This window comes from Xiphophorus maculatus, chromosome 23, assembly GCF_002775205.1.
Source record: "Xiphophorus maculatus strain JP 163 A chromosome 23, X_maculatus-5.0-male, whole genome shotgun sequence".
NCBI lineage: Eukaryota > Metazoa > Chordata > Actinopteri > Cyprinodontiformes > Poeciliidae > Xiphophorus > Xiphophorus maculatus.
The window spans coordinates 19,200,877-19,322,772 of NC_036465.1; the positions used below are offsets into that span (position 1 = coordinate 19,200,877).

At 39.4% G+C, this 121,896-nt stretch overlaps 4 protein-coding genes and 1 long non-coding RNA gene across 7 annotated transcripts; 2 read left to right on the forward strand and 3 right to left on the reverse strand.

Annotated features, from left to right (window-relative positions):
* Nucleotides 1–22,946: 22,946 nt before the first annotated feature.
* Nucleotides 22,947–30,965, forward strand: fgf16 (fibroblast growth factor 16). The gene is given in 4 exon segments (XM_005795490.3): nucleotides 22,947–23,601; nucleotides 26,301–26,404; nucleotides 29,679–29,870; nucleotides 29,873–30,965. Coding segments are annotated over 4 exon segments (651 nt in total). The 5' UTR covers nucleotides 22,947–23,297; the 3' UTR covers nucleotides 29,924–30,965.
* A 6,633-nt stretch (nucleotides 30,966–37,598) lies between these two features.
* On the reverse strand, nucleotides 37,599–72,802 carry atrx (ATRX, chromatin remodeler). Its single transcript, XM_005795331.2, has 34 exons — nucleotides 72,621–72,802; nucleotides 71,175–71,236; nucleotides 71,044–71,093; nucleotides 70,825–70,934; nucleotides 70,649–70,729; nucleotides 70,449–70,558; nucleotides 70,293–70,360; nucleotides 66,140–68,403; nucleotides 65,777–65,843; nucleotides 64,779–64,924; nucleotides 64,525–64,686; nucleotides 64,333–64,447; nucleotides 64,116–64,221; nucleotides 63,683–63,859; nucleotides 61,967–62,108; nucleotides 61,773–61,882; nucleotides 61,244–61,390; nucleotides 60,970–61,147; nucleotides 59,764–59,901; nucleotides 59,385–59,560; nucleotides 59,176–59,293; nucleotides 58,273–58,403; nucleotides 58,010–58,104; nucleotides 57,342–57,481; nucleotides 56,419–56,572; nucleotides 56,216–56,316; nucleotides 55,513–55,621; nucleotides 55,255–55,432; nucleotides 53,509–53,700; nucleotides 45,277–45,426; nucleotides 41,359–41,475; nucleotides 40,773–40,868; nucleotides 40,561–40,689; nucleotides 37,599–39,181 (listed from the first exon to the last, which is right to left on the reverse strand). Exons 2-34 carry the CDS (start codon nucleotides 71,229–71,231, stop codon nucleotides 38,960–38,962), a joined length of 6,336 nt encoding a protein of 2,111 aa, XP_005795388.1. The 5' UTR covers nucleotides 71,232–71,236; nucleotides 72,621–72,802; the 3' UTR covers nucleotides 37,599–38,959.
* Nucleotides 72,803–77,303: 4,501 nt separating this feature from the next.
* LOC111607019 lies at nucleotides 77,304–80,379 on the forward strand. Its single transcript, XR_002752289.1, has 4 exons — nucleotides 77,304–77,749; nucleotides 77,828–77,872; nucleotides 78,128–78,244; nucleotides 78,444–80,379. It is a non-coding gene; the product is annotated as an uncharacterized LOC111607019 (long non-coding RNA).
* kif3a (kinesin family member 3A) lies at nucleotides 78,829–97,474 on the reverse strand. Of its 2 annotated transcripts, XM_023328764.1 has the most exons (19): nucleotides 97,307–97,474; nucleotides 95,725–95,998; nucleotides 95,360–95,504; nucleotides 93,828–93,912; nucleotides 93,560–93,665; nucleotides 91,310–91,449; nucleotides 90,971–91,168; nucleotides 90,503–90,677; nucleotides 90,319–90,417; nucleotides 89,614–89,700; nucleotides 86,912–86,920; nucleotides 85,694–85,850; nucleotides 85,429–85,609; nucleotides 83,714–83,824; nucleotides 82,563–82,688; nucleotides 81,938–81,991; nucleotides 81,793–81,861; nucleotides 81,560–81,690; nucleotides 78,829–80,441 (listed from the first exon to the last, which is right to left on the reverse strand). In XM_023328764.1, exons 1-19 carry the CDS (start codon nucleotides 97,310–97,312, stop codon nucleotides 80,393–80,395), a joined length of 2,202 nt encoding a protein of 733 aa, XP_023184532.1. In that variant the 5' UTR covers nucleotides 97,313–97,474; the 3' UTR covers nucleotides 78,829–80,392. The 2 variants fall into 2 exon arrangements, with proteins under 2 accessions (XP_023184532.1, XP_005795389.1); XM_005795332.2 differs by lacking the exons at nucleotides 86,912–86,920; nucleotides 89,614–89,700.
* A 2,399-nt stretch (nucleotides 97,475–99,873) lies between these two features.
* On the reverse strand, nucleotides 99,874–121,229 carry LOC102216892 (putative E3 ubiquitin-protein ligase SH3RF2). 2 transcript variants are annotated; one of them, XM_014470476.2, is made up of 11 exons: nucleotides 121,168–121,229; nucleotides 120,246–120,651; nucleotides 115,563–115,853; nucleotides 113,664–113,759; nucleotides 112,421–112,771; nucleotides 102,287–102,408; nucleotides 101,956–102,126; nucleotides 101,042–101,313; nucleotides 100,644–100,951; nucleotides 100,258–100,562; nucleotides 99,874–100,166 (listed from the first exon to the last, which is right to left on the reverse strand). In XM_014470476.2, exons 1-11 carry the CDS (start codon nucleotides 121,227–121,229, stop codon nucleotides 99,986–99,988), a joined length of 2,565 nt encoding a protein of 854 aa, XP_014325962.1. In that variant the 3' UTR covers nucleotides 99,874–99,985. The 2 variants fall into 2 exon arrangements, with proteins under 2 accessions (XP_014325962.1, XP_023184745.1); XM_023328977.1 differs by lacking the exon at nucleotides 121,168–121,229 and adding an exon at nucleotides 120,938–121,145.
* Between the last annotated feature and the right edge of the window lie 667 nt (nucleotides 121,230–121,896).

Sequence of the window (121,896 nt, forward strand, 5' to 3'; positions counted from 1 at the left end):
CTCCATCAGCTAGCAGCTAGTCTAGATTTATGCTAAATGATGACACCAAGGGAGTCTATTTCTAAAACTCAAAACTTATGAACTATCTCTATAGAAGTTGGGGAAAAAAAGAAATGTTTTACTCAACTGAATTCTGAAAAGTGTGGCACACATTTGTATTTTATGTTTTAACAATAGCATTTAATAAATCAGCTATCTTAATAGGGTGAGTTGAGTTTGTATTTATGTAAACATGCCCCCTGAGTCAATACTTGTTAGAGCCACTATTAGCTCCAATTACAGCTAATTGCAGTTAGCTGTAATTGCTAAGCACTATTAGCAATTACAGATAAGAGTAATTGCTAATAGCTGTTAAAACCTAAAACTGCAGGTGTTTTGGAGTTTATGTCTATCAGCTTTGAACATCAAGAGACTATGTTTCTTTCAAATTCTTACCAAAAAGTTTAATCTCAGTCATATTGCTTGATACTCTCTGTTACTGTATTTCCAATCTTGCTACATATCTCTCTGTTATATTTAAGTTTTGGCTTTGAGTTAAGCTCTAATATATTAATATGTTATGATCTCAAACACTTTCTTGTGGGTCTGCGTGTACATTTGGGAGAACCTGACATATCTATATTTGTTAAAGCCCTTTTCCTTAAACTTTACAGTTATGCTCAACTCTATTTTAATGAGTCCCAGTACATCACTTTGACTTCTATGGTAGTAATTTTAAAAAATTGAGAAAAAAAAAGAAAATTTAGCATATTTTTGCAAGGCAGTTTATACATTCAAGTCTTGAAAGATAGTATTATTTAGCTCATGAACATGCAAAAAAAAATCTAATGTGTTTATAATCTGTCAATGTAAACTAATCTTTGCATCCAAACTTTGAACTGCTGAACATTTATAAACAAAACACCCTTGTAAACCAGATGTAACAGTTTATATTTCTTCCTAATTATCAAAGCAGGCTCCAGACTGCAGTGTCTGGGAACAAGACTGTGACTTATTTCAAAGTAATGCATGCACACTGTCTTGTATCAAACGACCTCCTGATCTTCTTGGGTAAACAAAGAAATTTTCCTTTTTCTTTACTTGAGAAAAAACAAACATGGGCATTCTTTCCAATCAAGCCTAGTGTATGTGCAGACACGTATTTGTTTTGCTTTTCCTCGCCGTCCCAATCAGTTTCTGGTGAAATTACAGCATTATTCCATGGAAACTGCCAAGCATGAGCAGGTGTTACAGGCTCTCCAGCTGACCACCAGACAGAGCCGGCTGGGGTGCAGCTGACTGTTTGAGCTGATGTGAAGCGATGGGGCCTCTGAAGCTGCCGAAGAATAGAGGGGGTCTACTTTCCAGAGCTATCAGGTTAAGCAAAACCTTCTTGGCCAAATAGGTTAAAAACTTGACATCATGTGAACCTAAAATAGATAAGTTCATTTTCTTGAAGTAAGAAGTGATATGCGTCACTTTTGAATAGTTTCTTAATCATGCTATAGTTAGTGGTGGTTATCATCCTTTCTTTGTGTCATATGTATCTCTATAATAGATTTGAATCATACCAAAAGCCATCTTTCATTTTCCGTACTTTTCTCTTATTTTTTGCTTTGGCTTGTCCTCAGCCTGAGCAATGAGAAGATGTATTTTGATTTGACATCCCTTTGCAGCAGGTGTTTTCATTCCATAAATCCAATGAAAGACATGTTCACAGGCAAACAAAATGTCATCGGCCCGACTCCGACCCACTACCAGGACTTCAATGGAAAACAGAAACCAGCAGGAAGCTTGCTCACATCTGTTTCTTGTGATGGCGATGGACAAAAGTCATGAAATCACTCGGCATGGCAAGGTGAAGAAGGGAAAAAAAGAGGGAGGGAAAGAATCAAGCGTCAATGTGGTTCCAATAAGAGGACTATAGATAAACCTTCATCCATCCCAGTCTTGGCCTTGGAGAACAAAATGTTAAATTCACACCACAAGTGGAGTCTTTTCTGATGAAAATAGATACCTCCATCAGACCTGGACACCATCATCTGCTGGCTGATTTTAGCCAGAATCCAGCCATGTTGTCAACAAGTAAACACTGAGGAGGGCGCACGCGAAGACCCCGACCCGTAATAACTGAACTGCTGCCACGGCAGCCTGAACAGGGAACAGAGACAGGACCACATCTGCTTGTCTCATGACTGGACTGACCCATGTTGAGGACAGGCTCCGTCTCAACCATCCTCACACTTCTTCTACACCTCCATTCAGAGATATTCACAAAAACACAGCATCCCCATCCAAGAGGCTGTATTTGATTTTTAATTGGGCCACAACGTTTAATAGAGCTGTCGTCAAATCAATCAAAACATTTTATGGATATTGATAATATGTTGATATTACATTTAAAAAATGTCTAATTCCAATCACTGCACAGAGACAGCATTGCTTAAGATTGTTTATGACCTGAGGATCTAAACAAACCCTTGTCAGCCGCAATATTTTACTTAGTAGACTGAAAGTGATAAACATCTTCAGAAATGTTCTTAAATGGTCCAAATCATATCTGACAGACAGTAAATTCATTGTAAGCAATGGGAGCTCTACAGCTAAACATTTAAAAGGTACATGTGGAGTTCCACCAGGCTCAGTTTTTGCTCTTACACTTTTTAACTTAACATTCTGCTGCTTGGAAAAAACACCAGGAGACACAGATATTTTCAAAGATATGACCTCTGATGTATTTTCTGATGACCCACGGTCAATTGATGCCATTTCTAAATAAGTTTTAGACATTATGTCATAAATGTCAAGACAAAATATGCATTTTAATAACTGATAATGAACTCAAGACAAAGAAAGTTCAGATTATATTAAAGCTTTCAGCATTATATTTGACTCTAGTTTATGTTTTGTCACATTTAAAAACATTTTATCACCTGAAAAACCTTACTAAAGTTTGTCTGTGTCACTTTTGCTCCAGTGCAAAGGCTGTAGTACTTTCATTTAGAACTAAAAGAAACACTTTAATGCTCTTTACTAAATATAAAAACAACCTCTTAGTTTGATCAATTACTAGAAAATTTCAGCTGTACAAATGTTGAATGCTGTCAGCAAATCTGCACAAGTTGAAGTTTGTCTCAAACTTTCAATTAATTTTAGTCACTAATCATCTCAGTCTCAAATATTTATCAGATCTACTTGCCTTGCATCATATCAATCACCCAGATTCTTCAGGTCTTTCAAAAAAAATACTGTGTTAAGACCAAATGTTAATAAAACCCCAGAGTAAATCTGACATTTCCAATCAGTCAAATTTTGCACGAATATGCAATTTATTTCTAATGTAACTTTGTCTTAGGATGAGACAAAATGTTTTTGTACCTTAAGTTAGTTTGGTTTCATAACTACTTAAAACAAATTGGTCCTATTTTGTTTATTTATTGTGATTAATAAAGTTTTACACTTGTAGTAACTTATTCCTTTTCCTGTTTCCTCCCTATCAGTGATTCAATTGCAAATTCATGTACATTTTAGTTGTTTAACATGAAAACAACAATGCATGAAGACCGAATTGAAAATTGAGAAAGAAGGCAGCTCTTTATAGTCCAATGAAGAAGACATGTGAGTGAAGCCCAAGGAGCCAGGTGCATCCGCAAAAAACATCAACGTCTGAGAGCAGCAAGAGGAGAGACAGACACAAGACAGACTTTGTAAGAACAATGATAAAGCCACATGTCTTAGAGTAGCTCCATATGCCAGGGCCAGAATGTAAAGCTTCAACAGTGCAGTGATCTCTGGACAAAACCTAAACAAGCCTGTGATTTTTTAACATCGCCACTTTCCATTTTCTCTGGAAAATGGCTCGCGTCTGGAGCTCTGGAATGTGTTTACGGACAGCTGTCCACCTGTCAAAACTATCACCAGATATATGAACTTCTGTTGCAGCTCACTTCAAAGGTCATGCTCATTTCTTCCGAAGAAGCTGCCCCCGTGTGTTCTGCCTCCATCATCCTGATAATAAAACTGACAGAAGGAAATTAACTTATTACTACAAGAGGAAACTGACAAATCTGTTGCCACAGATCCTTTTTTCAGCCAAACCCACAGAAAGTAAGATTCAGCAATACCTTTTTGTCGTCAGTGTCAATGTGCTAAAGATGATTATTGACTCTGCTCTTTAGTTCCTTACAAAAGGAACTACTTTTTAAAGTTTTTCACATTTTGTTACTTTTTAAGCTATGATTTCAATATTTTTATTGAGCATTTCATGTGACTGGTCCTGTGAGGGACTGGTACCCTGATGCCCTTCTCTGATATGAGGCCATTCACATACTGGAAATCTTACTGAGAAAAACAAGTTCTCCTCGTTCTTTAATATCCTATATTTGGAAGAAATTGGAGGTGCAATTAAGTCCGTAGGTGAACCTATTCCTTGACCTTTTCTTTCACAACTATGTGAGACATCTTCTCTGCTTGACATGATTTTGACAGCTATGTCTGACCTGACGCTGCCCTGGGTGGTGAGCCATATTGCCCATATCAATATATCCCTGACCAATACTGTCACGGATCTGGAAACAGCAGAGTGATCAGTTTAGCTTGCTTAAACTGAGTCCTAAGTCAACAGCTTGAATATGTAGCAACATGGTCTATTTCATATGTAATTAAGTGAAGTAGAAAATAGTTCAAAACCTGTCCCTGGAGAGCGGCTTCTAAATGAAGCTGAAACATGACAGAAAGCCAAGAACTTGAAAAGCGTTAAAAAACTTTGATTGCACTGTACCTGTGCACCTGGATTTATTTGGGAGGCTTTTCATCTTAATATATCTTAACGAGAAAGGGGAATGATGCAAAACCAGTCCTTTAACATAACAACCGTTTCAGAGCTCCACTTCTCTCTGATCCACAAAGGTCTATTTCTGTCCATCTCATTAACTACAAAGCTGCCTTCGAGTCATCTATTAAATGCAGCTGTTGCCTTTACAAGAGCTTAGAGACCATGATAATTAATAACTTAATTTGTGCCTCACACGCAATACCTGATACAGGCAAGGCTAGATTCAAAATACACCTAATGCCATGATTAATTTCTCAAATTCTCATCTGTGCTGTTGCTATTTTGATCCACAAAAGCCAGCCAACTCTGATAATAGCTCAAGCTGCCTTGGTCCATTCAGTGTTTTTTTATTGCTAAGTCTTTAGAGGCATCAACCCCTTCAATAACATCATGTACATTTTAGGAGGGATCATATTAGAAATCAGAATACAAAGTTGAGATATAATAAACCGCCAGGTTTACGGGGGGAAATCTGATTTCTGTTCGCTGATATGACCAACAGATCAAAGAGTTAGATGTGTGGAAAAAAACCATCTGATAAGAAAGTCTGGTAAAATGTCTTCTCTTTTTAGTCTTAGAATGCAAAATAAAGCACACAGTATATCAATATGAGATTTCCAAGTAGGCATCCTCATTTAAAACAGACCATATTCTTGTAAAAAATGCTTGTCTTCAATCATCCTAATTTTAATTGGCAAAATCAATAAAATAACTCTGTAATATACCAAGTATACTACAGCTGTTGCCCCATTCCCCTGCTCAATTTCGCATAGTTAAGCTAGTGACAATAATTTGGCTAAACATTACAATAATATATGTTGTGCATCTTGACGATGTGTTTTTATTACTTTTGAAACAAAACCGGTCTAACCTGAGAAATGAGGAATAGGCACATGAAGGAAGAGAGCACATGTGGTCTGACTGAGGATCAGATGGAAGAATAGTTTTCAGTTCAGAAGTTGTAGGTTAAATTCCAGCTTACTGCCATCATGTCTAGGTGCACTTGGGCCAGTTTCCGTTCTGCCTGTTGGTATCAGTGGTACTTACCATGTACTGTGATCACATTTAGTCAAACCAGTCATAAGACGAACTGCTGTTTTCTAACAGTAACTAAATTACTGAGCACACATATCAATGCTGGTCATAATGTCTTTTTCAGCGTTTTAGACAAAAACTGGTCTCTATCTTTCCCCAATGAAGACCAACATTCTGCTTCAGAGTAATTTCAGTTTCTGTCAAGCAGGTTTTGAGCAGACTGTAATAGTTGCCAAGTGAGAAGCACTGGTTGAAGCATCTTGTCTATAAAACTGATTGTCATCAGCGTAGTGGTGGAGCTTGTCACTTCACTCTTTCCTCAGTTCATAAATTTCCAGTTTTGGTCTCTATATTCCAAGACTTTCAGAAGGATGAACCTCAGATGGCTGCGTTGAGGAATAATAACCTCCAGATAGGTTGTGGCCTGTCTACCCCTACACCACACATCCCCTGAGAAGTTTTACTTAATAAAAAGGTATCCCTCCCTTACAGATTTTCTTTGGTTTTGCTGTTTTGTCAGACTTAAACCTTTCTGATTGTGTAACTTTTTTTATTAGCCGGAGATAAGGTAAACTATTTTCTGCCAAAGCTGCACAAACAGAAAATAATGTGAACAGAACCCATCTAACAACTTGAAGTAGACCAAAGCTATTTCAACATCAGCATTGGGCCTTGATGTGAAAAATTTAAGTACAAATGAGAGAAAGGCATTGATAACATGGAGCAGTAGAGAACCTACCAAAGATTGCATCAACTCAATTCAACTGAGAGGCTGAGTCCTACTCCACTACAATTGAGAAGATTGGGATAAATTTCTCCCACAGTGACATATAAGACTCAATGCTGGTCATCACAAATATTTGGTGGGAGTTGTTGCAGCTAAGGGTGAAATAAAAACAGTAGTCAGAGATAGGAGAGAGTTACTTTTTCACATAAGGTTAAGTTGACTTGAATAGCTTTTTTATTTAATATGTTAAAAATCATATCTTCAAAACTGCATCTGTTGGACTTTTAGCATGACAGTCATGGGTGACGTATTTTACAGATATATTTCAGTTTGGGGCACTCTTCAGTGCTAGATACATTTTGTACTTAATTACCTCTGTTAAAATGTTTACACTTTCTAGTTTAAATCTGTGTAATTTCCTGTTTAACTAAATTAGATGTGAGAAGCAGAGATGCTGCTCAAATTGAAATGGAAAATCAGAATAAACCAGAGTCTTTGTTCCATCACTGCGTTTGATAACTTCTTTTTATCTCTGCCTACATTTTTCCCCACTTCTAATCCCCTGCACATCCACTCAAACAAGGAAATGAAAACTTCTATTTGATTCCATAAATCCGTTTGGCACATAAACAAAGCCTCCTCTCAGTGTGTGATCCCAAGGAGAGGCAGTACCTCATCAAATTACCGCTGCTATTCATATCTGCCACCGCTCTAATGGAAGGACTTAGGTAAAAAAGCAATCCCATCTTTCCTCAACAGTCTTCAGCCTTTCTTAATTGTTCCCTGTTTGATGAGTGGATTAAATAGCCTCAAACATTTATCTCACAATGTGAGCAAGATTTAGCTCTCCTAGTCTAAACTAAACATGGCACAAATGGCAAAATTGTCTAAACAACTTAATGCTCCACCTTTGTGTCTTTGTCTTCATTTCTATGTTACTATCCACATATTATTGGAGTTATTGTATGAGACGTGTTTGCATCAGCAGTCAGAGGGAAAAACATGATGTCATCGCAGGGTTCAGCTGTGGATCACAACCTTGTAATCTTATTGCAGATACTTTGACAAACTCGTAGTTTTCATATAATTAAGGTGGTTTAACGCAAACGTTTAATGAACAAGAATTCAGTTTGCAGTGGAGAAGGATATGTTTACCTACCAAGTCCATCTAAACTGACGAGCCAGATAAGGAGCTCTGGAGGAGCTGCAGAGATCTGGAGCTCAGCTGGGAGACTCTGTCAACAGGAAAAGTATCAAACATGAGGATTAGTATAGAGGAGTGACAAAGAAGAAAGTCATTTCTAATATAACTGCAGTTACATTGTATACTATATATAAACACAATTGGAGAAAACAAACAAAAAAAGCCACATCCCCTTGGTGAAACATGGTGGTGGCAGCATCATGTTACGTTGCCTTTTTTCAGCAGGGACAAAAAAGCTGATCAGGCTTAATATGAATATGGATGACACTAAATACAGGGCAGTTCTGGAAGAAAACCTTTTATAGGCTGAAAAAGGTTGGAGAGGAGATTCAGCTTTCAGACTCTTAATAGACCGAACGACAACAGAATATATCAGATGCTCATTCATGTTTTTTAATGGCCTAGTAAAGAGCCAAAACTAAATCAAATCAAACATCTTAAGGATTGTTGTTGCTAGATACATCTCCTAATGAGAATGTCCTGCAGACATTAAAAAATGATGTTCACAAATGCTCCGCATTCAAACCAACAGTTGAGCTATTTTGCAAAGAAAAATTGGAAAATCTTCCGTTTCTATATGTGCAAAGTTGGCAACATACAGAACACTTCAAGCACGACTTGGTTTCACAAAGTTTTGATTTAGGGTTATAAAGAGAAATAAAGCACTTTTTCGATTTTTGAAGGGGACAAAATCTTAAAATATCAATGGGTGTAAATACTTTTGCAAGACACTGAAATCACTCAACATTTTTTTATAAAAAAAATCACAATTTCTCTGGACAAACAACCAACATAAATCATTTGAGCTGATTTTCTGTTTCTACCAACACTCGTTAATCTGAATGATAATGTTCAGTACAAATAAATAATAAATACATTTGTATCACATCAATAAAATCTCCCATAGCTTCACAGTATGTCAGATCACAAGGCCTTACAGACTGACCCAACCACCTTAAAGAGGTTTTAACAAAGTGTTTAAACGTATTTGGACTTTTATTTCATGTACAATTTTTCATACTGAGCACAAAATGGCATTTGTATTTGTTTGGCTACTAACACCTAGATTGATTAAGCCTTTGTGTGGGAGCTGAACAACAGGTGTCTTTGTGCATACAAGGCTGCAGCGGGCAGAAAGCGGCCGGCGCTTTGGGTTTCATTCTTTGAAAGTGATACGGGTGAGCCGCTTTTCTCAGGCCTGGGCCCAGATCTGCTGTTGACGGACAGACCACCCAACTCTCAGTTCTTTTAGGCACAGAGTGGGGCCGCTCGCAGCAAAGGTCTCCCTGTCGTTGTCCTTTGGGAGGGAAATGGATGTCAGGGTCTCCCTTCAAAATCAAAATACCCCGGCCTCGCACAAATGGATAACACTGGAATACATTCAGAGCTTTACAAGCCTCCAACATTTGTCTCTCAAAACGTGACAGCAGCACCAACAGGGTAAAAGTTAATCCCTGCTCTTTGTTGCAGTACAGAGAATCTTGTAGGGAAAATAGGACAGTGCGATTGAGTCACCTCCCCAAAGATAAACGACATTTTTATGGTGATGGGTCCCCCTTCGCCTCCACACCAAAGTCCAGGGTGTCTCTGTTTCATTTTATTGTGGGAAATTTTATAGCAGGTTTCTGCCCCTAACTCTGATCACAATAAAAAATCCCCCCGGAGTGTAGCTGTGCCAGAGAAGAGAATGCCAGAGACTTTGTACATAGGTGGAGGACCAGCACTTAGACTCAACCGACAGCACGTTTTCGCCAAGAGTGGACTCTGCTCGAGACTAAAGATCACACCCATCCTCTCCCTAACTAGAAAGATCTACATGTGACCATTTAGAGGGAGAACCAAGCCAGCAAACATGATCTCTCTGCATTTGCCCATTTACTTCTTTTTATTGCTTCTTTTGATCACATTTGAATGTTTAGGATCAAACGCTTCTAATATTAGACAAACAGGCTGATTTTAAAATGGTGATTTCATTTATTAAAGTGGAGACATTATATAAACCAACACGCCCTCATGTGAAAAACTTATTGCACAATAAGTTTTTCCTTTGATAAATCATGAATACACTGTGCTTAATCAGAATGTCTGGAAAGCCAAGTTCAATTTGACCAGCTTCACTCAGGTCTGATGTCTCCCTGAACCAAATAAAACCAGTTTGGCAGCTTGAAGTAGGTTAAAAGACCTCAAATATAACACACTCATCTAAAGAGGATTATAGAACCTTTTGTAAAGCTTTAAGACTGCAGCAAACTACTGTAAAAAGCCAATTTCTATCAATGGAGAAAACACAGAACCATTTAAGTAATTTGTTGGAATTAACTAAAAAGGACAATCACCATCAACAAGTAGACCTTAAAACAACTTAAAAGACAACTACAAAAAAAGTTGTCTTTTGGAGAGGCATAGTCAAAGCCTGAACTTGCTGGAAAAACTTCTACTGTACCTGAATGCAATCGTGTTTGCTTTATATATTTTTATTTAACTCGGAAAAATCCATTGAAATAAAAAATATATATATAATTTACAAGAACGTCCTGGTCAAGATGACAGCACCTCAAAGCAGAACTGTGGTGAAAATTTTACATTAATATCTATCAAAGGCCACCAACTATAAGCAAAACCAAAGAAACTCCAATGACATGCAAAACCAAATCAAACTTTGTTTAAAATATAACCAGCTATTAGGTTAAAATAGAAACGTTTCCACAATTGGCCATCTTGGTTTGGATAGACTATTTTTCCCTTAATGAATTGAATAATAATTTGAAAACTGTTGTAGTATGCTCGTTTCAGATTTTTAAAAAATGTTCTAACGATCTACAGTGTGGCAAAGCCAAAACAGAAGAAACCCGTTAAGGACCAAATACCTTTTCATAGCACTGTATTGGTATTTGTGCATGGGTTGGATATGTGGATTTTTCTAGAAGTGCCAAGAGCTGCTCGAACGGGTCCAATCGAGCGGCTCCACCTCTTGTCTTGGCACATTAAGCTTTCCGTCTTCTTCCAGGAAACTCCACCATCTATCTGTATCGGAGATCTTTTTCTTTCTTTTCAGATGACATTTTGATAAATCCACAGTCACACCAGCACCCAGTTAGCACAATGATACAAGTGAAGTTTGTCTGGTAGAAAGGGGTGGGGAGCAAACCCTGTAAGTCCAAATCCTAAACACATGTTCCCCCTCGATGCATGAGATATGAGATACTGATAATTACTTTCATGGCTGTTCTGAGGTGAGCTCTTATAAAACAACCCTCCCTGGGTTGAACCTGAGCCTCGTTTGTCTCTGATTGAACAGTTCAGCCAAGAAACAGCACAACTTGACCTCCACAAATTAAAACCTATCTTTGCAAAGGAGGAGAAAATGACAGTTGGCCTCCGTTTTAATGAAGTTTATGTCAGCCTAAGCATTTAATCCACGTGCCTATGAAAGCCCGAGATGTTGTCTTTGAATCGGGGTAATCCGGCTTCCTCCCACTGATGTAAATCTATAAATCCATTGCCACATACAGCATAACAACAGGGCTAAGAAAAAATCAAGGCTGTGATTAATTTTTCCTCCAAACATTTTTGTCAAAAATGCTTACTTCATACTACATTTTATTCATTACTCAAACACATCTGGCCAACAGGTGCTGCATCTGTTAAACATTGACTGATTTTGTTCCAGCAAGGAGGACCAAATGGAGAGCAGCGGAGGGTAAGGCACTCTATCTTCTATCTGTGATGACATCGAGGCTCGGAGGGCTGCGTCGGCGTTGCTTGGTTTCTATAGACACAGCTCCAGCGCGTAGCTGTCAGTGCCCTTCCAACGCACTGATTACCCCATTTCCAAGGGCCTAATCTCTGTAAACAATCTCTGTTTTCATTATCTTCTAAACTGATTACCCAGATGAATGTAACTTTCCAGCACTGGGGCTCAGACAGAAAAAAATAAAAATAAAGGCCCCCCGACATATTGATGCCAGCTGTAGCTGTGCGACCTTACAGGAGGAATGAAGCTGATAGAGGAAAGTGTACTGGGGAGGAACATGTGCGACTAAGACATGCTTGAAAAGTATGACAGAAACTGGATCAGAAAAGATGTCATGTGGGGAAACCTTTCAACCCGTTTGTGGTTTTGCACATTTTGCAGCTGCAGATTTAACTCATTTTATTACGTCATCCTCACAGTGGCTTGCAAAACTCTTTACAGTTTTTACAACAAGAAAAACTGAAAGTCCTTTTTTGGAGTGTGGGGGAGGGGTTGTTATGACTAAAAAGGCAGGGCATAATTGTGAAGTGATAGAAAATTATTCATAGTATTCTGTATTTTCTTGTTTACAAATAAAAAACTATAAAATGTAGCATGCATTTGCATGAATCTCTGTTTTGCCCTGATACCCCTAAATAAAATTGAGCATGTCCAATCGCCTTCCCCAGATTAGTAAATATAGTAATTTAAAATGTAGTATAAACATAAATCCAACTGTTCGGTGAAGGCCTGAGAGCTTTTAGAGAACAAACGGCATCATGATGACCAAAGGACACCGCAAACAGGTCTGGGAGAATGCTATGCAGAAGATTAAAAGCAGGGCTAGGGTAAAAAATAATTTATCAAGCTTTGACTTGAGCAATCTTCAATCCATTATCTGAAGATAGAAAGAGCATGGCACAACTGCATGTCCGTGCCATTCCTATGACAAACTGGACCAGGAGCGCATTAATCAGAAGCCCATAGTAGCTGTGGACGATCTGCAGAGGTTGGGAGAATCTATCAAAACAACATTGTCTTGCACAAGGATGGAAAGCAAGAAGAAAGTCATTGTTGGCAGAAGTCCTGCTTGGAGGCTACCTCAAGCCATCTGGACCCAAAAACATGTCTGTTTAGTTGAGACCAAAACTGAACCTTTTGACCTTTATATAAATTCAAGCAACAGTTCACTGTTGCTGTGTTCATACTGACGTTGAAACACTTTTTTCAGTAACGAGTAATCTAACGCGCTGCCATTTCAAATCCAGTAGTCAGACTACAGTTACTTATCGAAATCACTTTGCGTTACTGTGCGTTATTATTTTCTTTTGGAATTTAATTGTAATTCCTCTACGCGTCTTGTCGAGTGATCACCGTTTCTATGCGACAGCATCAGCAGCGACAGAAATGTAAACAATGGAGGGAAGAGGGAGTGTATTTTGTTGCTAGAAAAACAGGAACTATTTTGAGTTTCTTTCGCCAAGTCCAATTATTATAAGCAGCTTTGGGCTTGTTTTTTTCTAAAGTTGCTTGCAGATTTAATGAGTCGCGGGTTGCGGTTTTTGGCCTTGCAAATAAGCAGACATAAACCCCTGACAGGCTCTAGTCAGGCTCTCCGTCCCTGGCCATCATTTCCCGGATGATTCGTCCCGCTGTGTCTTTGTTATTGTCAAGTTAATATATTTGCTGTGAATGACGTTGAGCTTCGCGTTGCGCTCCAGAAAAACTGTAAACATCGAGACTTATATGAACAGCGCAATAAACGTGAAAACAGCCACCAATGAACGAGTCCATAAAGTTGTGCAACTGAATGCCATTATAATCATTAATATCAAGATAAGTGTCACAAATCTGTGCAGCGGGACATCTGAGTTGTGGAGCCGCAGGAGGAGCTCTGTGCGCTGCGACACCAAACTCAGGGCCGTAATGCACAACCTGGAGGCTGGGGCAGGGGGGCGGGGCTCTAAAATCCTATTTATAGTTTTCCAGACAATACTGAAACACACGAAAACACGCACAAATTACTAAAGTTTTTTTTTTTTTTGTACTGTTGTAACCATCAAACAATCTCCCCTTCAGTTCAACCTTATAAGTGGAGACACATTGTTGATGTTACTATTATAAACTAACTTACAATTAAGTTTTGGCAAAGATCAATGTAATTTTCACAGCGTTGTTGTTAGCAGCTGTTGAAAGTAACTAAAAAAGTAACTTTTAATGTAACTTAGTTACTTTCCACATCAAGTAATCAGTAATCTAACTAAGTTACTTTTTCAAGGAGTAATCAGTAATCTGATTACAGTTACTTTGTCAAAGTAACTATGCCATCACTGGTTTTCATGCAAGAGGATTTAATCTGCTAGAAAGTAACTTGATGCAGTCAAGTCTCCTAAGATGGAAAACATTTGATCACTTTTAATAACAAAAAGAACTTCTCTGCATTGATTGAACTAGGATCAAATTGAACTGTACACACGTTTGTGTGACTGGACTGAATTCACTTTAATTTTTGTAAGATTGAATTGAAAACTGATGCCAGCTGTAAAATTTGAGGAAATCGAATATTGCGATTTCCTCCAATACCATCCACTGTGAAATATTATGCTGGCAGCATCATGCTATCTGAATGTTATTCCCTGCTTATGGTTGGTTTATCACTCACAATCCTGATAACATAAATTGAAGTTTGTAGTTGTAACTTGACAAAAGATGAAAAAGTCCAGGAGGTGTTAATACTTTTGCAAGGCCCTCTAAACCCTGGACATGCACACGATAAAATTGATTGATTTATGTCTTATCTCCCTCCCTCCTCTTTCTCTGTCTGAGTCATTCGTGCCATTTGAAATTAAACGTTCCTTTCCACCCGCTCTCCTCTCCCTTCCTCCCTCGTTTTTGGCCAAAGTTAGGGAACGTTTGCCAGCACAAGTCTCCATCTGTTAACAAACGTTTCCAATATGTCGAGAAGGACATTTTGGCCCTCGGATTCCTCCATCAGGATGTGATGAACGCCGTGCACCTGTCTCTGCCTCCAGCCTCGGTTCTGGCAGCGAAGGCAGAAACTGTCTCAACCCAACAACTATTTTCCCCGACAACATCAAAGTTGAAGATGCTAAATTGACTTGGAGGAGGACTATGAGTTTCTTCTGCTTTGTTTCCACTTTAACCCTAAAAATGCAAATCTTCTACTATGAATCCACTGACGCTTTTGGTTCCCTTCTGTATTTTCATTTATGACAAATTGGTTTAAGCCACTGAATGTTTCTGAACTGCATAATGTCAAGGGATTTCATTTGTTTAGGTGCAGGCCTATACAAACCTACACTTTTAATCTCTTCAGACAATAAATTATCTCCATGAACATATTAAATGAGTCTCCACTTAAGTCAACAACCAACCTGGGAAAAGCAGGGAGAAAAAACCCGAAGAAGAAAAAAAAAAACGACGTCAGATGCTGTGGCGGCCTTGATTACAGAGACGGGAAAAAGAAGTCGACCAATCACGCCAGGAGAGTCAGAGCTGGACCTGGCTCTGCTTTTACATCGTGACTCTGAGGAATGTGGGGCGGGAAGAAAAATGACAACCTGCGTCACCCCGTTTTGAACTCCCCATTTTAATTAACTAATGTATCTCCATTTGTCATGGCGTGACATCGCATGATTCTGAGGCAATCTGAGATGTTGGCTGAAGCTCTATAAGGGGAAAACACATCAGCACCCTCTACTGACGAGCCGGCCAGCTTCAGGGCCCCAGTGGACTTTGATTTCATTTCCTTTCATTTGCATGAAGGTTGCTTGTCTAATTATCTTCTTATGATGATGCAGCCACTGAGCTGCGTCTTAATAAGGAACAGATCCATAGCAGAGTGAGAAGACCGTGTTCTTCTGGATCGTAAAACTCAATATGGCTGTTTTTCCAGGGCTTATAAAACTTTCATAAATCAGTTAATAAATAGCATCTATGCCTAGTATTCTTACCGTTTTCTGCCAGCATAACTCTGCTGTTCAATATGTGCTAGAGAACATATGAGACGAGGTCATAAATTGTTTACTGTGACTTTCTAGAAGCAGCTCTTTATTTTATTTGACGCTTGTGAGATTGTCCTACAAATTAAGCTTTTAAAGTTCACTCCGCAACCTGACAACGCTTCTGTCAACAGATTATCTACTGGCACAGATCACAGGAAGCCTGATAAATCACAGACAAATGAGGCTGAGTGTCAGCATGCTTGAGCTGTGCTCTGGTTCACAGAGTATGGCATGGTGACCACTATTTAAGGCAGGTAAAATTTTGCATTTTCCCCATTTTGGCACAGAAACTTCAGTCTATTTTCTTGGGATTTTATTTGAAGGCAGCACATTTTTGTAAGGTTGCAGGACAACTCGGGAGTCTCATGGTATCTCAGGAGGAGCTGCAGAGATCCACGGCTCAGGTGGGGGAATCTGTAGACAGAACAACTATTCGTTGTTCACTCAACAAATATGGCCATTATGGAAGAGCGACAAGAAGAAAGAGATTGATGAAAGAAAGCCGGTTTGATGCTAGGACCTGGTAAACATGTAGAAGAAGAAACACTGTTTCTGAGATTTGGGGCAATTAGGGAAGGATCTGAGAATTGCAATCAATTTGACAAGTTAGTAAATGATTGAGTTAGCTTTTCTAAATTCTTGTACATTAATTTTACTAGAAGAAAGAAAAATTAATGCATTGAGGCCTGGCATCTATCTCCAGTGATCATTGGGCGACAGGAGGCATTCACCTTGGACAGGTCGCTGGTCCATCACAGGGCAACAGATAATAAATAACCATGCACACACACTCACACAATCTGATGGCAATGAGGAGTAACTATTAAATCTAACAGTCATAGCTTTGGAGTATGGGAGGAACAAGGAGTACCCAGGGAGAACCCATGCATGCACAGGAAGAACATGCAAACTCCAGGAACGCAGAACCTTCTTGCTGCAAGGCAATAGTGCTGCATAAGCAGCTAGTGAAGTATTTAAATGTCATTAGTCAGTCTTTACTGCTGAGAACCCTTTACCTCTGCCGTAAACCCTTTAATACCCCTGTTCGTAAGCAAGCAAATATAAACCCTCATTCCTGGAATCGGTCTAATTATAAATCCCTCTCTCCAACATCTGTTTGAACTACATCTGACAATAAATCAAATTAGCGAGGCTAAAATATTTTGGATATATTTGTCTCTTCTGCAGAAAGAAACCAGCTAAATATAAAAAGTGTGGGGTAAAAGTTTGCGTCAGCCCCGAGATATTCTCAGATACGGGAAGCCTGGCCTTTTTCTTCTGTGAGTAACCGAACCTGCACCAGTATGTCACTGTCTCGCCGGCTAAACAAATTACTGCCTTTGATTGATCAAAGTTTATATAAGAGCAGGTATTTGATTTCAAAAGGCGAGGTTTGGGGCAGGGGTAGGCGGTGGGGGGGTTAAAGGCACAGGCAGGGCGAGCAGAGAAGGGTGGAGGGAAGAGTAAAAAGGCTGAGCAGCTGGATTGCCATGTAAATAGCTGTGCAGATAGGTAGAGTTGGGCTCCATGCCAAAGCCTCTACAAAGGACTCCTAACATCTGTTTGAGGGTAGATTCCTGCTCTGTGTTGTAGTAAGAAAAATAGTCTTGCTCTGCGGGCCTGTTCCCTCATCAGACGGGATCATGATCACGCATATACACTCTGAAACTTCAGACTGCAGCCCTGCAGAGCTGAGAAAGTTGAGCTGTCGTTGCACCAGTGGGCAGACAGGTGGAACGTCACTCCGACCGCTCATCTGTGACCTCTCGCTCAAAAATCACGAACCGGTGAGAGTCATACGGCAGGATCACACCCCGTACAGCTTTACAGATGTGCATTCGCCACTCGAAATGTGGCTTCCATAAAAGGAAAAGCGTCTTTAGAAAAGAGGAAAAAAAAGAAACACCAGAGGGGAAAGTTCAAGCTAAAAAATATGAATTGTAATGCTTCAGTTCAAGTCAGCTGTCTGATGAGAAGAGCAAAACTGCAAAACTGGAGTACGGATAATTAGCTGCTAAACCAAAATCTTCGAGACAGAGTTCAAATGTTCCTGCTACGGTTTTCCCTTTGAGTTAAAAAAAAGAGAACATCTCTGTTGGTGTCATGACAAGGAGTCCCCTCCACCCCCTACTCCAAAGACACATGCAAGCAATTTGTACAACAAATGTTGGTTTTAGACGCTGTTTTTTGCATACAAGTGGCTTCGCTAAACCTGGAGGGCTCCATTTGTTGGTGCTTGAAAGCAAAGCAAACAAATTAATTAACACTATCTTTACATGGGTCGGCCAAGTTAAGCAAGCGCTGAAATGTAACACCATTACCTAAATTCGCATGCATCTGTCTGTGTCTCCCCTCTCCCAGCCCCCGCCCCAACGCACACGGCGCCCTTGAACAAGGCCGGAGGACCACCTGCGTGAAAGTAGAGACCCTCTCTGTTATGTCTCTGCTTGGGAATGAAATAACACGGAATCCAGCTCTGCAAATAACTCACAGCGAAGATCATTTTCCACATGCTGCTTGACAAAAGGTAAAATAAGAACAGATGATATCCTCCCTTTCCCACTGGTCTGCAGCTAACTGTCTTAATGTAAAGTGGTGCAGCTCTGCAGGCCGGCGGACATGGAGGGTGGAGCGGAGGGGCTCTGACCCCTTTAGTAGCCTTGTTAACCTAGTGGTAGCCGCTAACACTGAGTCAGCCCTTTTTTCTGCTCTCTGCCTTCTTAAGACTGAGGTTAAGAGGGGTTTGAGGACCTGATCCCAGAACTGATGATTAGAAGAGACGGATTAGGAAAAGCAGGGGTTTGTCTTCTAAACTGGGCATTCATTAAAGATTAATGGCAAACACTGACTCTTCTGTTGCTATTAAGGCAGATGTTGGAATCTGGAAATATTTCACCTGTTTGGAGCAAATCAGAAGGAAAATTGAGCGTCTAAACCATAAAGACTTTTGTAAACTCCAGCAGCTGCAGTCATTCTGGATGTTTTGTTCTGTATCTTGACATGAAAAGTTGAACTTTAACCTCTCAATTTACCCTTCATAGTTACCTTATGTCATGCATTTTGATAAAGTTTAAGAGAGCATTCACTATACTTAAATTTTTCCACATTTTGACAAGTTGCAACAAACTTCATTGCATTTTACTGGGATTTTATGAAACGGATCAACACAAAGTAGTGAATATGTCATCAAGAAATTGAGAGAAAATGATATAAGATTTCTACACGTGTACCAAAGAAATATCTGAACGCTGTCTGCATTTGTACTCAGCCCCATTTACACCAAGGGTTGACACACTACCACTGACTGTCCTCATAAATCACTGGGAATAGAGCACTGTGTATAATTAAGACTCAGTATTAACAAATGTCCTGTGAAAACTCTAGAGGTTTTTTTAGGGAATACTAGCGAATAAAAAAAATAGAGTCAAATATTTAATATTTATGGGGGGAAAAGTAAAAGAAATTAAAAAAGACTGTACTGCCATGTACAGTAGTGGAAGAAACATGATAAATGACCTGTATGTGTATAGCACTTTATATAGTCTACTCAAAAGTGCTGAAAAAGAGTGGGGGGTTGTTTACAGGTACAAATATTGTCCTATATGTTGTGGGAATAGTTTTTTATTGCAAAACTAAAAGGACACATGGTTTTTAAAATCTACTAGAGGTACACATTTGAAAAAATGGCATGCATTTTTATTCAACCCCTGTGAATAAATACTTTTGTTGAACCACCTTTAATTGCAAATTCATTCACAAGTCTTTCAGGGTGCGTCTCTTCCTGCTATGTCCTTCTAGAAACTGCATTTTTTTCTTTTGCTCACTCTTGACCAAAACATTTATGAGATTAGTTGGAAAGTGAACATCTTTCACATGTTGCCACATACTTTCAGTTTGGATTTAGCTTTGCACTTTGACTGGACCAGTCATGCTTTTTGGACAAAACATTTTCCACTGTAGTTCTGGCTGCACGTTTACTGTAGTTGTCCTGTTGGGAAGCGAACCTTCATCCAGTTTAAAGTATTTTGTTTCCAAATCAACCCTGACCAGCTTCCTCGTCTCTGCTGAAGAAAAGCATCTCCGCAGCATCTTGCTGCCAATGTCATGTTTCAAATGAAGGTGTGGTTTAGATTAACATGCAAAGTTAGTTAAATAAATTGTAGGTCAGAAAGTTACATTTTGACTATATCTGACAAGAGCACCTTGTTCCACGTTTGGTGCATCTCGTTAGTGACAAACTGAAAAACCAAAGATCTTGTGGTTTTGTCTCTATTCAGCCCAGAGAGTAAATTAAACACAGACGGACTCTCTTTACTCATTATGTGGCTTCTAAAGGAAGCATAAAAGGGTTAAATATAAATGCAAACAGACATTTCTCCAACTTTTGTTCTTAAAATATTTGAATGCTTGAATCCATTTTTTTTACCTTCCACGCTTCTAGACACTGAGTTGGAACATCCTAATAAATTACATCAAAGTTTGACAAAAGAAAAACCAAAAATGAGGAAGGGGTGTGCTAACTTTTAAAGGCACTGCCACAGCTGCTTAGGTTTTGTTCCCAACCTGCTGAGAAGTTTCTTTACCTCAGTAACCAACTCCTACCCAAGGCTTCATAATTGAGTCAACTGAATCCTGGCTCGGTTTCTCCAGGCAGACCTTGGCTCCCCTCTCTGAGGAGGACACATGTGAAGTTTGACTAATCCAAACAAACAGGTGAGGCTCCTATTAGTCCCCAGTTCCCAATGCAAGTGTAACTTCATTTTCAGTGTGAACTCACTCTCAGCGACTCATGAGAGAGCAACTTCAAAGCCGCGGCCATGCGCTTGAGGTTATTCTCTTCTTCTCAGTATCCTCTGCAGGTTCTCAGCATATGGGAACATTTTAACCCTTGGTTGCTTTTTTTTTTTTTTAAATTTGCAGTTATATATCTGCCATATCATCTATGAAATATGACTGACCAGTCACAGACGTAGTTATAATAGCCACAATGATAAAGAAATTAAAATTCAGCATGCCACTGTGAGGTGGGTTTTAAGTTTTGCATGAACTTGATGGACAGTGAGCAAAAATCAGAAGGAAGATGGGTTTCCTTCCCCCCATTTTTGTTTCACTTTGCTCCTTCTTTGCCCCTCTCATCTGCTTTCTCTAATCCTCCCAACCTACAGCTGAGACGAATCCTCCTTTCATCCTCCTCAGCAGCGAGGGCCCTGGTGTCTTTTCGCACAAAGCCTGACCATCGGTGACTCCTCGTCAACCCCTTGCCCAATTCATCAAGCGTGAGGCCCACGGGGCATCCATCACCCCCACCACCTTTCATATACTGCACCAGCTGAAAGCCACCGTCACTCCTCTGACTTCAATGCAGCCGTGACACACCCCTAAGATTTATAGTGGCATAATTAGTAGTAGTGAAAAAAGGCCTGCGTGCTTTGGAGGGTCCATCACCGTCTATTCCACTCTGAGCCACTAACATCTGCTTGAGAATAGACTGCAGCACCTCCACAAAAGTTGATAAATTAGCCCTAAACAAGAAGTCAGGAAATTCATCTAAATCCTGACGGTGACATCAAAACAATCACACACACACTTAAAGCTCGCGATTTGTCAGCCTTCTCAGGCGGCGAGGCTCCGTCATAAATCCACGTTTCTCTGCAGGGAAGCCGCAGCAGCCCGCGATGAGCAGCCCCGAGGTGGGAACTCCCCCTCAGGACGGGGGTTTCAGAAAGCAGCTCGAAGGAGGTCTGAAATAACACGCCAATAGTTAAATGGTGCTGTTGATGTAATCACGCCCTCCTCCCATCAGGACCCGCTGTCACTGATATCCAAGGAGCGGCGAACTAATTAAAACACTCCTGGAGTTTGTTTTCGTTTGGATCATCACACAGAAATAAAGGCCTCGACAAAACAGCTGTGTTTTTCTTCTTCTTTTTTTTTTTTTTTTTTTTTGAAACTTCACAAACACAAGTTGGAACTTGTTGTCCCATTGTGTACAGAAGAAGTGCAAAAATCCCCAATCAGTCATAAATTATAATTATTATATTAATCCTGTTATGAGTTTCTTAGTGCTCCCTTTCATGTGCATGAAGGCACAGATCAAACATTCTTATCCAATAACACAAACTCTCATTTTCTAAAAAAAAAAACAAAACAAACTTGTGTTCTCAATTTTCACGTGTTTGACCCTTTTTCAAAGCTCATTTCAAATCTGTGCTCTAAATTCCATCTTAAAAGCATTCAAGAACATTTTGCCATGTTACAAACACACATTTGAATGTATTTCGTGAGCCAGCTTTTCTCCAATATCCCAAATAAGTGCAATAAAATTAAATAATAGTCCACCTGTTTATAGTTTAATCTCGGGATGATTACAGCTGTTTTGTTAAAGCATTGGAGTTTTGAGCATTAGTGAACCTTGGCATCATGGAGCCCCCCCCCCCCCAAAAAAAAACACAAACACAGCAGACAGGTCAGGGAGGAAGAAATCTAAGAGAAGCCATGTTAGTAGTTTGTCACAAACTAGGGGCCAAACATGAGGATCAATTAGACCAAAGCTGAACTTTCTGGCAGAAAACTGACACTACATCTCACTCTGACAACACAATGTTCACTGTGAAACATGGTGGTGGCAGTATTAGGCTGCGGATATGCACTTATTTTTTGTCCAGCAGGGACAGAAAATGTGATGAAAGTTAAAGATAGATGGGGGTCAGTCTATGCCAATCATAGAAAAACATCTTTTATTATTATTATTTGAAAAGTAATTAGAGAAATCTCTGTACAGTCGGACTAAATTCCGCACATCATCAGAATCTGGATTTTCCTCGCCTCCCCACACCTCCTCGCAGAAGTCAGTGGTTTAAGCTGCTGGCTTGCTGGAGCTTTACTGCAAACTGCGTGCAGAGAGGGTAAGAAAGCACCTGCTTCCAGCGAAGAGGTGGGGAAAAATGCTCCCGTGAAAAGCTCCAACTTGCAGTGCTTGGTCCCTCAAACGTGTGTGCGGGAGGTTGGATTACTGTGAGCGTGTGCACAGGTTACTTTGATAATCCTTTCATGTAAATGTTTCTTTTGCGGTTTTCCTTCCCCCCCTCCATTAAGCCAGGATTCTGACCCAAAAGCCGACATAAAGAAGGCTTGGCTTCAGTGGTTGAAGGGGCTGATGGGGTTAGCGGCTAAATAGACGCAGTCAGTTGATATGTGTGCGTTTTCATCATGATAGTTTCCACTTCTGCATCTGCGCTGCAGTTTAATGGACCGCCGCGTGTTGCCAGGTTTTTCTGCCACTGGATGAGGGCTGCGGTTTTAACAGACAGCGGAAAACCGCAAAGAGAGAAGAGGATACATTCTGGAGACATTTCTGCACATGGATTGAAGTGATCGGATCATTAAAAAAAAAAAAAAGAACTTTCTATAAGAAGAGCGTTCAACTCATTTGTGTCATGAGTTGCAAAAAGTTGGTCTAAAAGTGAAGATTAAGTAAAGCAAACTGATGCGCGTAAGAAGGGATGCCAGCCAGGCGTGGCTTGAATCTGAGTGTCCAATGTGAGAATGCGTGGGGAGTATGTATATATTAGAGTCTTTCCATTTGATAAACACAGATATCAAACTCATGATTAAAGCAAAGGACTATCAATAAACTGAGAGGACTTTCCTGACTTTGGAGGAGCACGGCGCGCCGGGGACGCTCTTTTTTTCCTGCGTACATGGACCGGACTTGTGTGTAAACTTTTCTCCCTCCGCAAGTCGCTGCACATACGTCTCAAATGCCTTCGCTTAATGTGACAGCTGTGCAAACGATGGCAGAGGTCGGGAGTTTTCTGGGGACGCTCGACTTGGATTTACAGAGCTTCCCTGCGCTGGCAAGCGCGCCCTTGTCGGAGTCTCCGGCGGGGCTGAGCGAGCGGCTGGGGCAGATCGAAGGCAGGCTGCAGCAGGGGTCGCCCACAGACTTCGGCCACCTTAAGGGGATCCTGAGGCGGCGTCAACTCTACTGCAGGACAGGCTTTCAGCTGGAGATATTCCCCAACGGCACCGTGCATGGGACACGACAGGACCACAGCAGATTTGGTGAGTTTCTTTGGCATTTAGGGTATCTGTAGAAGTTTAATTTCATTTAATGTTTTAAATGTTTCCTCCCCCGTTCGGAAGCTCGTTTCTGTTTTGGCGTGTTTATAGTTTTATTTATACGTTTATTGATTTCCTTAACTTTAGGCACTTTTACTAGTGCATTTTTACACACTTGAATGTGGTTCTAAACGTGTCTGAGTTTAAGCAGACACGGATTTATTAGTTTCATCTTGTAAAACAATCCCATGTTCTGGATATTAGTTTGTTTTTCCACCGGCGGCGCATCCTCCTCGGTGAACTCGCTCGTGCTGACCAGCCGCGCTGGGTTTTTTTTTTTTTTTTTTTTTCTAGAAATCTCTGCGCTCGCGGGCACCCGGGAGCAGGTGTCCCCCTCGACGCTTTAAATAAAGCGTGCGCGTGCGCGTCTCCGTGACAACCAGCTTCAACACGTGCGCGTGCCAGTCCCCACTCTCTGATAAGCCCGTTCCGTTAATAGGCAGACTATCTATCTCACATGTTTTGAGCCTCAGCTGTTGTTTTCTCGCGGGGCCAAAGCCCGGGTGTCACCTGTGAAATAAAAGTCTGTCTCGGGTGCTGGGGGTCACAGGGCAGAGACGCGCACATGTCCAGGCGCCGCATGTGTCACAGGTGCGGGCCGGGCGGCTCGCTCGCTGCGGGACAGAATAACTCCGAATTAAAGCGTGACCACCGCGGAATCCAAGCTACGGTTTAATGTTCATGCTTGAGCCAAAAAATAAGTCGGTGTTTTACAGGGGATGGGTGGTCCGCGTGTTTGTCTCTGTCTGGCTTCACTTAAAGTTAAAGAGAGAGAGAGGGGAAAAAAAAGGAAGAAAGAAGGGAGGAACGAATGAAAGAAAATGCAAGGTCGTCTTCGCTGCGCCAAGCAAGAGGAGACTTTGATTAGAGGATATGAAACACACTCTCTTAAAAAAAAAAATTAGAGGGATGCTCTCTGTCATCTGATGAGGTCGGGGAGATGGAGGCCAGGTGGCTGGAAGAGCTGGCCTCTGCCAGTCACAGCAGCCAGCTGGATCCTCTCTGAGTAACCTCTGCATCACAACACCCAGTGGCTTTTAATTTTACCACTTGTCTCGCTGCCTTTGAAGTTGCCTTCACTGTAACCATCTACCAGCTTCATTAAAGTGTCTTCCCAGGCTGTGCTAGAAGTCCCTGGGGAACATTGGACTTTACAGAAAACCTCACGTCATTATGATAGACTAGAAAGAAGTTAGTCATAGCAGTTAAGGGAAAGACCCTGCAATCAATGAAAAACAAGTTACATATTTATAGTATTACTAGTTTAAATGTGACAGTCTTACTTATTCACCATAGTGTTTTTCCAGCTTATTTTTCACTTATTTACTCAATCATGACATTTAAACCTGGTGATTATCACATTATAAGCTGTTCTGCTTCTGATGAGTCTGAATTTTGAAAATAGGTTCATCATTTCCTCTGAACACTATTATTCAGTTCACACTGATGACAGGAACTGTTATTGGGGGTCAAAATTTAGTCAGTAACATGATTGTAACAATTTGAACATCTGTTTTGCTGAGGTAGATTTTTAGCAGTATTTGTGAGTGGAAAGTTTATCTTCTGAAGACACCTAACAAATTCAAACCAGTATTTAAAGTCTATTTCCCAAACAAAGTTAGTCAAATTTGATCACATTTTAATATTGTCTAATAAATTAGTTAGTTTCTAAATATTTCGTTCTAAATACATTTATGCTTTACAAATGGGCAATATTCGTCAAGTTATGCTTTACTACCTAAAATAGAACAAACAATTAATGAAACAGTAGCTCCATAGTAAGAAAGTTCAGTCTCTTCCTTGATTTTCAAAGAGGCCGTTTGGTTTGTCTTCCAAGTTAACAGAAAACAAAAAATAAGAACTGATTTGGTATTAAAGCATGTAACATGAAATCTATTCCAATAAAGCTGAATGTAAAACATTCTTGTTTTAGTTGACAATAACTCTTCTTTGGCAAAGTCTGCCTTTAGTTTGAAAAGCCAACTTGGTAAGTTTGACTTTACCATTAACACTGACACTAAACCAGTCTAAACACAATGCCACTGAAATAGCACTCATGTTTTTTTAAATGTACTTCAAAACACTGCATTTAAGCATATCCTCTGACAATGACAGCCAAGATGTGCCGTTCATTATCAATACATCTGGCTCAGAGTTAAGAGTTAGTAAGTTTGCTGTTCATTGGCAACAGCTGCCTGAAGTTTTGACGGCATTAGTGCCGTCACTAACCCTTCGAAAGCTGTATATAATCTTAAATTCTTTCAACACAGAAGCTCAACCAAAACTGTTATTGTAGTTCATAACTTTTACTAAGTTGATGTTGATATACTGCATTAACTCACACTACACCCCATAAACATGTCGATATTATAGTTGTCTGGTGGAATGGTGGCTGACTGAACCAACAAATTCTACTAAATTCTACTAAAATTGTTGCAATAGGATTAGCTTCCAAAAATATAGCTAACTTTGTAACAGTTTAGCCATTTTCTACCAAGCTAATGTCCTCAATTAAACTTAAATAACCAGTGTTATAGTGTACCAGACACAAACAACTTGTAGTAACAGGAGGAGATTCCTAAAATTATTACATTGGTTCTGTTGGCTTCTGTTGACATCTCAGTGTGTGTTTTTGACCTCAGGTATCCTGGAGTTCATCAGCCTGGCAGTGGGGCTGGTCAGCATCAGAGGGGTGGATGCTGGACTCTACCTGGGCATGAATGAGAAAGGAGAGCTCTATGGATCGGTGAGTTTCTACTGATAAAAAACAGAATCTCACTCTACTGTATACCAGTGGTTCCCAAAGTGTGGGGCACACCCCCTAGCGGGGGCGCAGTGTCATTGCAGGGGCTGGGGGGGAGGGGTGGGGGTATGGATGAATAATAATAAAAACAAAAACAGCTACACAAAAGTGTTTCACTGTAAAGATGGTTTGTAGTGTGTTTTGTTGCAATCTGAAGTGTGAAATAAACTTCAGTGGAGTTTGAAAACAAAATATGTGTATAGGTTTGTGTCTGGTTGAACGATGTGTGTGCCCAGTTGATTTTTTTTTTTTTTCTTTTTTGGGGGAGATTTTATTGTAATCCATAGGGGGGGCCAGAAAATCTTTGGGAACCACTGGGGGGGCCCAGAAGAAAATCTTTGGGAACCACTGCTCTATACAAACCAAAACCTCCAGCTGGGTTGCTGAACATTTTTCTACGACATAATTTCATACTATTCCGTACAAATTTCCATTTATTGGTACTTGTAAAGCAGTTTTAAGGCACAAATATTATGTTTTAAATTATGTAAACTGGATGGATGATACAATGGGAGATAGAAAAAAGCCTGAAAATTGTTTCCATTTTCTATTTTGTTTTTCCATTCTTTTCCAAGATACTTTCAAGGCTGTCTAGGAGCCGTGTGGTGTTAAATACACCATGTTCTTGTCATGCTTTGAAAATGTCCTTTTCTTCATTTCTTGGGTCTATTTTTCTAAACAGAACCATAGCTTATTTGTATCTTAATCAAAGCTCTCAGGTGGCTAATGGTAAAACCACAGCGAGACAAAACAAGCGTGTGTTCCTTTCTCTTCATGCTTGTTCTTTGTCTGCAAGGGTTCAAGGAGGATACAGACCGTGTCTTCCTATAGTTTTTAAATATGCCACAAAGAGGAGAGAGAATGGGCCAGAATCACTTTGGATGTAAATGTGGTCAAGCTTCCTCCTCTGGTCGGTGTACATCCTCAGTTCTCACACACCTCGAGACAGGGAGATAGGGGAGGGAAGAGATAAAAGCAGTGGAAGGGGAAGTATGCTAGGGCAATCCTGTATCAGGTGTCCCGGGGCATTACCTGGGGGCCTCTCGTGGGCCGGTCCCGGCTCTCATCGTTTTTGAAAAGAGGCTACCTTTAAGTAGGCCATTATGCTGGAAGTGCAGATATTGTTACTGCACGTTATCGGAGTCTGGCATCCTGGGGGGTTGGCCCTGAGAGGAGGGTGTGGGTGGAGGTCGGAGGTGGTGGTTTGGAGGGGAAATTGCACACCTGACTGAGTCACCTGACTGACAGAAGGGGAGATGTCGACATGTCTGTCTGGATGTGAGAGTCCAGGAGGTGGGGAGGGGAAGCTGAACAGGTAAAGGGGTGCTTCCATCCCACAAGCAGCAGACCTTGACGAGCTTTTGATCCGATGAGGTGTGTGTGCATGAGGATGTGTGTCAGCATGGAGCTGGCCCAGTCATGTGCCCTTTAGGCTGTTTACAGACAACAGCCTTCCTGCACAAAGCAGCCAAGCACAGCCTGAAAGCCAATCATCAAGGTTGCTTCAGCAGTTTTGTAGAAGTGAAGAGTCGTAAAAGCAGCACAAGCAAACCTGAGGGGAAAGAGAGGGCCGCAAAGACAGGCAGCTCTGATGTCCGTCATGTTTCTCATGCTTTAAATTCAGCCTGCTCCCTCTCGCCTGCTGAAATCTGCAGCCATTGCTCATATTGCTCTGTCAGTGAAGACTAAAGCTTTTAGTGTGTTGGAATGCCGACTGTTCTCGTTGCATCACAGGGAGGGAAATGATTCTCCATGCACAGCAAGAGGTCAGCAGGTCTGAGGAGTGAGAGTGGAGCGTAAAGTGAAAAGCTGCATGTAATGATTTCCCCTCTTTTTTCATAATGAGCTCCAGCCCAAATGAGCTTGTACTGCTTTGTTTTAGCTTTTCAATGAGTTCATGTCAAGAGTGGAAACTGTGGGGATCTCACACACCTTGAATCTTCTCATCTTAATTTATTACTACAAACTTCACTGCATGTCAGTGATTTAGAAGAAAAACTCTGCATGGATTTTTACTATTTTTATGAACAAAAATCTGTAAATGCAGCACATGTTTAGAGCAACTCTTTTTTTCCTCCAATAGCCTTTTGCAAACGACTAACAATTTAATACTCAGTATGAAACTATCTGGTCTGTGAAGGCCTCAGAAAAAACAGGGAACAAACAGCATCATGAAGACCAAGGAGCACAGCAGAGATGTTCAAGGCAGGATTAAATTATAAATCAATATTCTGAGGTTTGACTATTTCACAGTACCCTGCTCCATCAATTGTCTGGAAATCTCAAGATAATGGTACAAATCTTGAGATAATTGTATGGTCAAGATGTGGCCATACAAAGGAAAGGAATAATCAGTAAACGGATAAGTGGCCCATGGTAACTTAAAAGTTACTCAAGTTGAAGTGTCTGTAAACCAAACAGCCTTTAGCTTTTATAAAAGAAAGGCATAAGAAGTCTGGTTGGCAGTTATCTACAACCATAAATGAGGCTTAGGTTGAAGATTTTGGTAGAATTCATTGTGCGACTTAAAACCACGTTAGTTTTTAGTGCCATGGGGACACCATCCCCTCGGTAACAGTTGGTGTTGGAAGCATCATGCTGTGGGGAAGCGTTTCTTCAGCTAAGACAGAGTTAATATATAGATGAATGCAGTTAAATACACAGACATTTGAGGTGAAAATCTTTTAGAGGTTGCAAAATACTTGAGACCAAGGCAAAGGTTCACTATCTAGCAGAACAATGTCTAAACATTTAGTAAGGGCTAATATTAAATGGTTTAAATCAGGGGGCTTCAAATCCAGAACTCTCTGATTTTTAATCCCTGGTTCAACTCACCTGAAGCAAATGACTGAATTACCTCCTCAGTCTTTATTTAAGCTCTCCATATCTTGCTAAAATCCTTCTAATAACTTGATTATTTGACTCGGGTGTGATGAAGCAAAGACGGGTCTATAAGTTGCAGGACATTGGCTCTCGAGACATGGATTGAAGACCCCGGTTTTATACCAAAGCATATTTATGTGTTAGAATGGCCCAGTTAAAGTAAAGGAAATGCACAACTTTTTTCTCAGTTATGCTCCACTGTGTGTTGTTGCTCTGACACATAAAATCCCAATGAAATACATTAAACCTAGTGACTGCAAGGTGAAGAAGTGAAAACTGTGAACATCATTTCTGTCTGTTCTCCTGGGCTAACATCGTGTTTCCTGTTCTGCAGAGTAAGCTTACAGCAGAGTGCGTGTTCAGGGAGCATTTTGAGGAGAACTGGTACAACACCTACGCTTCAACGCTGTACAAGCACACGGACACGGGACGCTTCTACTACGTGGCGTTAAACAAGGACGGATCGCCCAGGGAGGGTGGCAGGACTAAGAAACACCAGAAACTCACCCACTTCTTGCCACGGTCGGTGTAGATGGGGAAATGCCTCAGGCGTACAGAGATCTGCTCCAGGACAGGTGACCAACGCTCACACTGGGAGAACTGGTTACATCTGGAGCCCCAGAGATAAACAAAGTCGAAGAGGCGGAAGACTAGAGAGTGGGGGTGTTGTGGATATTCTGGATCTTGTGGAGAACTGTTTACCCCTGAGCTCTCACGGAGGTCACATGTGACCAGGACATAAACATTCAGCTCGATCCTGGATGTCTTTCGTCTGCCTCGGCTTTGGACTTCAGCGAAGAGGAGACTGCTTCCTCTGTGGAGGACTGAGCAGCTGGGGGTGAATCAGGAAAACCAAACCAAGATGCCAGGGTTTTTTTTTTTTTTTCCTTGCATAGACACTTGAGTGACATGCAACAGCACATGGAGTGGGGGCTTCTTGTGTGTAAAAGCACAAACCTGAAAAACTAAATCTGGTGGCTAGAAAAGCTCCAGGAAGTTCCCTTTTTAGGAGTGCTACAGACATTTCTGGTATGACATGCAAGAAGGGTTTGGCTTGCTAAGTTTGGTATAATCAGGTACTTCACAATCTGTACGCAGATTAAAAACTACCACAAGGCGAACGTCTCAGATGGAAAAAGAGGGCAACATCTTTGCAATGACTGTAGGACTGATGAAGCACTTACCTAAACATCCAAAGTCCCAGCTGTGGGTTTGGTTTGAACCTAAACATCACATTCATCACATTTAAATGAAAGCGTAAATTCAGTAGGCTCGGGACGTAAGCACTTCACCGACTGCGGTTTAAAGGAATAACAGATACGTTTGGTTAAATAGTGGCGACTTGTAATGTTCAGAGTGCGGCGAACATTATTAAAGGAAAAAAAAACATGCAAGCGTCTTGAGGTGTACATATGGGTGTTCCTATTTATGAGATGTACAATATATTTATTTTCTACATATAAAGTATAAATGTAAATCTATATATTTATTTATTGCAAAGAGTTTATTTTGTAATGAACGTGAAGATATTTGGACTGCAGATTCTACTGAAATGAGGCAAAAAAAAAAGGAGTGAAGAACTGCAACAGACATGACAATAAAATTGTCCTGCTATCGAGAACTTACTGTGAGAGACCATTTTTGCTTGGATTAAAGTGTGATGTACTAATTAAAACCAGATATATTATGTATGAAGAAGTGTTTTTCATTGTATTTTCAAACAGTGCTAATTACCTTAGGGTTTTCATCCATTATGTTTTTTTTTAAAAGTCAGTTTCTCTATTTTTGGTCACTTTTCCCAACATAAATGCAAAAATTCAATTTACACCAAATACTTCTAATCTGCTCTGGTTTCAAATATGTAAGTGGAAATCCACAGACTACAGCTCTGTGGTTTCTTTAACACTTAAATGTTTTAGATCATGAAACAAGCCATGATAACCAAACGGAATGCGAGTAAATCTGAAAAGCCGTTCTCAAATCATTTCATTTTTCGCTGACCCTCTAAGATCTGTAAAGTTAAGAAATCACTTAAAAAGAACCCAACAAAATTAGTAAGGTTTAATGATATCAAAAAGTAACGCATCATGTCATCCTACTGGCCTATAAAAATTAAACATCCATCAGCCTGGAAAGCCATTTCCAAAGCCTCAATAAAGCCACAGTAAGACCCATTCTCCACAAATGGAGAAAACATGGGACAGCGGTGAACCCTCTTAGGTGCGGCCAGCATATCAAAATTCACGATTCAACAAGAAGAAGAAAAGAAAGAAAAGAGTGGGCTAAAATGGCCTCCATGGGAAAGTTTCCAGGTAAAAAATACTGCTGACTGCAAAGAACACAAAGGTCCAACCAACATTTGGTAAAAAGCACATTGATGGTCTCTAAGAATTGAGGAAATGCTTTTTCTGTTGACTGAGGAAACAAAATATGGTCTGACTGGATGTTGCAGTCTCGTTACATCTGGACATCATAAAGACTCAGGCATGGTGGTGGTGGTGTGATGGTCTGGGGCTGCTTTGCTGTTTCAAGATCTGGATGATGTGCAGTCATTAACAGAACCATGAATTATGCTTTTCAATATAAAACGATGCAGGAGAATGTCTGGCCACCTTAGGACCTTAAAAGTCAGGCACGCTTTGGTTATGCTGCAGGACAATGATCCAAAGTAAATCTGTGGCACAAAATAAAAGAAAACATAAGTTTTAGAAAGGCCTACTCCAAGTCTGAACTTAAAACCAATTAATATGTTGCAGAACAAGCTTGAACAGGCCATTCATGCTGGGAAAACCTGCAATATGGCTGACTTGACAGTTTGTCAAAAGAATGGGCCTCTACATCACTCCATTGAGACAAATATTTACGTATTACCGGTAATCACAAATAATCAATAGCAGTGGTTGCCAGCAGGGGTAGTACAACTTCAGCTTAGAGGGAAATTACTTTGTCACTTATGGCTTAGGAAAAATTTTCACTTTAATAAATAAAATCATATTTTGAAAACTGCATTTTGCACTAACTTTTAAAAAAAAAATTTTTACACAGCAAAAAAGTCAAATGGGAAGAAATCCCAAAACATTTGTAAAGGGGCAAATTTATTTTCACAGCCCTATTTGTAAGAAACGTAAAAGAGGAATTTATACTTATCCCTCATTTTCATCTCTCTCTAACATCGGTCAGTGACCATCTACAGGTCAAATGTATGGTTTCCAAGATGGCTAAGCCTCTTAAATTCAAGATTTAATTTGGTACATGAAGAACGCTGACATTAGGATAATTATGTCCAAAGTAGACGTAAACGTCTCGGACAACCAGTTTTGTTGCACCAATTCTTTCAGGGACTTATTTATCTGGGAGGGAAAACCCAAATTATTTTCTGATGTGATTGAAATTTTCATTCTTATCTGGAGCATAAAAATACTGAAATGAAATGTTGCACATTTCCAAGCCTTTCAAGACTGCATATGAACCCTGTTATCTGGTGTTATGGACAACATCTGGTTGTTGTGTTCCTGTTTAAAAACATCAAACTAAGTGTTGCTAAAAGCCAAAAAACATGCACTAGTTTCCCAGGGGCGAAAACCACTGCAATGCTAGTTTGCCCTCATAAACCCCTTAAAAAGTCAGATTCTTATTGTGAAGCGATACACACAGGCTCCTTCTGTCTCCACAGGGTTTGGCCCAGATACATCCACCGTACAAAATCAGATTCCTTTTGCAACTGGATCCCAGCTTCTAATTGGCTTTACACATCAGGGTGGATTAGGCGAAGTGATTGGCTGTTCACTGCAGGGGCCTCTGCTGCAGAGATTTTCTTTTTTTATTATTCTGAATGGACAGAAGCAGCTGCCCACTGCGCCGACAGCCAGCGGGGATGTGCCACAGACCTGAGCTGGTGGTGGTGATCTGGGGCTTGCGATAGGATGGGATCAACATTTCAACATCTGCAATAGTTGTAATGTTTCTCTTTACTGGCAGATATGAGTACACTGTGAGAGCAAGCTGTCCCAGGGGGAGTTGGGGGGGTTGGAATGGAAAAGTCAAAGACATGCAGGGGGAAAACCCTGGCAGAGTCAGAAATGAAAACAATACCGGGCGAGGGGAAAAATAGATGAAAGATGGACAGGAGAGAGTGGGACAGAAAGGTTTGAGTATGAAATGCAAAATAAGTGGACAGTGTGTCAGGATGTAGGGTGTGTCTAATAAAACAGGCTTACATGATGCAGTATTTCAAAATACATGTCTCATCAATTTCCGCCTCAAGCCTTGTTTAATCTCTTTAAAACTCTTTGCTCTAATTGGAAGAGTACAAGAAACAGCTAGTGATTCGATCTCTGAGGCAGGGCCAGTCCAAGGCATAAGCGAACTAAACAGCTGCCCATAATGTGTCAGACAGGTGTTTCTCACTCCTGGCTTCCCTTTCATGCAGGCTTTAGATGCATCTCTGTTTCAGCACACCTGATTCCACTGACTGACTGACCTCCTCTGTATGCTGTCTAGTGTTGCTGGAGCAGGGTAATCACTCATTATTTACATCAGGTGTGCAACAACAAGGAGACAACTTGTTGCCACACACCTTGTTGCTAACTAATTCAAAAATTAGTTATATAACCAATTTACTTTCATGTTATGCTTGATGTGCATTTCCTACATGTTTGGTGAAGCACTTTGGGATTTTATCTGTGAAAAGTGCTTTACAAATAAAACTTTACTTCCCAAAATATGCAGGAAAGGGGACCTTGAGAACCAGGGTTGACCAACATAATTGTGCGCCAAGTAGTGCATAATATAGGATATATAGTCCAAATTTGTGTTGGGGGACAGGGGGATTCGCACCAACTCTATTTAATCCACTTTAATCAAACTCATTTGTTTGCCTACAAAGACTGGGAAGGTGTGAATGTGCAATAGAACTCCTAAGATAACCAAAACCATATGAACGCCAAGCGGACCAGACACTGCAGAAAGGGGGCATTCTGGATAAAAAACAACCAAAACAAACACGCTAATGGGAGAAACCGCACGTGGACAAGAGAGAAATATTAGAACCGCAAAATCCACTCCATTTTTGTTTACACGAAGAAGGAAGCTGTGCTCATGTCTTCGGAGGTTTTCATGTCGTTCGCTTTGATTGTTCTTGGTGCAGTGCCCCCCGCAGGCGAGGACGGGAACAGGTATTTCAAAGGGTTTGGATCGTTTGGCAGTGGGTTAGGGTTAGGGTTATCAAACTGCACTTTTTACATTTTCACCAGCTGAAAATGTAAAAAACGTCACAATTTTGGTCCCCAATTAAACCGAGTCTACCGGATATCAGGTGTGAAAACACCCCAGTTCATCTCAGTATGACTACAGCTGGTTTGTGACGTCCTCAGAGAATATCAGTGAACATCATGAAGACCAAGGGAAACAGACGACAGGTCAGGGAAAAAGTTGTGGAAGAGCTTAAAGCAGAATTAGGTTATAAAACAACATTTCAAGAACATCTGACAGAGCACTTTTCAAGCTATCATACAACAAAGTATAGGATAATTATAAACCTACCATGATTAGACACTCCACCTCAACCAGGGGTCTCCAACTCCAGTCCTCAAGGATTACCAACTTTGACGTGCCAACACCCTGAATCAAAGCTTCTTCTTCTTGAGATTTATTAGGCGGTTGCTAAAACGTTAGGTTACCATTACCGCCACCAACCAGAATTGCTCACAGGACAAAAGCTATGTCCTGTTATATAACTTGCACTCTTTCAAAACATAAAATATAGCCTGAATCAAACGGCTGAATTCACTCACCAGTAGTCATTCAGTTTTACTTTGGCCTGGTAATTAGTTTTTCATTTGATTCAAGTGTGTTGGAGGACAGAAGGTCTTCAGAGACGGGGAACCGAGGTCAAAATAGGCTGGGCAAGGAAAATATCAATCAGAAGTCGTAACTCTGAAGGAGCTAAAGATCCATAGAAAAAACTTTGGCAAAAAACTGTTAGTGGCTTCAGAAGATGAGATTAAAGTGGATTTAAGAAAAGGAAAAAAGGTAGCTATTTGGGGTTTTTATTTGTGTGCTCTATAAAGCTTGTTACAAGAGGATGCCAGGAATGGCTTCCGATCCAGCAGCATGGTATAATGGTACTGGTTTTTATGCTTTCTGGCACGGTAACATAACCTTTAAAATCACCAACACATTTGTCAAATATGGAATGAATAATACCGCACTAAATTTCAATTCGGTAATGCGGACCAGACTCTGACACCGGTCATACAGGGACCTGACAGCCCGTATCAAAGGGCCCGGTACCCCATACTCCCGGAGAACCCCCCACAGGGCTCCCCGAGGGACACGGTCGAACGCCTTCTCCAAGTCCACAAAACACATGTAGACTGGTTGGGCAAACTCCCATGCACCCTCCAGGACCCTGCCGAGGGTGTAGAGCTGGTCCAGCGTTCCACAACCAGGACGAAAACCACACTGCTCTTCCTGAATCCGAGGTTCGACTATCCGACGGACCCTCCTCTCCAGGACCCCTGAATAGACCTTGCCAGGGAGGCTTAAGAGTGTGACCCCTCTATAATTGGAGCACACCCTCCGGTCCCCCTTTTTGAACAGGGGGACCACCACCCCAGTCTGCCAATCCAGGGTAACTGCCCCCGATGTCCATGCGATATTGCAGAGTCGCGTCATCCAACACAACCCTACAACATCCAGAGCCTTAAGAAACTCCGGGCGGATCTCATCCACTCCCGGGGCCTTGCCACCGAGGAGCTTTTTAACCACCTCGGCGACCTCGCCCCCAGAGATTGGAGAGCCCAACCCAGAGTCCCCAGGCTCAGCTTCCTCGTTTCCAGTGAGAGTTGGACTCCGCCAGGGCTGCCCTTTGTTACCGATTCTGTTCATTACTTTCATGGACAGAATTTCTAGGCGCAGCCAAGGTGTTGAGGGGATCCGTATTGGTGGCCTTAGGATCTCATCTCTGCTTTTTGCGGACGATGTGGTCCTTTTGGCCTCATCGGGTCGTGATCTACAGCTCTCGCTGGAGCAGTTCGCAGCCGAGTGTGAAGCGGCCAGGATGAGGATCAGTGCCTCCAAATCCGAGGCCATGGTCTTGAGCCGGAAAAGGGTAGAGTGCCTTCTCCGGGTCAGGGGGGGGTGTCCTGCCCCAAGTGGAGGAGTTCAAGTATCTCGGGATCTTGTTCACGAATGAGGGAAGAAGGGAGTGGGAGATCGACAGATGGATTGGCGCAGCGTCTGCCGTCAAGCGGGCACTCTACCGGTCCGTCATGGTGAAGAGAGAGCTAAGCCAAAAAGCGAGGCTCTCGAATTACCGGTCGATCTACGTTCCCACCCTCATCTATGGTCATGAGTTTTGGGTCATGACCAAAAGAACGAGATCGCGGATACAAGCGGCCGAAATGGGTTTTCTCTGTAGGGTGTCTGGGCTCTCCCTTAGAGATAGGGTGAGAAGCTCAGTCATCCGGGAGGGACTCAGAGTAGAGCCGCTGCTCCTTCACATCGAGAGGAGCCAGCTGAGGTGGCTCGGGCATCTGGTCAGGATGTCTCCTGGACGTCTCCTTGGTGAGGCGTTCCGGGCACGTCCCACAGGGAGGAGGCCCCGGGGAAGACCCAGGACACGCTGGAGGGACTATGTCTCTCGGCTGGCCTGGGAACGCCTTGGGATTCCCCCGGAAGAGCTGGAAGAAGATGGATGGATGGATAAATTTCAATTCCTTAACGCAACCTTTGTGAATTTTCAATATCTTGTTCTGTTCATAAAACTAAACAATCTTAGTGCTTTGTTTGAAATCAGACTCAGTTTCAAAACCACATTTGGCTCCAAAACCAAAACTCCAATCTAAGGTCAAAATGACAAAAAATTGCATCTTTACTGTTTAAACAAATGTTTGATTAAATGTGGCATTTCAAAGACAAAGATGTAAATTTAAGTTGTGAAAGACTGTTTAATTTTTAAAATATTTTAGATAACAGAATCATAAGTCTAGATTTTTTTTTTCTTTCCCACATTCCATACTGATGCAGACTTTGAAAATAATGAAAGCAAAAAGTTGACATTTCAAGATTGGGAATGAACCCTTGAAGTTTCCTTATTGATTTTTTTTTCATACCTCCACCTGAAACATTTTTTTCCCCATTTGAAATGAATGATTAAATGGAAGAGCAGAAATGATCGAGGAGTAACTCAAACTACAACTCCTCCTGGGGAACTGCAGACAGCTGTCTATAAGCAGGACTCCCACACTCGCTGTTCATTGTTTTGGTCACTTTATTAAATGTTATATTAAATACTTATGAAGATTATAGCAGTTCGTTAATGGCAAAACACATCGATGTATCTGCTAACGCAAGAACATTCTTCGATAATGGGCGAAGTAACTTATTCTACATTTAAAAAACACAGCTTGTGCAAACATAGAAGTCGACTCTTGGTGAGAACAGTCCACCTTCCTTTTTACTAAATGGCGACACCGGTTTAAGCTCTTAGAAGAAAGAATGTGCCAAAGTAGAATACAAGTCGTCCGGGGACCCTGCCTGGTGAAACTTCAGCGTCCAGGAGAGCATTACTCACAAAGCACCGGACGAAATCAGCCGCGTATAATAAGAATTCCAGTCAATCGCTCCTCCTGTCCAGTCCATTCTGAAAGGGATATTTCGAAATGTCAAAGACAGATTCGGAGCAAAGTTTGGGCCCTGTGACACCCAGCTGAAGAGGCCTGAGCTTCGCAACGCCCTGCAAACCCACCCAACTGGGGGAAATCAACACAAGTGAAGCAAATGAAAAAAAAAAAAAAAACAAGTAAATGAATGAGCAGGAACACGCAGTGCTATGCTAGGCAACACGTAACAATAAGAATGATGTTACAAAAAGATCGAAGCCAGCAGGCAGTTCTGGACGACACAAGCATTCCATTAACATTTTCAGCCACAACTAATGTAAACACTTAAAAGCAGAATAGAAAATATTCACAACAAATCTCAAGTTTTTACAGAGATTCTTTTTTTAGGAAATTATATAAGGCCATTTTTTCTTCTTTTTGTTGATGTTTTTAGCTTCTTCTACCTCCTGAAATAAGCAGGACTTTTGCAGCATCAACAGCTGTTCTAGTTTGTTAGATATCTGACGAGGAATCACTAATAATCAGAGCTTATCTTGTCCTGTAGTTCTGTAACCAATGGTTGTGGTCCCACTCGGATGTTGGTAGGCATTTAAAACCGTATAAAAAACTGAGTTTAAATAACAAGGAAACCCTTTTTGAAGGGGAAAACAATACAATGCTAAAAAGCATTGGGGGTAAAACAGGTTTGTTTTGTTAAATACATGAAAAGTGATTCTACAGATCTTGAATAACATAAAGGTGGTATATACATTTTTTTTTCCTGTCAACCTTCTGGACAAACCTTTAACACAGTCATGTATACATTATATTTACTGTCTCTCAGTGAATCACAGCACAACACTATTCAATCAGAGGCCCCAGCAGACAGCAGTCTCTGCTTGGTTACATTTGAGCTCTGAGTGGTCTCACAGCAAGTTTGTCACAGACAGCAGGGGGGGCTGCTGGGAACCAGATTGTCCACTAGTGGGATGAAAGAGGGCCCGAGCTGACCCTACATGCCCTGTGAGGGGCCCGGGTTCTTGCCGCCGCCTTGATTGCCGCCCATGCCATGGAGGCGCTGGTAAAGCCCGAGCAAATTCATTTGGCTCATCCCGCCTGCCATCATGCCGTTCTGCAGGGCCAGCTGGTTCAGGTAGGTGGCCTGGTTGGCCATGGCCAGCTGCTGCTCCTGTACCTTCCTGTTGGTGATCAGCTTCTGAACATACACCATCAGCTGGGGAGACACAGACGGAGACATCAGTGTTTACAACAACAATATATGAAGATGATCGTAAGTCAGACACACAAACATAAAATGTATAACAGAGAGTAAAAGTATTACAATTTGTTTGGTGGGTTTTTGTGTGAGACACCTATACAAAGTGGTGCATGATTGTAAAGTAGAAATAAAATACATCAATATTTTAGCCTATGTTATATATATATATACACTGCTCAAAAAAAATAAAGGGAACACTCAAATAACACATCCTAGATCTGAATGAAAGAAATATTCTCATTGAATACTTTGTTCTGTACAAAGTTCCATTTGCACAACAGCAGGTGAAATTGATTGTCAATCAGTGTTGCTTCCTAAGTGGACAGTTTGATTTCACAGAAGTTTGATTTACTTGGAGTTATATTGTGTTGTTTAAGTGTTCCCTTTATTTTTTTGAGCAGTGTATATATATATAGTCAGCACCATGAATAAATATTTTGCTGTCATTGCATCTCCAAGTCTTTTGAAGTAAGCATCTCAGCTTTACACAGCTAGAGAGGGAGCGTCCAGGCTGTTTGTTTAGGGTTGTTATAATCCAGAACAAGGTGATCCATGGACAAGGAGAAGTCAGTTTCTACACACCACAAACCTGGAAAACACTTCCAGAAAACTGCAAAGATCCTGAAACACTGAGTACCTATCTGTATAGAGTCGAATTACATCAGTGTGATAATATGTTCAATATTATTTAATTTTAAGAAGTACAAATTCATTGCAGAGAAAGCTATAATATTTTAACAGTTTAATAGTTTTATCTGTACATTCTGCCACAACCAACATTTGTGATCTTGATGTGGCCTGAACTGAAAGAGTATGACACACTAGATTTAAGGGAGTCTGAATGAAGGATGCAAAATATAACAGCAAAACATTTGTTGTAGATTTTTTTTTAAATCTTTGCTTAAAAAAAAATACAATTATGAAATAATTCAAATAGGTCTATCACATAAAATTCAAATAAAATGCGCTTAAGTTTGTATTTTTAATATGACAAACTACATGGTTACCACTGTGACCTTGTAATGGTTGCAGTATTGTTAAATGGTTACTACTGTAACCATGTCATTCTGAAGTGTTCTTAGCCTGTCATCTATTTTGAATGGCATTGTAATGTTGGGGAATATAATGATTACTAAACTATGTTTTAAAGAACATGTGAAAGAGCCCAACCTACAGCTTTGTTTAGATCTACACAATTGTGTACAATAATTTGTGAGAGTTAAAAAGTGTTATTATTCCAAGGTAAAATGGATTCAGATCAATCTACAAATGTAAACATGCAAAAGTATGAGATTCAAAACTACAACACAGTATTTTCTCAGCCGTTCTCTCACCGTTTGCTGCCTGTTCAGGACCTCTCTGTAAATGCCTTCCCTGCGCTTGAGCTCCATCTCCACGGTGGCTTGGTGCCTCAGCGTGAGCGCCTGGACCTGGCTCTCTGTGAGCGTTGGGTTGTCCTTCCACTGCAGGGAGAAGGTTTATTAAAGATTAGGAGGCATGATCTGCACTGATTTAAAGCCCGGCTTGGGCAGCTTTTAAAACTCACTATTCTGGCAATGACGTCTTCCATCGACTCCCGAGCTAAGGCTTTCAAAGCGTTTGTTGCTTCAATGACTTTCTGCCGTCCCTGGTTTATGAGGTCCTGGATGAAATGTAGAAGAGAAATGAAACATTCAATTAGAAACAGGTGAGATTTTCACTGCAGCAAAGAGTGGACGTCTCAGGGGGTGAAGACAATCATGGAGTCCATAGATTTTTTTTTTTATACAGTAAATAAAAATAGTAGAAAGGCTCCACGCAGTGACAAACTAAAAGTAAATGTCTCCCATGGAGATCTGTATTTTCATTGTGCAACACTTCCAGCAATTCCAAATAAAAAGAGCTTCTATAAACATGAAAATTGGTTGAAGTTTGAAGTATTTTTGACCCGCATTAAACACCAAGCTGCCTCTTACAGTGTACATCTCTCCTCCCTCAGTGACTGTGTATTAATAGCCGCCCCAGACATTATGAACTGGTCAGCCGCTGCTAGACTGGTGTCACAATTAGGAGTGAGAGGGGGTGGCGGAGGGGAGGGATGAGGAATGTGGGGTGCCGTGCTGTGGGGGAGGCATATGGGGCTCATTACTTACCTCCAGCTGCTGGTTGGACATGGTGGCCAAAGCTGCCATATTGAGGGAGAAGTAGTTCGATGTGCCCATGTCTGGCTGAGCGTAGTTCGAAGGGTAGTTGGTCCTCATCGACAGGCCCTGAGAAAAACAAGGCAGAGAAACAGGCGGGGGAGGGGAGTGGAGGAGGTAATTATCAATTAGACTGAGCTTTAGAGGCACCAAGAGAACAACTGTTTATCGAGCCCTGTGGTTGACGAGAGACTAGGTTTCTCACAAAATATTAAAAATCTGATCAGATTTGAGATGCCTGATTAGGGCTTTCTGGTCTCCATGGCGTCTGTTGGAGACCAGGCTTAGTGGTCAGCCTTATTAGCTGACCACTAATAAGGCTTTGTATTAGCACTGATGATATCAATACCCGAGTCTAGGATGAAACTCCCCTCCTCATACTTGTTTTAGATCTTTGACTTTTTTTTTTACATCTGCACCCTGTGTGATGCCTTTTCCAACTTCTCATTAAAGTTACAAGACGTTTCTGAATGGCTTTGATTTGCATAGTTGACAGACAAATGACATTGTGGGAGATCTAAATATTAATCTAAATGTGTTGAGAACTATGAATGTGGTTTCATCTGCCAATTCAAACCCTTCACCTGTATTCAGGCTTGAATACAGATGAAGTGGCTGTAAAAGTGGCTGAAAACCAACCTTACAGCAGTATTGAAGGTATTTAATAACCGTTTTGTTATACATTTGAATTTCCATCAGTGTAATTTAGCTGTTAACTTTATGGACCACTTCAGAGCTAACAAGCAGTCATTTTAAACATCGTTTTCTTTTTACAATCTACAATAAAAACCTGGGCACGTTTAGAAGACAATGGAAATAGTGAATGATTTTTGGGAAAAAGTTACGTTTCTGTTGCGCAGTCTACAGATGGCGTGCTGCTTTGTGATCATGGGGTCAAGTGTGAGGGATTTAGAAATGGGGTTTGGCTCACAGCTGGACAAAAGTTAGGATGAAAAAAAGTTAGCGCCGGTCTCCAAATGTCTCCAGTAGCACTAAAGCAAACGTCAACAGATTTGTTGCTTTATTGAATAAGTGGCTATTAATCGTCCAACAAAGACATAGTGTTTTCATGGCCAATTTTTGTGTGCACAAATACTAAAATTATAAGTTTTCCCCAACAATCCAAGTGTTTTCCACCCTTCGAAATCACATTCACAGTGAAAGAGACCGTATAGGCTGCCGCAGCCTCTGGTCTCCATGTCATGTGACCTCTTCTGCCTGTGCTTAGACAGGCAGAATGCCAAGAGAAAACATTAAGGTTTGTTTACACACAATTAACTAAAACTTGTGGAATATGTTATCAATAAGTCATATCAAAACAGAGCAATAAAAACAGCAGGTTTACTCTAGAAGATCAGCAAACTGCTTTGTATAAAAAGACATCAGCACAGCTTTGCTGAAGACTGAAGCTGTATCTGTCGAGGTACGTCTCAAAAAAGCTATTTACAACAGCCTATAAAAGCAGTGGGATAAAATCACTACTTCAACCATGTAATTCTGATTAGATGCAGAATGCTATTTATTTTATTGCTAGCAGATCAGAAAGTGAAACAAATCATGGTTAAGATAACCTTAATGACTAGGATACAGAATCTCAGGTGAGATTCAAAGGACACAGCTCTGCTCCTTGCCTTAAACTAAATATAACAAAAAAGATCAGAGTTCATGTTTTTCTCACATCTTTCAAAGCTTTTCTAAAATCCATCTGGAGACAAAATATGCTACAGCATAAAATTCTGAACATTCATTTGGTGAGAGCAACAAGTTTCCCAGTATCAAGCAGCTCCTGCTGTATTAAATGTGTGTATGTGTGTGTGTGTGTGTGTAATGACCTGAAGTAAACAGTCTTGTCTCAGTAAAGGCCAGCAGAATGCCGATGTTTGTATGTAATTGAGTCTCAGCTGCAGATGGTTTCCCCATGCCCTGTAATCTGGCCATCCGGTATGTAGAAGGATGCGTGTGTGTGTTTGAGTGTCTGCGTGTGTGTGTGAAGGGGGGTGGATAACGGGGGCCTTTGGACCTGGTCAGAGACAGGTGTGCAAATCTAAACAGTACAAACCCTCCAAACAACCACAATACACACTCTTCACTTTTAACACGCAGCCATACTGGAGGTTCAGGATGGAGATCACGCCAATGAAGTGAAAAATAATCCAGACTGAATTTTCAAATTGGGCTCAGGTTATTTTAAAATCATCTTTGGTGTGTGCATTAGAGGAACAAAGAACTTATAGCTTCAATTTTATTTCAAGAGCTAGATCACATTCTTGGTTTCTCCCCCTTTTGTTCATATTGTAAATCCGATCTTATACATGTGGCTTTTACTCACCAGCACCAGTCAAACGTTACACTGAGAAGACATTATAACAGAGGTTGGGTTTCTTTACAGTTGTCGCTCTCGTAAATTCAAAACCAAAAACTGAATGAACCTCTGATGAACAGCCTGCAGTGGATGAGGAGCAAACACTTCAGGGCTTCTACACTTCCTAGTTCAAAATGTCACTCTTCCAGTTACAAATTCCTACGTTTTCGCTAAGTTTTTACAACATTCTGGAAATGCAATAAGAAAATATTTACCTAGCAGGGCTTTATTAGCTATATGTTTCACAGGTCATAAAAACAACATGATGCTTAATTTGGCATTTGATTCAGCAAAGTGGTAAAGGGCTGTTACATGGTTCCTTTTTTAAGCATCTGGACCAACTCAGATCAGCTACGTTTTAATATTTATAGAACCACGACTTGGCAAACCTGGACTGAATTACCCTATACTAAAAGCAGATTCATTAAGCACAAGTTGGGATCAGAGATGGCTTTATTCCAGGATTTCTTCAAGAAACTACTCAATAATTTAAATAAATTAAATATTACAAGTTAATCTTCTTTCACCTAATGCCTTTATCCCTATGCTAAGCTTCAACACCATCCTACAATGTTACAGTGAACGACAGCAAAATAGTCAAATAAGAGTCCTGTTTTCAAATCAGCACTCATCAAGTATATTCTTTCCTATGACAGAGGAACTACTTGTGAATAGCTGTACAATTTGATTTTAGCTGCCTAAACATACAATAAGCAGGTTTCCACAGCATAAACGTGATTAGTTTTTGCAGGAACCAATATATGGATCTTTACTGTGAGAGAGATGGTAGAGGTGTGAACAGTAATGATTTGACCCCAGAATCCATGTTCTTCCAGCAGATGGGAACTCTCCAGTTTACTGACAAGCATAAAAACTCTGAGGGAAAAGCTGCTTTACACACAGGACAGGAGAGAGAGAACAGCGTGTTGGAAAAATAATCATTAGGGTGAATTAGAATCTAGGATTACGAGGAGAGGGAAGAGTTGTCCTTGTACAACATTATCCCCTTTCTGCACTTCTCCAAATATACCCCGCTAATTGCCCCACAGGAGAGGAGAAGAGAACAATGGAGACAGAGAGCGAGGAGTTTCTAACCTTCTATGAACCGACATCCTCACTTTGACAAGTTTTGGCACTGCTTAGCCAACTTTAGAGATTTAAAAAGCTGAACCCAAACCAGCAGCAGCAGCAGTTCCTGTCGTCTGCTTGATCTAGGTGATGATAGATCTAGCAATCCAACATTCACAAACAAAAACAGGTTCTCCATGGCTCCACTTCACGCTTTGACATCAGGGTTTTCAACAATGGAGGAGATGACGACTGTGGCTTTAAAATTACGCATTTGTTTGCAGAGTTCTGTCCTTCCTAGACAATTTATCAAGTAAAAAATAAAAATCTACAGAGTTTTGTAGCATGGAAAGAGTTACTGTATATTATTTCTCCAGACCAGGAAAACACCAAACAAATTTAATTCTTGACCATGCTATGTGTGAGCTGATGTTTCTCACCTTCTTCTCTGCTTCGTACTCGGCCCAAGCCGCCTTGCGGTCCTCCTCGCTGAGGGCTTCCTCCTCCTTGTGGTCCAGCAGGGAGTCATGTTCGTGATAACACACGAGCTGGTCCTTGTTGTTCTGCAGCATCTCAGCGAGGATCGGATCCTAGAGAGGACACAGAAGCAGAATCAGACATCGGCGTGTCCAATGTCAGATAATCCAAATGAGTTCATTATAAAGCAAAACAATCTGTTCAGTCAATTCCAGACACAAATTGGATTGTAGTTTTCTGGTTTCCATGCCTGCCTTGTTATTGAAAACAACAGCAGAGTGAAATTAAGACAACATGGTTTAAATTACGCTCTCTGCTGCATTCCCGTCGCTCAAGGTAGCTTTGCTTTAATCTGAAACTCCGTCAATGTCAGGTTGGCTTATTTACCAGAGCATTCAAACAGGGCTTCAGCACTCGTTCACCACCCTTCCTTGAATAGAATGCGTGTGAACTTAGTTTAAAAAACAAAAGCCATAAATGCTATTGGCATTAGGTAAAACTGAAACATCAAGCCATGAAATTAAGCAGTGATTGCAAACCTGTGGTGAATAAATTTTAAATAAACACCAGACTAGACGGAGTGAAACCGGACCCTCCGAAGCGCAGAGGGGGACGGGAGAGCTGGGCGATCGGCAGGACGACTTCACAAGAGCTATCTTTTGGGGCTCCGTGAAGAGCTTCTCACCCACACGCGCTGCGGCTACTCGTGGACTTAGATCTTGAACCCACCGGTGCTTCTTAGCGACGTGTGTTTATGTTTCCTGGCCATCGCTCTCAATCAGGACAAAACCGGGCCACCCTTAAACAACCAAACATTTGGAAGCGGCATGCAGCGAGCGACTCCACTGCAGCTTTACCCTCTAATTAGGACATAAAAGCACAGAGGGGTTTGATGGCCCGATTAGGATAAAAGGCCAGGCTTGTTTTCTCAAAGAAAGGGGAAGAAAAGGTCAAATAAAATGCAGCCAGTGCCACCAGCAGTGGGAGTGATGGAACACTGAGCAGGTAGTGGGGCCCCATTTAACCCCCTGAGAATAAGGCCAACACACTACATAATTAAGAAAATATTCACACCCTATGAACTATAGCATATTTTATCACTTTGCAACCAGCTTCAATTGATTTTAGTGAGAGTCTAGATAATTAAACCATAGATGTTCAACCTATGGTTCAACCTAAAAATGACAAAGAACCAACTAATGTTTTTAAATCCAGATGTAATAAATTTAGGTTTTAGCAGTAAGCAATAATTGTATTTAATTTTTGCAAAGAATGACATCAAAAGTACCAATAATATGCTTTAAGATCAGTTTTTTTCTTGGTTGATTGGGATCTATATATTTTCTATCCAACATAAAAAAAATTCCATCCTTTTCTTGCAAAATTCAATTTTTCGTCTTTAATTTAAATCCTAATATACATAAAATGGCGGTTCTTTAAAAATGACACCAAATTTCCTGGAGTGACTAATCCATCTAAAAATTGTAAGCTGTCATGTGACTGTAGTGGCTCTAAACTAGTTATATTTAACTGGCCTGAAAGCAAAGATGGCTTTTTAGGTTTTAAAAGGTTGCAGACCTCTATGACAGACCAACAAGTCTGTGTCAAACAGTGGAGTGGAATAAACGTATGTTATTAAGAAGAAAATTAAAAAGAAAAACTGGAAAGTGTGGCAATACTTCATAGAACCAGCTATGACTGCGACTCCAGCTGCAAATCTTTTGGGACTCCAACTCTGCAAATCTAGAGACTGAACATTTTGCCCATTCTTTGAAAATTAAGTAAATAAAACTCAAACTCAGTCAAATTGGATGGAAAATGTCCAAACAATTTACAAATTCCGCCACAGATTTGGGTCCGCTTTGGTCTCATCTGACCAGACCATCTGTTTCCACATGCATGCATGTCCATCTCCAACAAGGCTTGTAGCAAACCCCAAACAGAACATATTCTGGCTTTCTTCAACAATGGCTGTCATCATCACTCTTCCATAAAGTCCAGATTGATGTACAGAACTATTGGGTGATCTCTACAGTTCAACCAAAGTTAACCACCTTGATTAATGACCTGTCAAGTTCAGGTGGCTGCTATTACTTTCTAGGTTCGCAGTTTGGGCCGTACTCTTAACTTTCAGATTATGCCTGAACATTTCTCTATGAGATGTGCAAAGCTTGGGATGTTTTATAACCTCACCTTGCTTTAAACCTCTCCATATATTTTACCCCAACCTGTCTGCTTTGCTCCTCAGGATGCCGTTTGTTCACTAATCTTTCTGAATAAACCTCCACCTTTATAGCACAACTGCATGTTTCCATAGGTAGTAACATTACACACATTTCCATTAATAAATATACAATGTCTGAAGGTAATTTGTTTCAGTAGATTTAGTTTAGGAGTATGGAAGTGAATGAGATGAAAACATAAACCTTTCAACTGGTATTTGGTGTCCAGATTTCTTTAAGTGCAGTATTTTGACCAAGGGGACATTGAAATCTACACTGAAACCAGACAGGAAACGCAACTACTTTTTAAATCGCCAAAACAAAAAACGTTTTCCTCCAAAGTCGTGAAAGAGAAGAGTTTCTGACTGTTAATGGGTCAGTGGAGCTGCAGGTCAAATGACGGTACAGACGCTCCTGCTGGTAAACAGTGCATTCTGGGATACTCAAGTAATCCCCACCGGCAATGGCTCTGGGGTGGTCCGGTCCATCTTCTCTCCTGGAGCGCTCGGTGTGTGTGTGTCCTGAGGCAGAACTAATGATGTAGGTAACCTGACCTGCACCATTGTCATCTTCATGAACATGCAAAGGGAAGCCTATCTATTTGCTGTGTGTGTGTCGGGGGGGGGGGGTGCGCACAGACAGTGGGTGGGCAGATGCATAGAGAGGAGGCACTGAGACCTCACACTCAAGTCAACTTTCACCTGCTTTTCCATGACGTCACTTCAAAAGCCACATTTGGCATCAGAAGATATCCTGGTTCATATAAAGTGATGCAGCCCATGGATTCAGTTTATTTATTTAGTACGTTCTGTCGAATTTATACCAATTTTAGAGTTTAATGCAATAAACAAACCAGGTTGTCAGGCAGCAGACCATGCAGCTTCACTTGTTTGAGCTAATTTTTGTCCATATGACTTGCTAAACACTACAGGAGTTATTTGGAAACTCCCCACACTCCCCAAAACCAGGATTTTTGAACATTAAAATGATTTCCCAATAGAAGGCATTTCTCTTGGGGGAATCCTGCAAGCCCCCCTATAAAATATATAAACTGTTGATCTAAACACAACAGCTCTCACATCACAAAGACAAAATCTTGCAAATAAACATAAGTGGGCCTCATGTAGACTTTATAGCCTGGCACAGGCATCTGACGAGTACTTTAGCAGAACGTACGTTCCTCTTTACTGAAAAATACATGATACAGATAAAAAAAAAACTGGCATTTTTTCTCTCCATTATTAAGCATTTTGTCTAAAACATGTTGACTCCATTAATACAAAAATAACTATTTAATGTGTAATAAATGAAGACATCAGGCATTATGTAGGTAACCTGACATGCATCATGTCAGGTACACCACACATTACAACAATTATAAAGTTCAGCTTAAAATGGAGACGTTTTACAGAGGAGCTTTTAAATGAACAATCCAACATGAAGAGGGCAGTAATGGAGGCAAACTTGACGTAAAACTAACTGTGGATAGCAACGACTTCAGCCGTTTCCTTTGAGTTGCTTTGAAGTTTGTATTCAACAGCCTGTCTGCACTTTTTTTTATTTCTTAAACATTTTTCACTCTTGACTAAAGTCACTCTTGAAAGTAAGCTTAATAATAATAATCGTGTTTAGACCATAATAAAAGTCTTTAAATTTGTTTTATATATCAAGGAGTGAAGACTAGACAGGTTTAATAAAAATGTCCATCATCTGTAGCAACCAGTCAAATGCCGTTCAACAGCAGCAAACCAGTAATATGTGCAGTCTCTATATGGCTGCTGCTAATATTTTCTCCCTGAAAATCTTCTGATGCTTTAGGTCTGTTTGGAACTTCAGGACAACCCTCAACTCAAAGCCGCAATGTTTTCACACCCTCCAGGCCCAAGGTACAAGTCCACCGGTTTATCCACCTGTCAGTTAACAAAGACACAAAATCATGCATTTCGCAATCCCTTAAAAACGACAAAACACATACCACTTTTTCATGAAACAAGTCTCGGCTAGCAGCATTATGGGGGTCTACTTCTCTAAAAGCTCATCACAACAGCCAGTCAGATGGAGTAACTGGTAGGTCAGAAGGGACTCAGAAAGGATTTAACAAGGCTGGGTGGTAATTTTTTACAAAAGCATGTTTTTTAGACACCATTAGAGGTTAACTAAATGTTATTTTATGATAATTGATGTTTATAACTTAATGCAAAGTTGTTAAATACTGAAAGCTTCATAAGCATATTTCCAGTGTTTTTCTTACTTGTGGGGAAAAAAAGTTTTGCCACAAAGGATAAAGACAAAGATGGACACGAACATTCATTTAGCACAAATCAATTTTAATCTATACAAATTAAAGACACAGGGAGAAAGGTGCTCATATTTAGTTTTGTGCACCGATTACCTGACTAAATCAATCGTGATTAAAAGTGAGCCTAAGAAAATGTGATCTTTTGCTATTCTGGAATTACCCCATCTTTGTTTTAAAATACTACAACTAAATATAACTTTACCTTTGCTCCTCGGACAAACAATCAATGACCACTTGCAGCAAGAAGGCTAGATAATATTACAAATGATTTCCTCAACTTCAGCTTGCCCACAGCATTTTATATCAAAAGTGCACACCTGTACAATCAGAAAAGATTGCCCAAATGCAAAAAAATACCAAAAAATTCTCTGAGAAAACCATGAGGAAGAACTGCAGATTTGATTTAAGCCCAAACTCAGAACAAGAACCAGCATCAAATCTGTGGAGCCACACCAGTGTCTCCACAGATCTTCCCAAGAGACCAGAAAACTGAAAATGAGCCAACCCCCCCCTAGGTTTTTCTCACCCACAACAGCTCTGGTTTTGGCTCTTGCCATCATTAGTTCGTTCTTTCCACCGGCAACCGGGCAAGATTAGGCATGTCTTTTCAGAGGTGACAAAATGCAGTTAAGAAGAAGAAACGGTCGAGTAGATTTAAAAGTAATTTCTAATACTGTCATCATAAAAAAAAAAACTCCCATGAACCACTGATAAATGGTATATAATGAGATTTTTCCAACCAATGATGGCTTCCTACATACAATGAGCCAAGTACGGCGTGGTTTATTGCTCCAGTCTGCACCGCTGCTCGACTTCAGCTTGCCCACAGCATTTAAGTGTTCCTGTCACAGCCTAATGACCATTGCAGCCATTACCTGCTGAGAGCAGGACATGGGCATGATCCGAGCGTCCTGACGGCATGCGACGCAGCAACATCTGCAGAGGCTGGGAGATCTGGATTAAAATTCTCAGAAGGCCGCCTCCTGCACCTTCTCACTGTGCATGTGGCGGCACGTCAGATGAGAAAAGACAAGTACGACGAACATGAAGAGGTGGAATATAATCTCAGAGAGGGTGGGCAGAGATTGTCAAACTCATGTCTGGGCTACGAGTACCTTCTTTGTCATTAAGGGGAAGTGCGTTTGCTTCCTCCAATTAGATTTTTTGGAGGAGCACACAGACATGTTTAAGAGGGGGTTTAAAATAATGACCCTTCATCATGCAGGGAAGGCCAGAGGCAGATAGTGTTCAAAGTGAGTGCTGTAAAGTGCAAAGTCATAACAACAGATGCTCTTGAAGATGGCAGGGAAACGATGCCGTGGGGTACTGGCAGAGCGAGAGAGGCAACATGAGTAAAGAGTAAAGAGGAGGCGGCGTGGAGAAGTGGGATAACAGGTGCTAAAATAAGCACAGCAGAAAACGAACAGCGACAGAGAGGAAATATTAGCCTTTAGTGAGGTTTTCTGTTGGATTTAAGATGGAATAAAACCAAAAAATGTGGCAAAAAAAAGAGAAAAATAAAAATCTGGTTGTGAGAAAAGTTTGCGGTCTGTGTGGTGGGATTGTTAATGAAATCTGTATTTTCTGTGGAAAGGGCAAAACTGTTGTGGCTCAAACCGTTTCTCCTTCTGAACTTTGTTGGCTCAAAGTGAAGAAGAGTGTTTGACTCATCTTCACATCATCCCAAATAGCAAATTCCTTCCATTGTACTGTAGTCCTGCTGCCACACTACACTGACAACAGGTCAGTCTGTTAATAGACTCTCTAGCCTGTGTCTTCAATATAACTGCACATAAAGATCAACTGGCTCATTAAGGACTACAAGCTTCCAGTATGCAGTAGTTTAATGAACTCTTAGCAAGTGTGTGAACACACCTGCATCCTACAATAATAGACATCATGTTTAAATGCAGTCAAATTGGTGACATTTTTATGGATTACATTACAATTAAACCTTTGTATCCAGGATCTTTCTGTTTCAGTAGTGATGGCAGAGAGTAAAGAATCAAGAGCTTCACTTTTTGGCTTAATTCATTGTTTACCATAACAGACCAGAGAACCAAACCCATTACTGCAGATGAAGCTACAACCCGACTATGCCTTTTATGTAACATTTGCCCTTTTTTTTGTAAAAAGCATTTCAGTATGTTCTACAGGATTTGTTTGTACTGTGCAAACAGTTCATGTTAACTTGAATGACCAATATGAAAATCTTCTTTTGCACTTTGACAGCTCCTCAGTACATGAATTTATTTGTATGAAAGAGTGCCATTTCAAGAAGTTGCTTGAAAATGAATGAAAAATTAAAATTTGAATTATGTTAAAATCATTTTACTTAAGGTTATCTGCAGAAATACAATTTTTTTTGTAAAGCCATGTTACGTCAAAAACAAAAAAAATCAACTTTCTGAAAAGGTAAAATCTGTAATTTTACACCCCAACAATTACATGAAAACACTTTAGCATCCTGGATAGACAACAATGTACTCCTACTTCTCTTCTTGAAGAAAAGGCTGACTCTGTAGAAAGTAATTTACTTTTTCATTAGCAAGTTTAATGAACAACAAAGAGGCAAATATTTCAGGAAATTTCACAAATTGGTTCCTCTGTACTCCATGTTTCACCAGCTGTTGAAAACTGAATTGAACAGTTCAGGAAACCGTTACAGATAAATGTATAACTGAGAAGCAACATGTAAACTGTTATGAGTGTGTTGACACCGTGATGGAGTAGCTTTGATGTGGAACCTTAAAACAACTTTTAGTCCAAATATGAAACTGGCCTATTTAAAGGAATGAAATAAATGACCCTGGCTTCTATGACAGGTTCAAATATGGTCATCTGGACCTTTGAGAAGACAGTAGAACACAGGTTGGGTAACTCAGCAGATCTAGTAAAAGGCCCCAGCAAAAATCTTTTGATCATCTAAATGAAAAACAAATTTACTGTAAAGACTGACCGTTTTACAATCCATTTAAAATGCCACCAAGCCGGATATAGTGTTTCTTTTATCCGATCTGTTTACAGATTTCAGAGGTAAAACCACTTCAAAAACAGACCTGAATAAACCACAGACTGAGAAAGGTAGTGGGTGGAAATAGATGGAACCCACTCAAGGATCAACGGAAGGTAAAGACCTCAAGGAATGAATAAAAAGATTTTAAAAAAAGATTTTAAAAAAATAGAGAGGACTGCAAGTTTATAGCAGGGAAGCAGCCGTGTTGCAATGAGACGACTATTTAGTAAATAACAGTAAACACACAGATCTATGCAGCTGTGCTGGCCTGGATGACCCATGTTAGATTTGTGTGTTTCTATTAAAGACCTAAGTAGTGTCACAGCACCTGCGCTACAATGAGAGGAGGCGAGTGCAGGGGTGTGAAAGGAAACAAAAAAAGGAGCAAAAATCTCTAGAAAGGTTGATTACTATACAAGTTGGCAGAGTTTAAGTAGTAGTTTAGTTTATAACTTAAATGCTCAACTTCAAAAGAGAAACCATGCCATTAGCTGCGGGTCTGAAAAAACTTCCGTCTCGTGGTAAAAAAAATAAAATAAAATAAACTCGTTTTGTTCTTGGACAAGCTGGAAAGAAATCTTATACCTTATAAAAGCTGATCTAATTAAAAATTTGATGTTTGCCTAAAATGTGAAGTGTAAAGTTAGAGCATGCTAACCTTTGGAAGCATCGGAGTTGCTCTCTTGCTCTTCTTCTCTGAAGGACCATCCAGCATGTCCGGTTCAAAGGTGTAGAGCTCAGCCAGCTCGTTCATCGTAAAGTGTCTCTCAATCTGCTGCTGATCCACAACTCGGTACGACAGAGACTGCTTAGTCACTTGCCGCTCATAAATCTTCTCCTCCATTGTGCCCTGAAAGAGGGGAATAAAAGCAGGGAGAACAAATATATCAGACACAATATTGGTGACAGTTGTGAAAATATCTATTTTGGCAAAACTGATGAAAAATTTACTGGACAACTAAAGAAAACAATGGTAATGTCAGAAATTGATATTTTTTTCTACCTATTAATTTCAATTAATTACTTTATATATCATCATTAGGCAGTCAGACTTTCTTGTACTTTTTTAGAGTGGACCATATGAGAACATCATGTGATTAGAAAATACAAATGTATTTTCCTACAGCTGATTGTCTGCTGTGTGCAAACTTTGCTGGAGGTAAATGACATTTTGTGCTAAGAATGCACAATAAGCATATCATAAACAACTTCCTGGACTGTCATGAGTGTTAGCTAATTAAGCAAAATGCATTCAGGATCTCAATGACTAATATATTTGGTGGTATACATTTTTTAAGAAGAGTTTGAGATGGCAATGTCAGGAACTACAAATAATTTGTTCTGATCAGAAAACAGTCTAAATGAAACCTTTTTATGAAGATTAGAGGTAATACTTTATTTTTGCATTTGTCACAATCCGCTGTTATCGCAGCATTTACCAATTTTATTGCATTTTGCATGTTTTCCTTGTATTGTGCAGTCCTTTGTAATGCATTAAAAAAATGTAACTAAAGAAATGGAAACAGTCTTTGAGAAAAACTGCTGGAAACAAAGTTTCCTCTTTCTTGGTCTACGCCATCCGTAGACACCCCCCGATTTGTCCTTTGGGTTAAGGAGTCTTTTTATGGCTGAATGACTCGTTAACCAGAAACAAGTGGCTAAAACGTTTAAAAGACCTTTCAATCAAGAGCCCTTATGGCCAAATTTTATTTCACCCTTGCAATTTCTTCCCCTTAACACTGCACTGCTAACAAGGACATAGAACAATGTTTCTCAATTCCAGTCCTTGGGCCCCCCTGCTCAGGGTATTTTAGATGCGTCTCTGTTTCAGAACACCTGATTCAAATGATGACCTCCTCTGCATGCCATCAAGTGGTGCAGAAGCTTGTTAATCACCCACTTACTCAAGTCAGGTGTGTGGCAGAAGGGAAACACCTAAAACATGCAGGGCAGTGGTCCAAGAGGATCAGAAATGAGAAACATTGACAGAAAAAAAAGACATCAATAGGCGGTCAGATTTTCTTATTATTATTGGCAACTTGAAAGAGTGTCAGAAACAGGGGTGGGCATTTATCCTAAAGTTTGTCATTTATCTTGATAATTTTTTCGTGAGAGTTTTGAATCATCCATTCTATTGTTTTTAAAACCCCCTAAAACTGTCCTTATCTTCACTGTTTATCAATGAAGGCATCAATAAATACCATGAATGTTTCTCCAAAGCAGTATTTATGTTTGTGGGTTTATATATACTGTGACACACAGTCAGTCATAAATCTAGATAATAAAGATCCAATAAAAAGTTCTTATTGTCACTTTTAATGATATAACAATAATGCCCGATATCGTGGTAAAACGAAGTCCATATCACACACCTAGTCGGAGCAGTCAGGGAAAAAAAGCTCACCTGCGCAAGGAACCTGTAGACGTAGACAGGTTTGACCTGGCCAAAGCGATAGACCCTGAAGATACTCTGGATGTCGTACGAGGGATTCCAGGAGGCATCAAAAATGATGACCCTGTTGGCGGCCACCAGGTTGATGCCAAGAGAACCGGCTCGGGTGGATATAAGAAACAAACGCCCCCTGAGTGAGGCAGAGAGAATATTACAGTAACATGATATTTTGTGTTTTAGTGTTTATTAAAGATCAACAAAGCACCGCACCTTACGTTACTGGTGTCATTAAAGTCCTCTGCCCACTTCTTCCTGGTGGGGGCGTTGGTGGAGCCATCGAGGCGGTAATAGTCGATGTTCCTGAACCATTTTCCTTCACCTTAACAACCAAACATATTATTAGAAATTAAGCTTTTCTTTTGCAAGCATGCACAATTTAATACTGACATCAACTTTGGCTTTTCCTTGTCCAAATAAATAAAAATCTTATGGATTATAAGAGTGCAGAGAGATGGCTACGTTGGTTAAATGCAATGTTTTGTCTTGAAGATGGCCTACTCCGCCCACCAGCCTTAATAACCAACGTTTCAGCATGTTTTTAATTACGGCACTCTGATCTTTTCATTACAAAATTACAAACCCTTGAGCAAACATTTTTTCGTGGAATAAAAAAAAGGCGAGCTCTAATCATTTTCAAAATGAAAGCAAAAACAGCTGCTGAAGTTTAATTAGAAACATGACCTTAAAACAACAGCAGCAATGTGCATGTGTGTGTATCTGAGTGGGTTTAAGGGCAAACCACAACCAGCAAAATACATGCTGGAGAGCTTCAGCATCCTCTGACGTTTGCTTTATTTTTCTAAGTCTAATGCACTATTTTAAACCAAAGTCAGTAGCAGTTTACTATCAGGTAGCCATAGAGAAACATACAGTCAGTTATTAAAACTCAACAGGAATACGAGTGGAAGGTAACCTTTGTATGGAGAAAGTTTTTCATCCTCCTCTGTTCTGCAAGAAAGTTCTAGAAAATCTTCTATCAGGTCCAGAGAGATGAGCGACTGACTGAACACCAACCTGACGACAAAAGAGGCCTCAATGTTAATTTAAAACATCCACAAACACTGGGATTCAATAAAGCTATACTTTTTATGTTCCACATAGCATGAACATTCTTACACTTTATCTTCTACTTCCTCAGCCATGCGCAGGATCTCAAAGAGCAGCATCATCTTTCCTGAGTGCTCCAGGATTTCAGAGTCAGCTTCTGTCACAAACTCCTTGTACCAGTCGGCAGAGCAGGGACTCCCTGGCGTAGAGTTTGCTGCCCGGGCTGCTTGGGGTAGAAACACAGATTAAGGCTCGGTTACATCGCTATACATCAGACGTCTTAAAAGAATTCGGACATAAAGTACTTCTTACTGAAGTTTATGTCTTTGCTAGACGTGCAGGACATTTCCTGCAGATAAAATAATCCTGTATTCAACAACTGACAGCAAAAGTATCTGGCGAGGAAGAGCATTCCTAAAAAAACAACTCCGGCTTGTATTTGTGAAATATTTTCTGTCTTTTTTGAAGTGTGAGCGTAACATTTTGCAGCAATTAATCCCTCAATTCAACTACGCATTTGCTTGGAAACAAAATGTTTGCTTCCTTTTTGGTGAGTGCCACCTGTGCCGCACGTGGAAAGTGTTATAAATGGGAATGTGGATGACTGGCCAAAACGACAAAAACCAGGTGTAGCTTAAGTATTTTAGATGGTAAACAAGACATTATCAAAAGCAGTCCAGAATCCTTCAAACAAAAACATAAAAAACACTCTGAATTGGCCCTTTTAGTTTAGTGCCGAATCACAAACTGCAAATCAGACATTAACATCTGTGTTATTAGACAGCTGCAGTGTATAACAGTTTTTTCTTTATGAAGCTCTCGTCTCATCTGCCCGAATAGTCAGCTCAGGAACACAAATGATTAAAAAATGATGGTGGGCATCTTTGTTATTAGTTTCAGACAAGGCCATGCACTTTGTACCTCAATAATCGCATTATTTCATTACACTCTGGGTCTAATCTCACAGCAAGGATGAACAAAAACAAACTTACGTTCTTCAACAGGCTCGGGTTGGCTTCGACCTTCTCCATTCCTGCCACGAGAGCTGCTGTTCCACTCCTTGATGACCTCCACCTCGTCACTGTCCGAGTCGTCGGAGCCCTTCTTCCTCCCTTTTCCCTGCTTCTTTTTCCTGTTGGAAATGGAGAGCAGTGGAAGACACAAACATCAGGTTGAGTTACTGATCTAAGATATGAGAAAGTTAAGACAGATGAGAGAGGTCAAAACGGTTTACAATCAAGAGAAAAAAAAAGAACACCTTTTCTTTTTCTGTGGTTCTAAAAGCACTCAAATCTAAATCAAGTGCTTGAAAAGACACAATGGGTACCTCTATGTAAAACTATAATAGGCAAAAAATAACTTTGTAGAAAACTCAATCAACTTTTCTCGAGTCAAATGTGAGCTACCGTGTCATAAATCTTTTTGGGAAGCAGAAAAATGATCCCAAACAGCAGGAAATCTAGAACAGAATGGCTTGGGGGAAAAAAAAGAATCAAATCAAGTCTAGATATCAACCTTACTGAAATTTTATTCTGGGACCTGAAAAGTGCTGTGCAGAAACAAAAGGCCATAACCGTCAATAAACAAAGAGGGACTAATAAAGTCATACAGAAAACAGCTGGCATACAGCCATGATGGGGGAGGGGTATTCCAACTTTACTTTTTCGCCTTCTCATCCTCTGAGGTCAGACTCATGGAGGATTCCTCAGTTTCTGAAGCGATGAATTCATCCATACTGTCTTCATCGAAGTAACCCTGCACCAAAACAAAACTTGAGTCAAACTTTTATATGTACTGGTGTAAAAGAATACATGGGCAATTTGATCCGTCAGTAAAACATTTTCAACAACTTCCCCACTGTCCATGTGTAATTTGTACCCAGTTTTTAATATAAAATTTAATGTTTTTCTTTCCCAGCCATACCCTGTTTTCTTTACTGATGTAGTCCAGCTGAAGGCACCAGGGATGGGTCCAGATCCTGCTGAGCATCTGGAAATCCTGGAAGAGTTTGGTTCCCGCTCGGCCCCGGCCCCCTTCCAGAGCATTCCCCACACCTGCACGCAAGGGGGGAAAAGGAAAAAAAGAAAAAGAAAAGCACAAGCAGGAAGATGAATGTGTGTTCACCTCACATGCAGCATGATCTCAATCTGCTCACAAGCAAACAAACCAAAATGATTCTTTTATTTCCAGCCTAAAACTATAAACTAATTTCTTGTTCTGATTTTTCCCATTTCTTCTACGTCACAAGATGGCCTGCAGTGCCTCCAGGAAGCAAAAGGTTACCGTTTACAGCTGAAATTGGCCTGAAGACCCCACTGTGAAGGGTCCACAGCCACAACATCAGCACTGTGGACATCTCAGCCTAACGAGCCAGGGCGCATACCACCAATCCCCCCCGCACATACCAAGCTCTCCTGTTCTTTGTTTTTGGTGTAAAACCTCTGGCCCCTACTTCAGCTAGATTTCTCTCCTTTTTATGCTTCCACATCTCCCCCCTTCCTCTGTTCCCCCTCTCTCTCCCAGAGCTCTTCATTAGGGAGAAACGTGGGAAAGTGGGCTTAAAACCTGCCTGCGGCAAAGTGCCAGCTGCCACTTCAACTCTAATACATATATACACACACATACATGTGCTGGGCCACAATCTGACAGGGAAGTCCACTAAACTACTTAATGCATGACAAAACAGAGAGCGTCCAGAAGGGCTTTGTATTCGTCTGAAATCCCTCTCTGTGGAACTGACATCAGGTAAAGAGAACTTTTATTGGAAACACGACGCCCTGCAGGACCCTGCTGCAAAAGATTAAAAAGATTCCCAAACAGTCTCACCTGTGAAGTGCTCCAGGTAATGTCTGTAGAGTTTGCACTGGAGTGGGGTTATTCTGATCGACAGCACATACTCGTATTTGGGAGGCAGGAACTTGGTGAGCGCCGAGTAATCTTTTCTCTGAGCGGGAGAAGGAACAAAATGTTATTCTAAGAGGTGAAAAGGAGAAAGGTCAAGCAGAGGCCGAGTCCGTTGGTTGAGAGTCTCTTACCTGAACGCAGCCGGCCAGCATCTCGTAGAGGATGTGCGCCCTCTTCTTCATAATCCGGACGTCATGCAGCGTCGAGTCGGCACACTGGCCATTCTGAATGGGGTTAATGAAGCGGTTTCTGAACTCCTTGACCGACCCGAGCAAGTTTTCCTTGATAAAGTTCACCATGCAGTGGTCTGAAGAAGACACATTACATCTTAAATTAATTAAAATGCATTAGTATTGAGCAAGCATGAGGGGATAGTGGTGAAGAAATTTATAGAAACATCCGGTTCAGTCACCTGCAGCAACAGAGTTGAACTTTTAATCCTCATGCAAAATGCTGAGAAAAATGTTTTTAAATCTCAATTTTGGTTTCAAAGAAACAAAAATGTCTCACATTCAATGAGGTTGTTTTGCAGAGGTGTTCCAGTCAGGACAATCCTCCTCCTCGTCCGGATGGAGTTCATTGCTTTGGAGACGGCAGAAGCCTCGTTCTTCAGAATGTGGCCTTCATCACATATCACCAAGTCTGGACCTAAAATTATGACAATTATACATCAGCTTCACACATGTTTAAAGAGACCTCTTTTTAAGCTACAGTAAAACAGAAAATCCTCAAATCCTGAATGCTGACCCAGATCAAACTTATTTCTAAGCCACAAAACAAACTATGTCATTGGGCACAAAATCACTGTAAAATATGGAATCATGGGCGTGCCATAGAGGATAGCGCAACCCATGCTTGGAGGCCTTGAGTCCTTGACGCGGCCGTCGCGGGTTCGACTCCCGGACCCGGCGACATTTGCCGCATGTCTTCCCCCCTCTCCTGTCAGCCTACTTCCAAAAAAATAAGGGACACTAGAGCCCACAAAAAGACCCCCTGGCCAGGTACAAAAAAAAATGGAATCATGCAGAATTAAGAAATTTGTTAAAAAAGACTTCTACACTTCGCAAAGAAAATTCCTACATAACCTCTGCATACATCTAATTATCAATGGGTCATGTCAAAACAGAGAAGAAGCAAATCAATGTTAGTAGTGATGTTAGCAGATGATTTAGTAGTGATTAATATGTTCATTTTAATTATCTAAAGAGGTTTTTTTTTAACTTTATACTCATAAATAAAGGAAAAATACTAACAAGTTTATTTTACAAAAACATTCAATTATTCTCAGTAAATATCTAAAAATGTATACATTAACAAAATTTAGATTTTTCTCCTAAAACAATGCGTTAAGTACATTCTAAAAAAGTGACATTACACCATCTTGTTGCACATTAAATTCAGCTTCTTTTGCATAAATAAATTAGTTTATTTAGCCATGAAAAGTAATTAAGTTGAATCAAATTTAGGTAAAAATTCCTTTAAAAATTCCAAGTGCTTTACTGTCAAAAATTTTTAACAGATTACGGTCCAGAGTATGGCCCATCAATTCTGATGGCACTTTTCATGTAATTTTAAATCAAAGGAATTTGCTTTGACCTTATTCTTAAATCCAATCTGGACCTTAGAGAACCTCAGATTTAGATTACCTCACACCTCCATCCCAACCACCAACCTTCCAGCCATAATAAAGTCACAAGGGATCTTGGGAAATTGTACCTGGATCCACAAGCGTTTTCTGAAATGTCTCTTTTAGCTTCTTGCTCTTGATGTTTCGTCCCTGCGTCAGATTTCTGTACATCTCATAACCTATGATCATAACGCCACCCGACTCCTGCCACTGCTGGAGAGCATAGGCTCGCTCCTGAGGCCTCTTAACTGTGGCTAGCTCTGTTACCTGTGGGTGAAAAATACATAATCATCAACTATAGACATGTTTTTTTGCAAGGCTGACAACAGGAGCAAATAATAAATAAACGGGAGCATTTCTTACCTCGAGGCTCTCCTCATCCTTCAGTCCCACCTGCCATTTCTCAAACTCATTGAGCCAGTTAAGAACAGTGTTGAGGGGACAAACCACTAGAGCTGTGCTAAAGTCGAGCTTTTCACAAAGCAGCAGGGTGTGGAGGAACGTCACCACCTACAGGCCAAGACGGGAACAGTTAAAAACGGCCACATCGCACAGCTTTGGAGATAAAAAAAAAGCACCTAGCAGAGCTATTCTGTCTTGCGTATTTGCAATATGTAGCAGTGTTGTAAGAAAAATGCAACTCTGGGAATTACTTGGAGAAGTTTCTGTGCAGCAACTGAATCCAGTGTGACATTAACAACAAAGTCTCTAGCAATCTCATGCAGTGAAGATCGCATTTAATGTTGGAGGAACAAATTAAGACAAATGTAATTTTCTTTATGTAAACAAACATCTTAAACGATACAAATTTGAATGTGCTGTAGATGTAGCTTTTAACATCAGTGCAGTTTCGGTAAAATGTAAAATCCAGACAAATAAATCCATTTCTTACTTGTAGAGTTTTTCCTAGACCCATGCAATGAGCCAGGATGCAGCCAGAGCCTGCAGACTTCTGAATCTTTTTCACAGACTCGCAGCAGCAGTCCCATATAAACTGAACACCTGAAACCAAGCACAAAACACTGAGTGGGAATCATTTCAGACTGGCCTGAAACTCAAATTTTTATCCCAACGCCATTTACTCACCATCCACCTGATGAGGCTTGAGCTTTGTGACGAGGCTCTTGTGCACCTGAACCAGCGGCTCCTTGGTCTCTTCATCTTCATCCAGGACCAGCTTGGTGGTGATGGGGCAGGCCACCTGGGAGGCTTCTTCTACTACAACAACCTATAGGCAGATTACAGGAAGATAACAATCTAATAATTAGAAAAAAAGGTTTTCTAAGCCATTTTAAAAGGCAAATTAAACCATTCTGAGAAATTGACAGGACATGACTGGATTTTTTCCAAGACAGGTTCCGTGATGTTATCACTAATGGCTCCCCTACCTGCAAAAGAAAAAAAACTACAGGACTCAATCAGCTGATCGGGCAGATTGATACAGCTAGGAACATTAGCTTAGCTCGAGCGTCGAGCTAAAACTGATGACAATTGGCTAACAGCACCAAATATAACTTCCTCTTGTGAAAGTGAGAATGGTGCTTTTAAAACATTTTTCTATTAAAAGGTAAAGTGCAGAGGCCAGTAGTTCATGGGTGACAACATTAACCATGTTCCAAGTTAAAAAAAAAAAACTCCAAAGTTTATGTACCAGTTGTTGTACCCACAGATTAGGTTAATTGCTATTAAAAATAGTCCATAGTGTCCTGTCCTACTGAATTTTACCCAGAGACAGTCTCACAAACATATGTTTTTTCATATTGGATTTTTTGGTCATATTGGTGAGAAATTATCGTATTCACCGCCGGTGGATGTTCTTGTAAATTTTCCCCACTTGTAAACTGTTCCTTAAAGCATGTTGTGCAAATTGATGAAAATGATTAAAATAAAAAAAGATGAACATGAAAAAAATCTAATTCTTACTCCGGTAGCATTTTAAAGCTGTTTTGACAGTACAGTCGTATTTCAGGAGTAGCATTTAGTGAGGTTTTATTTATAAATGTTTAACCACTCAGTTCTCCCACTGCCGCCACCTTGTGGTAGCAGTATTGCACTATATTTACAACGATCTTCTCCCAATAATTGATGCCCACAAGAAACAGATAATTGACCTGTTAAAGTTTGAGCTTTCCTCATTAAGATTACAGCACAAATTTTATTCTGTGAAACATTCCTTTTTGTAAAAATCCTAATAAATCAGAGTTTCATTTCCCACTGGGCCCAGTTTAAAAACCTTGATCTAAAACAGGGGTGCCCAAAGTCGGTCCTCGAGGGCCAGCATCCTGCAGGTTTTAGTTCTCTCCCTGGTGGCACCAACAACCTTTTCAGCTGACTGAACCTCTCTGTTAATGTTCTTCTTAGACCTTCTAACAAGCCGTCATTTGATCCAGGTGCGTTAAACCAGGGAGAGAACTAAACCATGCAGGATGCCTGGAGGACTGACTTTGGGCACCCCTGATCTAAAAGGATCAAGAGGCCAAAAAAAAAATAAAACAGCATTTTTATTTATTTTTGCATGAGCATAAAGTTACACACAAACAAACATAAAAATGTAAAAAGCCCTTTTTTTTTACTTTTCAAAAAATAAATAATTTTAAAACTTAAAAATTTTTCCATATTAATTTCTATGCTTCCCCCAGAGTTTTGAGTTTAGTTGTAATATTCAAAGACAGTACACCTTATATTACCATTACAGGTTTAAGTGGGTTTTTGACCATGTTATCTTGCCATTGTAAATGCCACAGCACACACCTTATGTGTAAGGTTTGTTTTTCCCAAAACAGCAGGAATGTCCATGCTTACCTCTCTGAGTTTCTCCCTGAGCGCCTCCCTCTCAGCGATACGTTTCCTCCTCTCCTCTTCCTCTTTCAGAGCGTCTCTCGTCTCTGTCCTCAAGTTGTCGTCCTTGAGGATTTTCCGGATCTTTTTCCGGCCTTTGCGCCCCTCTCCATCTTGATCCTCACTGTCTTCCTCTCCACTCTGTGAAAAAGGACATTAAGTTCAGCTCTTTGATCTTTAGCCCTCTGGTGCAAAGAGCTAGTCCTTATTATCAGTGAGCGAGCAACCCCCAAGATCCATTTATGGGTCCAATAACTCTCAAAACACACTGCAGGGCAAGTTTAATAACGTTTAGAAGCTCTGCATGACTTGACTAGTAAACTTTAGTTGAGTTTGCCTCCACCACAAGGTAATCCTTCCAGAAATAAGAAATTTTATGAGACTGCATCTAGAACACCTTCTCATTATTGCTGGAGGAGTCGTCCTGAACTTTGATTCTACGTCGCTTCTTTTTCTGCTGCTTGTAGCTCCTCTGATTCTCATCTTCTTTCTTCTTTGCTGATCTACAGAAATAAAAACAGGAAGCATGTTCTTTTCTTTTATGTCCACCAAGAGAAAACTGGTCTAATCAACAGAAAGTAAATGATTGCTTGGACTAGATCCCGCTTTCTCACCTGGTCTTTCGACGCTTGCTATCCACCTCCGAGTCACTGACCTCCTCACTCATCGCCGACGCAGAACCAGATGCTGACTTCTCAAAGTCCGAGTCTTCAGAGTCGTCGCTGCCAACTGATATAAAACACCACAACAAAGTCACTTACTGGTTTCTCAGTTGGGGAGTCCTGTTAATAAAAGCCAGAATGTACCTTTACGTGAAGACTTTTTCTTGCTGCCCTTGCTCTTCTTCTCCTTGCTCGAGTCTCCAGATTCACCCTCGCTCAAGGAGAGCTTATGACGGAGCAATTTGTGCCGACCACCGCGCTTCTTCACATCAACATCAGACTCAGAGTCTTCTGTAAATTCATCATCTTTCAGGACAGAAACAGAGATTATTAAAGGATAGGAGGCAATTGGTCTTCTTTAATATTTCTGCACTTGTATATTTCAGTTTGGACTCTACCTCGCTCCTCTTCGTCGTCCTCTTTTCCTTTTCTAACTTTCTTGGAGGATTTCTTTTTCGTGTCTTCCTCTTCGTTGTCAGAGGAGCTTTCTGCTCCTGAAGAGTAACTGGACTTTATTTGTGCAAGAAGCATTTTCTTTGCAATCCTTTGAGAAAAGGGAAAAATAGAAACAAAAGCTCCATGAAGATGTCATGCATTTTAACAATCAAAAACAAGCACAAAGTGTTGTTTTTAGATCCACAAACTATCAAAGTCCAAAGTTGAAACATAGTTAATTGGTTGGTTTAAAGTAAGTTAGAACAACAACTAAATACACTTTTAATGAGCAAACATTTCCCTAAATGTAGAGATTACTTGTAGACAAATTAGTCTGAGCACCTAGGTGTCATTCCACTTAGTTATTTGTTGATAAAAATGTAAAATAAAAAAATAACTTTACTTACTGAAATATTAAGATTACAACATTCTGCAGCAGAGAAACTGTTTGGGTCCAACCAGTTAAAGCTGCCTAACTGAATTAGTCCAGGGAAATAAAACAACTTTATTCTTCAGCATGTGAGTGTTTAAGGTTAAATAAATCAATAAGCCATCTGAAGCAGGAGTACCCAACTAATAGGCTTAACATTTCTACTCAACAACCCGTAGCCTCAATTAGAACCAGCACTGCCTTGCTGTTTTCATTCCTCTGATTTTGTCACAGTACATCTAGAAACTTCAAAACATTTTATTTGTATTTTATACAACAGACTGACACAAACTGGTGCATAATTATGAAATGGAAAGAAAAATGATAAATTACTTTCAACACAGGTAGAAAACATCTACATGGTTTGAACATTTAGGGTATCCTAAGTGTGTAGAAAAAGACATACCCCATTACTTTGATACCCGTAAATAAAACACAGTGCAACTAATTCCTTCCCAATTTACGCAATTAGTAAATGGAGGTCACCTGTGTGTAATTATTACATATCTTCTCTATGCATTTCCCCAGTACCTGTTTTCAGGGTCGTCGTCGTAATCTTCAAAAACTTGAGAAACACCTTTAGGGTCTACCTCATCTCCTAGCAACAGAACAAAAAACAGCATTATTTCCCAATGAACCCAAACACTTTTATTATGAAATTATATAATAGTAAAATGTACTTCAGCTCACTGTCAATGAAAGTTTGTAATTACATGAAATTGTGTGGGGAAAAACTAAAATCATGGCATCTCTGTAAAAAATGAAAAGTTTAAGTGTAAACCGGAGAGGCTCTATGAGACTGAAAGAAACTGTGAAAGCAGCGATAAGGAAAAGCTTCGTCTTTGCATAAAAGGAGAAACCAAATGTAAACATTTCTACACTGAACAACTTTACCTGAGGACTGATTGAAGACTCCACTGCCTCCAAGTACATTATCCTCCACAATGGGCTTGATCTTTTGCTGGTCACTATCCTCTCCAGAGTCGCCTCCAGCCTCCTCCTCCTCTTCCTCTTCCTCAGATGAAGACTGTAGCTTGGAGGCAGCTTTTGGGCTCTTTCCCTTCCGCTTCTTTTCATAAGATCGCTTCTGCTTCTTATCAGAGAAGTCTTTTTCATTGCCCTTGGAGTTCTCCTGTTTCTTGACACGGCTAGACCTCCTTCTAGCTGTGACTGCTTTGCTCTTACTCTCCACATCTGAGTCGGAGTCTGAGTTGTCCGAGCTGGCTTGTTTCTTCTTCTTGGATGTCGTCTTGTTTTTACTCTCTCCATCTGAATCAGAGTCTGAGTTGTCCGAACCGGCTTGCTTCTTCTTCTTGGACGTCTTCTTGTCTTTACTCTCTGCATCTGAACCTGAGCTTTCGGACTTACGTTTGCGTTTGGTTAGCTTCTCGGTGTCCTTTGAAGACATGTCTGATTTGAAGAGACGCTTTTTAGCCATTGTGCTTTCCTGTTCCTCGTCTGTGCTGCTGTTGCCTGTTGCAGCTTTCTCCAGTAGAGCAAGAGGAACTTCGTCTGAGTCAGAGTCTTCTGATGTTTTCTCTGAACTTTTGGTCTCTTTTTTAGTGTTACTGGATTTCTTTGATGGCTTGGCCTTGCCGTCTCCTTCAGACTCTGACTCAGAGGAGTCCTTCTTGCCTTTATTTTCCCCTTGCTTCCTTAAAGGAGTGGTCTTCACCCTACTGGAGCGGCGGGTTCGTGGTGGGCTGTCGGCTTCTTCTGCTCGACTAGAATCGGAGTCTTTCTTACCCTCATCTTTTTCCTTACTCTTGCTCGGCTGTTCTGCATCCTTTTCTTTGTCCTTTGACCTAGAAGACCTAGAACTGCTGCTTTTGATAACTGGTACAGGAGTCAGTTTGACTATCAGGTTCTTAACTCTGGGTTGGGGGCATTGGGTTTCTGGAGGATGTTCATTTGACTTTGTATCCACCTCTTTCACTGAACTGGTATCGGTCTGTGAGAGCATGGAGGAATCAGCGAGGCTCTCTACCATCTGGAAAAGCTCCTCAGGGACTGAAGGAGGAACAGACATAATGTCATGATCTAGGGATGTTTCAGCAGTAGACACTGGTTCACTGTCAAAGACCTCGCTTTTAATTATCTTTTTGGGGACGCTTGTTTCTGTTTGGTGCTCTTCCATTTCAGGCTTATTGGACACTTCGTCTTCTGACTTCATGTCCTGCTGGTTATCCAACTCTTTCACCCCTTCGTCCATTGATTCTGCTTCATCAACTGGATCTGTTTCAATAGACGGCTTTTTGAGTGACTCTTTTGTTGAAACCTCCATTTCATTAGGCGGCTCTTCAACCGTCTCCCCCGTTTCCGTTTTACAAACTAAATCTGCTATACTATCCTGGTCCTTTGAAACCTTTGTGGTTTTGCCAGATTTACAAACTAAATCATTCTCATCAGGCGGCTGCTTAGTCTCCTTTATTTCTTCTGTGTCACAAATTGGCTTGACTTCATTATACTGCTCCCCATCCTCACCAGGAAGTAAATCTGCAGAACAATCCATCTCGTTTTCTGCAGGTTCCACAACATTGCCAGTCTTTCTCGCATGTTGCCCTTCAGTACCATTCTGCAGTTCCATGTTTCTGAACTCGGGCTTCAAAGCCTCCTCCAAGGCATTGTGGGCTTTCCTCAGATCTGAGAGCACAGCCTTGAAGGCTTTCAAATGTCGATACCTGATGGTGGTGTCTGCCTGGTCGTCGGTCGCCTGTTGGATGAACTGAATAAAAGTGTTATTTAACCCGGTTGTAGTTTCAACAAGCTTCTTTGTCTTCTTGATTAGATCTTTGGGTATCTGCAAATTTTTGTAGGAGAAAGTCATGGTCCCCAAGCCTTCATTGTGTTCTTTTCCATTTGCAATTGCTTTCTGATCCTTGGAGGATTTCTTCTTCTCTTTCTTGCCTTCACGCTCCTCAGCTTTATCCGTTTTTCGTTGCTTAATTTCCACTTCCTCTTTCCTCTGCATGATGCTGTGGCAGTTAGAGACCAGATCCCGGAGGGGCTCGGACCGGCACACGTAGCAGTGCCACTTGGAGTCCTCATCCGTGATGCTGGACAGTTCCTTCCTGCCCAGGTTGCGCAGTATGCACTTTTTGCAGAAAGCGTTGTTGCAGTAGTCACAGCAGATTAGCTTTCCACCCTCAGCACACCATCTGAGGGCAAAGTTTAAACAATATTTCAAGGTAAATAGTGAATACTTTTCTACATGTTGCTTTTAAAACATTTTTGAAAGCTCTAAATACACTAACCCTGACATCAATCGCATGACAACCTATACAGGGAAGAGAATCGACCATGACTTGAACCTCCCATTACAGAAATTAATATTTCTAAAACTTCCCAATGTAGTATTGTGCAAAAGTTCTTATGCCTCTTAAACTTTGTGACATTTCCTTGCCTGCCACTAAAACTTCAATGCATTTTATTGGGTTATGAGACAAGCCAACACAAGCAGTGTATAATAGTAAAGTTAATGAAAAGTTTTTTGGGTTTTTTTTTACAAGGAACAATCTGGGAGACTTGGTACACGCTGGTATTCAGTCTACTTTACTCTGATACTCCCAAAATAAATTTTCAACATTTAAAAATCATCCAATTAATTCACCTCTGAGCAATTTTGCAACACTCAAATTTTAAACTTGAATTAAGATAAATATTAATTGCCCATTTCAATACTAGTTTTAAGGCATGGGGTTCTTTCTAATGAAAAGAAAAAAACATATTTTTAAAATCCAGTATAAAAATATTTTGATCGTCTTCATTGGAGCATTATTAGGGGGCAAGTACCTAACTTAAAGGTGTTAATATTTATATACCTTTGTAATATTAAATTGTGCAATAATGTTTCTGTTATTACGTATTTCAATGTGCATCAATGACTTGACTACAAATAGCACACTCACCTCCTCTCCCATTTGATTCGGAAGTAGCCAGACTCAAAGGACTATTCCATTCTAAAACATTTTTTTTTTTTTTTTACACACAGACAAGGATTTGGCTCATGCAAATATGTTCAGCAGCAGTTTTGTTCAATGTTTTTGTTTCTGGTCATCTTGAATCACATTATAGCCACGAATTAGCCAAGCCTTGTGTACTGATCATTTCTTCACTATCCAGTAGCCGATGGAGCTCTCAGCAGATGCAAATTTTTCTGAGTTAATTTGCACACTACCTTATACTATCCAGGAGGCCTATTACTTCACTGCTGCAGATACAGATATTTTCTCAAACAGAGTGTCGTTTCCAGTGCTACCAACTTTAGATTCTATATAGTGTGTCTCGCAGGCAAAACAGGTTTGAAAAAAACGCTGCAGAAATATGAAGACAAAATAATTGACAGGTCAGGGACAAAGTGGTGGAAAAGTTTAAAGCAGTATTGGGGAAAAAGACAGAAAACTTTGTATTATTTTACTTCCACTTCACAAGTAGGCACTGCTTTATGTTGGTCTATCAAATCAAACTCCCAATTAAATACACTGAAGTTTGTGGTTGAAATTAAAAGGTCAAGGGGTGCAAATTCTTTTGCAAGGCATTGTAACACATCTGTTTAATTCTGTGTAACAGAAATTTTAGAAAGTATATTTAGTTGCTTGTACAACTTGAAAAAAAACTATTTACTTTGCCTCTTGCAGCTGTAGTTAATTTATATAAAGGTTATTGTATTTTTACTCTGCTGGAATTTAGGGAGCGTATAGAGATAAGGAGAAAGCTCCCGTCTATTTTCAAGGTCTTGAAGGTTGTCCAATAGTTACACTGCTGCTGATCTGAGCCAGAAATGTTGGTTATCAAAATCCTTTTAAGAAGCCTCAAGTATTAGATGGTAGTTACTGTCTAGTCAGAACAGAATGGACTGAACAAACATAGAGCTGGTCACATAATTTTTGCTGTTCTCATTCTTGCATTTACCGATCTCTGCTTGGTAACCAATAGTGACAGTTAATTAGATGAAAGTCCTTTTTATTTATTTATTCTTTCTGTTAACATTCTGATATATTTTTTACTTCAGCATATCACAAAACGGTGTTCTTTCGATTGTCTCCACCTGCATTGCTCATCCATCCCATCAGAATCCCGGCCGATGTCATCGCTTGTGTAGTACTTAAAACATGACTACAGAAATAGAAATGAATATGATCAGCAATCCGTAAACAGTAGAAATATTTAAGAAGGTCATTGAGATAAAGTTAAATTTGAATACCTTGCAAATGAGTACTTTGAGCATAGGATGCTCGTACACAGAGTTACGCTGAAACTGGTTTACTTGTTTTCCACAGGCTGTGCAGTTGACTTTCTTCTCCAGGGTATCGTCTGTGACCAACAAATTAAGTGGTTACTTATTTTTCTAATATCAATGTATCAGACTTATGCTCAAACATTTGAATAAAAGCAGAATATCACCTGTTTTTTTCTGTTTGAAATCCACCCTGAGCTTCATGGCACCTTTGCTTTCATTCCCACTCGGTTTCATCACTAAAGTGCCTGAGAAAATAAAACGGCAGAAACACAAAGATCCCACTTCATTCCAGCTACAGCACAACTTACAATGAGTCTAACTCACACTGCACAACTCTTACCTTTAGATCCACTGCCTGTGTTACTGTCAGAAGTGGCACCTTCGTTTTCGCTGCTAGTCGAGGCGTCAGAGTCTTTCTGTTCTGTGTGCTTTGTTACATTGGTGGGCTTCCTAAATTGTGTGTAGACATGCATCTTTAGTATTTTAAGCAGTATCTGCACCATCAAAATACAACTGCAAAATAAAAGCCATATTCATAAATTAAAAGTGAGTTTCTAACCTTCTGCTTCGAGAAGAAGATGGTTTCATGCTTTCTGATGAGCTCCCAGGCTGCGCAGGAACCAGGATTTATTTTAAGTTTATAAACAATGGAAAATATGTTTACAGCACGTGTTCAAACGGCACACTCACCTCCTCTCCTTTCTCTCCCATTTGATCTAGGTTTGATTCAGAAGAAGCCAGACTCATTTTACCTGGAGAGACATCAAACTTTTTTTTCTGTGTGTGTGCAGTGATAACACATAATGCAGTCAAGTCACCAAAAACAATGTAGCCATTTTATATTCTTCATCAGATGCAACAAATCTAAACTTTGCAGCACACTCTTCACTTTAATGACAAAATGAAAGAAAACTGGATAAAAGTTGGACAACTTCAGAATTGGTAGGTCTGGCTTTTAAGAAAACTGATATCAGTATCTATTAGGAATGGCATGATCAGTGAATTCTGTTTTTTTTTGTGTGCTTGTTTTAGACTTTCCCTAGCCTGGTTAAAGAAAAACAAAAACTGCCCCCTTGAGCAACGCTTTGAATTGGGAGATGAGAATTGATCAGAATTCTGTAAGAAGGCAATAGCCAGACTACACTTTCCCAAATTTAGCAAAGAAACAACATGAAATCAGCAGCAAGCAAAGATACTTGTTTTATGTGACCAATTAAAGTTATTAAAAAAAACAATAAATTAAAAAATGACAATGAACTCGAAGTTACAGGGACCACGTACGTGTCAATTCTTATAAAAAACTAAAAATCAAAGCCGTTCCCAGTTCGACTATAATCAAAAAAAAAAAATTATATTCTACATATAGGTCAAGTTTCTATCCAGTGTCTTACAGTAGAAAGTACTTGAGATGGAGGCACATCACATTTTGTTTACCATCAACCTACTTTGCATGGCATTAGATGAGGGTAACTATCGCTCAGTTTCGAGATCAAGATTGTTATTGTTATGATTAAAATTTAAGTTCAGGCCTGGTTTTCTGTTCTTCCGTCGTTTGTAGCTTATTTATCTAGAACTAAAACATCTCTCAGTTTTGACAGCCCAGAAACTCATGACCATCGTGACGTCGAGTCAATTTGCGTGTTTAGCACTTGGTTAAGACTGAAAACAGAATTCCCTTGGCTCATTTGAGACTGGTCCTATTGCACTGGTGGTTCTGCATGCAAGGTCCTCTGCATGGGCATGCATTCAGGCCTTAATTTCCTTTATGTGGACATAACATGGTACGAACCCGCGTCCTGCAGCCTGGAACTACCGTGTAGCATCCACACTTATTAGCTATGCTGCATTAAGCTGTCGACATTGCAACACAAAGCCAGACATTTCATTAATAATTTATGTTAAAACGTTATTTGCTGTATTGCGCTACATTTCTGGTGTATGCATATAAGCATTCGACCCTGCATGTCTGTGGACTTCAATGTTGCCGGCTGCGCAGCTAACGGTTAGCACACAGTTAGCCTAGCGTGCTAACTAGCATCAAGGCTGCCATGGCCCGGCTTTCTGCTAACGAAGCCAACACACTAATCAATGCAAAGATGGCTCGTCTAAAACAAACAGTATAAACAACCTCCATACCTGCTTTCAGCAGTCGTCATTTCCTGACGTACGGCAGCGAGGTGTTGTTTTACTTCAGCAAACCCCGCTCCGCCCAATGTACTAAATGTCGATGGTGGTGAAGCTAAAATTTAGGGCTAAAAGCCGAAATAACTCCGCTGAGAAGAAACAAAGCAAGGGACCATCTTGCCGGATGACTGTGGACGCAGTAAAATGGCGCATCCAGTCTCAACCGCGCGAGTATTCCTATTGGCTGGCCGCGTCAGCGGCTCTGAGGATGTGATTGGCTGAGTGCAAAGGAAGCAAAAGCTTCCACTGAAAGTAGAGCAAAGATGATAGTGTTGTTTGGATAAGGAAAGTCCATTTATCACACAAACTCTGACAATAGACTAGTGAATCAAGCCGGATTTCGCAGTAGTCCTCTTCTCAGTCATTCAGACTTAACGGGATTCTTTCATGGACATGTCGTGGCCAGTGTTTGTCTATTTTTCTATATTGTTTTTAGACTTAAACCCAGTGATCTGAGCTCCTCAAAGTGCTGGAAGTCCCATTCAATCTGAGAAACCCATGGCTAAGACACCAGCTAAACTATTATTAGTAAATCATATATTTTCACCTTGTTGATGGAGAACTGAAAAATGACTCACTTTTCCTGAAGGTCATGTTTTACGCAGATTCAAGCCACATTAAATCGAATCTTTACTGTTAAAGAAAAACCTAGAGTAATTAATTGTGTGTAACTTTTAATCAGTGGCAACATACCATACCTTATCCACACACTGACTTTACATTGCAATGTTTTTTACTACTAATCAGCTACAGAAATAGATGCTGCAAAATGAATGAAATATCTTCATAGGTGAAATTCTATTCTATCCTGTTATATTACTGATTATTCATAGGCTCATAGAATCCCTCACACTCCTGTCAAAATATTCAATTTCTGGGATGTAACATGATAAACATTTCAAAACATACAATGCGACATTTATCATGTGCAATTCTACTAGAAAACAGAAATTTATTAGAATGAAAAAAATTAAAAATTGAAATACCTTTGTAGCATGATTATAGACACACACACACACACACTGTGTCTCGCATCTCAACCTCTTTTCTTATTCACAACTCTCTTCAGAGAAAATTTGTGAACCTCCCTTGTTTTTTTGTTGTTGAATGTGGCTGGCCAGAAACTTCATTAAGCCATTTTTTCAATGTATTTTTGAAGCAGGGACTCACAGACATGCTGAAAATGAGATGTTTTTTTACCTTCACATTTCAAGCTCATTCCCACAGGTATAGGTCAAAACTGTTTTGCATTTTAACCTGCTCCATCTGAAGAAAAATATCCCTAAATCAATCTGTCCCCACCTATGGGTATGGTATTTTTTGGTGATGTTCAGTGTCATTTCTATGCCAAACTCAAAGTTTGGAGATGGTGCCCAGAAGTTGAGCTTGTTTCCCTCTCAACATAAAACATTCTACATGCATGCACACAAGCTTTTGATCCTTTCTGCTAAATTTCTGCTAACTTTATGAAATGGGTTACTGCAGCCATTTTATTTTTAACATTTGTTCTTTTAGCATGTTTTTTAAGTCAGCTTGAACAGGAAAAATGTCAAAAAAAGGTGGAAATATATTAATCATGGTCTATTTTTTTGATGGCATGTTATCAGAGGTATGCCCACTCATTTCAGCATAACTGTGACTTTCCCATTTTATTTTGTTACTTTTTATTTGTGTCAACTAAGTCATGGTGGTCAAGCTGAGTGACAGAAAGATCACTGATGAAGCTTGTAAACTGTAGGAGCAATTTAAAAACAAAAATGCAAGGAAGAAAAACCTTCATGTCACCCATACAAACAATCTTCTAAATATCTTTTTGGAAACGTCTGAAAAACAAAGAGAAATTCATCTTAGCTCTTCATTTTCCAACCTTTTATGGAACCAAAGACAGACATTGTTAAATTAATTAATAAATAATTATTTAACACATACCCTTTTTTCTTTAAAATAGCAAAAAAAAAAAAAGCTGTTTCAGGCTAAGAATTTGGGATGACTGTCTAAAAATGTTGATGGTCCCAAACATCACCTGATTTGACCAAATTTGACTGGAAATCTATGCCTACATGCAGTGTTTGGTGCCTAATTTTTAGAACTTCTCTGTCTTCTTAGAAGTTCAATAATATTGAAAGTCCTCGAAAGACCATTTAGATAAAAGATAATTTTAACTTTTTCTAAAGGGTCTAAAACAAAATCCAGAGGAATCCCACAAATAAAGTGCATTAAATCCTAAATTCACCATCTTAGAAAATTTGATTATATAACACTAAATTTTAAAATAAGCTTTTTTTTTTAATGTACAAAAATATGTAATTGCCATATTACAGCTTATACAATTGTAGGGACTTGATCAATGTCTAGAACAGCATTTCCCAACCCTGGTCCTCAAGGCTCACTGCCCTGCATGTTTTAGGCATTTCCTTGCTTCAGTCCTGGTGATTTCAATTGATGACTGATTAACCGGCAATCAGTTGAATCAGGCACATTAAAGCAGCGAAACCTCTAAAACATGTAGGAGAGTGTGCCTTGAGGACCAGGGTTGGGAAACACTGGTCTAGAAGATCACAACTGACATTTCAGACAAGAAAAGAAGGCCACTAGAGGACATTGCTAAAAGAAAAGCTGTTTTTTCACTTAGTGATGTATCCAAACATATTCATGTAAAGTTGATAACCACAAGAAGGAATATCAATGAACATCCACTCAAGTATTTTGTAAAGTTCTCCAGGAGTGCACTGGGACTGGGGTCAGCATATCAAGAGCCACAGCGTACAGATGATCCTACAAAAAGGCTGAAAATGTCACATTCCTTGTGTCAAGCTACTCCTAAAACAGAGACAATGCTAGCAGTGTTTTACCTGGGTTGCTGTCCAAGACAAGAGAGGGAAAATGATGGCATTCATCCAAGGAAGAAGGACTTTGAGGTATCTGAAATTCAGAGGACAACTCTTCTGGATATCCAAAACTTTCATTTTGATGAAGGAAAATTTCAGTTATGGAAATGTACAACAAAAGTTGATGTAAAAACTACACTACCACCTAGTTAATTCATGACTTAAAAAGGGAAGGAAGTGAACACCTGTTAAGGCCCGTGGCCTCCAGAGGCTGTGCAGTGTCTTTTTGTTTTTGCAGATTCAGTTGTGGTAGCACACCGCTGCTGGAGGCTAAAGAGAAGCAACCCCATTGGACCAGTTGAAGATCACCAACCCAATCAGACGATGATGAGGCCCACCTGCACCCTATAAAATGCTCATCAAATCAGCTTTAGGAAGAGGTTTTGTGCAGCTGACTGCCACTTTGTTAGCTTTTTTGAAGACTGTTTAGGGCAGCTTTTGAGTATGTGGTAATGCACATCAGTAAGTTGCTTGCCAACCGCCATAAAAAAAAGAAGAGGAAGCTTTTGAGTATTTTGTTCTGCTGACCCACTTTTCTTTGTTTAGCAGACTGATTCTGAAACTGACTCACTCTAATTCAATCTAGAAGCTTGTTTTTGGAAAGTTTGGTGCCGCTTTAGTGTTTTCCTTTGGGTTGTTTTTAGTTTTAGAGTGATTTGTTTGGTTATTTAATTGCTGAAGATACACTTGACCGCTCCCTTACTTCCCCCATTAGTTTTACAATCCTGTTTTTGAGTATTAATTGGGTTAAAATATACTGTTTGAAACATTTCTTTGTTTCATTTTAAATTCCACCTTTTATTTTTCTCTGTAAACATTTTTACATTGCCAACCCCTGAAGTCCTAGACCTTCTCCCTTAATAAATGATCCTATTTACTCAGATTATACTGGTCTGGAATTAAAAATTGCTTAATCAGAAATATTTAAGTTTGAAAAAAAAAGTACATGTACTGTATTTCACAGCCTCCGGTCACTAAATGTTTAGAGGGCTTTTTCGTCCTGTCCTGTGTCATAGTTTTAAATAACCTATAGTAGGTCTTGATTCATTTAACATTCGCCTCCAGATGGAGCTCATACTGTTGTCACTTGGTGCTGCAGAAGTGCACGTACTCTTTATCACAAGTGGTGGAGTGTGATAAGGTGGATGTTAGATTTTGCAAAGATATCAGTCTTTATAGTTTCAGGTCATAGCCTCAAGCTCCAGTCAGACCGATTGGCCCCTTTGCTTTTGATGCCAATCAGTTCAGGCTGACTTCTATTTCCAGCTTAACGAAAAAAGCAATGAAGTGTTGAAACTTCATCTGGGTAATAATCATATTAGTAGAAGACTTGTATTTGTCTTTATGTTCTCTTTGATTGTTGGATATTTTTCATCTACTAATATTGTGTGCACAGCATAAAGTAATAACTTTTCTGCACTCTAACAAAAGGCCGTTCCCCAGGTGCAGAAGTGTGCATAAACTGTCACCAACAGGAATTTTTTTCTTCTGTCACATTTTCCCTTTACTAATGTGTGGGTTAAGTTAAAAGCTCGCCTCTAATTATTTCCCATGAACCCACACAGCAGTCATTTTATCATGTCACAGGAAAAGAATCTTACTTTAGTAATAAACTAATAATATCTCTTCAATAAGGTTACTCTTGAATAATTGTCACATGATTAGTTTGCTTCATGATGTGTGTTCTGGCTTTAGTAGATTAGTGTTAAAAGCTTCAAGAGGATCTTCATTTAATTTCTCATACTAGCAGTGAGTTTTAAGTCATTTTGCACATCTAAATGAAGGCGGTCAATCGTTCCTGAGCACCAGAAATTGGAGGCGTCAATTTCTTAGTAAATATAAAAGTCTATAGTGGAAAGTAAGTAAGCCAGATAAGACTTCTTCATCATCCTGTCCCAATTTGGTGTTTCCCTTTCTGACGTTATCAACCACAGTGACGTGAACCGATATAAGCAGCAGTATTGAGAGTTTGCAGGAGAATCGAGTTCTTCTGCTGAACCTGACAGAGCTGACTCAATAGCTTCTTTAGAGGCAGACATGAACACCTCTGCGTTTCAGTGCTCTGTATTTATTAGTGTGATGATGGTCGTGGTGGTGTATTCAGCGTCAGTGCACAACTGTCCATTAAACAAAAAACAGTGTGTGCTTTATCTGCGCCACATTAAGAATGCAACTGAAGATCTGTTAAAAGAGGTAAGAATACTACAAATCATTTATTAAGAGCTTTATTCCAGGTCTGATTGACAATAAGCAATCATGTTTTTATTTTAGAACCTACACGGAAGGGTGCCAAGGGTTTATAAAGATACATGTGCGGTATGTGGAAAATGTTAATTTTTTTAAATGGCTGTATTTGTGTCACAGTGATCTTTGACATCTTTAAACTTTTATCCATTTAGTCATAATGGAACATATAGATTAATGGTACCTAGTACCTTATTTTTACGTTTCCCAAAAAATTCTACAATCCTTTTCTTTTGATCTCAATGAGTTAAGATGTAAAGACCATGAATGATTCTCCAAGTCTGAACTCTGTTGGCTACTTTTAATTGTGATTTTTATACTTTATAGGACAAATTCTTCTGTTTGGCGGAGAAGGCTCTTTCTAACATTACTGAGGCAATGAATCACTCTCAACACGGCAAGGTTGAAAAGCTACGGAGGGCCCTGCATCAATACAACAACATGGTACAGAATAATTTGCATGCAATCTAAACAAATTAGACTTTCTAGTGTATTTAATGGACTTAATATATCTGCTGAACGAAATATTAAGGGCCTTTTCCTAAAATATTGTGCACATTAATTCTGATTTGAGATAAATTGAATGTGTGTTTTTTTGTTGCTTTTTTTGGGAGCTAAATTTGTCAAATTGATTTTGTTTCAGACAAACGACACCCACTGCACACTGGAATACAAGAGTAGATATCAACTACATGAATTTCTTAAGAATGTGAGCAAGTGCACAGACCGTGTCCTACATCCTCCCAAGTATATAAGATGAAGGGACCCCATGAAGTATTATGCTCCTTGTCTAAGTTATTTATAATAATGTAATATTTATTTTTTTATATTTATTTTGCGTTTCTATTGTAGATGAAATGCCTTTAAAAAAATAAATTGAAATGTGACAATGAAGGTGTTATGCAAGCTTTTTTTAAAATCTTCAGATCAACCCACAGTAGGATCTTTAAATTAACAGGTATAATTTTGTAGGGAAGCTGGATGCAATGCATTGCTTCGTGACATCACTACACAACGAGAACCTGAGATCAGACATGAATAATTTATTAAATAAAATCCAGATGTTTGTTGGTGTAAACATTTGACATACACTATAACAACAACAAAAAAAGCTCGCTTACATCCACTAAAAACCAAAACATTAAAAAAAAGGTCATACAAGTGCATAAGGGATACAGATACATACATTTATGGTGCATCACAACAAGTGTTGAAAATAAAGTTGACTGAAGTGGAAGAAATGGTGCAGACGTAAGAGCTAAACGGCATGCATGCCCTTAATGCTTCTGACCTATTAAAGAAAACAGATTAGGAAGTTTTATGCGCTTCAGTTGAATTTAAAGCCTTTTCTTGCTTCTGCAATAGAATAATTTGACTAACTAGAATCCGATTAGAATGTATTCAGCTTTTCATTGAACATAAATATGTTAATTTATGAGAAGCAAAACAGTCAAAGTTTGATTTCTGAGATAAATGTGTTAACAGGACACTTGTGAAGGTGTTGCTGTTTGTAGGACAGCATTGTAATTTCATTTTAAACAATCTGACTCAAGTGCCTTGCAAAAGTCTCAACTCTCTTTGTACCAGTTCTCATTTTGTCCCGATATAACAAAAACTTTCAATTATTTATAGACAATCCAAAACTGCTGAATATTAAAAATGGTAAGGAAATGATACATAGTTTCTAAAAAGTGTGGCGTGCATTTGTTTTCAGCCCTTTTTATTCTGATATCCCTAGATAAAATGCAACATAATTTCAGAAGTCACCACGGTATAAAACAAAGGCCATCTATATGTGACTTAATCTCAGTATAAAGGTGCTTTCTGAAGGAAGAATGTTAACAATTCAGTCTCATGTAGCTCTGCAGGAGCTGCAAAGCTCCACAGCTCAGTTGGAAGACCCTGTTGTCAGATCAACTACTATTTGCACACTTCACAGATCTGGTCTTTGAATGCCACTGCTGAAATAAAGCCCTGCTGCAGTTTGTTGCAAACCAATTAGAGGATCCAGCTAACAAAAAGATACGGAGAGAGCTATATGGCCTCCCTGGAAATTGCTAATTTATGTGAAAAACTAATACTGCACATCATCTTAAACACACCATTAACAATGTTGCACAGGGTGAGTGGTGTCTGTCCATACAAAGCCAGTAGAGACATAACCCTGAAAGCTCTGAATACAAATGCACACCACACTTTCAGGTTTGTATTTGTGAGGAATGTTAGAAGCAATGCGTCATTTCCATTACGCTTCCCAGTTATGCACTTGTCTCTGTTGGTGTATTACATAAAATCCAAACAACATTCATTGAAGTTTGTGGTTCCAATGTGGCAAAATGTGAAAAAGCAGAAGAGGCCTGAATAGTTGCAAGGCACTGCTTCAAGCAGATTGTCTTTCGTTGTGTCCTATTTTCAAGTGGTTGTTCTCCTAATAAAGGTGCCGCCTGATCACATTTAAAACCTTACCGTCTTATGCAGTGTGTGATCAAAATCTATTACTGTTCGACCATAAGCAGGACTAAATACTTCTTTTACGTTACATCAAAGCTGAAGTCAAGGTAAAGCTGTAGTGAAATGTTGGCCACCACATCATCACTGCAGAAGGGAATCGATCACTGTGTCTGGTTTTGCGGATCTTTTCCTGTGGGGAGATAGGTGCATGATTATTGTTATCGAACATCCTTGGGTAGCTTTAAGTTTCCTGATTTCTGAGAACAGCGCCGTACCACCGTATCAGCAATTTCGATCAGGCTTTTGCGCAATTTTAAAAACACACACAAAAAAATGTAATCATGTATAGGCCTCCAAAACAGTTGCACAAAAAAATTCTTATGCAGCTTTGTTAAATAGCAAAGAAAGAAAAAGTTGAAATTCACATTAGTAAATTGCAAGTAAAAATGACAGGCGAGGCATCAGCAACAATAATAATATTTAGCAGCGTTTTGTTTGAAACAGAACATAAAAATGCAAAACTCAAAATGTAAAAAGGTGAAAAAACAAAACCAAAATAAAAAACAACACAGGAAGAGTTGCAACAGAGTTTGAAATGAGGTGGGTAAAATTCTGGTAACACCACTGAGGACTGATGCAACATATGCATATTATTATCTATTATCAGATATGATGGGTTGCATCACTTTAAAAAAAACAACCAGTAAATCAGTTGGGCAGTTAATCACTTAATCAAGCAAGCAAGCATATAAACATCACCTCAAGCAAAGGTTTCACCCCTGTAATTAGTTTAATTTTATTACAACATAGTTTTTACTATGCAGACATGGGAGAATTTATTGAACAGTTGGTTTTTTTTTTTTATGAACGTGCTTGGGTTTATAAAGGCTTGGGATTAAACTGGTTCGGTCTCCGCATGAGGTGAAAAGGTCCAACCGAATGGATTCAGCTGTTTAAGATGCTCTAAAAAGAATTTTGCACAAGATGCTCAAGTGCAAAAAAAAAAGTGAAGCAAAAACTGCAATCATGTCAGGAAACGTCTTTCTGATTTGATGAGAAACGGCAGGAAAAAAAAGCTTCATATTCTAAGTCAGTGTTAAAACAGAAGGTTGATTCTTGTGGAGAGAAAAGTTTTGAACATACACGCTGGGTTATTCTTTTCTAATTTTTGTACTGTGTAAGTTATTATTTGTGTATTAAACATTTATTTTAAAACAACGAGCCTAGAGAAATAAAAATTGCAAAGGTTGCCGAAGAGTAGAGTCTAGTGGTGCATGAAACATAAGATCTGCTTTGGAGCAAATTTACCTTCGGCCGGTCTTCGGTCTGCCACTTTTACTGCCTTTAGAGGCTTTGGGCCTCTCTAGTTTCATCAGTGATTGCCGCATGCTCTCCTCTGTATATGCTAGGTACACGTGGGACAGATCCACCTCAAATGGCTAGAAGTGGTGAAGACAAACATGAAAAGGGTAAATATTGCACCTCAATGACAACTAAACATCCAGATGATTAGTCATTGGTGACAAACTTCTGAAACTCACATCTTTTTCTTTTTTGTCTGGAACTGGGGTTTGTTTTCTCATATTATTGCCAGTGTAAGCCACACATTTCTGAAAAAAGAAATCACAAACAAAGGTTAAGTCAAAATTTAAATTTTAACGGCACAACTCTGCAATCTCAACTCACCAGCTGCCATTCTCCAATATCTTCATTCCAGTGGACATAATTTTCTATCATCGCCTACAAAAAAAAGAGAACATTTTTAGGAAGTAGAAACTAGGTCAGATTTTCACTCAAACTAAAATACCAGTCTGCCTAGCATAGTGTAGCAAACAATACATCATTTTAGCTTCTGATTTTTTAAAAATGATTATTTATTTATTTTTTTTACATTTTCTTGAACTAACAAACTTCAAGGTTGCTCTGATTCAAGCCCGCTGTGCATGAGAAGTGTCCTCTAGCTGCAGGCTGCAGCGTATTCATGTGTGTGTGCCGGCATACGTCAGTCAGGCTCGACTTCAGTCAGGGGCTGGGATTAAAACATCCCTCTCTAATCGAATTTAAAGGTGTAAAACATGCTAATATAAAAACTGTTACAACTATAACACAAGTTTTTAAATAACATTTGTAAATATCCTTTCTTTTTGTCTGGCTCAGGGTGAGATTATATATATTTCACACTTTAAATGGCAGATTATGGATTACATATTAATTTGTGGTATGCAAACATTTTTGAGTTGAAGAACAGGAATATGTAACATTTTTGCAGTATGCATAAAACAATAACCTTATAAAAAACAACAACATAGACCTGGTACTCCTGGGGAATAAAGTTATCTATGATGAGCATCTGGAGCCTCAGTTCTCGACTCAGCTGGCGGATGTTTTCCAGGAGGCCCTCAATCTCTCTGTTGTGCTCTTGTTGCAGATCTGCCATCTGATAAACACATCAGGAAAAAAAATATTACTGTGAGAAAATGTTCCGTTATCGCTGACAGTAAAATGAACTCGTGGTGAGACCTTGCGAAATGAATTACCGGATTTTATATTATTTATGGTTATATGCAAGTCAAGTCTTTGAAAGAAACACTCGTTCCTATCATATTTCAAGATAGCATATTTCAAATAATAAGGGTCACAATAAATAGAAATAATTAATAACTAACCAAAGATATTTCTTGAATTAACTTTAAGATCTCATAAAATATTGACACATCAATTCACAATGATGTGCTTCAAAAACAGAAGAGCTAATAGTGAATAATGAATGAATAATAAAGCAAAAAGAACAGCAAACAAGGCAGCAGCTTATTAATGCCGTATCTAAGTTTCATGGGTTTCTATCAGTACATTTCCATCCTGGTTAAAATTCCCTCTTAATGAGTCTATACCAGCTCAGAGAAACTAAGTTACAAAGTGACCAAATCAGAGGCCTGTCAATAATTTGGATCAGAATCTGTCATTTTCTTTAAAAACTTAAACCATTTCAAAGATCCTAAAGAACAGTCAGTCAATTGAACAGAACTCTGTGCCTCCACGGGATGAATGGTATCTTTATGAACAAAGTTCAAGTGGCAGTAAGCCTGATATGATAGCATCTCGGTCATCATCTCTATGGAGGTATCCTGCTACTTCAGAGGCAGGGGAGATCAGTAACCAAGGTATATGTGAATAATGTCAAACGTATCAACCTCCAGATCACAGGAGGCATGAAAAGGGGAAAAAAATCTGCCCTCAGCAAGCTCATTTCAAGTCACTTCAAAGATGTTTCTGCACAACGAATTTGACATTCTTGTAATCCCAAGTGAAAAAAAAAAACAACTAAAAAAAGGATCTAGTGTAAATTGACTAAGGATAGGAGCTAAAGTCTAACATTGGAAGGAAGTGTGAATAATTAATTGAAATTATTCCAACGCAGACAATTCAATTCACTCCCCGATGATTTTTATTTATTGGACTTACTTCTGATTTGGCAGCCATTAGCATGGTCCACACTTTCTTCAGCTTTTTGGTCTTTCCTTGAGCTTCCTCCTGCAGACTTGTGTACTTCTCTTCTATATCTAAACGTTCTTGCTGTTTATGGAGGGAGAAAGGTCATTTGTCATACATATCGTACAATATAGAATACATTGTAACATAGAGTGAGTATGAAAAGTATTCAGACCCCTTTAAATGTTTCACTCTGCAGTCATTTGATAAAATCAAAAAAGTTCATATTATTTATCATTAATGTACACTCAGCACTCCATCTTGACAAGATAAAAATGTGAATATAGAAATTTTTGCAAATTTATTAATAAAGTAAAACTGAAATAGCACATGGTCATAAGTATTGAGGCCCTTTTCTCAGTATTGAGTAGAATCACCCTTTCGAGCGAGTACAGCCATGAATCTTCTTGGAGATGATGCAACAAGTTTTTCACTTCTGGATTTGGTGATCCTCTGCCATTCTTCCTGGCAGGTCCTCGAAGTTCAATCTCCGTCTCATCAACCCAGAGAATCTTACTTCTAATAGTCTGGGAGACTTTCATGTGTTTTTTTGCCAAACTATGCAGGCTTTCTTATGTCTTGCACTGAGGAGAGGCTTCCATCGAGCCACTCTGACATAAAGCCCCGACTGGTGGAGAGCGGCAGTGATAGTTGACTTTGAGGACCTTTCTACTGCATCTCTGGAGCTCATTCACAGTGATCTTTGGGTTCTTCTCCTCCTCTCTCTCACCACAATTGCTCAGTTTAGCTGGACGGCCAAGTCTAGGAAGAGCTCTGGTCGTCCCATACTTCCTGCATTTAAGGTTCTTTTGAGACCTTTTGAAATTCTTTTGTAACCTTGGCCTGATCTGTGCCTTGCCACGTTTCTGTCTCTGAGCTTCTTGGCCAGTTTCTTCATCCTCATGATTCTCATTTGTGCCGACATACACTATGAGGTCTTATATAGACAGATGTGTGCCTTTCCTAATCAAGTCCAATCTGTTTAATTAAACACAGCTGGACTCCAATGAAGGAGTAGAACCATCTCAAGGAAGATCAGAAGAAATGGACAACATGCGAATTAAATATGAGTATCACAGCAAAGGGTCTGAATATTTATCACCAAGTGATATTTTAGTTTTTTTTTATTAATAAATTTGCAAAACTTTCTACATTTCTGGGGGGGGGGGGGGGGTTCTGTCAAGATGGGACGCTGGGTGTACATTAATGAGAAATAATATGAACTTTTTGATTTCAGCAAATGCCTACAATGCAAGAAAGAGTGAAAAATCTAAAAGGATCTGAATACTTTCCATACCCAAAGTACAGCTGATGAGATAATGCCAACACGGAATGAAAGTCCAATAAGGATGTGAGAATCTGAGTCTGAGAGGTAACTTTATTTACACCACAATGAGTCAGCTTTTCAGTTTGCAGTAAGCACTGTGGTCTCATATCCGGTACAGCTTGCACTTGGTGACCGACAGCAGATTTTAGGTAAAAGCTGCAAGAATTTTGTTCGGCTACTTGTCGCTCATAACATACAAAATTAGATTGTTCTTATCGCTCCATCAGGCTAGAAGCTGTATACCACCAATTATTCATAAATGCCATAATTGTATCAGATAGAGAAAAACTGAGTCACAATGAAAATTATCTATCAATCAAAGTGGTTTGGTACCAGGGACCTGATTTGCAGCAGATCATACCTCTTTCTCTTCCAGCTCCTTGCGTAGCTGTTCTGCTCGCTTGCGACGCTCCTCAAGCTCATTATTCGATTCATCCAGGAGCCTCTCCTGCTCCTCAGCCTTAGCGAGAAGATCCACTCCACCTACAATCACCTTCTTCTCTAAAGCCGACAATTTCTCTAGCAGGAGGTGATGCTCCTGTCTAAAATATATTAAAAATGGTTCACTCGAGATGTCCAATTTTGACCTTAATAACCATGTATGATTTTTAAGTTTTATGACTCACTGGGCTTTAAGAAGATCCTTCTCCCTTTTCTCCAGCTCTGCTCTTGCCTTGTTCCTCTCCTCCTCCTCCATGTCCAGCTTGGCCTCCAGGGCCTTTCTTTCCTCCTCAATCTTTGCCTGCATCTCCACCATCTTGTCTGGAGAAACCTTCTTCCTTCCTAAAATGAGAACAGAGAATATGATCAAAGTCTGTCAGATACTTCTTAGAAAGTATCAGTAGTAATTCATAGTGTGCACAGTTAATTACACCACTGTCGAGGAATGATGGTGGTGTAATGGATGCTAAAGGATCGATTTGTTGTTATTTTAAGGGAATGATAAATGATAATGCACAATAATAAATTCTTAATATGTATCCAACAAAATCTAGACAGTGTCTTTAAAATGTTGCACATTATGTCATTTTACAACCACAAACTTTCATGGATTCTGACATTGGGATTTTATGTTATAAAAAAAAGGGCAGAATTGTGAAGCAGAAGGAAAATCATGCTTGATTTTCAAAATATTTTACAAAGGAATAAATCTGAGGCGTGCATTTTGCTGCTCACCTTTCATTACAGTTACAACTAAAAGTCTTTTGCATGTATAACTGAATATACACAATGGATGTATATCCATTCTTTTGTCCCAATATTCACACATGCTGACCTTTAGCATCTGCACAACTAAAAGACATACATTAACTGTGGGAATCAAGGAAAGAGAAAGTGTACACAATAGGTTCAAAATGTTATTGGGAGGCAGAATTTGCATGCATCGCACTTAAAATATAACCTCCTGCTGAATATTGCATCCATGCAGTCCTGCACAACTGCAACATTGCTCACACTAATACTTTAATGACAATTGTGAATCAACATATTGTGTAGCTCTAAACAATTCCTTCAACCTCAGAGTGCTGCACTACTTCATGTTGGTCTACCACATAAAATCTCAATAAACTACATCAAAGTTTAAGTTAATAATGTGGGAAAATTTGTAATGTCTTTTTTCCCCAAAGAACTGTATCAAATGAGAGATTCAACACCGTGATTGTCATGAAGATGAAAATGAAAACCGTCCTTGAAAGCCAGACATAAAAATGTTACCAGTAATCGTCTCTTATTCAGTAATTCCATCGGAGTGAGCTGCAGTATTAGCTGAATCTCCTTAAATTGTAATGTAATTGTTTGCTACATGACTTAGAACCATCTGGGGTTTATTTTTTAACACCAACCTCTTTGGCCTTGAATAAAAAGGTACAAAGCGAGTCAAACAGGCATCATTTGCAACAGGAGGACAGAGAGAGAGAGAGAAAAAAATGCATTACAAAGTGATTTAGAAAGTTGTGTACGGGGAGGGCACCAAATAAGAGGTCAAACAGTGAAACGAATACTAACGAAAACTTTCAGCAAGACCAATCATATGCCAGTCAAGAGAGATGAATTTAACTATATATAACAAAACAAGACATGGGCAAACTGCATCTTTGAGGTTAGGGGCAAACATTTCACATAATAAGGCAAGTTAGAGATGAAAGCCGACAATCTGGTTAGACAATGCTCATGCTGAAGCTCTTTATGATGTCAAAGGAGCAACCAGTTAGGTAAAATGTGAAGTATTCATTCTTAGAAAGATTTACTGCTACTGAGCAGACAAGTCAGACAGAAATCTGCAAAGTGGGTCACACCAGGAACCTGGGAGACACTTTTAATATCCGTGTAATAAAAATAAAAGAAAGGTAAGGAGCTGTGCTGTGATAATACAGGAGTGATAAAGACAGGAAGAAAAGACAAAGCCCTTTTTACACATGTTCTTAACTCTGGAAAGGATAGATTGCCTACAAAGGACAGAAATTATTTTTATGTTCAATACTCAAAGATATGTCTTAGCTGCCCAATTCTTTAATATGAGTTTTATAAACTACTGCATTTTAGTAACAGCAGAAATGGTCTGGTATTTATCTGGATTTGTACCGGGCCTAAGGCCGCCAATAATCATTAGTTTAGATTATTCTAGGATTAGGATAAATCCTAAAGAATTTCCACAAAAATAATTTTAATGACTGTTTTACATCATTAAATTAGACTTTCACATGTACTGCAGTCACAATAAAAAGTCCTTTAAAGATGGAATCCCTTACTTTTTATTATTTAAGAAATAAAGTATTTGTTCAGATACTTTATTTGATATTGTGAATATTCAGGATACTAAACAGAATAAGGTTCAACTAAAACTTACAACTGACCTCTATTAATGAACTCTGTGTAATATTTATTAATTCCTGTGATTTTATCTTCTTAGTCTAGGTAAATAAATGTGATTAAAACAAGTTGTTTTACAACTAATTTGGCTGCAGAACGTCTGCACATAATCACAGGCGCAAAGTTATCAACGTATCTGACATCATAGACTGCACTAACTAGATGAAGAAAACCGTGTTGAGCTTCTTTGTCTTTACTGTTGGCACATCAGTGCCCTCTGCATGTCATCTCTGCAGCAGCTAATACTGTGCTGCTTGGGTTAAAATTGTATGCAGGAAAACCCCGAAGGGTGTCCGAGCCCCCCATTTCCTGGTGCCCATAATGTATGGACACTAAACTACTAAACCCACAACACTTTGCAAATGGCCCAAATAACCAGACAGTTGAGGTACTTGGCAAACATAAAATATAATCAGCTCATTTGTGTGCATAGTCTGTGGATTAAAAGAGACAAAAGTCAATTAAAACACAACTGTATTGAAAACATTTTATAGAAATCTAAGTCAAAGATCTCTTGGAAACATTAAAACCTGACAATCTGACGACAGTCTGATAATTAAGCATTCATTTCTTATTGTAATTTAGTTATATTTTTAGATTTGATTATTTTTTGTTATTGATTTTTCTTTTTTTTAGTATTATGTTGAAGAACGGTATACTGATAAATTTATTTGAGTTTGTATTTGATATAATATCCTACATTTCAACACTTACTTTATTGAAACATATTACTGAAGAGCAGCTGCTGCATTGTTTTTCTAACCTCAAAAAACAATTATTTAATTGTGACAGTATTTGTTAACCATTATTATGATTATTACTTCCATAAGTAAGGAATACATGGAACAATGTGGAACAAGAACGCTGCTCTTTCAATAAAATACTTGGAATCAATCAAAATAAATTATTTTTAGGTCAGATTAAAATTTTCTGTCTGCATCAGAACCTAATCACATCGATTTGGTTGAAGTGTCCTTGGCAAATTCCCAGTGACTAAATATGACTAAGATCAACCGTCAGTCACTCAATTTAAAAGGTCTTTGAAGAAAACTCTGTGACACTCCAACATTTTGTACCACTGCTCACAGTTTTATATATTATCTCACATCTATGGCAAGAGAAAAAATACTTTCTCTGACTCAGCTTGTAGACTTGACATCAAGGCAACAGGAAACCCCCTAAGGAAAACCACCTACCTATACAAACCATTTTAGCTATTTACAGAGTGTTACTAAAAATCTTACAGAAAGATCTTGAAAAGCACGCATTAATAACGTAGGAGTATAGGTCACATATATGACAACTTTGACTGGATCTAAGGGATTGTTATCTACCGATTTAAAGGATTGAAGATACTAAACTTCCCCAAAAGATCTTTATGCAGCTGCCATGCTACAAAACTCAGCTTTCTAGACATTTTTACTCCAAGAATATATTAATATATTTATATTTTGTTCTCTTCTACTTGAGAATACAGCCATATAAGTCAAGAAACGTAATAGGCACCAAGAAAAAGAAATAAAGTAAAACATTCAAATGAATGCATAGTCACAGCAGCAAAAATATCACATTGGATTTAATATATTAAAAAGCTTAAAATTCCTGTGCTCATGTGTGAAAAGGGCTATAATATGTGGGCAGGCTGGTTGGTGAGCAGAGGGTTACTCCAACTCACTATCCCGCAGGTCGGCGTCAGTGGGCGGTGTCACTGAGGAAGTGTTGGTAAATTCTGAACTATTACTTCTGCTGATATCACAACTGTCTGAAAAAGAAGCAGAAGAAGTCCCAAAGCCCAAAGACAGAAACATGAAAGAAAGATAAACCATAAACAGTTGTAGGAAAATGTGATTATAAGTTTAAGAACAAAAAATAAGGCAAAAATCATTTGCAAGTGAAAAAGCTGGAGGTACAGACATGCAAACTGCTAACTCAGCAGACCAGATAAGCTCAGAGAAACAACTTAAAACTAAAATCACAAAGAAATCTAAAAAAAACAAACAAATAAACTAACTAAATGGAATTCTATTGTGATGACAAAATAATCCTTGTTCATTTTTCACACCACTCACAGTAGGTGCATCTTGAGACTACCGGGGAACTCCTAAATGAGCAAACTACGAGGTTAATTGCAGCTTTAGTCATGCTATGCATCAAACCTCAAAACAACTTCGACTTGATTCAGATCTTAGAAACTGAATACTTGCTTAGCATTAAAACACTGTCGACGGATCAAACAAGTTACATGCAAATCATGTAGATGGTTATCTATTCTTGTGCTAAAACCGCATACTAAACTGCAAGAACAGATTTTGTTTTAGTCACACAAAAATGTGGGTCTAACTTTTTCCACAATCTGTGCTCATTAATGATCAACTCTTACCCCTCCTCCTCCGTCGGCCTTCTCCTGCTTCTCCTGCCTCATCGTCCCCTTCATCCATCTCCTCTGATCCACTGCCGTCTGAGCCAGAAATCTCTTCACCTAGTGTTGCACAAACAACATTTTAGTCTCTGAAGGAAACACGCACATTATATGTTATATTTTTTATTATTATTTAGCTCCTTACCCTCTTCCAGTTTCTTTTTGAGCTCCTCGATCTCTTTCTGAAACTGCCGTAGAAGGGCGTCCTTGGGATCTTCGTTGATTCTCGCTTTGTTTTTGATGTTTTTAGCCCTGTTAGCATAGCGCAAGGTACTGATGGTCTCGTCATAATTGTAGTCTGCAGGACCTATATTTGCACACTGGTAGGGAAAGGTATGGTGTGTAAAATTTTAAGGCAGACACAGGTATAACGACTTTCCTCAGACAACTAATGAAAACAATACATCTAAAATTAGAAGATCACATCAGACCAATAAAAAAATACAATACAGAAATGTGCCTTGAATATCTGTAAAACAACAACTTGCCTAAAGGGTTTTTTTTGTTGTTTTTTTTCCAAATAGGAATACCGTAACACAGCCTTACAATTAATCCATGTGAGATATGACATTTAAAAAGAGCTCCTAATATTGTGTTCAAACTGAAGCTGTACCATCATGGTCTTGGAGTTTCCCCCCAGCGAATCCTGAAGCAAACGGGTCAGTTTGGAGTTTCTGTAGGGGACGTGAGTGCTCTTGCCGTCCACCAGGGCGGAGATAACGTTACCCAGGGTGGAGAGGGACAGATTGATCTTCGTTGCTTCCTTCAAACGCTGACCTGTGGCTCCAGTTTTGCCCTGTCTTTCTGAACCCTGTGTTTGTTGAGAACAAGCGGTAGTTGGTGAAGATTATGCAGAACATGTGCAGTGAGGCATATGTAGAAGTACCGTGTATAAGCCTCACTGCTTATATACTTAATAAAAGTTTTAAATCATTTATTACTTCATACTTACTGCCAGATCTACGAGATGAAGCTTTCCCATGCGCACATGCTGGTTACCATCCACACCCTTCTCACTGCACTCGATGGTGATGGTGAAGATGGCATGAGAGCGGGAGCTGTGCTCATTCATGTTTGTAGCACCGACGGATCCTGCACCAAAAAAAAAGAAAAAAAAGATCAATTTAAACTTGACATTTAAAATTTTAAGTACTGCTCCTCCAATATCTCAACCTTTTTGTTTTGTGCAATTCATTAGTACCACTGGTAGCAAAGCAGAACCTCAGCATGATGCATCCACCACTATTATTGACAATGGCACAGTGTTCATAAATTTGAAAGCCTCACCTGACTTCACCAAAACATATATGTGATGACTGGTGATGTCTATTATATTCCAAGATCATGAATTCATCATTTCAATACAAAAACATATAAAGTGTGTTGGATTAAAACTGACTGCAAAGTGCTTAATAAACTACAGAGCATTGGAAGCATCACTCTACCATAAAAAAGAGACGGGTGAGAAAAATAGAGATTTATCATGAGTAGTATTGTTGCAACATCCAACAAAAATATCACATTTTATCGTTATTTTTTTCCATTTCCTGAGCAGATATGACATATGGTTAAAAAATAGTCATCATTATGTTGCAACTGATCATGGTGTGGAAAATGTCTTGAGAATATCCCAAAACTATCATTATAAACTGAGGTTCCTGTACAAAGTATGGCATTGATACACTATTTTCTAATTGACACAGAAAGTCTGCATTAGCATATGTGTAATTTAAAAAAATAACTGCAATACTTCCTGGATGAGCCAAATTCACATATTTTATGACAGAGGCAGTAAGTTCTCTGCAAAATGACAACAACAAAGTCATGTGTGCAAAACAGGATTTTTTTGTTACAGCGGGGGAAAATTACAAAGAATTCCACGTATTATGCACATTAACTTAACAAACAGAAGCCTGTGTCTGCAGTGCATTTCACCTAATGCCGCCTTACCATTTTTCACTACAAGCAACAGACTTTCATTTTGATGACAGTCAGAAGAATAAACATACAATCCCTCCTGCACCACGACTGCTGTGTGCAAGAAGAGAAAATCATGGAGGCTATTTTCAATGAGCTTTGAAATAATTGAAGTCATAGTAAAGGTTTAAAGAAAATTATGTGCCAGAGCATAGCATGAAATTCTGAACCTCATGCTCGTTTAGTATGGGTCACTCCTGTCCCCCACATGTTATAAAATTCCTAAGTTTTGCCTGAAGCAATTCAATAACTGGATGTGTCAACACAGCAAATAAAAAAATAATATTTTTAACATGATATCATACTACTATAGGTTAAACTATCACTAATACTAATTAAAAATGTTGATGGCTTCACTGTTAGTGAATTACTTTTAGTCTGTAATAATGTTTTACATATGTTTAACATATTTAAACAAAATTAAAATAATATTGATAATCTTGATGGATTTGCACAATAATCATTGTATTGGCCAGAAGAATGCCAGAATACTTCAGGCAAAAAAGTCAAGCTATTAATAAGTAAGTGAAACAGGCAAACAAACCCAAAAACCAAGTAGACACTGCTGAAAGTTAACAGACTTAGCATTCGCTGCAGGGAGAGTTAGTCTGAACAAAATTCTCTACATTCATTCGTGTCTTGGCAAAAACATGTGAAATGTTAGCCACAACAGTGTGAACAAGAAGAAAAAAAAATTCCAAATTCGACATATCATTGGTCAAATTCTGGACCTAACGTACGAGGGTGACAGTTTGGATGTTATGGTTAAAACAGGGATTACTGCTAGGTGCTCAACACATTAATCACACCTTGAAACTGGTCTTGGCATGGATGAAGCTGCCTAACTTTACATTTTTGGAATAGCCTTACCGGAACCAGGCTTTAACTGTATAGAAAATGCAAGAACTAGGCTTGAAAGCTGGGTCGGTTTCAGCAAACAAACCAATTCAATGGAACTCTATCAATTTTATCAGGAAAAATGATCCAATATTCAGCCAGACATAATCATTGAGACTTTATGCAGTTGCATTATCCCACCCGAGAAAAATAATTCAAATAATCCATTCAAAACCCAAATGCATTATGACATCTATGCCCAGGCTGGGTGCATATGAACCTCAGGCCACAGCAGAATTTCTCATAGACACAGAGTTGACAGTTATATGCGTTTTGTGTTTGATCTGTTACTGCCATGATTTCTTATCAATTCAGTGGTTGTGCTTACGGTTTTTGTGACCGAGTGTCATAATTCTGTCCATATCGTCAGCATTATTTACAACGTAACCAGAGAGATCTTTGATGTACACGCCAACATCAGGTCTTTCTTTGACCTACAAAAAAAAAAAAAAGAAAAAGATCCTTATCATTGAAAGCTGCAACAGTTGCAAATCCAAATTTAGAGTTTAGCAAAGACAAATGACAATTGTGCCTTTTAAGACAAGTCATTGTGCAATACATTTCTAATCAGTCGCTAAATTTATATATCCTGTTACCTCAAGCCTTTGCAACTGGTCCTTGCCCAGCAAATCCCGCACTTCCTCGTTGTAAATCTCCAGGTATGAAACACGAACTAAAAACCTGTCAAAGACAAACAGAGAAAAAAAAATTACATTTTAAAAAGGCTGATGCTGGAATATACACATTTGAAACCTTTCAAAAAGCCCTGTGTATATGAATGCTTTCACTTTGTTCCCACAATCTCGATGAGGGAAAAAAAAAGCTAGCCCATAACAAGAATATACAAAGGAAGTCGATCACCCAATTAACTTCTATGAGGACAAGTCATTGTATATTTCTTTAGTGGGATTTAATAAGTATGTGGGAAAAATCTTTACTTTTCCTGAGCTCATCCAGACAATGACATGTTTAACTATAACTAGTAAGTAGGATAAATTATGTTCAGAGCTTAGCAACAGGAGAGCTTTATGGTTATGCTCTGCTTGCACAACACGACTGTTCAGAAACAAAACCACGTCACATACTTTACAACTTTAAGTGCAGTTACGAGAAATAGATTCAATTCCACGGTATTGGTTAAAAAAACTTGCCAGCCACTTAATTGTGTCATATTTCTAAAATGACTGTCAAAGCTGTTAATCTACCAGTGAAAAATTCTGTGTTTATCAGACGCAATCTAAAAAAAGGGTAGACCACAATAAGGATATGAAATGTTCACCTGGGTAACAAAAAAAAAAATCCTAGCTCAGTTCAATCATGTAGTTTGTGTGAACCAGTGTTCACAAGAAATGGCAAGAATGCCTATCCTAGTTTCTGCAAGCAACATTTCCTGTTTCCTGTTCATGCTTATATTACGCTCTAAGATTTGTCTCCCAAGAGTATCTGGCAGAAGCATTAATATGCTTTCAACATCCTTACTTTAGCATCATGTTAAGTAAAACGTCACTGTATTTTGCATGTGATTGACCATCACAAAACAGTGTATAAAAAAAAGTGGAAATACAGCAACTTATTGGAAACCAATAAGTTGCTGCACTACTTCTTAGTAGTGCAGCAAGTTAGGTTTATTATTTTTTATTTATTTATTTTTACAAACAAATATAAGAGTGTATTGTATATTTTGTAGACTGCAGTCATCACTCTCAGATTTACCTCATTGGTAAATAGTCAATGAGGTAAATAGTCTCTCAATTTACATTCTGTGGGACAGCAAAAACTGTAGTTAACAGATGCTCTCTGGTCAATGTGACTGAGCCTGGGCTAATTTGGAATGAGGAAAGTGTAATAAAGTTGGTCTTCATGTGAAAACCTTTCACTACTAAAACGTTTTTGAAGGTCATCCGTCCATCGTCTATACCTGCTTATTATTGCAGGGGTGCTGCTGCCCATCTCCAGCAGTCACCGGGCAGAAGGTGTGGAACAAGCTTGAAAACCCATGTTTCTTTTTTTTGAAGTTTGATAATTATGCAGAACTTTATCAGATAAAATATGAGCATGTTTGTGATTGTAATGTTATAGAATGCATAAAGGGATATAATAAAATGTTGTCTGCAGTCTGATTTCATACCTTGTGTCGCCCTCTGCCTTGGCAATGTGTCCAAAAACATGAGCAAAAGAATTTGGAATAATCCCTCGAAGTTCTGGTACCGCCCTCACCCCCTCCATGGTGAAGGTTTTTCCTGTGCCAGTTTGCCCATATGCAAAAATTGTGCCTGGATTGGGGATCAAATAATATAATTCCATCATTCCTAATAATATGGATTGTGAAAATTGAAAATGACAAAATATCAAGTACAAGTTACTTTAGAAGAACTGTTATGTGCTTGTTATAAGCCACACTACAGTAATCCCTGCAACGATTGAAAGTTAACTATTTCAATACTTTAACAAAGCTTGTTAAACAAATCGTTTCTATAAGGACAACAACTGTACCGTTATATCCCTCTAAAACGGAGTCGATGATTGGGCGGGCTGTGAGGTTGTAGACATCTAGCTGCTTGCTGTCAGGCCCAAACACAGTGTCAAAGGTGAATGTCTTAGGAGGTTCGTGGGGGATCTCCAGTTTGTTCACCGTTATGGTGCCACGGATCTCGTCCACAATGACGGCCTGCTTGTGGGCCATCATCTTCTCCTTCTGGTTGAGGGGACGACATCTTACCACAACTTTGACGTTATCACTGACTTCCTGTTTCTCAGCCTTACTGCTCTGAAATGGATAAAAGTAAGAAACACATGGACTTATGGGCATAGCTGACAAATAGCATGGGATACATACATACAGTGTATATGCATACACAGGAACATTTTGGCATTCATAATGAAGATATGCAGAAAAAGTATTGCGGAAAAACAGTGGTGAGAAAAAGTGTTTGCCCATCTTGATTTCCTTTTTTTTTTCATGTTTGCCACACTTAAATGCTTCAGAACATCAAGCTAATTAAAATATTAGTCAATCCTCTCTCATGGACAAACAAAAGGGAACAGTGGTTGATTTTCAGATCCTTGATACAAAACATAAAGCTAAATTAACACAATATAGCAATATCAGTCCATATACTTAAATCCTACATAAAACCCAATGGTTTAGCTAAGTGAAAGAGAGTCAAGAGACTCAAGAGAGTCAAGGGATTCTGGACAGTCTAGACCAGGCCAGGGGTCTCCATCATTGGTCTTAGTTGCTTTCCTGCAACTTTCAGATGGCTCTGCTACCAAATACGTGAATCAAATGGAAAGGATAAACCTCAACAAATTACGCAGAGGCCTGGTAATTAATCATTCATTTGATTAATGTGTGCTAGAACAGACTCCAAGGAGAAATGATGAAAAATCCCTCTCTCTGTATGCTCCAGTCCTGTGAAGTGCTGCTCCATTGGCAAATGATTGTTGCATTGACAATAACTGTGCACTGATTTTGTTACAATAATTCTTAGCATGTGATTTTAGTCCGCAAATAAATTGTACATTTAATTTAAAGGCTGGATTACTAACATTTTCACTGCGATATTCTGCTAAGATATATTTTTACAGCTTTTTACGCGTTTTTATCAGTGTTGCAATTACATCTGTATGTACAGACGGAATTTACCGTCTCACAAACACCCCATAATCCAAAGCAGACACAATAAATGCATAAATCAATCAGAGCTGAGAGGTTTTAATTATCCCTTTATGGGTCAAAATGTTACAAGATGTTGCTAGGTAACGACGTTAAGGTCTTTGCTTTGACCGCAGCTGGTTTCCTAATCATAACCGCAATGTTCACTTACATGGAAGAAGCGAACGTAAAGTAAAAGCTATTATGACAAAAAATAAACCCAGTAGTACATAAAACATTAAAAAGAAACGGACAGAGTTGTCAGAGGCCTTTGCCATATCTCTGTATCCTGCAACAGCTACGATAACTGATATGCTAATGCTAAGCGGGGTTAGCATCACATCAACGGAGGAAGGGAGGAACCCTACTTACGAACAAAACAAAACAAAAAAAAACATACAAAAAGGCGTGGCGACTTACCGGCATAGTGAGGAGGTGGAATGTGCTATATATGGAGGCTTCTAGACGCTTGGAGTGTTCTGTTCATTTGATTTTGGGGTTACTGCTCGCTGAATTTGTGCACCAGCGATGTTGTCATTCTCATCAGCAGCTCATGGCCGTTGGCTTGTCAGCTCCAGTCTGAGTCGGTGTGCGCATGCGTATCCACTGGTTTCGACTGGACAGTTTGCATACAGTAATATACTGTATATTAGCACTATTTTACAGAAGTTAATTTGGTAACTCTGCAATTTGTTAAACCATAGAACTGTTATTTTAATAACATAAACGAGGACTCTGAGCCATTAGTCAGCAAAATATCTGACCAATAGATATTTTACTATACTTTTTTTTTAAATCGTAGAAGCCAATGTAAAAAAATTATTGGCTCATTACACTGTATCCCTTAGATGACACAGTACTGGACACAGTACTGTATCCATAGCCTATTTGTAAAATGCTATAAATTAATTTCTCATTATCTACCTCTCAAAAACTAAGACTAGACTTTTTTTATTTGGACTATTTGGACAGACAAAAAAAAATAAATTCCTTTTGTTTAATATTTCAGAAAAACCCTACCTTTAATATGAATATTGATAGGTACTATTGATAACTCCATGCTAAGAACAAACAAAATAACAAGAGACACAATTATTAGTGCTGCTGCTGTAATCTGCTTAAAGAATCAATCTTTGTTCTGACTAATGGAGCTGTAGTTAGTCTTCTCCAAAGTTGCTGCACATGGACTGTGGTGATTCGGCTCCTTGATTGTTGCTGAGCTTTGACTTCAAACATTGCAATTTTATGGTACTTAAAATAATAACTTCTGCCTTTCCTGAATTAAGCAGTGGGAAATTTAGGACCACTTTGTCATGGATGGATGCACTGTTTAAGAATCTATGGTAGGCTGATGTCATGTGCTTACAGTAATAAAAAGTTGTCATCAACAAATATGTTATTAAATATAATAGTACTTTAAAGTTTTCTCAAGATTTATAATCACAAAATGACAAATTAGTCCTTTCCTACCAGCTTAGATCGGAACTTGTTGAGCACGGTCCAACATCTATTTATTATTCACTATATTATGATTAATTGATTAAAAACTAAGATGTTTTTGATGCATCAATGTGTGTGCTGTGATTGAAATCCTGACTAAACAGCAAGGGACTGTCTTTTCTTTCTGAAAAAGGAGTAAAGAGATTCACTTTTAAATTAGATTTGCAAAAATGCTTGGTTGGATTACAGAGGCTTCTGATTTCCTTAAAATATATTAATTATCTTTGAAATATGCAATATTTCAGAGGCAAATCAAATGAATAGGTAAAAAAAAAACGAAAAAGAACTTGTGGGCACCATGTCTAGTCAGCAAGTTGCAGTTTTTAAGCCGTGATTAGTTTCTATGAAACTGAGATGAAATGCATAGTTCAATGGCTCAATTGATCTATGTGAGCAAATTATTACCGAGGTCACAAAAGTCTTACTCTTAGAATTTTGTCTATGAAATAATCAGCAGGATTTATTGGTGAAGAGTCCAGGCAACAGCCTGCCAGAAACAGTCAAAAAGGTCTGGGGATTGTTACAGTTTTTCTCAATAATGTTACCCTTTGTAAATCTTGTATATAAGTATGATAACTCACTTTAAAAATGTTCTAGTTTAGGAATTTAGTTTTCTTGACCAGTGTTTGGTTCTTCTACACTTTTTTTCTTCTGACTATCATAGCTGTCTGTGCAATGTAACATTTTCCTTTCATTTTAGTCTCAATTGAGGCAAATTCAGTCATAGCTTCCCAGCCGTAATACTGCAATGAAAAACACTTACAGGTTCATTAAAGTGGCCTGAAGAAAGGTTGGGTTATAGAAGAAAGAAGCCAAACTGTTAGAGGTTCTGGAACTATACTTTATTAACACAAAAGCAGTACAGATAATTTACCTAATCTCTCTAAATATGTACAAATATAATATGTTTTCTTGGTGGGTTTTGACAAAGGCACTCACCATTGTGTAACAGATGAAGCAAGGAACCTGAAGTGGGTTTTTAGTGCAAAACTTGAATAATGTCACGTGTTACAAACATGCGCACACATTATAGGACGCAAAATACATCTGTGAAGACTTTACCCACGCTCTCACATCCACTCAGGTCCAAAGTAAAAACCTGTTATTTGATTGTCGTGCGGCAGGATTCGTTTTTGGACATAAACACTCGTTTTGTTCAGTTGATCTATTAAGTTATTTGGCAGTCAGGATAAAAATTAGGGGTGCACCAGTTTATCGGCCAGCCAATTTATCTGCGCCGATTTCCTTATTTTTGGGAGATTGGTGATTGGCTGGTACTTACATGTGAAACACATCTTATCCCCCAATCTTATCTACGTCAGCAAATATTTAAAAATCAGCCACTGTTCTCTTCTGCTCTGCTGTCAGAGAGGTTTGACTGATAGACCGGCCCACCAGGTTATGTCTGCACATTTGCAGTTAACAATAGTCACCCCACTGTTGCCAACTCAGCGACTTTCATGCTATATTTAGCAACATATCAGACAAAAGAAATTGGTGTCAGCCAAAATTGGACTTTTTAAAGATCATAATCGGCAAGAAAACTGCAATCGGTGCATCCCTAATAGAAGTATCCATTAATTTAGCAGTAATACACAGTCAGCTGAGCCTCTCAAGGGCTTGGACAATAGTGTTGTGGAAAATGCCTGTTTGTCCGCTGCTCTCCTGCGTCAGGAGGACCCGTCCGTCAGGCCGAGGTCTGTGGACAAGGACCACCTCTCCTTGCAGCAGACTGAGCTCTGAGTCTGTCTGGGCTAAATGTGTTGTGGTCACTCTGTGCCTGGAAAACAAAACATTTCAAATAAAATAGATAAGTAATTGTTCAGGTCTGCCTCTACTTGGGTGAGTGAGGACTCCAAAGTGAAGTTTACCTGACGGGGCTGAACTGAGCGGACAAGGCTGACAGCGACGGCTGTGAGTGGAATGGTTTCTGCGGGTTAGAACTTGGATCAGAAACGGCCGTTTCAAAGCCCTTCCTAAGAACTGGACCTTTCCCGTCTTTGAGGAGGATCCCCGGTCCGTCTCTCCCCATGGTGAGAGAAGGGGCCCACACTTCTAAAGGCAGGGGCCCAGGACGACAGTTTGGGTGAACCTGAGACCCAGATGACCAAGAGGAGGTCCGATGTCTTGGAGGAGGAGACTCGTCATCCGTCAGGAACCGAACTGATTTTGGAGGCTTTGGAAATGCAAAGAAACATTTAACCTTCCCAAAAGCCTGAGAACTTGAAAACGAAGGCAAACATGAATCTGACATTACCTTGTCTATGCTGTTTTTCTGTGCGTCAGGTCTGACTAAAATCGACTGAGGTGCATTTGCAGCAGGCTGCCTGTGATGCTGAAATACTGCTTCATGTGAGGCACCACAGTCCCTGTCCTTCACGACCGCACCAGCAGAGAGCGCTGCTGGCTCAGTCATCCAGCCATAAGGTTTGGAGTTGGAGAATGGGAAGCTGCTGTTTCTCTTTCTCTGAAGAGCAGGTGAGTAGCCCGACGCTTGAACTTGTGCGAAAGGTTGCGAGTTGGACGGGATGTTATAAGAGGACACATGAGAGGGACGGTTTGATGCTGAAATAAAATATAAAGAGTGCATTTTTGTTTAACAACTGCTTGACCAAGATAAAGCAGCCCATTATTAGAAACTGATTTCTCACTGACCTCTGGGGTTGAAAACACGTCTCACAGTGTCCCAACCTTGAGACGTCCCATAAAAGGACGGTTTAGCAGCTCCACTGGAGGACGCGGCGTGCTGTGCTCCATTTGGCACAGTTGACACCGGTCCTGTTGAGAATTTCGTTCCATCGCCACCCACCTTGTCGAGAGCAAGGACCACAGTGGGACTTTTTGCAGCGGTGGGTTTCTTCCCAGATACTGTGTTGTAATGCGATGATGCGTTAGCTGCTTTGGTCTCCAAAAGTCTGGCTGAGGTTCTGTAACAAAAACGCATGTCATTTTAAAAACAGTACTTTACCTTACAAGAGTATTCTCACATTTTTTCACACTTTAACCACAAACACAACTGTGTCTTATTGTGATTTTAAAGTGATGTGGTGGACCAGGGAACACGGGCCTTAAATAAATTGCAAAGAATGGTTTAGATCAAATCAAATCATATTCATGTTTTGAAACGGCCCAGTCAAAGTCCAGAACTAATGCCAACCAAGATGCCACAGTAAGAGTTGAAACGTGATATTCACAGAGCCTCTGCATCCAATTTGACCGAGCTGGGACACACCCTGATAGGTATGTAGCAGTAATTGCAGTGGAAGGTGGTTCCACAAAGCACTGACTCATGAGAACAAATGACCAAACAACTTATTTGAAAAATATTTTGCAAACCATGAATTCTTTTTCTCTCATGTCACAATTTGGCATTACTTTCTTAGTTCTTCAAGAGAGGTGTTTGGTTCTAATAAGCTGTGTATGAAGTTCTTCAATAATAAATTAGAGAGAGATCTTAAAATTGTTTCTTTTATTTATTTGGGTATTGAGTTCCATTGAGTTTGACCACATTTCTGAAATGTATGCATGACTGAAAGCCTCCTAGCTCGTGTATAAATGCAGCCTCTCACCTGAGCACAGGGGTGATGTAGTTGCTAGGAAGAATGCCCACTTTCCCCGTTCGGAGCGACAGCCCACGCAGCCAGCCATCTTTGAACTTCCCGTACACGCCCACCATCTCTCCTTTCCTCAGCTCCAGTTCCTCCGGTCGTCGAGGTTTGTAGGAGTACAGGACAGCGCACCTGGAGGGGCACACCCATGGTTTGCTTAAGTTGTTACCACATTTTCATAGCCCATAAAATTTCACTCAAGCTTTTCTTATTATACCCTTAATACTTTCATTCTTGCACACATGATCATACATTATCATCTTAATAATGTTATGTTTTACAGATGACTCACACGCTGATCGAGAGCTGCTGCGTGGAGGAGTTTCTGCCGTCTGCAGAGGAGGAGGCCATTTGGGGGTTCATCAGAGCCATGGAGATTGTGGACGGGGTCTCACTGGTCATTTTCTTCTCACTCTGAAAGGCAATCCGATTTGAAATTATAATAAGAAACTGAAAGCATGATGCACAGCGCATTATGAAAGTACACATGTATAAGAGATGAGGGCACAGCTGCATTTCTGGGAATGTAATGTCTTTTTTTTTTTTAACAACATGAGTCAACAAGAGACCTGATGGTGGGTACGAATGGCGTCATTAAACCTCATCCTACATGCACTGTGACTTATACTGGGTGTAGCTTAATGGTAATTCATGCACCAGAACAGAAAAGAACAAAGTGGAAAATTTCTGTGCAAAACCTATTACTACAGCTGACATTCCTTTGATCTGTCCGACGTAGACAGCTGATGTCTCATTGTGTCTCTCAGGGTATTTTAACAAATTCAGTACAGCTCTTATGATTGGGAAATTATGATTGCCAAGTTGTGAAGTTATTTTTACCCAGTAAGTCCTAGGATTTTATTTATTATGCACATAAATAAATAAAATAAATAAATACAGGAGCATGTATTTCTGTACCATGAGAAGCTGATGATATTATCTGAAAGGAAGTTAAAAAACTGACGCAAATGACTTTTGTGCTACACTGTTTTAAAGTAGGGGAGTTTAAGTTTCATATTTCAAAATCAAGGTCTTAAACTGTAGCACAAAAATAAATATTTATTCTAGATCAGAAGGGAAAATTATTCAAATATACCCTACGTTTCCAAATCACACAGCAGATTCTGAACTTTCATTACTCACCAAACAGAAATAACTACAAAATAGGAAAGCAGCATGCAAAGTACACCATGACTGCTTCCATTGGATTTAGAAAGAAAAGTAGTCGTCAGGTATTGCTACTTAAATCCATCAAACTGGGATGGGCTTTAACAGCAAAATCACCCAAAGCCAGAAGAGAGTCATGCTTAAAAAGATGCACAAAATCGGACTCTGCAAGCCTCAGATAGCAAGTTTATTGTTACAGTTCTTGACTGTAAAATTAAAGAGAGACAAAAGCAGTCTAGTTTGTCTGAAGAGCTGGTAACATGGTGGTGGAGAGATGAAGCTTTGGGTTTGTTTTGTAGTCACAGAATCTGGGCAACTTGCAGTCACTGAAACAACCATGAAACTCCTCTGTAGGCTTCAGCCTGAGCAAAACTGGTTGATGAAGAAGGAAAATCACAGATCTAAAGCATAAAAACTTCAGATCTCAAGCTGATTTGGTAACTGGAAGAATTTACTCTGTTTTTCTGTGAATGTAAATATGAAGCTTAGGGGGAAAAAATTCACTCAAGAAGTTACGCATAAAACAGAAACTTTGAAAAATAATCCAATAATATTTGTCTTTCTTTTCCACCACGCAGCAACAAAGCACTTAGCTTAATTGAACTTTAGTCAAACAAGCAATTAAGACATATAATTAAAAAAAATTTGCCATGTTGTCAACCAAAATGGTTGTAATGGTTAATCTGTTTCCTCTCTGGCACAGACTTTATAAAAAAGCTTTAACGACACAGCATAAGACATAAAAGTGTCTGGTGCAAACAAACAATATTTATTTTGCATAATAACAGAAGTACTTACTTAGCTAGAAAAAAGCTATTGTAGAGAAAATTTGTTTATGACTTTAAACAAGAAATAAGATTGCGAGACTTCTCATAAAGTCTAAAAATGACTATAAAAAGCATAATTTTTCTGCTATCCTAATGAGGTTTTGTTCATCATCTCTCCTCATAATCTTTTACAGCTGCACAAGCCTGTGATCAGACATTTTGAAAGCAACAGCACATAACTTTTAAGTGGACAAAAATAAGCTGTGTTGCAAACTGCTAGCATCATAATCGCTCTGCTCCTTTACTTTCTCATCTGTCTGCGTAGGGTTTACGATTTGATGATTTACTCTTTGAAGTGCTTAAAGCCTTTTACTTTCAAATTGCTGATGCAATAACGATGCACATGCATAAAGCTATGTAGAATACACCATGAAATATAAATGAACAAAAGCTTGTTCAGAATAGTTAGTCTATGAACATAGTTTCTCTGTGTAAGGCTGAGAAGCTGGGAAACTTTTTCCAGCCTAGATGTCAGCCAGCTGTGAGTCAGCCATGACGTTGTCGGTGAATGACAGGGAGTGACACGGTGGCGAGCCAGCCAACCGTTAAAGATCCAGTTCAGAGCTTAATCCCTCTTGTTAGAAGACTGATGATGGTTTTAACAAGGCTTTGACTAGACATGTTTCTGCTTTTCCTTCCGCCACTGTCTCCTGCTCACATTATTTTAATACAGTCGCTACAAAGTGGGTGGAGAAACTTTCGTGCTGCCCTTTATCTTTTGTCATAACAGATATTTGGTACTATTTATAGCTTACCCCCACTCATCTTCTACTTAAAGCATTACTGCTGGCCTGTGGGCATTTTGTTTCCTAAATGCAGCTCGCATCAGGCTCTCAATTCACATTAAATCCTAAAAGCACAAAGTCCAAAATTATTAAGCTGTAGCGCAAGTTTCCAGGACTGGACACTTAAACAATTAAAATAATTTAATTAAATAATGATAATTAAAATAGTAATGAGAAATGGCTGAGCTGTGAGAGAAAGTTAAGATACATAGTTTGTTCTACGTCAGCCATCGTTCAGAGGAAAATGTTTTATATTTCTTCTTTCACATCCGTTACTCCATACACACAATTATACCCAAAACAATCATAACCATTATCGTAGGACCTCACAAGTTTGAGTTTACATATCCTTTCTAAGGCAGCAGATTCATTTCACAGTTTCTTACAATTATGCAAAACTCCTGTGCAAAAATTCTTCTGCAACATTATGCAACAACAACAAAAAAATACTTTTATCACCTCTTGAATTATTTAAATTCCTTCCAAATTGTTCAGTTTTTTTTCCCTCTGTGCTTAAAGTCTTACGCAAACATGAGGCGCTTTGAGTGTGAGGATATCAATATTCATCCTGTTCACACTAAAACTTTGGATAGAGTCACCATCGGCATAAATGTTTTACTGATTTGGGTCTTTAAGTGAATCATGCAAAATTATACATGCATGTTCAGATGTGTGGATATGTGGTTAAATGAACCTTAAGAAATTGTTCAGCAACCACAAGCTCACTGTAGTGGCAATTAAACCTAGGCATAAATCTGACTGTTTATTCAACCACAACTAGAAGTGGTCATATTTATTCAAACTGGGTATTAACCAGGCTTTTAAGAGCAACGCCCAAGTTTTCAACTGTGAGAAGGTCTGGGCTATTCCAAAATCTTACCAACTGCAGGCCTGACTCAAATGACAACTTTTCAGATGACATTTAAATGAGTCCGTAGAAACGTTTGGCCAGGACTACAGGGGATTAAGGTTTGTTAAATGATATATTGTTTATTGTATGTGAAGGTAACACTTTAATAAAAACTAGACCTGAATTACATTCAACATAAAAATAGTAAATACTGTTATTTTAATTCAGTATCAGGAAAAGGGTCAAGATGATCTGTTAGCTTATCGTATGTTACTGTTGGTTCTATTATTAACTTGGTTGGTTTAATTGGTTTAAAGTTACTTGTGGAATGAAACAGAGCATGTTTATCAAAGGTTTAATTAAATCAGTGTAATCAAAATTGGCAATAATGGTTATATAATTAATTTGACAAACACAAAAAAATGATCTGACCCAGCCTTTGTAAAAAAAAAAAAAAAAAAAAAATATATATATATATATATATATATATATATATATATATATATATATATATATATATATATACATATATATATATATACATATATATATATATATACATATATATATATATATATATATATATCAGCCCAGATCCACCAAGTTTTAACATTGATATCTTAATTCTTTATTACATGACATATAACAAGCATTAATCAATTTATCCTTTGGAGCACCTATTTAGTTTAAGTTTTAACTCAGATTAAGCTGGAAGGATGTTATGGTAAGGGCTACATGGGGTTAAGGTTATCCTTCAGGATGTTTATTTCTGAAACTCATGTCACCATCTTCTCTAAAATTGCTTCAAATCGTACTGTGTTTCACTTTGGCAGAGCAAAATCAAAGCTGTTTTGAATTTGCTGAACCCTCGGCTGCTCATGGTTGAAATAATAAATCTTTCTGAGGGTGCGTCACCAGGATAGATTTGTAATAAGGGTTTGTTCAAGATGTTCTGTGAGAACTTAAGCTGAACAGAGCGGCCTTTTGTCTTTGGCTCATCCTAACAAACTGCCATTAAGACACATGCTGTACTAATAAGTGAATAATGCTATACCAGTACTTTGTTTAAAGTCTTCAATTGTCAGAACTTTAATTTCTAATCGCCTCCAAGTTTACTGCCAGCTTGAATGTGGAAATGTATTTTATATTTTGTCAAGGGATAAATATTTTTCTTAAATGTGTCCCCTCATAAATGTAGCATGATATTTTGAACCCGACAACAAAGACATCAAAACTAGAAGCCTTAATGGTGAAAGAATCACTGCATGGCTGATCCCTATTGCTCCCATCTTGCATTTTATTTTCTGTTAATTTGTTGCAGAGTTTGTACTAACATATTGTAAACTTGTGTGGTAGTTTAAAACCGATTGCTCTTGAAAATGAGACCATATGTCTCAATGAGACGAGGGAGAAATAAAAGGCCAAAAAAAGCCTAAAAATGTTAATCTAAAAACAGGAACCAGACTGCACACTTATAAACTGAATGCAGCAAGCATTTTAAAAGAGATGTAGAAGAGAATACAACATGAACCAAGTTGTCATAAGATCCGCTTTTACAGAAACACAAATTAATAGTGAATGTTCAGCAATTATTAAGGACAAAACCAACTGTTCTCAAAACTATTTCATCCCAATTTCTATTTGAGACCCCTCAAAACAAACTGTCTCATATCCACATATCTAAACCACACAATAAAGGTTTGACTTATCGTCTAAAAGACACTATCACCATAGTGACGCATGGTGGCAGTAGCATCATGCTGTGGGGATGCCTTTTTCCAGCAGGAACAAGGCCCATTTTTCCCCAATACTAGCTGTCACAACACAGTAACATTGTATGAATGAGCTTCCCATAATAACTAAACTAACTATAGCTCATCTGCTAATGAGCTAAAGGTGAGTACTTCAAATGCAGTATAGATAATGGGTATAATGTGCATCTATAATAAAATCACAGGAAATTGTAAAACCAATCCCAAAATAGACACACCCTGCTCAGTCTAAACAAAACTGGATTAGTGTAATCCATGGAGACAGTGTAACCCTGTCTGTGACTGAATGGAGACAGTCACAGACAGACATTTCAATAAAGAGAAAACAAATCCATAATATGATTCAGACTATAACCGCTGTCACTTGGTGCAGAGGAGGTGATGAAAAGTTGGGGGTGACATCAAATGTTGTCAGGGATGACTGAAACCTCTATGGTTTGCATGAGAGAGTAATGAGGAGTCCAGCTTTTTAGTGCTAACAAGTGGTTTGTGAGGTGTGATGCAGATACTTTCATTGAATGAGTGATAATACTCTGACTCATTTACATTAATGTGAAGGGACTCTGTGCAGAATTGTTTCAATTCAGCCACAACGTGCATGCTTAGTCTTTTACGGGTCATGACAAAACATTTCCATTGAACGTAAGTTCATCTTTAACAAAGTCCCCTCGAATCCCTCAACTCAAATAATTTTTAAGTCATTCACTTGCTGTCTTGCTGGTGAATGCTGTCTTGCATTCACCAGCAATGCTGTCTTGCATTAGTTTCCGTTGCTTTGGAACGGAAACTAGTGGCTGAATGACCTCCATCAGGATTTCCTGCTAGAAAGCAAAATATATGGCTTCATCAACTACAGCAAATCAAATGGGCCTTAAAAGTAACCAAGCAGTCTCATCCCAGCACACTACCACCACTGACAGAGTGATGTTTTCTGAAATGTTGTCAGAATATCTAAATATTATCTGAACACAAGAACCAGTATTTGTGAAAACACGTCTGACAATAATGAAGTATTTTTAAGATGTCAGACAAAAAAACTTACAATCGTTCGACACGCTGACTGACCTGCTGTGCAGTTCAACAAAACAGTCACATATGCGATGAAAAAAACTGTCTGTGCGACAAATGTTGCATGTGTTAGACAACTCTTTGACCAAAGTCTGCATCTGCTTTGTAAGTCCAAGCATAGAGACTTTTAGTGACAGATGAGCACTAGACCATTTAGGATTTAAGCCTGTTTCCATGGTATTGCTTTCATCAACATGTCTCTGTGTTTCTATCAGCTGAGCAACTTCACGACACGGCGCATTGCGCCGCATCCAAGCTGAGAGGATTGTGGCGATGAAGTGGGAGCAAAGCTCTGTTTGCTTAGCTGAACCAGCAATTACTGATCCGCACATAATGAAATGCAAATGAACATATTTTAGAGCTCCGTGCAGCAGAAGGTTCATAATAAGTCAAACAATATCCATATAAGACTACATTTTTAACTTTCCAAACTTACATTTGGAGAGTCATTTTAATTTGTGGGAGTTTTTGATAATGTAGGGATCCTAATAAATTCAAAACAGAAGGTGCTGCTCCAAAAAGCAGAGCCAGATTAAGATTACAGACATCACATAACATTTTGACTGATTTTTAAATATTATCTAAAACTCTAGGCTGTAATAAATAGTGTGCATCTGTATTTAAAGAGAATTAGTTGGACAAATTTAAGTAGCAAATATCTGAGGACCTACATGTTCATTAAATATTTAGGACTGTCCCCAGTCCTAGTGCAAACTTGAATACACCCACTATTAAATAGATACAAATTGAGTACATTGTCATGCATGTTTCAGAAATGTCCTGCCTGACACACTCCCACATATGCCATTTTGGCAGCAGTTGTTCAAAAGTTTTTACAAATGCTGATAAGAACTGGAAAAACTGAGTTGGAGCACATGTCTCATCAGAAAATAAAAGTCCCTTCCTCAGATAATTTTGTTGTAAGAAACTGAAATTCCCCTGTTATAAATACATATGACATTAGAAACCAAAAGTCCCGTTGAGAAAAAAAAAATCTAATTTGAAAAGGAATTCCACACCAGGTGAATAAGTACATCTGATATGGACTAAAATAGTTTGTGCTAAATGTAAGGCGTGATTCTGCTGTAAAACGGGAAGCCTGATCTTATATTGATTTTGTTTTACCTTTTCTATCTCCATCCTAAATTCTGCTCTTACGCAACCATGTCGATATTCACAATGATGAACGTCATTTCCCTGACAGTGGGAGGGATGCTGCCGCTCTCTCAGAAAGCAGAACCTGAGGTAAGAGGAGCCTGTCAGCTTTTCGGAGAAACCCCATCTCACCCCATCCCCCAGCTGGGCTCGGTCGCCTGGGCGGACCCGGCCTCGGCTTCAGGGACCCGGCCCTGACTGAGAGGCTAATGCCTGTCTGATGCCGACTGATGTAAAGGTGTTACCTGCTTCGTGAAGAGGAAGGAGGATAGTGTGGTCTGTTATGTAACCAACTTCACAAGTGACTCATCATCATCCTCATCATCATCAGTAGCAGCAGCATGAGCAAAATAAGCAGAGACACTGAGGGACACTCTAAGCCTCCCACTCTCCACATCATTCTCTCATTTGTCCACCTCCTTCCTTCTCCCTCTTGTGGATTGCCTTTTTGTGGGCTGCTTCTCTTCCCAGCTCAAAAACATTTTTCTTTACAAGTATTTTCTCTTACATTTTTTTCCCCTCTTCCTGCCTAACTTGTCCCATTTCCTCTATTTCTTATCACTCTTCTCAGGTATCCTCCACTTCCTTCCCCTCCTGGTTTCTTCAGCACAAATGAGATTTTTTTCCCCCTACATTTTTTTTATGCGCTGACACATGTAATTGCAGGTTAGAGCTCTGAAATCTGAGGTAATTCAAGGGAAACCATTATGTGAGGGGGCGGACCAGCAGATTATATTATCAAGGGTTTTCAGGTTTCAGTGCGACCGCTGCAGTCGGAGTAAACGCCTTGATGATCTACCATCTGGATATTTTGCTGTATTATTCCTTAAGATTGTAAAAACTTAAATGCAGCCTTTCATTTGAAATGCTAGTATTTATTTGAAATTTTGTAAACAAATAAAACGTAAACAGTAACTGTAACTTGTGTGGACGTTGTTATTTAAAGAACAAGACTCAGGATGACAGAAGCCACTACTTAAATAGAATGGGACATATCAGCAAACAGCAGGGAACTAAAACAGTAATTTTACTCTTTTTTATTCTCTTGAAAAATTTGGTCATTAAGCAGGGTGGATTAGAAAAATACTGAAATCTCATAATTAAAGAAAGAGCCTGCTGTTAACTACACTAATCATGGCAAACATCTATATAAAGATGTTAAAGAGTCTAAATATGAACTCTGTTATGAGGTCAAGTTTTTAAGTATTATCGAAACCCTGTTTATGTGTAAACCTGTGCGACACTGAATGGTTTATAGGAGGTGATGTTGCTTCTGCTGCTACTCTGAATAATTAATGATTGATTATGACAGAAAGGCTGTTTGAAGTCGACAATGAAAATACATTTCTAACATGAACAATTAACATTCAATTAAGAGTTTTTTGTCTTCTGAAATATTAAGTTGGAAAATGTTAAATTCATTTTAAAATTTACGTCGGAGAAAAAAAATATTGTATTTCACTTTTTCCTATGCATACTCTGATTGTTAACTCATGAACTCTGACCTTAACTGAGCCAAGTGATGCCTGCAGTATTTGTTGTCTAGGTGGTTCTGTGACTTCCTGGTTGAGTCACTAATGTAGTCTTTTGAGTATTTTTGGTAGGTCACAAACTTTAGAAGGTCAACAAGGTTAAGGTTTACAAATGACTTCGAAACCGTTCTCAAATTGAATCAGCTTTTTGTTTCTAATCTGGTCATAAACTCCTTCAAATCAGTTGCTTTTTGACAACTTTTAGTCAACGTCATGTTGTCAGACACATTCTGCCAAATTTAACTCAGTTATTTAGAGAAATGTAGTTTTCATTTTAAAATGAAATGAGAAGCATAACTGACTGTGGGAGATTTGGAATGTTTTTTTTTTCTTTTATACAATTTTGGAAACAAAATTTTCAGCATTGTACATTCTGAAGTATTCAAAAATAATTGTGTGAGCTTTAATATTTTCTGCAAATAACAAGCAGTAACTATTTTTGGTTAGTATGTATTTGTACAGGTACCTCAGTCAAATGTCTTTGAATACATTACTGTATTTACAGATTTTCAGTGATGCAAAAAGTCTGAACTTTTAGCTTTAAGCTACTGTTTTATTTTACTAGAAAACATTTTATTATAAAGACAGTCACATTTTCAGTTGATTCAGAAATTATTTCAAAAGCAATTAAAATTCTTAGTAAGAAATTGGTCAGAGCTTCATAAAATTGTTGACCAGAATTCAAACAAACCTCTGATCAGTCAATCTCTAACCTTTCTGTTGTATGATGCAGTTACATATTTAACACAAGACAGGTATTTTAAAAACATTTTTTCTTATCCTGTATCAAATGTCTCAATTTGTGCAAGACTCTGCTTGAGTTGATGGCAGAAAAAAGGACACAAGCTTACATATTCCCTGTTTGGCTGGAATTCAGCCTGGACTCTCCCCCTGGACTCAGATGATTAAAGACCTTTTCAATGTTACAACCCACTCTCATCTTTCTTATCTTGCTCTTTTCCACATCTGTGTTCTCTTAAGAGCCTCTTAATCAAACCCTGCACGGGCAAACGCCCCTTTGTTATCCGCTCCTTGAGATCAGTGTTATTATTTCCCTCCCTGCATTCCTGAGGTCAACTTGATCTTTTTTATGACTCAAGCAAAACATCTCCATTATCCCATTGAAAATCGGCCGCACGCTTTTTGCCAACCACATGTTTTCTGTTCGGATAAATCCCTGACAAGAAAACAAAGTCAAACATGACTTAGCTCAGCAGTGATGCAAGTACAGCAGAAAGAAAAGGTGAAGAGCTTGCAGAGTTCGACTCACCTGTAACAGGTGTCTGTGGGAGTCAGAGCGCCGGCTGTTTCGCCGAGAGTTCACTCTGCGAGGGTAGGACTGGCTACGTGTTGCGGAGGGCACAGAGAAATGCTGCGGCTGACCCTGAGGGATGAAGCTGATGTTGGCGGGCGGCTGGAAGGAGCTGGCTGTGGGCTGCTTCCGCAAAGCATTGATGACGGGGGTCTTGGTTTGGACCTGAGGGACTCCGTAATGGGCAGAGCGGCTGGATGCGTCAGCGGCCTTGTCTTTGCCCCCGCTGCCGGACTGATGGTGAGGTTCTGCTGAGTCACTCCCGCTCCGGCCCTTTCCTTTAAGCAGCTTGGCAGATGCAGAGTTTGGCTGGAATAGTCAGAGAAGCGTAACTAAAAATCAGGATGAATTCATGCAACATCCTCTCCTACACGCTGCTAGTGCCTGACAACCTTCTGCTCCCACTGATCGGCAAAGCGGCTGTTTAAACACACCTACTTATCAAAAACTAGGTTCTCCCTTACAACTTGTTGTGCAGGCTGGCAGGCAGACAGGGTAAGTACGAGCCAATCAGCCAAGAAGGGCTGAGCGATGCTGAGAAAGGAGCAGACAGACAGACAGGCATAGCGGGGTTGATGCTGCTCCCTCGGCACTGTGATGTGCTGTTATGTCACCCAGGCAGAGAAAGCATTACCGTGTCTTCATGCCTGGCTGCACGACGAGAGGAGAGACAGGCTAGGAGAGGAATAAAGTACAAGCAGAGGCTAAGATGGATGAAAGAGGAGGAGGCGAGGACGTGGGGACAAAAGCAGGTGCATGTGGAGATGTCTTAGTGACAAGAAGAGACTTTTGGAGAAAATCTAACCAGGAGCAGTGAACACACTGTAGGAGTAAATGCACCTTTCTCCAGCGTGGATGAAGTTAATTCCTTAAGACAGAAAGCACAGAGGAAAACAAATGACAGCCAGCAAGCTAAGCAAGCCCAGCAAACCTGAGTAAAGCACACAGTCACACACTAATGAGCAGCTGCAGACACAGCACAGCTTCACAGACGAGCCCTCTGCCTCAGCGCTTTGCAGCATAACAGTGACCTTTACTGATGAATCAACCATTTAACTGAAAAATAAGGCAGCATCCAGCCGCTGAGCTGTGTCCAGTCACATCTGGGACATGTTTTTTTTCACCGTCGAGGGCCGAGCATCTTAAAGCAGAACTAGTTGAAAAGTAGAGCGAGAAAAAAAAAAGAAGAAAAGAAGCTCACCTCTACAAACTGTCTGGGACAAATCCCAACTTTCTCCCCCAACTTTGCCTCGATCCAGTGTTCGTCCACTCGCCTGATGGCGGTCAGGATGTCTCCCTGCAAAGATCAGAAGTAAGTGAGAGACACATAGAGAGCAGAAGGAAAACATCAGGTGGTTGATAACAAGATGGAGCTCATCCCAGAGACTGAGCACTCTGCCCAGAAACTCTCAGAGTCCTGTGTTTCTGCTGCCGTATGTGACATCAGCTCGCTTTGTGTCTGCAGGCCTGGTGCTTTCTGTGGCCAACCACTTAAAAAAAAGGAAAAAGCCATTTGACCACCTCCATTAAAGAGAAAGGCCAGCTCAAGTGTGCTTTAGTGGAGAGCGCACAAGAAACCGAGGCCCTTATATAACAGCCTCAGAGATGCTTCAGGGTAAGTAACGACCAGTGCAGCAGAGGTCGGTGCCCTCAGCTCCATAAGTCTCAGTTTTGCCTATGTGAAAAACAGGCGAGCGAACAAAACGCAGTGACCATTACATAATGGTGCCACCGTGAACTTACTGTGCAGTACATTCATGATCGCACGTTGTTAGAGAGACTAATATGCTGAGGTCGTGAGTCAGCTATTTTCAAAACTGCTGACTCTTTATAAGTTTTCTAGAAAATCGTCATTATTACTAACCTTGAGTAAAAAATTAAAGAGGCGCGAATGAATTAGTTGCTGATGTGGAGAGGACAATTTTCACCCTGATCGGCGCCGACAGCTGACCGCCCGGTTAGAAGCTCAAAGATCCGATCTGTATTTGACCAGCGGATACTCCACATCTGGCTATTTTTAGAATCAGCAATGTGTTCAAGTAAAGTCAAATGAGAAGAAGTTTTTAACAAAAAGGGTTTTCTAGGTCCATTCTGTCCTCTTTTTCTCTAATTGTGAAGACCTACTTAAAAGTAAGAAAACAAAAGCCAATCAATAATAATAATAAAGAAATGGCATCCAAATATAGATAACATCTACCAAAAAAACAAGAAAAATCAACCTCTAATAAGCTTCCTTCACAGCTCATGGCCTATTTTCATTCATCATTAGGAAAAGGATTTATTCAAGTTTCAACTCAATTAAACTTGTCTCAACACCAAGCAGCTGTGATTTACTTTAAGCATCAACCTTTCAGTCCAAGTACCTAAAAAAAGATGCTTTAATACGGGATGAAGATTAATTTAAAGTCCGAACAAAGCACAAAACCTCTAAGGAAGGTGAAAACCTCCATTTCACCGCAAAGGGATTTGAAAGGTTCAGCAGGTTTTAGAGGGATCCTACCAGACCTGCTAAACAAGTCTGCAGAACAAAAATACAGCACTAATGAAAAAACTGATATTTTCCTGCAATGAATGGGAGTGCTTGAAAATAAAGGCTACAAAATATCTTACTTCACTATGAAAGCAAGGGCGTCAAAAGGGGGGGAAATGCTTAATCATAACTGTAAGATAAGCAAGAGATTAATAAAAATAAGGGACTGGAAAAATAACAAACTCTTAAAATTGTCCAAAGTTTTTTTTTTTTTTTTTTAGTGAAATCTACCGTAGGTTAGCCTAGCATCAACTTACATGACCACTGAAGCTCAGAGAACGGATGTTAAGATTTTCCTAAACGTGAACTGAAAATAAACTCCTCAAAAACTGTAAAAAGACAAATATAAAAGACTTTAAAATCTACTATTTGTGCAGTCTTTTACATTTGTGAGTGAGTGTATATTTCCCCTATTTGGTGATGCTGCACATTGGGTGACAAAAGTGTTTTGAATGCTGGTGGCAGGCTGGTCGAATGAAAACAGGAAAACTCCACTCTACGCACACTGACAACCGAAGGCGATGAACATGAGCTTCCCCTGCTGTGTTTGTGTTGCGTTGAGTGGCAGACCTTAAGGAAGCTGAGATAATATTTGCTGTTTTCCACATCCATCTCTTCTGGGTTGAAGTCACAGAGCGCCCTGCAGAGAGGCTGCGGCAGGGCCTGCTGCAGGGGCTGCAGCTGAGGCGTCTGGCTGCCCGCCTGCAGCACGCTGAGAGACGCTCTGCTGCTGTCGCTGCTGTTTTCATAGTACCGCTTGTCCTCTGCTTTGTGGCTGGGAGGGACACTGCTAGCAGGTGTGAAGACCAGCTCCCCCGATACGTCAGCCCGATGGTTGCTTGCTGACGATCTGAAGGCCGCCTGAGCAGTAGGAGAGAGTCAGACATCAGCGGATTCCTGTGACAACATTGCTTTTAAAGACCACGCACACTGAATTTGTCTGTAGGAAAAGTGTTCTGTCTTTTTATGCGCTTGTTCATAAATGACATGGAACCACAAAATAAATTAGCTGTGTTGTCGTGACTCTGTCATGATCAAAGATTGCTGAATTGCGTTTCCCTTACGCAAACTTAAAGCCGTTTTTAAAATTCTACAAACCTGTAATTAATTTATTAAAATGCTTATTTAAATGACAAAATAACCATGCATTTTACCAAATATATTATGAGATATGCAGAGCTTTAATGAAGTACATAGCTGTCTTAGAAAAACAGGTCAGGAAAAAGTTAATTAAGAAAAAAAATAGCAAGGGAGAGGGAAATAGCTCAGTTATGCTAGGTTGAAGTATTACAAGTATTAATAATTATTACTAAATCAGCAGTAATAATTAATATTTATATATTAATAATAGCTAAATATTATATATATATATAAGTCCCCAGTTGGGGACGAATGCTTCCCAGTCGGGGAAGGATTGAAAAGAAAAGTGTCAAAAAGATCGTACCCAGAAAAAGTGCTCTCGTCCTGAGAGCTACTGATGTCTGAATCGCTACCAGGAAGTAGATTGTTAAAAACTTTCTTCATACCTGTGGTAACCAAATATCCAAGGCCAAAACCCAGGGGAAAAACACGCCGACCAACATCTCTGCCATACTGAAAATGCTTGCAGGACACAGTGTTGAGGTTCGAAAAGCTGCTTGGACATGAACTGATGTTTTGAAGCACAAGCATTCATAACCTCATGAATAGAAAAGCTATGACCTCTTCTATGCATGTCATAGAAGAGGTCATAGGGTCAATGAACTACAATCCTTCACTGTAGTTCTGGGGGAATGTCTTGCTTCTGCTCGTTGCTATGGAAATGATTAGATCAGTTCTGCATGACCCAAACTATTGACCCTTTCCAACGAGTCACTTACTCATTTCGAGGCACCACGTTGGAAGTGAGGAACAGGAGTATTGAACTGAGGGACTAAAATTGTTTTCCAAAGTTGTTTGGAGTCACCGTGTTTTTTTTTTATTTAAAAAAATATATATATTAATTTTTTTTTTTAAGAAGCAGGACTGCAAGCGTCTCTTCTGTGGTGAGCATTTTACTGGCAGGACAGAATTATTCCTGTAAGAAAGATGGTTTATAGTTTTTATAGTTGATGCACCAAACAGAGAACGCCAAAAATCAGACCGCTGGCTACAATGAGCCAGCAGTCTGTATTATAAGTGAATTATAAGCCTGGTGGCCCGACAGGCTTATAATACACTGTGGGAAACTTTGCTGTATGTGTATACATATACATATATATATAAAAAGCCATGTAATTTTATTAAAAAATATGTTTGTTTCGTGACAATATAATAAGAGACCGAAACTCTGTGAAAAAAAAAGAATGGAGTTTCTCTGCCTTCTCTCTATGTACCTGCTGTCATCTGCACAAAAAACAACCAATCAAAGCCAGGAGGAAGGTCTTAGTGCTGTCAAGCATCCCTATGTTCACGCTGCTCAGACTCTCACCCTTTCTTTCTGCTACACTACAGCTGGTTCACCACAAAGGAGTCTATCATAACTACTCAGACTAGTTAGCAGGCCACCGATGATAACGAATAAGCATTTTTTTTTGAAACAGTGAGTTTTTTCTCCGCCTTTAGCACACTGAGCAGCACGCACATGAGGATGATTAACAGCGTTAAGACCTTTTTGATGAGGAGCAGTGCATTTATTAAGATGGATAAAGTAGCACTGAAAGGTCATGGAGGAGCTCAACCTTTTCACAGATTGTCTGTCTCATATTATACTGTCCCGACAGGGACACTTTTAACAGATATGTAAAAAACATATTTTTGTAAATAATTACATACTGCAACTTTAAGGTCAAATATCCAGCAGGTTTAGAAATCAGTTAGTTTTTGAAATGCACTAAAAGCTACCAGTTACTGTTTATGCTATTTTTGTTTCTTTATTTAATCATGAATGTCAAGATAATAAAGATTAGTGTGTATGATTACTACTCAACCCCTTTTAGCCCGAGACTGCTATTAAAAATAAGTCACCTACTTAGTGAATAGTTTACTAGAGTGCAAGTCTTTAAGTATAAGTCCAGTGAAGGTCCCAGAGTGTGTTACAAAAACAAATCTTCTCACAATGTCATAATGTTCTGCAGATTAGACTCAGAAAAATTATGTTCACAGATGTTCTCTATCCAATGTGCTGAGCTTGAGCTAGTCTCTAAATATTTGCAGCTTTGACAAATTCTCAAATGCTCGCTACTCTTTTACACTTTTTATATACAAAAAACTTCAAATTTCCAGTTATAAAATCTCAATAAAACACAAAGAAGTCTCTAGCTTTAACAAAGCGAAATGTGAAAAAAGCGTAGTATGTATGAATACTTCTGCACTGCACTGTAGTACTTACTTTATCCCAGAATGAAAGATTGAAGTTAAACAACTTCATGTAAAATGATACCTTCATGTCTAAACTGTAAAATGACCTGAGGTTCAATAACCTGAACTGAGCAGTGCCTATTGAACTCTGCTTGAACTCATGATGGGGATTTTAAGTAAACCCTCAATTCCTAGGCAGAGCAAATGGAAGAAAGTAAGTCTTTTTTCCCCTTTAAGACAATACTTTTTCACAATAAGGTGGATGTCAAGCAAAAATGCATCTCAATTACCAATCTGCTTAGTATGTTCACAGAATCCCAGGTATAAATAATGTGGAAATTTGAAATGAGTTTCAAATAGATTAATAAAAAAAAACAGAAAGTGTTGATTGTGAGAAAGTGCTCCGGCAGGAGTGAAATTTGAAACTTCATGACTGAATCACAGTTTATCTGACCCAGTCTTGCTGTTTCAATGCATTCCTTTTAGAGTTTTTCAATAACTTATGAGCACTTTGAGCCTGTGCACTGCACTGGCTTTCTCAGTGGAGACTTGTGTTTGAGAACAGGACTCAGGGGACATGCAGGGGTTTGTGTTCGGCTCTTTGTCATGAGGGAAGTGAACCCTCAGCTCTGAGTTTACATGCACCTGAGAAACAGCAGCAGCATCCACACACAGGTCTGAGCGGACCGCCTTGCTCCAGGCCAAACGGAGCAGGGAATGACATTTTAATGAGTTGGATTATGCTCTAGTGTGACTATTACAGAATTAATTCAACCGTTTCAGGCTGTAATGTGCATAAAAGACAAAAGACACCATAAAAATACCGTCACTGGAACCAAGTCACTGGGCAAGTAGCAACAACCGCCAGGAGATTTTTTTTGCTGTGTGCACTGAAACCTGTGTGCACTGAAACAGCATCATTGTTTCAAAAAGCATCATTGTACTGCGAGAAATATTACCAATTAAACTGCAGTACTGCATTATTATTAAAAATGTGGCAGGTTTTTCCCATGTTATCAGGCCAAACTCTACTTTTATGTTTTATTAAATGTCTTTTTACTGAAACTATCGAGAGCTCCGCAACCAAATGTGGATCTTTTGTGCCAAAGTAATTAGTTGGTCCTAATATCTTTGGAAGAAAAATGTATTAAAACTAAGTGGCAATTTAAAGAGGAAAGGTAATAAAATATGTGACTTTAACAGCTTTTTTTAATCCGTTAAAAGACGTTAAAGTCACATATTTAACGCAATATTACGTTGTTCGAATTCTGTGTTCTTACAAACTACATGACTTGTTTCTCAGTTTTTCAAAAAACAAAAAAGGAAATTTCCATTGACAAATATATGTTTTGCTCTGTGTCCTTAAAATAAGGATTACATTTTGGTTTTACAATAACACCAACTTATTTTACATGGTTTTATATAGTAGGAGTAATAGCACAAAGTTGTTGAGCCATGTTTTGCTTTCTTATTGTAGGCTATATGTCTGTATTTCGTTAGTTTTACCATTTTTCAAAGACATTTAATAAATAAATCTTACTTTAAATGTCCAATTCCTGTTTCAATAGTGTTTTAAATTTGTCAGTATATTTACAAAACTTTGTAGTTACTAAGATGGTACTTGTAATTAAAATGTTTGAGAACCTTTGCTCCAGACGGATCATTCCAGACATGATTTTGAAGATGATGAATGAAGGTAATGCAGTTTTTACTCACAGTAGAAAACAACCACAACAGGCACAGCCACTAATGTGTGTATCCTACCACCAAGCCACACCTAAAAATTTGCACAATGTTGTTCAAGTTTCTGCAGTTGTGAACATTATGGTCCACATACTTTCTGTGACACCTCATCTTTTAATGACATAATTGTTAAAAATAAAATAAAAACCCCAAAAGAAATGTAGAGCATATTGACTGGGGTCATGCACTGACCTCACTGTATCCTTGCCACTCTCTGCGTTGACCCTCCTGCTGCTGATCCTCAAACCTGCCCTTATCCACTGGCAATGCATAAAGGACCCTGTTTGGGCTTTTTCCAGGTCCTGACAGGCCCTGAAGCCCCTCCAGGAGCCGGACCAGCAGCAGGTTTTCCGGAAGCTCCTCCACTGTCCTGACAGGGACAGGAGCTCCACACTCCGGGCAGAACAGCTGGGACTGGGCCACCCCATGCCTCTGCAGACAGGACAAGCAGAAGGTGTGCTGGCAGGGCAGCACCTTGGCAGAAGCATCCAGCCGCTCAAAACACAAGGGGCATTCCAGGAGGGATATCAGAGCCAGGTCCTCTGGTTCAAACGAGAACACGGATCCAGGTCCATTTGAAACACTGTAATCCACCATGCTGGAGAAACAGAAGTGACAGGAGACACAATAAACTGCTTCAAATATTTCCATTACATAACATTAAGTTTTGAAGTTTAAATATATCACATGGTTGAGTTTAACAAGGCGGTTTCACTACATTAGGAGTTTACATCGTGTCAACACTGCGTGTGCACAGGTGTCCTATCGCCTCACCTGGCTGCACAGGTGAGACAACAACAGGAAATATACGAAAAACATCCGTATTCCTCCAAACCAAAATGAAAAACAAACAACAACAAAAACAACCTTTAACTCTTACTTACACGCTCATCTACGGCCTGTCACGGTGATTTCCCCCCTGAACTCCGCTCTTAAAAAAGGCGTAAGTTTTTCCGCGGCGGTCGACATGTGTGAACCCGGACGAGGAGGCGGCGACGGCGGTGGAGCGGCTCCCTGCCCCGGGGAGGGAAGGAGGAGCACCCCGGCGTCACATAAACACCGACAGCTCACCTCCTTTCTACAGTTTGGTTATACGTGTCAACACGAAACCCACCTGTGGAGCTTCTGGCCGAAACGAGCCGGCGAAGAGAGAAATGTCTCTACAGGCAGGCTCATTCTTCAGGAACTGTGTCGGATTTCAGTCATGACGAGCTCAGTTAACCCTTGCACTGTAAAAAGAAATTGTACGGGGTTTAAAATATTAGCCATTTAAACGGTCTAAACTCGAACCACGAAAACTGACTGAAAACTCTAGATTATAAATTTTATTTCTCAAGCACGAACTCAAAGACTTTGAACCAGCTTACTAGAGGAAGGTATACCTGTACCTTTAAATTTAATTGAGGAACCTTCTGGAGATGAAATGCGTCTGGGATCATTTTTGTTGACCCATACGTTTTTTACTTTTGTTTGAGTGACTTTTTTTAAAAGGAACTACTCTCACTTTTTCAGCTACTCTATTATTATGTTGACTGATGTGAGCCAAACATGCACACACCCTCACCCACATATTATGCTAAAATTATATTGGCTGTTTGAACAAAGCCTACCTGGTTGCATTTTTATTTCCTATCTGCTGAGTCTGCAGTGGCATTTGAAGGTCAAGGTCGTGGACAACACGCAGTAAATTGTCCCTGGAAGAGCAGCCAAGACCAAAAACATGATGATTTATCTTTGGTGATGAACTCTAAGTATTTAAGATTGGAAAGCATCCTTATCATCACCCTAATCTTTGGCTCCTTCCACAAATTCTCAATCAGATTGAAGTCAAAACCCTACTGTT

Bases quoted from the DNA above. Each gene is read 5' to 3' on its own strand.
- atrx (XM_005795331.2), bottom strand. From the start codon at position 71,231: ATGAGTCTGGCTTCTTCTGAATCAAACCTAGATCAAATGGGAGAGAAA. The intron at 40,869-41,358 runs GTAAGTAATGAG...CATTTCATCCAG, and splicing joins TGTCCAACCAGCAGCTGGAG to GACCTCATAAACCAGGGACG. The intron at 39,182-40,560 runs GTGAGAGAACGG...GTGTCTCCCCAG, and splicing joins TCCTGAACAGGCAGCAAACG to CTGATGGTGTATGTTCAGAA.
- kif3a (XM_023328764.1), bottom strand. The intron at 90,418-90,502 runs GTAAGGAGCTAA...GTGCAACACTAG, and splicing joins CAAAAAGAAACTGGAAGAGG to GTGAAGAGATTTCTGGCTCA. The intron at 81,691-81,792 runs GTGAGTTTCAGA...CACCACTTCTAG, and splicing joins CAGACAAAAAAGAAAAAGAT to CCATTTGAGGTGGATCTGTC.
- LOC102216892 (XM_014470476.2), bottom strand. From the start codon at position 121,229: ATGAGCCTGCCTGTAGAGACATTTCTCTCTTCGCCGGCTCGTTTCGGC. The intron at 120,652-121,167 runs GTGGGTTTCGTG...CTGTTTCTCCAG, and splicing joins TTCGGCCAGAAGCTCCACAG to CATGGTGGATTACAGTGTTT. The intron at 113,760-115,562 runs GTCTGCCACTCA...TGATCTTTGCAG, and splicing joins ATTATCTCAGCTTCCTTAAG to GGAGACATCCTGACCGCCAT.